At 38.7% G+C, this 120,794-nt stretch overlaps 7 protein-coding genes, 1 long non-coding RNA gene and 3 pseudogenes across 13 annotated transcripts; 3 read left to right on the forward strand and 8 right to left on the reverse strand.

The window, feature by feature from the left end:
* The first annotated feature begins 4,859 nt into the window (after window positions 1-4,859).
* Window positions 4,860-19,935, forward strand: LOC103454108 (wax ester synthase/diacylglycerol acyltransferase 11-like). Of its 5 annotated transcripts, none has more exons than XM_029089503.2 (6): window positions 4,860-5,798; window positions 8,190-8,262; window positions 8,357-8,442; window positions 18,911-19,126; window positions 19,291-19,428; window positions 19,624-19,935. In XM_029089503.2, the coding sequence occupies exons 1-6, from the start codon at window positions 5,040-5,042 to the stop codon at window positions 19,771-19,773; spliced, it is 1,422 nt and encodes a 473-aa protein (XP_028945336.1). In that variant the 5' UTR covers window positions 4,860-5,039; the 3' UTR covers window positions 19,774-19,935. The 5 variants fall into 5 exon arrangements, with proteins under 5 accessions (XP_028945336.1, XP_028945339.1, XP_028945343.1 ...); XM_029089506.2 differs by having other exon boundaries at window positions 4,890-5,798; window positions 8,375-8,442; XM_029089510.2 differs by lacking the exon at window positions 18,911-19,126 and having other exon boundaries at window positions 4,890-5,798; window positions 8,375-8,442.
* A 2,231-nt stretch (window positions 19,936-22,166) lies between these two features.
* On the reverse strand, window positions 22,167-29,777 carry LOC114823755 (probable pectinesterase/pectinesterase inhibitor 54; annotated as a pseudogene).
* Window positions 29,778-42,418: 12,641 nt separating this feature from the next.
* Window positions 42,419-45,616, reverse strand: LOC103454117 (putative pectinesterase/pectinesterase inhibitor 45). The gene is made up of 3 exons (XM_008393709.3): window positions 44,488-45,616; window positions 44,241-44,401; window positions 42,419-43,568 (listed from the first exon to the last, which is right to left on the reverse strand). The coding sequence occupies exons 1-3, from the start codon at window positions 45,426-45,428 to the stop codon at window positions 42,871-42,873; spliced, it is 1,800 nt and encodes a 599-aa protein (XP_008391931.2). The 5' UTR covers window positions 45,429-45,616; the 3' UTR covers window positions 42,419-42,870.
* Window positions 45,617-46,798: 1,182 nt separating this feature from the next.
* LOC103454125 (probable pectinesterase/pectinesterase inhibitor 12) lies at window positions 46,799-63,699 on the reverse strand (annotated as a pseudogene).
* Window positions 63,700-67,686: 3,987 nt separating this feature from the next.
* LOC114822722 (pectinesterase/pectinesterase inhibitor PPE8B-like) lies at window positions 67,687-70,624 on the reverse strand (annotated as a pseudogene).
* A 161-nt stretch (window positions 70,625-70,785) lies between these two features.
* On the forward strand, window positions 70,786-72,484 carry LOC139192551 (uncharacterized). Its single transcript, XM_070814782.1, has 2 exons — window positions 70,786-72,092; window positions 72,404-72,484. Exons 1-2 carry the CDS (start codon window positions 70,952-70,954, stop codon window positions 72,439-72,441), a joined length of 1,179 nt encoding a protein of 392 aa, XP_070670883.1. The 5' UTR covers window positions 70,786-70,951; the 3' UTR covers window positions 72,442-72,484.
* A 3,200-nt stretch (window positions 72,485-75,684) lies between these two features.
* LOC103406978 (probable pectinesterase/pectinesterase inhibitor 12) lies at window positions 75,685-77,931 on the reverse strand. The gene is made up of 2 exons (XM_008345945.4): window positions 76,979-77,931; window positions 75,685-76,484 (listed from the first exon to the last, which is right to left on the reverse strand). Exons 1-2 carry the CDS (start codon window positions 77,910-77,912, stop codon window positions 75,796-75,798), a joined length of 1,623 nt encoding a protein of 540 aa, XP_008344167.2. The 5' UTR covers window positions 77,913-77,931; the 3' UTR covers window positions 75,685-75,795.
* Window positions 77,932-78,634: 703 nt separating this feature from the next.
* On the forward strand, window positions 78,635-79,816 carry LOC139190836 (uncharacterized). Its single transcript, XM_070811326.1, has 2 exons — window positions 78,635-78,973; window positions 79,118-79,816. The coding sequence occupies exons 1-2, from the start codon at window positions 78,635-78,637 to the stop codon at window positions 79,814-79,816; spliced, it is 1,038 nt and encodes a 345-aa protein (XP_070667427.1).
* Window positions 79,817-84,214: 4,398 nt separating this feature from the next.
* On the reverse strand, window positions 84,215-87,246 carry LOC114819897 (pectinesterase/pectinesterase inhibitor PPE8B). Its single transcript, XM_029089511.2, has 3 exons — window positions 86,727-87,246; window positions 85,964-86,485; window positions 84,215-84,992 (listed from the first exon to the last, which is right to left on the reverse strand). The coding sequence occupies exons 1-3, from the start codon at window positions 87,034-87,036 to the stop codon at window positions 84,295-84,297; spliced, it is 1,530 nt and encodes a 509-aa protein (XP_028945344.1). The 5' UTR covers window positions 87,037-87,246; the 3' UTR covers window positions 84,215-84,294.
* A 14,817-nt stretch (window positions 87,247-102,063) lies between these two features.
* On the reverse strand, window positions 102,064-102,687 carry LOC114822726 (uncharacterized). The gene is made up of 2 exons (XM_029097764.1): window positions 102,370-102,687; window positions 102,064-102,306 (listed from the first exon to the last, which is right to left on the reverse strand). The coding sequence occupies exons 1-2, from the start codon at window positions 102,685-102,687 to the stop codon at window positions 102,064-102,066; spliced, it is 561 nt and encodes a 186-aa protein (XP_028953597.1).
* Window positions 102,688-102,783: 96 nt separating this feature from the next.
* Window positions 102,784-106,554, reverse strand: LOC139190383 (uncharacterized). Of its 2 annotated transcripts, none has more exons than XR_011574594.1 (2): window positions 106,137-106,554; window positions 102,784-103,030 (listed from the first exon to the last, which is right to left on the reverse strand). It is a non-coding gene; the product is annotated as an uncharacterized lncRNA (long non-coding RNA). The 2 variants fall into 2 exon arrangements; XR_011574596.1 differs by lacking the exon at window positions 102,784-103,030 and adding an exon at window positions 105,191-106,050.
* Window positions 106,555-120,794: the final 14,240 nt, after the last annotated feature.

Here is a 120,794-nt window from a genome sequence, read left to right on the forward strand (position 1 = left end):
GGATATGAGTTGTGCATGATTTATATGGAATTGGCACCTCATCCTCGTCCTTTTGAACCTCATCATGAAGTTTTTTGTAGACTCATGCTCGTACTGCTTCACCTCCACAAGGTCATTGATAGACATTTCGGGCTCGACCCTATAAAACTGCTCATGGAAGGCCATCTCCATTTTCCCCAATTGGCGATAGAATTATGGGGCAACAAAGAATACTACTGAGATGCTAAACCCATCAAGGAGTTCCCAAACAATCTCAGCTTGTAGTTGGGATTGTCTTCGAATGCTACACAGTGATTAGAGAACTTGAAAATGCGATCTCTGGAAAACACATTACCATCTTCTCCGCTCAATGTTGGGAATACAGGTATCTTGAAGTTGACTGGAAAAAGGGTTATGCTCGTCAACGTACTCAGGATAGGGCTTCTGATAAGTGATCCTAAACAGCGGGTGAGTTTGTGGTTGAGCATTCCGGGCCACCATCCTCCTTAACTCGGCTAACTCATCTCTGAGATGTTGGTGAGCTGTATTATCAGGAAGAGTATGAGGGGGTTCCCATTTTGGGCTATGATCATTTCCCGAGAAAAGCTCTTTTCTTGGATCGGGCTTCCCCCTCCCTTACTGGCCAATGATGGGGGCCTATAAGGAAGAGGTTTATCTGGTTTAGTAGGCCCGCATTTTCCACTGGATTCCCCGATCAACTGGGGCATCCCATACTTCGTTCTTTCTTGACCGCCCTGCCCCCTATTATTAAGTGGAAATAGTGAGGGGTCTGGCAACTCTGCTTCTAAAATTTCTTCCAACATTGGCCCACTGGTGCCATATTCTTCCTTGTTTTTATCCTTACCATTCTTATCCTCGAGTAAAGGAAAGAATGGAATAACTGGTTCTTATTCGGGGCTTGCTCTCCTCACATAACCATTTTTTGGAGTAGAATACTTTAGATCTAGTTGTCTCTGCAAACTCCCTATTAAAGAACAAAGTATGCTGACTTCTCCCCTGGTTTCTAGGGAAATATTCTCCATACCCCTTAACATTTACACCATGGTGGCTTGCAAGTCTTCATTGGTTACCATTCCCCCCGACATCTCAGATGAGGTCAGGTTTCCCAAAACAGCTGGTCCTTGTAAGGAGGAAACGTTCTCTGTGCGGTCTGCCATGTTTGATTTTGGTAAAGACTGGGGTAGCCTGTACTCTGTGTTCCACTTGAAGGTTTTCTCCTTCCTTATTCTTCTTGGCATACAATACTAATGTGATCCTACCAGGCATGCCAAAACTATGTTCGGGCGAAGATTTCTCCAGAGAGGGCTCATCGGCTCTCAACACAACTCCCTAAGAGATTGACACTTTGGATGTATAGTCGGGCTTTTGCTTGCTGATGTGCTGCAAGAAGATGATAGAGTTAGTTTTGAAATGTGCCTTTGTAGGGCCTTAGGTGTAGGCCTTGAGGCTCGCAATCAAAACTAACTGAGTGCTAGGCGTGCCACTACTATCTCAGTATAGCATATGTAGAATAAGTGTATTTAGTCGATTACTTACGTCCCAAGTTACTCGGACTTCTTGTTATCAAAGGATTGTCGTGGATGGGTTAAGTCCACATTAAGTTCTTTTTCTTACCTTGTGACCAAGGACTTTCAGTTCATAGTCTTGTATGTTCGAGTAAGGGGAGTCCAGATCCCCTTAAGTCATCTACTCGGTTCTTGATTGGTTTTAAATGAAGGCATATTCTTTAAGGTGATCAGATCCGGGCACAAATGAGACTCTTAAAGTAGGAAAACATATAGATATAACTTGAATACATACTATAGAATACATTAAGCAGTAGATCTATTAACTTATAAAACAAAAAAAGAGATTTGAGCAAGATTTCACCTTGTCGGGCGAGGTTGAACTTCTTGCAATCACTTCTCTTTTGAGTTTACAGGGTTTATATGCTAAGAAGGGATGAATGGTAAACAAGTTTACACAAGAGAATCGATACTATGCCACTAGGGGTGATAGCAGAGCTTCTAAACTAGACAAAAGATGGCTTTTGTGGGGGATGATCCTGAAAAGGATTGAGATCTGGGCTGATTACAGCTTTTAGATGCAAATCTGGCTTGAGAGCAGAGTTTGTATGTTTGTTTGTTTGATTAGTTGAGTGTCCTTGTCTTTGGGCCCTCTTCCTCCTTTTATAGGCAGATTAGCCCGACTACAGTAGCTTTACTCTTGCCCGAAAGCTATTGAAGAATAGTGAGTCATCAACTTTTTACTTGTATTGCCACCGAAAAGTGTTTTTTGGCTGATTGTGAGTTAGTCCCCATCACTTGATACTTAAATCATAGGCACGTGGCCTATGCATTAATGGGAAGGCACCAACTTGTCTCTGGGCCTGGTACTAGGCTTCGGGTACGTCTTCCTTTAATTGGTATTATTGGGCTTCCTCATACTTGCAGCCCAAAGTTCAAATATTAACCCAAACACACTTATTGAATTCTAATACACCTAAAGAACTTTTAATTAACCCATCTAATAATTTTTTCTTGCTAAAATCAACTTTCCCTATCTTTTGGACGAATTCGATGCAAAACACCCATGAAATCCCCCCCCCCCCAAGGAGCTAGCTCCTAAGAGGCGGGGGGAGGGGGGAATACTAAAGCCGTCATTTCCTCTCACGCTTGAGTGCCGTCTATTACTACCATGAATTGATGGTTTTTTTATTTTTTATTTTTTTCAATTGTTTATATAAAAACTTTTGACATATAGCTAAAAATACATGTAAATAAATTCAATTGCCATTAAATATAAAAACCCATAAGTCAACCAATAAGCATGTGAAGATGACGAACCCTAAACTTTGAAATTACAAATTCAAAACCCACCTTTATTTCCAGTAGTCTATGGCCATGAGGAATTCAATGCTTTTCTTTTTTTCTCTCACCCAATACCTTTTATTTCCTTTTCAGTTAATACAATTTTTGATATTATCTCAAATTAAAAATTAAAAGAAAATTATGCTAGTATCCAGTTGGGATTTGGGATTTTGCTGCTTTTCTCTCAAGGGTTCTAATTCCAAACTTTAGCTTCAAGGCTTTCGCGTTATTTAAGAAAGGACTTTTTACTTTTTTCTTTTTCTTTTAACAAACGATTTATCTCCATTAAGGGTGTAGCGGAGAGAGCTAAGTTCCGTAATAGGTTAGCCATAATAATGTAGTTCAAATTCGTTTTTGATGAGAATCAAACCTAAGACCTCTTACTTACAAGTGAAGTGGAATACCACTAGACTGTAGTATTAAGTGGCTATTTAAGAGATGACTTATATACTTTAGCTAAAACCTTTGTTAGTTTTCCCTATATAAAATAGGTTTTTTTATAGCCAAAATGGTCTCTAAGATATGCATAACTCCTCACTTTGGTCCCTAAGATTTGAAATCAATAGAAGTGGTCCTTAAGATTGTCCACCATCAATCATTTTAGTCTTTCCGCGAAAAATTATGTTAAATAAGGATCAAAATGACAAAAATACCCTCAATTTAACAAACAATAGGACAAAATGATTTGACAAAAAATTGAGGGTATTTTTGTCATTTGTTCTTATTTAATGGAGATTTTTCATGGAATAACCAAAATGATTGATGATGGACAATCTTAGGGATCACTTCTATTGATTTCAAATCTCAAGGACCAAAGTGAGGAGTTATGCAAATCTCGGAGACTGTTTTGGCTAAAAAGCCTATAAAATATGATGAGATTTTAATTTTTAAAAGAAGGAAGAAAACATCTTATTTCTTCATGGCCTAAGATCTTTCAGTTCCTTTGTTTGTCTTGTGGTGATAATAAAAGGAGGAAGAAGTAGATTTAAGAGTCATGTTCATGACAATTTCATTAAAATAAAAACAAAACCTTTTCTTAAAAAAAAAAAAAAAAGAGAGAGCTAATTAATAGCCTTGTGTTTGTATAAACTCATGATGATTCAGGACTTATAAGCCAGGTCTGCTTTGTATGGTACTGTCATGGTATCGAATATGTTGTAACTGCACAGATGCAAAGCTTGCTTTGGTTTGAGTTTGTTGAGTTCTATCTGTAGCTTGGTGAGGTGTGTTGGCAATGGCTTACACAACGTGAACCATGCAAGTGCAGATGGAAAACCTGGTAATATGGTTTACTTGTTTAGGGTTTCACAAAGTATAAAGGTGAATCGTTATATAGGCAGTTCTTCCCTGAATCTTTAGAAGCATAATATCATCGGGCATCCATTCTTTGTCAGCTATGTAGGTACATTGTAAATAATTACCATTCTAACGGAATAATTTTTGTTTCGTTGAAGACTACTTTAGCATATGTCATTTTCTCTATTTAAAGTTTTGGAGAATATTAGAGTGTTACCTGGCAATTATTGAATGTATCAAATTTATGGAAAAAAAAACTTGCATAAATCGATTTATACATTGAGGTTTTAAAACTTCAAAATCATCATCCATTGGTAAAAAAGAGATTGTTTTTCTCTATTAAGTGTGGGTTTATTGATAAACTTTAGTTTTAATGTTAATTTCATCTTATACTTGATGGTAATTATGCGATAGGTAAAAAGACAATTTCCATTTACAATTTAAGTTAGGTGTAGAGAGAGGTTATGTGGGTTCAAATAAAATTTTTCAATTGTTCTTAGCACTCCAAAAATCTCATTTGACATTCCAAACTTTTTAAAATTAAAAAGAAAAAACATTTCCCTTTTTTAATTCAACAATGAAAATTAACTGTGTTAGATATGAAGTTAAATTGAGGGACTGGTGTTAAAAATTAGAAAGGGGACACAAAAAAAAAAAAAACACGAAATAGGCCCGTGGCCTATCTATTGAATCTGGCTTCAAGTTTTTGTCTCTAAGTTCTAATGTTGTTCAATTACTCCAATTTCATGAGAGCCACAAGTGAGAGGTGAACTTATCTTCACCATTTTTCAGTTGAGGTGAGGATTGTGTGACTTGTCTTACAATTTTTTTATTTTTTATTTTTCATATACCAACGACACCACAACTACAAGGCGGCTGCTTCATCTCTCTCTCATGGATACGTCGGCAGCCGATGACCACTCCGACGAACCCTTGACCCCAGTAGGTCGGCTCCTTCTCCAACCCGAAATGAACCAAATAATCCACTGTGCCATGGGATTCAAAAACTCCATAGACATTGACGCCGTAAAGTCTCACCTCAAAACCTCCCTTCTCCTCTCCCACCCAAGATTCTCAAGCCTCATGCTCCGCGACTCCCGCGGCCTCCAGCACTGGCACAATGCCCCCTACGTTGACCTCGACCGCCACATCATTGTCATCCAGAACCCCGTCACCACATCTCCCGTCGATCACGAGACCGCAGTTAACGAATACTTGGCCGACCTCTCCACAAGCTCTACTAGACTGAGCGCGAACAAACCCCTCTGGGAACTTCACCTCCTCATGGCCCACAACTGCGGCGTCTTCCGAATCCACCACGCATTGGGAGACGGGGTTTCGGTCATGTCCCTATTCTTGGAGAGTTTCAGGACGAGAGGCTCAGATGGAAATGAAGAAAAGATTTTGGGTCGTGGAAGGAGGAAGAGAGTGAATGGTGAAAAGGGATGGTGGGGTTTGTTGATTGGGTATGTGGGGACGTTGTGGTTTAGCTTGGTGTTTTTGGTGGAGCATGCGATGAGGAGCTTGTGGCTTTGTGACCAGAAAACAGCGATAAGTGGCGGCGAGGGAGTTGAGCTCTGGCCTAGGAAGCTGGCCACGGCTAGGTTTCGGCTTCAGGACATGAAGCTCGTCAAGAAAGCTGTTCCGAATGCGGTAAGTGACTTATTAATTCTTCTGTGTTTATTGGTTTGTTTCAGAAATAGAATAATGTATATTATACTTGTTCATAGCTTGAACCTTCAAGATTCAAATTGACGCATGACATACAACATAAATACCAACTAATTATATGGGGTAAAAATCTCCTAATCTGTGTCAAATATTTTCAGAAATCTTTTTCCCTGTAAAAAACCCCTAATTGGATTAGTTTTAATTGAAGAGAAAATTTTCAGCATGTTGGGAACATAGTCTGATATATCAAGTGTCATAATCAGTGGCGGAGCCAGAAATTCTGTTAAGGAGAATCAATCTTAAGTGACTATAAAATTATGATTAATTGAGCTTATAAGTGAAAATTACTTAAGAAATGATCATGAGTATGAACTTATTTAGCATAAAAAAAATGTTTTAAGTTTCCAACATTGATATCATGATTTAATTAATTACATTATAACAGATGATGCTTTATAACAATGGCGGAAAACAATCATGCATATACACCTTGGTGCGAATTCGAATAAAAATAATTGGACTCAATTATGAGCAAATTGCATTTGTGAGGAGCGTCAACTATAAATATAAAAGCCAAGCTACATCATTATAGCACATATAAATACAACATTTCCGGATCGTGAGAAGAGTCATATGACCCTCCTAGGCTTTAACTGGCTCTGCCAATAGTCATAATACAAGCGACTGGAATTTTTTTTTAAGTATCCAATCACTTGCATTTTGACACTTGATGTACCGGATCGTATTCATGGTACATTGAAAAATCTCTTCTAACTAAACAGCAAACAATCAACCTCATTGAATTTTGGGTTTTACTGAAATCATCATTACGTTTTCTTTTGATTTTTTTTCTTTTCTGTTTGGGCGTGCTATCCACACACCCATTTTAACATCTTACACACCCTTGTTAGTTTATATTTAATCTTCTTCAATTCATTCGATTAGACAACCAAAAGTTGAGAACATTGTATATGAGGTAAAAAGGAATGTGTGAATAACACCACCCAAATATTTAAGAAAAGGGCAAAATTTTCTTTTGATTCATTCAATTGTTTTCTTTTCATAAAAAAATTTAATTAAATGCATAAGTAACTATGGTTTGTTAAATAGATATGTGACATGATTCTTGAGGGAGATGGAGGTAACTGTGACCTTGAGTTAGGGGGTTGAGGGGGGTGGGGTAACTGTCACCTTGAGTTAGCGGGTTGAGCGAAAATAGACTCGATAGAGTTTGAGTTCGAGTTGAGAAGCACTTCAAATATAATACTAAAAGACGAGAGCTGGCTTGAAAAGCACTTCAAATGAGCTCTGGTTTTTTGAGACCCTAATGTCAACCCAGCAAAGAGATTGAATACAACTTAAAATATAGACAATCAAGTCGAAAGTTTTATACACGTCTAAAGTTGAACATTTTTCCCTTTTATTTTAGAAAGGAAAAAACAGAAGGTTTGGACTTTGTATATGTGAAGAAATGAAACATTTACATATTTGGCATTTGCATATTTGGTTGTATCTCTTCGATGATTAAAGGGAAAAAAAAATATTAGATGGTAGTTTAACATTGTCATGTGACATAATTCGTTCATTTTATTGGTCAGAATAAAGTTTATTTTTTCTAAAAAAGGTTTCTTAACTAATAAGGAATTCTCACAGGGTTTTGACTACAAACTTTATGGGCTATAAGTTATGATTTTAGTCCCCGTATTTGTGGCAAAATAATTACATTTTGGCTCCTATAGTTTCAATTTTTATGACCTAATCTTGTATTTTACTAATTGTTACATTTAAGACAATAACTTATGAAAAAAATTTGATTTACACCCTCAACTTTTGTCGTCCTGTACTCTTTTTGCTATGTTTATGTCCCTTGATTTATTTTTGATTTATTCAATCTTGTGGCTAAAAACAAAAGCAAGAATACATGATAAGTGAGAGTTTGAAAATTATTTCCAAACTTAATTCCATCATGTTTTCGTTGAAAATGTGTTATGTCACCCGCAAGGTAATTATGACGAAAAAGTTGAGATGAAATTAAATTGTCTTTGAATTACAACCATTAATAAATTGTAAAGATTGAATAGAGACAACCACATCAAGTGGTCCAATGGTAAGGGCATAGGCTTGACGTCCTAATAAACAAAAAATATGAGAGGTTCTGTGCTTGATGCTCCAAGTTGGTGAGACTATTTGACCCTGGTCACGAGCAAGGTGAAATTCTTTATAGCCTTTCTGAATTCAGAAGTGATGGATAACCATGGTTTGCCATTAGTTGTTCTTCTTTTTACAAAAGAAAGAAATAGAGACAATTGAAACTACATTGACCGAAATGGAACTTCACTCAACCACTAAAAGCATGATTTGGCTATCACGCAGACCATCAACGATGTTCTTGTTGGCGTGGTTTCGTCAGGGCTGTCAAGGTACCTAGATCACCAAACACCAAATGGTAATTAATGTCATTCTTGAATCTGTTCTAGTGCTTGTGCTTCCCATTTGAAATAGATCAAGTATCAATGGCAATCACGATAACCAAGTTATAGCTAAACTTAATTGTCCAGCTCTGCATGACGGAATTCGAATTACAGGCCTAGCTATGGTCAATTTAAGAAAGCAACCTGGATTGCAGGTTCGTCGTGATTTATAAACTTTCATTTATATTATAGGGTAAAAGATTGTTTACTACCTCATGTTTCGTGGTTTTCAACATTTAGTACATCAAGTTTTTTTCATCTCAGATTCATATCTAAAGTGTAAATTTTGGGACAGTCTCATACATCCGTTAGTCAAACTGTTAAATCTTTCGTTAATTGTGACGTGGCGCTCATGTGAACAATGATTGGGCGCCATGTGTCATCCACGTTTTTTTTTTCTCTTCTTCTTCTTCTCCTTCCTCCGAATCTGGGGAAGTTTTTTTTTTCTTCTTCTTCTTCCTCCTTCCTTCCTCATCTTCTTCTTCTTCCTCCTCCCCGAATTTGGACCTTTTTTTTTTTTTCTTCTTTCTCCTTCTTCCTCTGACTGCAACTTTTTTTTTCTTCCTCCTTCTCCTTCTTCCTGAAGAAGAAGAAGAAGAAGAAGAGAAGAAATTTATAAAAAAAAAAGTTGCAGTCGGAGGAAGAAGGAGAAGGAGGAAGAAATAAAAAATAAAAAATAAAAGTTGTAGGAAGAAGAAGGAGGAAGAAGAAGTGGATGACATGTGACGCCCAGTCATTGTCTACATGGGCGTCACGTCACAATTAACGGTAGATTTAACAGTTTGACTAACGGATGTATGAGACTGTCCCAAAATTTACACTTTTGGTATGAATCTGAGACGAAAAAAACTTGATGTATTAAATGTTGAAAATCACGAAACATGAGGATAGTAAATAGTCTTTTACCCTATATTATATATATTGGTTGTTTTAAGAACTTCTATATGGTTCTTGCTATATTTTTTCTTTCTAATTTTTCAGGCGAATCCTAACTTACTGATGCATAACTGAGTTTTGGTATATATTTTCAGGAGGCCTACTCACAATTTTCCCAAAACTAACAAATTAATAAGCATACGAAACACAAGAAAATTAATTGCATAAACGGCACCTGGACCTTTTTAACTTTCATACAATTACCACGTAAACTAACCACTCCGATTCAAACAAGTTTCATCCGCAATTCTGCCATATGTGATCGCGTGACTTGCACGATGATTCCTTTTTCTTAGTTCAGAGTTCAACCACCAGCTTCGTCCAAACAAACTAATTTTTAGATACACATATCCCAGAGTTGAAACTTGAAAGCATAGGGAAATGTTAGGTTAGGCTTATGAGATGCTGCAGTAAGATTTTGATAGTCAGTGAGATGCATGTTAGGTTAGGTTTGTGCTTGTTGATGAGTTTGCAGGAAGTGGTCCGGAATGGCTGAGGTTTATTTGGGGGGGGGGGGGGGGGGGGAATAGCTTAATTCCCGCGCATATGTTCTAGCATGCAAGTCTCTTGATCATATTTGACGGAATTGTACACGGAAAATTATTAGATGAAGGTTCAATATTATTATCAAATGATTTTAAGTATGTTAGTTGTATCTACAACAGCTACAAACCCGTAGTACAGAAGTTACTTTGTATCTATAATTAATTAAGACGAGAAGACTTAGCATAAAACAAACCACCACGACCAAATGAAACAAGGAACTCCCCCAGAAAAATAAATACAACAACAACAACAACAAAGCCTTTTCCCACTAAGTGGGGTCGGCTATATGAATCCTAGAACGCCATTGCGCTCGGTTTTGTGTCATGTCCTCCGTTAGATCCAAGTACTCAAGTCTTTTCTTAGGGTCTCTTCCAAAGTTTTCCTAGGTCTTCCTCTACCCCTTCGGCCCTGAACCTCTGTCCCGTAGTCACATTTTCGAACCGGAGCGTCAGTAGGCCTTCTTTGCACATGTCCAAACCACCGGAACCAATTTTCTCTCATATTTCCTTCAATTTTGGCTACTCCTACTTTACCTCGGATATCCTCATTCCCAATCTTATCCTTTCTCGTGTGCCCATACATCCCACGAAGCATCCTCATCTCTGCTACACCCATTTTGTGTACGTGTTGATGCTTCACCGCCCAACATTCTGTGCCATACAACATCGCTGGCCTTATTGCCGTCCTATAAAATTTTCCCTTGAGCTTAAGTGGCCTACGACAGTCACACAACACGCCGGATGAACTCTTACACTTCATCCATCCAGCTTGTATTCTATGGTTGAGATATCCATCTAATTCTCCATTCTCTTGCAAGATAGATCCTAGGTAGCGAAAACGGTCACTTTTTGTGATCTTCGCTAGATTGCTCCGGTTATTAGTGTGGATAAGTATATAAATGGATAGAGATGGGAAAGCAAACACAAGATGTACGTGGTTCACCCAGATTGGCTACGTTCACGGAATAGAGGAGTTCTCATTAATTGTGAAGGGTTTACACAAGTACATAGGTTCAAGCTCTCCTTTAGTGAGTACAAGTGAATGATTTAGTACAAATGACATTAGGAAATATTGTGGGAGAATGATCTCGTAACCACGAAACTTCTAAGTACCGGAGTGTGGTATCGTCTTGACTTGCCTTATCTGTCTCATAGGTAGATGTGGCATCTTCTCTGGAAGTACTCTTCCTCCCTCTAGGGGTGGTATCTGTAACTGGTGGAGATGCACAAGGTAATGTATCAATTTCACTTGAAGCTTACTTGTAGTTTCAGGCTTGGTCAAACGCGATACAAACCATGTAGTAGGAGTCCCCCAAGTCGCCGAGCTAGGGGATTTGCTGAAAGAGGTGACAGACAAGGTAAGCAATCAGAGCTTCGGCTGATTGTTCACATTCTCCCTATCTTGCAGGCAGCATGAAGGATAAAGAGAAGAAAAATGAGAAGAGATGATATGGGATACTTTTGCTTTTGAAGAAGTAACTTTCCATAGGCTTATTCTTGAACTGGGCTGGAGGGTTTTCTGGTTTCCTCAAGAGTATAAGGCCGACTGAAGAATTTGAGGGTCAAAACAAGTCCAGCAAATCTAGAGTACGTTCGACCCTGCTGATATGAGATACTTTTGCTTTTGACAGAGTAGTGGATGTATCGGCACGTGTGCTGTTACGCTTGTCTCCACATGCTTCATTGTATCCTTCTCACTTGCCCTATCTGTTTCTCAGGCAGATGCGGTATCTTCCCTGGAAGCATAAGATGTTGAAGATGAGTACTCGAGAGCAATGCCAGGTAAGTAATCAGGTAAGGGGTTCCAGGCAGTCAGTTCCTGGCTGGAAGCTTGATTCCAAGTGCTGACTGATTGCTCTCTTTCTCCCTGTCTTGCAGGTAAGAACAAGGCCAAAGGAAAAGACAGGGAAAAAGCATGATATGGGATACTCTTGCTTTTAACCCTGATGATATGAGATATTCTTGCTCTAGTATAGCTTGTTTACAGAGGTATTATCGGGGGGAAAGAAAGCTGAATATTTCGAAAGGCTTCGTTAAGAGTGCCTTCTCAGATAAGAGGAAGGGTTGAGCATTTTTGCAGGTCTGCCTGTCCGTTGGGGATGGAGGTCGACATATATAGGAGTCTCCCTAACATCAAGTAATAATGCTATTCCTTTACCCTGCTTGGTCATAGCACGGTAGTGGGAGCTGCCAGCTTCACATGTTTTAACTCTGTCAGAGCACTTTGAAAAAGTGGTCTGTGGTATCTGGAAAGTTGATGTTGCGTGTGAAGATTACAGACAAGCTTTATCCAAGGAGATCCAGCTCTTGAAGTTGGGAAAGTGGTGCCTCTTCGGTTTTCGAACAAGCAATCTTGTCGGGGATCTGGCTCTCAAGATTCGAAGAACGATGCCTCTTCGATTTTTGAGAAAGCAATCCTGCTAGGGGTCTGGCTCTCGAGATTCGGAGAGCGGTGTCTCTTCGATTTTTGAGAAAGTAATCATGTTGGGAGTCTGGCTCTCGAGATTCGGAGGGCGGTGCCTCTTCGATTTTGGAGCAAGCAATCTTGTCGGGAGTGTTTTCTCGAATGTGAGTAAAGGTTGGGCATGTTTGCTAGTCTACCTTGCCACGAAGCACAGAGGTTGACACACAGGGACTCTCTAATTATCCAGCAGTGGTACTGTTCCTTTACCCTCTCTTCAATTTTTGAGAAAGTAATCATGTTGGGAGTCTGGCTCTCGAGATTCGGAGGGTGGTGCCTCTTCGATTTTGGAGCAAGTAATCTTGTCGGGAGTGTTTTCTCGAATGTGAGTAAAGGTTGGGCATGTTTGCTAGTCTACCTTGCCACGAAGCACAGAGGTTGACACACAGGGACTTTCCAATTATCCAGCAGTGGTACTGTTCCTTTACCCTCTCTTCGATTTTTGAGAAAGTAATCATGTTGGGAGTCTGGCTCTCGAGATTCGGAGGGCGGTGCCTCTTCGATTTTGGAGCAAGCAATCTTGTTGGGAGTGTTTTCTCGAATGTGAGTAAAGGTTGGGCATGTTTGCTAGTCTACCTTGCCACGAAGCACAGAGGTTGACATACAGGGACTCTCTAATTATCCAGCAGTGGTACTGTTCCTTTACCCTCTCTTCAATTTTTGAGAAAGTAATCATGTTGGGAGTCTGGCTCTCGAGATTCGGAGGGTGGTGCCTCTTCGATTTTGGAGCAAGTAATCTTGTTGGGAGTGTTTTCTCGAATGTGAGTAAAGGTTGGGCATGTTTGCTAGTCTACCTTGCCACGAAGCACAGAGGTTGACACACCGGGACTTTCCAATTATCCAGCAGTGGTACTGTTCCTTTACCCTTGTGGGTAATAATATGGTAGCTAAACCTTCAAAATTTATGTGTCTAAACTTTGTTAGTGTTGTTTCTTTGCTATTCTTTTACCCTTCTTGGTCAGAGCGATGTAGTGGGAGCTACAAACTTCACGTGTCTCAACTTTGTCAGAGAACTTTGGCAAAGTTATCTGTGGTACCCATGAGCTACTGTTGCGTGTGGGAAGTGGGTGATTGAACAGTACGATTCATGTGCTTTCTACTTCGCCAGAAATCTTCGACAGAATGCCCATAATTTCTGCAAAGCTGAGTGTGCGTGTGACAAGTGCTGACAAGGCTGGAAAAGTACGTGCCTCTTCGATTTCTGAGATCGGCCCTCGTGGTCTCTGAGCAGCCTAGCTTTTGAGAAAGCAAGCCTCTTCGATTTCTAAGATCGCCCTTCGTGGTCTTTGAGCAGCCCAGCTTTTGATAAAGCAAACGCCTCTTCGATTTCTGAGATCGACCCTCGTGGTTTCTGAGTAGCCAACTTTTGAGAAAGCAAACGCCTCTTCGATTTCTGAGCAGGCGCCTTTTCGATTTCTGAAGTTTCGTCGAGTGCAGATTTTTATAGGGGCTGACATTAAGTTCCAAAGCACACTTGAAGAAGCTCCATTCTTGCACTTCTAAGATCTTGATTTGTCCGACCTCTTCTCTCTTCAACACCTTTGAAAATGTTTGGCCCCCTCCGACCGTCGTTTTGACTTGAACCTTGTTGAAGAGGCAGCCCCGCTTTCTCCAGACAACATATGGCGCCCATCATTCGTCTCCCCTACTGGTCCTCTTACCGTTGGGGATTCCGTGATGAAGAATGATATGACCGCTGCGGTAGTGGCCAGGAACCTTCTCACTCCCAAAGATAACAGACTACTTTCCAAACGGTCTGATGAGTTGGCTGTTAAGTATTCTCTGGCTCTCAGTGTTCAGTGTGCATGTTCTGTGTCTAATATGGCCCAACGCCTATTTGCTCGAACCCGCCAAGTTGAATCATTGGCGGCTGAAGTGATGAGTCTCAAACAGGAGATTAGAGGGCTTAAGCATGAGAATAAACAGTTGCACCGACTCGCACATGACTATGCTACAAACATGAAGAGGAAGCTTGACCAGATGAAGGAATCTGATGGTCAGGTTTTACTTGATCATCAGAGATTTGTGGGTTTGTTCCAAAGGCATTTATTGCCTTCGTCTTCTGGGGCTGTACCGCGTAATGAAGCTCCAAATGATCAACCTCTGATGCCTCCTCCTTCTAGGGTTCTGTCCAGTACTGAGGCTCCGAATGATCCCCCTCCGGTGCCTTCTCTTTCTGGGGCTCTACCGACTGCTGAGACTTCTCCTAAGCAACTTTTGTGAAGGCTCCCTCTTGTTTGTTTATTTTGACTCAAGTATATGTACATATTTGTAACTTATCGGGGATATCAATAAATAAGATTTCCTTCATTTCAACGTATTGTGTTAAATACACCAAAGCCTTCTTCGCTAAATTCTTTGAATTTTCTTTTGTTGAAGCTTGTATGTTGAAACATTGTGAGTGGAGCATATAGGTTGAGGTAGTGTTCCCTTAATTTCCTGAGTGAGGAAAACTTCTCGGTTGGAGACTTGGAAAATCCAAGTCACTGAGTGGGATCGGCTATATGAATCTTAGAACGCCATTGTATTCTGTCCTGTGTCATGTCCTCCGTTAGATCCAAGTACTCTAAGTCTTTTCTTAGGGTCTCTTCCAAAGTTTTCCTAGGTCTTCCTCTACCCCTTCGGCCCTGAACCTCTGTCCCATAGTCGCATCTTCTAATCGGAGCGTCAGTAGGCTTTCTTTGCACATGTCCAAACCACCGTAACCGATTTTCTCTCATCTTTCCTTCAATTTCAGCTACTCCTACTTTACCCCGGATATCCTCATTCCTAATCTTATCCTTTCTCGTGTGCCCACACATCCAACGAAGCATCCTCATCTCCGCTGCACCCATTTTGTGTACGTGTTGATGCTTCACCGCCCAACATTCTGTGCCATACAGCATCGCCGGCCTTATTGACGTCCTATAAAATTTTCCCTTGAGCTTCAGTGGCATACGGCGGTCACACAACACGTCGGATGCACTCTTCCATTTCATCCATCCAGCTTGTATTCTATGGTTGAGATCTCCATCTAATTCTCCGTTCTTTTGCAAGATAGATCCTAGGTAACGAAAACGGTCGCTCTTTGGTATTTCTTGATCTCCGATCCTCACCCCTAACTCGTTTTGGCCTCCATTTGCACTGAACTTGCACTCCATATATTCTGTCTTTGATCGGCTTAGGCGAAGACCTTTAGATTCCAACACTTCTTTCCAAAGGTTAAGCTTTGCATTTACCCCTTCCTGAGTTTCATCTATCAACACTATATCGTCTGCGAAAAGCATACACCAAGGAATATCATCTTGAATATGTCCTGTTAACTCATCCATTACCAACGCAAAAAGGTAAGGACTTAAGGATGAGCCTTGATGTAATCCTACAGTTATGGGAAAGCTTTCGGTTTGTCCTTCATGAGTTCTTACGGCAATCTTTACTCCTTCATACATATCATGTATAGCTTGGATATATGCTACTCGTACTCCTTTCTTCTCTAAAATCCTCCAAAGAATGTCTCTTGGGACCCTATCATATGCTTTTTCCAAATCTATAAAGACCATGTGTAAATCCTTTTTCCCATCTCTATATCTTTCCATCAATCTTCGTAAGAGATAGATTGCCTCCATGGTTGAGCGCCCTGGCATGAACCCGAATTGGTTGTCCGAAACCCGTGTCTCTTGCCTCAATCTATGCTCAATGACTCTCTCCCAGAGCTTCATTGTATGACTCATTAGCTTAATACCCCTATAGTTCATGCAATTTTGTACATCGCCCTTATTCTTGTAGATAGGCACCAAAGTGCTCGTTCGCCACTCATTTGACATCTTCTTCATTTTCAAAATCCTATTGAAAAGGTCAATGAGCCATGTTATACCTGTCTCTCCCAAAACTTTCCACACTTCGATTGGTATATCGTCTGGGCCTACTGCTTTTCTATGCTTCATCTTCTTCAAAGCTACAACCACTTCTTCCTTCCGGATTCTACGATAAAAAAAGTAGTTTCTACATTCTTCTGAGTTACTCAACTCCCCTAAAGAAGCACTCCTTTCATATCCTTCATTGAAAAGATTATGAAAATAACCTTTCCATCTGTCTTTAACCGCGTTCTCTGTAGCAAGAACATTTCCATCCTCATCCTTGATGTACCTCACTTGGTTTAGGTCCCTTGTCTTCTTTTCCCTTGCTCTAGCTAGTTTATAGATATCCAACTCTCATTCTTTGGTATCTAGTCGCTTATACATATCGTCATAAGCCGCTAACTTAGCTTCTCTCATAGCTTTCTTCGCCTCTTGCTTCGCTTTTTTATACCTTTCATAATTTTCATCGGTCCTATCCTCGTATAAGGCTTTACAACATTCCTTTTTAGCCTTCACCTTTGTTTGTACCTCCTCATTCCACCACCAAGATTCCTTTTGGTGTGGGGCAAAGCCCTTGGACTCTCCTAATACCTCTTTTGCTAATTTTCGGATACAACTAGCCATGGAATCCCACATTTGGTTAGCTTCCCCCTCTCTATCCCACACACACTGGGTGATTACTTTCTCTTTGAAAATGGCTTGTTTTTCTTCTTTTAGATTCCACCATCTAGTCCTTGGGCACTTCCAAGTCTTGTTCTTTTTTCTCACTCTTTTGATATGTACATCCATCACCAACAAGCGATGTTGATTAGCCACGCTCTCTCCTGGTATAACTTTGCAATCCTTACAAGTTATACGATCCTCTTTCCTCATTAGAAGAAAATCTATTTGTGTTTTTGACGACCCACTCTTGTAGGTGATCACATGTTCTTCTCTCTTCTTAAAGAAGGTGTTGGCTAAGAAGATATCATATGCCATTGCAAAATCCAAGATAGCTTCCCAATCCTCGTTTCTCTCCCCAAAACCATGGCCACCATGAAAACCTCCATAGTTGCCTGTCTCCCTGCCCACGTGTCCATTTAAATCTCCTCCTATAAATAACTTCTCCGTCTAAGCAATTCCTTGCACCAAGTCTCCAAGGTCTTCCCGAAATTTCTCATTCGAACTCGTATCCAACCCTACTTGAGGTGCGTACGCACTAATCACATTGATAAGTTCTTGTCCTATTACAATCTTGATTGCCATGATTCTATCTCCTACCCTCTTAACATCTACAACATCTTGTGTCAAGGTCTTGTCCACGATGATGCCAACACCGTTTCTCGTTCTATTTGTGCCCGAATACCATAGTTTAAACCCTGAGTTTTCTAGATCCTTTGCCTTATGACCAACCCACTTAGTTTCTTGTAGGCACATAATATTTATCCTTCTCCTCACCATAACTTCTACTACTTCCATAGATTTTCCCGTCAAGGTTCCTATATTCCACGTTCCTAAACGCATTTTGCTCTCTTGAACTCTACCCTTCTGTCCTAGCTTCTTCACTCTTCCCCGTCTAATAGGATCAAAGTACTTCTTTTGTGTGTCCCCGTATAAAGTTGATAGGAGCATATGCTCCCAAACAACTTTGAGTGGAGTCGTTCGAAAAGAAGTTTCTATAGCCCCCTTGCTCATTTAACACTGCATCCGGGTGCCGATGGAGATACAGCGACCCTTGCTCACTTATCACTGTGCTCGGGCCACACAGCGCGCCACTTACGGGTGACGCCCTAGTTTTAGCGCGATTTCGTTCTGGATTCATTTTCATAAGGATTTGACGTAATCATGGAGTGTCGGTTGTCGACTACCTGACGTCCTCCCCCTCCTCCTTTATCCGGGCTTGGGACTGGCAATGTAAGATAAACTTACACGGCGGAGTTTCCCCCAGAAAAATAAATAAATAAACAAAATTATGGAATTGAAAACAACTTTAAACAGCTTTTAATTTTTGACTTTTAGTTTTCATTCTGTATATTTGTCACATATATCTTCTGCCATCCTTTGTCACTTTTTTATCTCTCTCATAATCTCACGTAAACTTGCCCCTTATCTCTAGCACAAAATGAAAACTAAAACTTAAAGCCAAAATCGTTATCAAATAAACCCTTAATTTGTCATGTTTTTCAACCCAACCCCAAAAACCTAGATAAGCACCCTAATTGTTGAGAATGAATCCCACATTAATGAGATGAGGGACATTGCTTGTGCTTATAAGTTGTTGGGCTACTCCCATATTGCCAATTGGTTTTATGGTGGAACCTCAACCTTTTTCATCGTATCAGAGCAGGTTGTCCCACGTATGAAGCCCAACGGCCACACACGCTCCACGTCACCCCGTTGTGTTGTCCATGTGTTAGGCTTAAAAATTCGCCACATGTGAAGGGGCATGTTGAGAATGAGTCCCACATTTATGGAATGAGGGACCTTGCATGGGCTTATAAGTTGGTTTACTTCCCATATTGTCAATTGGTTTTATGGTGGAACCTCAACTTTCTTCATGGTATCAGAGCAGGTTGTCTCATATGTGAAGCTCAATGGCCACACGTGCTTCACATCACCCCGTTGTGTTGTCCACGTGTTAGGCTTGAAAATTCACCACACGTGAGGAGGGGTGTGTTGAGAATGAATCCTACATTGATGAGAAGAAGGACCTTGCATGTGCTCATGAATAATTGGACTACTCCCCATATTACCAATTTGTTTTTGGTGAAACCTCAACTTTCTTCACTTATCATCCCACGAATATAACCAGGTATCCAATTTGATGGTAGTTGGTTGGAGATAATGATTGTATGAATATGATCAGGTATCCAATTCGTGTTTGGAAAGCAACTCTGAATCAAGCTGGGGTAACAAGTTCGGCATGTTTCTCCTACCTATTTATTACCATAAAAGCAGTGATCTTGATCCTCTAGTGTACCTCAAGAGAGCTAAGCTGGTTCTTGACAGGAAGAAACAATCTCTAGAAGCTGATTTTTCGTACAAAGTTGGATGTTTTCTAATCACCTACTTTGGAGCAAAGGTAATCAACATGTATTTTTAAGAAAAATCTGTTGTGCTTCTAACATAAACGCTTCGACAAAAAATGGTTATGAGTAACAGTGTTTCCTACAAAATCATTCCTAAATGTGCCCCAATATTCAAAAATGTATATAAAAAGAAAATAGTTTCATTCTACTGCTGCAGGTTGCTAGTTGGCTTCTTTACAAGATGGTCTGCAATACTAGCTTTACCATTTCAAATATACTTGGCCCGCAAGAAGAAATTGCAATTGGGGGCAACCTTGTAACTTACCTTAAAGTGAATACATGCAGCCTACCCCAGGTATATATATGATGCTAACCAATTAGTAGGGATACGCTATCGATCTTTGAACAATGACATAATTAGAAATGAGTAGCTCAAATCATAGAATGACGTTGTGATGGGGCGTTATGTTACATTCTAGAAAATGCCAGATGTAGCAAATCAGAAGTATCTGTAATGTAACTGGAATACTTTTGCTGGTTGGTAACGCAGGCACTTACAATGCACATGGTGAGCTATGCTGAAAGAGCTGACCTGCAAATCTTGGTGGCCAAAGATATCATTCCGGATCCAACATTTCTCGCAAAATGCTTTGAAGAGGCATTGCTTGATATGAAGGAAGCAGCATCCAGCCATGAGTAAAACCTAGGATATGACCTCTCTATATTTTATGGAATGTGATATAAGAATGTCATTGGTAGGAACCTACGAAGGAAAGCATGCATCTTTCGTAAACCGAAACAATTGAGGATTTTAGTGTAATCGGCCCAATATATGAGTAGCCAAATATCTATCGGTGGCTAATCTAGCAAAATCTATCATTTGACAAGAAGAAAAGAAAATCCATTTTAGCTTTTAGAACAATAGACCATCTCTTTAATACTGTTGGAAAATTTAATCAAAACGAGTTAAATCGTTTAAATACATTGATGGGTTGTTATGATTCATGAATTAGGTTTTGATGTTGGATTATATGGCATGTGCCACATTATAGCTGATAGGATTGGTTAGAGATAAGGATGACATGTCAGCATTTATTTTAGCTAAAGTCAATTATACTAGCTATAGTAGCTTAATTATTGTGTAAGCAAGATAGTTACAGAGTATAAGTGTAAGAATTGAGATCATTTATAAGATACGATTGAATTGAAGCAAATACAAAGAAACACTTTCTTCTTCACTAAGCTTTCTCCCTCTCTCTAGATTTGATTGTTTGAGGAGAAATTGTGCAACATTTGTCTTAATATGAATAGAGATGCAATCGTTGACTCTTTAAGACACAACTATATATTATGAAGAGTCATTTCCACACCTAGATAAAGATCTTATCTCATTGAGTCATGAGTCAATTACATTCAGTCATATAAGTTCATGTGAGTTTTGTCATACATAAATTGAGTTTTTGAGAGAGTTCAGCATACTTGTGGTCAATGACGGAGCCAAAAATTTATCCTAATAGGGTACAACAAAAGAATAATACTTGGCTACTCAAATAATGAGTAGGAGTTACTACTCAAAACAGTTCGAGACGATTTCACAGACACCGGCAGAATGGACGACGACTATTGTGATAACGATGGTAATTCAAATAAGGGCCTATACTCTACCCGTAACACCAGCAACCGCGCTGATAGGTCTGCACTCAAAAAGTTAAGCGTGGAGGACTATTACACAGAGATTAGTTTTAGGTATGTGATGAGAGTGCAGCGGATAATTGAGCTCCAATGTGAGGCTTTGGTTAGGGAGTTTAAGGTAAACCCTTTGATTTGTGGGTTGGCTGGGACCGTTTCACTACGCTTCATGGCAGGGACTAGGGTTTTTTATGGTGATTGGGGTGAGCAGCTTTTCAAGGACTCAGACACACCAGCAAGGTTTGTAGCCACTATAATATTATTTCTTCGAGAATCTACCTGTTTGTTTTACTTGAAATTTTCTTTTTGTAATGGTATTCGATTTGAATTTTGAGAGAATTTAATTTCAGGGAAATTTGAGAGATTGAGAAGAAAAAAAAAATCAATTCTTAGGAATTTTGAGTGAATTAATTATGACTTCTAAAGAATTCACATGAATTGTCAGAGAATTCTTTGCATGGACCTATAGAATTCAGAAAGTTTGATCATGAATTTCAAGAGTTTTGTATGAATTCTCATGAAATCATAGTTAATATATTATCAAAAGGAATACGGCAAAATGCCAACCCATTACTTCTTCTACCATTCAAACCAAAGTCAACGTATTACCGAACAAAGTAAATACTTCAAGATGTAAACACATCTGAAATAACCAAACTAAAGTCAAATTATAATCAAACAAATTAGATACTCCAAGATGTAAACAAGCTTGAAATAATCACATTCACTTCATATTGTATTTTATTGATTCAGAGCATTCTTCTGGTGTCATTTTCAAGAACTCTTTTTTCATTCCCAAGAGATAGAACCTTTATTCATTACTTATTTGCTCCTTGGATTCTAGGATTTTGAAGCTTGAATGGATTCTCCAAGTCACCAGAGTTGGAGGTCTCTAAGTTCCAACACCAAGGATGATCTAGGAAAGAAGATGAGTGACTAAAGAAGAAGAAAATCTAGCAATCATCTTCCCTAGTGGCCAGCCTCCTAGAGAGAAAGAGAGAGCTTTATGTTCTCTTATCATTCCTCAAAGCAACCCTAATGAAGGATGGAATTCTAATGTTCCTTATTAAAGGGCTCACAATTAATAGAAGCCCTCTCATTCCCTCTCTAACTCGACGTCGCTAATCGTACGATTAAGACACATGCTTGTTTAGAAGGAGAAAACCTTACTCACTTCAACTGCACAAAGCAAATATAATTTTATTTCTCAAATTATCATTCGAGGCTTTCTAGTACAATATTTATAATGGTTTTACAAATTAATACACCTCAAGTTACAATTTCTAAAATAACTTGACAAATTCCAATTTGACAATATTTCAAACTTAAATAAGCTTTACAGATCTAATACGCATGGACTGCCAATTATAATAGACTATGGATGCTGCATCATTTTCATCCAAATCAACGTAGGCCAGAAACAAAAGTGACTCCAGTAGAAGGCAACCATGAAGTCCCAACAATAAAATTTGTAACAGTAAATTCAACAGCCTCGTCAACTCCTATAACATGAAATCCAGGCCATTGGACCCTTTTCCCCACCCCAGAACCCGGCCCCACATTCGCGTACTTTGCAAAGTACAGTGTCCTAAGGCTGGAGCTCCCAGCCCCATGCCACTCCACCCAGCCACTAGGTGCAATGACATCATCAATGTTGGATTCTATGACAACGATTCTAGAGTATTGCTTCCACGGCCTCCCCAGATATGAACTATATGTTGAATAAGTGGCCAAGTGGCCAAGTGGACAACAAAACAAAACAACTTTCGGCTAATAAACAAACCAAAAGAAAAAAAGGTGAAAGACATCATGATGAGGAGGCATCATGATTATGTTTGTTGAAAAGAAAAATTGAAGGTCATGATGATGTTTTTGAATTTTTTATTGGGTGCTTTTGTATTGATGAAGTGAGCATATGGAAGTGAGAAAGATAGAGGAAGAGTGCACCATTTTTCTGTTTTAGTAGCCCATCTTTGAGAGAGCAAAGAGAGCTGCAGAGAGCAGAAAACTGAGAGCAGAAAGAGAAGAAAGAAAGGTGATTTTCTTTCTTAGTTGGTACTCACTCAATCAAAGTTGTATTTGTGTATTAGCTTTGAGCTTTGTATAGAGAGGAAATTATTCACTATATTTCCCTCTCTATTTGTTTCTTTAGTGAGTGAGAGTTACTGGGTGTATTAGGGTTTTAGGTTGTGAGATTGCCAACACTTTGTAAACTCTCATTCGGTTGATAGTGGATTATTGGGTGAGCTCCTACTGCTCCGAGGACGTACTCCAGTTACACTGACTGTTGAGGAACCTCGTTAAAATCTTGGTGTTCTTTAATATTTTGTTCTTGCATTTCATTTGGTAAATTTCCTGTGGGTTAGCTTGAGTTGGTTCCAACAGGTTTGGTGCTATCCTAGCACAACAATTGGTATCAGAGCACTGGTTGCTCTTGGGTACTATCTAGTTGCCAAAGATGTCAGACGGGCAAGATGAAAATCCTTTTGGAAGCAGCTCCGGGTTTGCAAGAACTACGGTGCAAAATGCAAAGTTCGAAGTGGAAAAGTTTGATGGCACAAACAACTTCGAGATGTGGCAATGTGAGGTCAAAGATGTGTTGGCTCAACAAGATCTACTTGCCGCTTTGGGAGAGAAGCCGGAAGTTATGTCGAAGCCGGAATGGGAGAAATTAAATTTGTGGGCTTGCTCTTCAATTCGGTTGTGCCTTGCAAAAACTCAGAAGTATTTTGTGATGCGGGAGACGGTAGCAAGTGTGTTGTGGCAAAAATTGGAAGACAAGTATATGATGAAGAGTGCAGAGAATCGGCTACACTTGAAGAAAAAGCTCTACCGCTTTCAATACAAAGAAGGTACAAAAATGATTAGACACCTTGATGTTTTTAATAAGTTGATTACCGACTTGTTAAATTTAGATGAGGATATTAAGGATGAAGATAAGGCCTTAATATTGTTGAATTCCTTGCCGGACTCTTATGAGCATTTTGTTACCACTATTATGCATGGTAAAGAAACTGTGAAATTTGAAGATGTGTCAAATGCCTTGATGAATTATGAAATGAGGCATAGAGATAAAAATTATGATAGTACCTCTGAAGCTTTATTTGTTAGAGGTAGATCATCGGAGAGGAGGTCATCTTCTAGCAGGAAAAAATCACAGTCTCGACCTAGAGGAAACTCTAAAGGTAGAAAACCTTTGGAAAGGGATGAATGTGCCTTTTGTCATAATAAGGGTCATTGGAAGAAAGATTGTCCTAAGTTGAAGACCAAAGGAAAAGAAAGTTCTAAAGCCAATGTTGCTGAGGTTGAAACAGATGTTTTTGATTTTGCTTTAACCACTTCCTCATCATTTGATTGTTCTACTAAATAGGTGTTGGATACGGGTTGTACTCATCATATGACTCCTCACAAGGATTGGTTTTCAAGCTTGAAAGAGTTTGATGGTGGTGTTGTGTTCATGGGAGATGACAATCCTTGCACAACAAAAGGGATTGGTACAGTTCGTTTAAAGTTGCATGATGGCATGGTTAAAGAGTTGACAGGTGTTCGGTATGTACCGAATTTGAAGAAAAATCTTATTTCTTTAGGTACTTTGGAATCCAAGGGCTTCATGTTTCATTCAGATGGACAGACATTGAAAGTTACTTATGGTGCACTTGTTGTGATGAAAGCTCCTCGATGTGGCCATTTGTATTTATTGCAGGGAAGCATTGTGACAAGTGAAGCATCTGTAGTCTCTGAAAATATGGGCACATCTGATTCAGATACTACTAGACTGTGGCATATGAGATTAGGCCATGCCGGTGAGAAAGCTCTACAAGGGCTTGTGAAAAAATGTCTTTTAAAATGTGCCACGACTTGTAAGCTTGATTTCTGCGAGCATTGTGTCTTGGGGAAGCAAACTAGAGTGAAGTTTGGTACTGCTGTACATCAGACGAAGGGCATTCTTGATTATGTGCATTCGGATGTTTGGGGTCCTACAAAGACTCCCTCTTTGAGTGGTAGACATTGGTTCGTGACCTTTGTTGATGATTATTCAAGAAGGTCTTAGGTCTACACTATGAAGCACAAGAGTGAGGTGTTAAGCATTTTCTTGGGTTGGAAGAAAATGGTTGAGAACCAGACTGGGAGAAAGATTAAGATTTTGAGATCGGATAATGGTGGTGAATACACATCCGACCCTTTCTTTAAAGTTTGCAAAGAGGAAGGAATTGTGAGACATTTTAGTGTTCGGGGAACTCCACAACAAAATGGAGTTGCAGAAAGATTGAATCGAACCTTGCTTGAAAAGGTTAGATGTATGTTGTCTCAGTCGGGTTTAAGCAAGTCATTTTGGGCAGAAGCAGTTAATTATGCATGTCACATCATCAACCGGTTACCCTCAGCTGCTGTTCAGGGTAAGACACCAATGGAGGTATGGACTGGAAAACCTTCTTCTGATTATGACTATATCCGTATTTTTGGTTCACCTGCTTATTTTCATGTGACTGAAAATAAACTTGATCCTAGAGCCAAAAAGGCTATCTTTCTTGGTTTTAGTAGTGGTGTCAAAGGTTACAGGTTGTGGTGCCCAGAGATGAAAAAACTTGTAATCAGTAGAGATGTGACATTTGATGAAGAAAGTATGTTCAAGGACTCTGAGAAGAATGTGAAAGATGTCCAACAGGTGGAGCTTGAGAAAGTTGCCTCTGGTACTTCAAATCCTATTTCCGCTGATGTCGATGCCACTACAAGTGAAGAAGTTGGAGACCATGAGGATGTTGAAGAAGTTGAACTTGAAGATTCTATTCAAGTTGAAGAGGAAGTTTCACCTCAAGAGTCTATTGCAAAGAACAGAGGAAAGAGACAAATTACCAAGCCAGTTCGGTATAGTGACTATGTTGCTTTTGCTCTTCCTAATATCATTGATGATATTCCATCCAATTTCGAGGAAGTCATTGAGAGTGAGGAGAAGAAGAGGTGGTGCAATGTCATGGGTGATGAGATGAATTCTCTCTTGAAGAACAAGACTTGGGAGTTAGCTAAATTGCCTAAGGGCAAGAAAGTTATCGGTTGCAAATGGGTGTATGCCAAGAAGGAAGATGCTGATGAGAAAAGCAATGTAAGATTTAAAGCAAGATTAGTTGCTAAAGGGTATGCACAAAACGAGGGCATTGACTACAATGAAATATTTTCTCCGGTTGTAAAGCACTCCTCAATTCGTATTATGTTAGCTCTTGTTGCACAATATGATCTTGAGCTTGTGCAACTCGATGTGAAGACGACTTTCCTACATGGTGATTTGAATGAAGAGATCTATATGTGTCAACCAGATGGGTATATAGTGAAAGGGAAGGAAAATTTGTTTTGCAAATTGAAGAAATCACTTTATGCCTTGAAGCAATCTCCAAGGCAATGGTATTTGAGGTTTGATAAATTTATGAGAGGCCAAAATTATTCTAGAAGTCAATATGATCATTGTGTGTACTTCAAGAAGTTGCAAGATGGGTCTTTCATTTATTTATTGATATATGTTGATGATATAAGCAAAGAAGATCCTTGGCATGGAGATCACTAGAAATAGAGAGAAGGGTTTGGTCAGTTTGAATCAAAGACAATACCTTGAGAAGTTGATTCGGAAGTTTGGAGTTCATGATTCAACCAAACCGGTTAGTACCCCTTTGGCTCCTCATTTTAAATTGAGTTCTCTACAGTGTCCTAAAACTGATAAAGAGAAGCTACAAATGAAAAATATACCATATGCAAATTTGGTTGGTAGTTTGATGTATGCAATGGTATGCTCTAGACCGGATATTGCTCATGCAGTTGGCATGGTGAGTCGATATATGCATAATCCAGGTAAAGAGCATTGGCAATCAGCTAAGTGGATATTGAGGTATCTCCATGGTACTCGAGATGTTGGTTTATGCTTTGAGAGGGATGACTCTGGTATTGGTCATTTTGCAGTTGGTTATGTTGATTCAGATTATGCAGGTGATCTGGATGGAAGGAAGTCTACTACAGGCTATGTGTTTACTATGGCTAAAGGACCAGTTTGTTGGAGGTCCATTTTGCAGTCGTCTGTTGCCTTGTCTACTACAGAGGCTGAATATATGGCAGTTGCTGAAGCTATAAAGGAGGTCATTTGGATACATGAGCTGATTAGAGATTTAGGGGTTGATCAGAAGCATGTGGAGGTACATTGTGATAGTCAGAGTGCCATTTATTTGGCTAAGTATCAGGTTCATCATGCGAGGACCAAGCAAATAGATGTGCGTTATCACTTTGTTCGTGAAATTGTTGGTGAATGATAAATCATTCTCCAGAAGATTCCAACTAAAGACAACCCCGCTGATATGTTGACTAAGGTTGTTGGTGTAGCCAAGTTTGTTCACTGTTTGAACTTGGCTCACATTATGCCTATATAAAGAAGGTGTTGAGCAGTAGGAGTTTTGGAGCATTTGACTCGGCATGAGTTGTTCTCTTGCTAGTGTTTGGGAGTGATGTTGTGTGTTAATTGTGTTGGTTGGCTTATCATGGCGTTTTTCGGAACTTGGCCAAGGTGGAGATTGTTGAATAAGTGGCCAAGTGGACAACAAAACAAAACAACTTTCGGCTAATAAACAAACCAAAAGAAAAAAAAGGTGAAAGACATCATGATGAGGAGGCATCATGATTATGTTTGTTGAAAAGAAAAATTGAAGGTCAGGATGATGTTTTTGAATTTTTTATTGGGTGCTTTTGTATTGATGAAGTGAGCATACGGAAGTGAGAAAGATAGAGGAAGAGTGCACCATTTTTCTGTTTTAGTAGCCCATCTTTGAGAGAGCAAAGAGAGCTGCAGAGAGCAGAAAACTAAGAGCAGAAAGAGAAGAAAGAAATGTGATTTTCTTTCTTTGATGAGGTCGCACTTGGTGCGATGGCAAGTGCCTTCGCCCATGAGCGGTAGGTATCGGGTTCGAGACTTGGGAGCAGTCTCTCCATAAATGGGGGTAAGGCTAGCCGACATTCACCTCTTCCAGACCCTGCGTAAAGCGGGAGCCTTGTGCACTGGGTACGACCGTTGGTACTCACTCAATCAAAGTTGTATTTGTGTATTAGCTTTGAGCTTTGTATAGAGAGGAAATTATTCACTATATTTTCTTCTCTATTTGTTTCTTTGGTGAGTGAGAGTTATTGGGTGTATTGGGGTTTTAGGTTGTGAGATTGCCAACACTTTGTAAACTCCCATTCGGTTGATAGTGGATTATTGGGTGAGCTCCTACTGCTTCGAGGATGTACTCCAGTTACACTGACTGTTGAGGAACCTCGTTAAAATCTTGGTGTTCTTTAATATTTTGTTCTTGCATTTCATTTGGTAAATTTCCTGTGGGTTAGCTTGAGTTGGTTCCAACGGGTTTGGTGCTATCCTAGCACAACACTATAGGAGTGCTTAACCAGAGAGAAGTCCAAGCTGGGTACGATCCTACAGTTTTGGACCGAGAATCCGGTTTTTTGTCCAGGGTCGGTCCTCCCGTTTGCCAGGATTGCATTGTAGCCCTTGTTCTTGCGAAGCACCAGGTTGCAACTCTGTAAAACGGCAGCGGCGTTGCCAAAGATGAAGTCTATGGTGCCGTAGATGTCACATTCTATGTAGAATTGACGGAAGGCGAGTGCATAGAGAGTGTCTTGGTACCCAACAATGCTGCATCTGTAGAGAACTGAGTGATCAGAAGCGATGTAGAGAGCCAAGGCTTGTTCTCCTTGAGGGCCTGCTGTGTTTTGGAACCCTATATCCCTAGCAATGAACCCATCTCCTGTTATGGCTGCCCATGAAATCCAAGAACAAGATCGTCATTTCAAAAAAAAATTCAAATATCAGTATACGTATTAGTGTGTGCGTGTGTGTGTGTGTGTATATATATCTGATTAGTATCTAAACAAAACGAAACATTGTCATAACATTTGGCGAAGAGGGAGAGAGAGAGAGAAAGAGTACGAACTGAATGTAGCTGAGCCAGGCATGGTGGCACCATTAGCAACGCTAAAATCCCCAGTAATAATAGTGGAATCTTTTCCCTCTCCTATCAACGTAATACCATCTTTGTTAGTGCGAATCTTCTCCTCATAAACTCCCGCCTTTACATGAATCACAAACCGACCCCCGGAAGCTGCGCCAATGGCTTCTGATACAGTTTTATAGTCGCCGGATCCATCTTTAGCGACAACGGCATTGGCTTTTATGGTGGTTGCCTGAAGTAGTTTCCGGTCCCTGGGTGATATCCATTTGGGAAACACTCCTTGTTTCTCAGTTTCTGCATTAATATGGTGATTTGATATACGGTTGACAAGAGCTAGTAGGTTACTTACCGACTCAGAGGCATCGGCTATACGTTTGCCGATCTGAGAAATATTCTGCTTGATGATCAGCAGCGTAGTCTTTGCAAGTTTCCTGGAAAGTCATGGCAGCACTGAGCCATGTTTGGATGTCATGCTTGTATTTTCTTGGAGAACTTTTGAGTGCTAATAGGGATTGGTCTAGCCGCTTCAAGGACATGTTCATGAGCTCTTCACAATAGTCTGTAAATACACACACACACGAAAATAACGAGGCTGAGTAAATATTAAAGTATGTATGGTGAAAGTTTACGTATATTTTGTACAAGCATAACTAAAGAGTGACATTATGTAGACACAAGAAATTGACACGATTAATGACACTGTCTAATATAATACAGCTGGATCCTAAGCATATTGATAGAACCTATATTAGAGATTGTATCTGCAATGGTCAGTTTTGTGTCTAAATAATAACATAGTTTATAAATAAAGAGTAATATGTTCTTGCCAGACAAAAGATTATGCAACACGACTATATGAATTTGAGCCACACAGGCAGTAATTAACTTGATCAATTGCTCATATTCATATATAGTCACAACTACCATAAAAATAAAATTAAAAAAAAAATAGTTGTGACTACCACCTTTTTTCAGAGTTATGAGCACGTTGAGCTTCATGGGCTCCAAAGTGATCAGTTCCCAACTTAATTTGGGAGTTCAACAACAACAACAACAACAAAGCCTTTTCCCACTAAGTGGGGTCGGCTATATGAATCCTAGAACGCCATTGCGCTCGGTTTTGTGTCATGTCCTCCGTTAGATCCAAGTACTCTAAGTCTTTTCTTAGAGTCTCTTCCAAAGTTGTCCTAGGTCTTCCTCTACCCCTTCGGCCCTGAACCTCTGTCCCGTAGTCACATCTTCGAACCGGAGCGTCAGTCGGCCTTCTTTGCACATGTTCAAAATCACCGGAGCCGATTTTCTCTCATCTTTCCTACAATTTCGGCTACTCCTACTTTACCTCGGATATCCTCATTCCCAATCTTATCCTTTCTCGTGTGCCCACACATCCCACGAAGCATCCTCATCTCCGCTACACCCATTTTGTGTACGTGTTGATGCTTCACCACCCAACATTCTGTGCCATACAACATCGCTAGCCTTATTGCCGTCCTATAAAATTTTCCCTTGAGCTTCAGTGGCCTACGACGGTCACACAACACGCCGGATGCACTCTTTCCATCCAGCTCGTATTCTATGGTTGAGATCTCCATCTAATTCTCCGTTCTCTTGCAAGATAGATCCTAGGTAGCGAAAACGATCGCTTTTTGTGATCTTCGCTAGATTGCTCCGGTCATTAGTGTGGATAAGTATATAAATGGATAGAGATAGGAAAGCAAACACAAGATGTACGTGGTTCACCCAGATTGGCTACGTCCACGGAATAGAAGAGTTCTCATTAATTGTGAAGGGTTTACACAAGTACATAGGTTCAAGCTCTCATTTAGTGAGTACAAGTGAATGATTTAGTACAAATGACATTAGGAAATATTGTGGGAGAATGATCTCGTAATCACGAAACTTCTAAGTATCGGAGTGTGGTGTCGTCTTGACTTGCCTTATCTGTCTCATAGGTAGATGTGGCATCTTCTCTGGAAGTACTCTTCCTCCATCCAGGGGTGGTATCTTTAACTGGTGGAGATGCACAAGGTAATGTATCAATTTCACTTGAAGCTTACTTGTAGTTTCAGGCTTGGTCAAGCGCGATACAAACCATGTAGTAGGAGTCCCCCAAGTCGCCGAGCTAGGGGGTCTGCTGAAAGAGGTGACAGACAAGGTAAGCAATCAGAGCTCCGACTGATTGTTCACCTTCTCCCCATCTTGCAGCAGCATGAAGGATAAAGAGAAGAAAAATGAGAAGAGATGATATGAGATACTTTTGCTTTTGAAGAAGTAACTTTCCACAGGCTTATTCTTGAACTGAGCTGGAGGGTTTTCTGGTTTCCTCCAGAGTATAAGGCCGACTGAAGAATTTGAGGGTCAAAACAAGTCCATCAAATCTAGAGTACGTTCCACCCTGCTGATATGGGATACTTTTGCTTTTGACAGAGTAATGAATGTATCGGCACGTGTGCTGTTACGCTTGTCTCCACATGCTTCCTTGTATCCTTCGCACTTGCCCTATCTGTTCCTCAAGCAGATGCAGAATCTTCCCTGGAAACATAAGATGTTGAAGATGAGTACTCGAGAGCAATGCCAGGTAAGTAATCAGGTAAGGGGTTCCAGGCAGTCAGTTCCTGGCTGGAAGCTTGATTCCAAGTGCTGACTGATTGCTCTCTTTCTCCTTGTCTTGCAGGTAAAAACAAGGCCAAAAGAAAAGACAGGAAAAAAGCATGATATGGGATACTCTTGCTTTTAACCCTGATGATATGAGATATTCTTGCTCTAGTATAGCTTGTTTGCAGAGGTATTATCGGGGGGAAAGAAAGTTGAATATTTCGAAAGGCTTCGTTGGGAGTGCCCTCTCAGATATGATGAAGGGTTGAGCATTTTTGCAGGTCTGCCTGTCCGTTGGGGATGGAGGTCGACATATATAGGAGTCTCCCTAACAACAAGTAGTAATGCTATTCCTTTACCCTGCTTGGTCATAGCACGGTAGTGGGAGCTGCCAGTTTCACATGTTTTAACTCTGTCAGAGCACTTTGAAAAAGTGGTCTGTGGTATCTGGCTCTCGAGATTCGAAGAACGATGCCTCTTCGATTTTTGAGAAAGCAATCATGCTGGGGGTATGACTCTCGAGATTCGGAGAGCAGTGTCTCTTCGATTTTTGAGGAAGTAATCATGTTGGGAGTCTGGCTCTCGAGATTCGGAGGGTGGTGCCTCTTCGATTTTGGAGCAAGCAATCTTGTTGGGAGTGTTGTCTCGAATGTGAGTAAAGGTTGGGCATGTTTGCTAGTCTACCTTGCCACGAAGCACAAAGGTTGACACACAGGGACTTTCCAATTATCCAGCAATGGTACTGTTTCTTTACCCTCTCTTCGATTTTGAGAAAGTAGTCATGTTGGGAGTCTGGCTCTCGAGATTCGGAGGACGGTGCCTCTTCGATTTTGGAGCAAGCAATCTTATTGGGAGTGTTTTCTCGAATGTGAGTAAAGGTTGGGCATGTTTGCTAGTCTACCTTGCCACGAAGCACAGAGGTTGACACACAGGGACTTTCCAATTATCCAGCAGTGGTACTGTTCCTTTACAGTTGTGGGTAATAATATGGTAGCTAGACCTTCAAAATTTATGTGTCTAAACTTTTGTTAGTGCTGTTTCTTTGCTATTCTTTTACCTTTCTTGGTCAGAGCGATGTAGTGGGAGCTGCAAGCTTCACGTGCTCAACTTTGGCAGAGAACTTTGGCAAAGTTATTTGTGGTACCCATGAGCTATTGTTGCGTGTGGGAAGTGGGTGATTGAACAGTAAGATTCATGTGCTTTCTACTTCACCAGAAGTCTTCGACAGAATGCCCATAATTTCTGCAAAGCTGAGTGTGCGTGTGACAGGTGTTGACAAGGCTAGAAAAGTAGGGCCTCTTCGATTTCTGAGATCGGCCCTCGTGGTCTCTGAGCAGCCCAGCTTTTGAGAAAGCGAGCGCCTCTTCGATTGATTCGGAGAACGATGCCTCATCGATTTTTAAGAAAGCAATCATGCTGGGGGTCTGGCTCTCGAGATTCGGGGAGCAGTGTCTCTTCGATTTTTGAGAAAGTAATCATGTTGGGAGTCTGGCTCTCGAGATTCGGAGGGCGGTGCCTCTTCGATTTTGGAGCAAGCAATCTTGTTGGGAGTGTTTTCTCGAATGTGAGTAAAGGTTGGGCATGTTTGCTAGTCTACCTTGCCACGAAGCACAGAGGTTGACACACAGGAACTTTCCAATTATCCAGCAATGGTACTGTTCCTTTACCCTCTCTTCGATTTTTAAGAAAGTAGTCATGTTGGGAGTCTGGCTCTCGAGATTCGGAGGACGGTGCCTCTTCGATTTTGGAGCAAGCAATCTTATTGGGAGTGTTTTCTCGAATGTGAGTAAAGGTTGGGCATGTTTGCTAGTCTACCTTGCCACGAAGCACAGAGGTTGACACACAGGGACTTTCCAATTATCCAGCAGTGGTATTGTTCCTTTACCCTTGTGGGTAATAATATGGTAGCTAGACCTTCAAAATTTATGGGTCTAAACTTTGTTAGTGCTGTTTCTTTGCTATTCTTTTACCCTTCTTGGTCAGAGCGATGTAGTGGGAGCTGCAAGCTTCACGTGCTCAACTTTGGCAGAGAACTTTGGCAAAGTTATCTGTGGTACCCATGAGCTATTGTTGCGTGTGGGAAGTGGGTGATTGAACAGTAAGATTCATGTGTTTTCTACTTCCCCAGAAGTCTTTGACAGAATGCCCATAATTTTCGCAAAACTGAGTGTGCGTGTGACAGGTGCTGACAAGGCTGGAAAAGGCTGGAAAAGTAGGTGCCTCTTCGATTTCTGATATCGGCCCTCGTGGTCTCTGGGGAGCCCAGCTTTTGAGAAAGCGAGCGCCTCTTCGATTTTTGAGATCGGCCTTCGTGGTCTTTGAGCAGCCCAACTTTTGAGAAAGCAAACGCCTCTTCGATTTCTGAGATCAACCCTCGTGATCTCTAAGCAGCCCAGCTTTTGAGAAAGCAAACGCCTCTTCGATTTCTGAGCAGGCGCCTCTTTGATTTCTGAAGCTTCGTCGAGTGCAGATTTTTATAGGGGCTGGCATTAAGTTCCAAAGCACACTTGAATCTCCACCAGTAGAAGCTTCATTCTTGCACTTCTAAGATCTTGATTTGTCCGACCTCTTCTCTCTTCAACACCTTTGAAAATGTCTGGCCCCTCCGACCGTCGTTTTGACTTGAACCTTGTTGAAGAGGCAGCCCCGCCTTCTCCAGACAACATATGGCGCCCATCCTTCGTCTCCCCTACTGGTCCTCTTACCGTTGGGGATTCTGTGATGAAGAATGATATGACCGCTGCGGTGGTGGCCAGGAACCTTCTCACTCCCAAAGATAACAGACTACTTTCCAAACGGTCTGATGAGTTAGCTGTTAAGGATTCGCTGGCTCTCAGTGTTCAGTGTGCAGGTTCTGTGTCTAATATGGCCCAACGCCTATTTGCTCGAACCCGCCAAGTTGAATCATTGGCGGCTGAAGTGATGAGTCTCAAACAGGAGATTAGAGGGCTCAAGCATGAGAATAAACAGTTGCACCGGCTCGCACATGACTATGCTACAAACATGAAGAGGAAGCTTGACCAGATGAAGGAAACTGATGGTCAGGTTTTACTTGATCATCAGAGATTTGTGGGTTTGTTCCAAAGGCATTTATTGCCTTCGTCTTCTGGGGCTGTACCGCGTAATGAAGCTCCAAATGATCAACCTCTGATGCCTCCTCCTTCTAGGGTTCTGTCCAGTACTGAGGCTCCAAATGATCCCCCTCCGATGCCTTCTCTTTCTGGGGCTCTACCGACTGCTGAGACTTCTCCTAAGCAACCTTTGTGAAGGCTCCCTCTTGTGTGCTTATTTTGACTCATGTATATGTACATATTTGTAGCTTATCGGGGATATCAATAAATAAGCTTTCCTTCATTTCAACGTATTGTGTTAAATACACCAAAGCCTTCTTCGCTAAGTTCTTTGAATTTTCTTTTGTTAAAGCTTGTATGTTGAAGCTTTCTGAGTGGAGCATGTAGGTTGGGGTAGTGTTCTCTTAATTTCCCGAATGAGGAAAACTTCTCGGTTGGAGACTTGGAAAATCCAAGTCATTGAGTGGGATCGGCTATATGAATCTTAGAACGCCATTGTGCTCGATCCTGTGTCATGTCCTTCGTTAGATCCAAGTACTCTAAGTCTTTTCTTAGAGTCTCTTCCAAAGTTTTCCTAGGTCTTCCTCTACCCCTTCGGCCCTGCACCTCTGTCCCATAGTCGCATCTTCTAATCGGAACGTCAGTAGGCCTTCTTTGCACATGTCCAAACCACCGTAACCGATTTTCTCTCATCTTTCCTTCAATTTCGGCTACTCCTACTTTACCCCGGATATCCTCATTCCTAATCTTTTCCTTTCTCGTGTGCCCACACATCCAACGAAGCATCCTCATCTCCGCTACACCCATTTTGTGTACGTGTTGATGTTTCACCGCCCAACATTCTGTGCCATACAGCATCGCCGGCCTTATTGCCGTCCTATAAAATTTTCCCTTGAGCTTCAGTGGCATACGGCGGTCACACAACACGCCGGATGCACTCTTCCACTTCATCCATCCAGCTTGTATTCTATGGTTGAGATCTCCATCTAATTCTCCGTTCTTTTGCAAGATAGATCCTAGGTAACGAAAACGGTCGCTCTTTGGTATTTCTTGATCTCCGATCCTCACCCCTAACTCGTTTTGGCCTCCATTTGCACTGAACTTGCACTCCATATATTCTGTCTTTGATCGGCTTAGGCGAAGACCTTTAGATTCCAACACTTCTCTCCAAAGGTTAAGCTTTGCATTTACCCCTTCCTGAGTTTCATCTATCAACACTATATCGTCTGCGAAAAGCATACACCAAGGAATATCATCTTGAATATGTCGTGTTAACTCATCCATTACCAACGCAAAAAGGTAAGGACTTAAGGATGAGCCTTGATGTAATCCTACAGTTATGGGAAAGCTTTCGGTTTGTCCTTCATGAGTTCTTACGGCAGTCTTTGCTCCTTCATACATATATTCAGAGGTGGCCAACACGGTCTCAGATACGGTCTTTTTAGCCAGACCCAGCATTATGCCAACTTGTTGATCATCATGATGCCCTAGAAATCCCAACCCCATCAAGGTTTTAACACATGAGCTGGGATATCTAGTATAGCTGCATTCCTTTTGAGCATAGTTTTGGTAGCTAGGATGATCATATCCCCCTAACACAGAGGCCCCTGCCAAAACTGCGTATCCCATGCCCAGTACACTACCACAGATTCTAACATTTTATAGCACTAGCAAATATTCAAACTCACAGGTTTTAGCCAGAGGAAAGTTATGAACGAAAGAGGTAATGGGGCCTCAGATTTATAGGGTGAGAGATGGGAGAGAAGGTGTCTCGTGGGTAATGTGTAGTGTGCTGTTGAAGGACTTACATTGTTAACTATTAACTTATCAACAGATTGGTCACATGTTAAATTAGTGCGCAGAAAAGTAGATTATGTGTAGTAAAACCACTCGACATCGAGAGTAACAGTTCTCTTGAATTTCTTTATAATATATAGCAAGGAAGAACATAATCTAGAGTTTACGGGAAGTGCCAGTTCTCCGTATAAAGTTATATGGATAGTGACAGTACTCTTGGATTTCCGCACTAGATGGTTCTGAAAATGACAATAGGAAATTATTACCAAGCATCCAAAATAGTCGCCACATGTTGTGTACCCTATAACTAATGCATGCCATAAATATGTTGATGTATATCTATCATCTGGGTTTTTCCAGTGGCAACTCATCATATCATGATTTTGTTATATTTAATTGGATTCTAAGAATTGATTGGAATTTGTTAGAGGGTCATTAGGGTTTGTTTGAAAAGTAAGCAATTTGATTTAGATTTATATTAGGCTATTTTTGGTATTTTTGTATTAGGGTATTTTTAGTTGGATAAAAGATTATGATTTTTTTTCCTACTTGTTATTAGGGTTTAAGATTTCTCCAATTTGTAAATACACATCTTGTAACGATGCAAAATAGGTCTTGACGCAATATAATTTTTTCGTGATGTAGCCCTAAAGTGGCAACAATAAAAAGCATGTCTCCAAAGACTGAAGTTGTGGCACGGTAAATGTCTAAATCGTGAGTTTGAAGTTGTTCAAGTTTTTCGGGTAGACGGCGGCTCTAGTGGACCGAGAATTGTTTAGTGTATCAAAATTACGGTTAAGTGTAACAATACAAATGATTAGATCATTAAAAATTAAACTCCCTCTTTAAGCAACACTTTGATGGTAGTGCGATCATTTGCTGCCTAATGAGCATTGAACCACCTTTTTTTATTGGGTAAATTACATAGTAGCCCCTCAGGTTTGAGCTTTATTGCAATCTCATACAACATCTTTAAAACATTTCACTTTCATACCTCAAGTACTATTTTATTTCAATTTCATACAACCGTTAGATATTCCATCCATGGATCTGTTAAATGCTGACGTGACTGCCACATATATGACACGTGGCTGCCAAATGTCTGCCACGTAGCAAATAAATTTTTTTTTTTTTAAACCGGAAATTGGAAGAAAAAAAAAAGGTCCAAACCCAGAAGAAGAAGAAAGAGAAAGAGAAGAAGAAGAAGAAAGAGGAGGGAGGAGAAAGAAGAAGAAGAAGAAGAAGAAAAAAAAAAGAAAAAAAAAGGGGTCCGAACCCAGAAGAAGGAGGAAGAAGAAGAAAGAGGAGGAGGAGAAGGAGGAAGAAGAAGAAGAAGAAGAAGAAGAAAAAAAAAAAAAAGGGACCGAACCCAGAAAAAGGAGGAAGAAGAAGAAGAGAAGAAGAAAGAGGAGGAGGAGGGAGAAGAAGAAGAAGAAGAAGAAGAAAAAAAAAAAAGTCCGAACCCAGAAGAAGAAGAAGAAGAAAGAGAAGAAGAAGAAGAAAGAGAAAGAGAAGAAGAAGAAAGAGAAAAAAAAAAACAAAAGAAAAGGACCAAACCCAGAAGAAGAAGGAGGAAGAAGAAGAAGAGAAGAAGAAAGAGGAGGAGGAGGGAGGAGAAGAAGAAGAAGAAAAAAAAAAAAAAAAGGTTCGAACCCAGAAGAAGAAGAAAGAGAAAGAGAAGAAGAAGAAGAAGAAAAAGAAGAAAGAGAAAGAGAAGAAGAAGAAAGAGAAAAAAAAAAAAAAGAAGAAAGGGACCGAACTCGGAAGAAGGAGGAAGAAGAAGAAGAGAAGAAGAAAGAAGAGGAGGAGGGAGAAGAAGAAGAAGAAGAAGAAGAAAAAAAAAAGGTCCGAACCTAGAAGAAGAAGAAAGAGAAAAAAAAATGGCAGATATGTTTTTTTTTTTTTAAATTATTTTATTTACCACGTGGCAGACATTTGGCAGCCACGTGTCATATATGTGGCAGCCACGTCAGCATTTAACAGATCCATTGATGGAAAATCTAACGGTTGTATGAAATTGAAATAAAATAGTACTTGAGGTATGAAAGTGAAATGTTTTAAAGATGTTGTATGAGATTGCAATAGAGCTCAAACCTGAGGGGCTACTATGTAATTTACCCTTTTTTATTTTATACAAACGGTAATATTATACTAAGGGAGTAGAGAGTTGCTAAGCATCACAATATGCTAGCAATAATGTGGTTCAAATTCATCTTTGACAATAATTAAACATAAAACCTTTGACAATAATTGAACATTAAATAGTGGCAAGTGACAATGGGGCCACTTTGAGAACAGTGTGGGATGCCAAGATTACTCGGAATACGTGCACTGCTTGAATTGATAGGATTTCAATATTAACAAAAAAGTTCGTCACGATTCTAATTTTTTTAGCTTCTTCTGTAGAATGATGTAATATTCAGCCAAGGACTAACTTCATACATTAATTTCAGCAACTCTTGAAATGACTGACTTCATTTTTCTGAAAAGACAAAACAAAAAGACTAGCTCGCTTATCTTTAAAGATTCATCCTTGATTTTTTTTTTTAAATCAATTTCATCTAAATTAAAAAAATATATATGGGGATGACAAGAGGATTATAATTCACAATTTAGAGCAAGTCTATTAGGAGAAATTTTTTAAATGTCATAATACAAATGATTGAATTTTTCTTCAAGTATTCAAACACTTAGTATATTAAGCATTGTTCCTAGTACATTAGAAAATCTTTCCATCAAGAATCCAACCCTCACTCTCTAAATTTTTTTTTTCACGCTCAACCATAGAAGATGAACAGTCCATAAAAAAAAGAGGAACAGCGCTTTGATATCTCAAGGTACTTTTTTCTCTTCAAAATTTGAGCAGTCATGTTAATCTTGAAGCATTCATCGCCCATATTTTCATGGTGTTTATGCTTTGTGCCCTTGTCCATGATGTTGCCATGTTTCTAGTAACAACGATGTTTTTTGGATTCTTTTTATGTCGTTTGAATTCCAGGTACTTTTTTTCTCTTCAAATTTTGAGCAGTCATGTTCTCTTTAAGCATTCTTCTCCCATATTTTCATGGTGTTTATGCTTTGTGCCCTTGTCCATGATATTGCCATGTTTCTAGTAACAACGATGTTTTTTGAATTCTTTTTATGTCGTTTGAATTTCATGGTGTAGGTGGCTTAACATGAGAGAGGGTGGGGTGTGGGTTTCGTTTGTTTATTACAACAGAAATAATTAAAATTGCACGAGTGTTGTGACCAAGTTACTAGTAAGAGAGGTGCAGCAAAGAGAGAATAGTGAGAATATGACTTCGGAAAATAGTAGGATCTTTATGTCGGTACCTTTATATATAGTAAACCACGCGAAGAGAAAGAAATTTTCTCTCTAAATAATACAAATCTTAATATAAAAGAATTACTATTTTTTTAATAAATGATATTATCTATACTAAAAGGGAGGGGTGGACTTAGCCTCATAATGTGCTAGCAATAATGAGGTTCAAATTCTTCTCACTCACAAGTGAAGAGGAATACCACTAGACCGTAGCACTAAGTGGCAAAATAATTACTAAATTAAAGACGAATCCTAGACTAAATCTACAAATATTTACACAATCACACAACAATAAATATTAATTAAAACATGGAGCGTTTTGACGTAGACGTCTCATTTTTAAATGTCATAAGTTAAACATCTATTCATTTAGAAAATTTGATTAAACATTTTCTCTACAATTTTGATACTTAATATCATTTCATTTTATTTTATTAGAAGGCTATGCACGTTATTTCTTTAGGCATTCCCTTTTTTCCTCCTATTTTTATGCATCTCTCAATACGATGATTTCAGATTTTTTTTTATTGAAGTATTTATTTTAGTAAATTAAATAGAATGTTAAAAACCTTGTTGTTAGGTACATTTGGTTATATCGGTACGTTTGATTATATCGGTACATTTGATTACTTATAAGATAAATTCATTTGGTTTATAGTATATTTAAATTTTTGGTACATTTGGCTTTTTGGTTACATTTGAATTTTTTGTACATTTAGTTTCTTCGTACATTTGAATTTTTGGTACGTTTGTTTTCATTACTTTTTTTTTTTACTAATAGTGAGGAATTACTTTAATTAATTTTTTTTATAGAAAGAGTCATTAAAAATGTAGGAGTTTAAATTACTTTAATTATTTATTTTTTATAGAAAGAGTCATTAAAACGAAGGAGTGTAAAGGACTGGGGAAATTAATTTCCTACAATGTAGGCAAATAGTTACAAGGTGAAGTGAATATGCTTTTAAATTAATTAAATGTAATTTTCAAATAGAGAAATGTTGATGTGGCAATTAGTCAAAGCCTCTTAATCAAATCTTAAAAATGAACCAATGTTTAATTTAAAAAGCATTGAAAATATGTAAGGGATTCTAATTTCTCCTTGAGCATCCTTTTTCCTTTTTCCTTTTTTTCTTTTTTTGTGGGCGACTAGGGCACACTTGGAGGTGCCAACTTGTTTAATTGGCTAACAAAGTGTTGGTGATATTGAGCAAGGGGCACCATAAGAAACTGTGCCTAGAAGATGGGTGACTGATGCCCAGAATTCTAGTAGTGGTGGTAACGATTGAAAAATTTATAGTTTAAGTACCATGTTCACTTAATCAAGGCCTGTCTTCTTGCGAGTTCGAGTTGCCACTCCACGTAAATTAAAATGATTCTTTTGTTGGTTTCTATCAATGGATTTCCATTGGTCATCGCAATTTTTTTTTAATAGAATTATCAACAATTATATCAGTGTAGAGTTTGCATATCAGTGAGGTTGATATTGTTTTTGGTTGGAAAATGACAGTTTTAGTGTTATTTATGCTCTTCAATTATTTCATGGGTAATTTTATTTAGACCCAACAATACTCTTTCTACACCCAGCTACAAAAAACTTTTTATGTAATTCCTATATTACCCCTTATACAAAATAAAAAAAGAAACTAAAAATTAAATATCTTTCTACACCCATTCAACCGAGATAGAACCCACATACATCGCCACCACTCAACCACCACTTTAGACCTCCCTCCCTCTTCCTTCTCCTGCATATAGAAGTAGTTAGGCGGGATTGCTAAATCAACCATCGCCTTCAACAACCCGACCCAATACAAAATCCATTTGACTCCATTTTGGACTTCTGCAACAAGTCGCTTATGGAATCGACGATGCCGCTTAGTTTTGCCTATTAACAGCAAGGCCCTATCACGCGCAATAGAAGAAAAATGGAATGATTCACTAGACGTTTGGTGGAGTAGCCACTGCAAAGAATTGGTGGGTGGGGGAGAGGTGGGGGAACACACCGAGAATATCAAGGAAAAAAAACAGTCGAGAGGGAGACAAACCCAACAAATACAGGAAGGAGACGCCAGAATGCAAAGAACAGTCGGGAAATGGGTTTGATGAGTTTTTCTTTTTCCAGTTTATTTATGTTTATAATTTATGAGGGTAAACTAGGGAGTTTAGGTAACAAAATATTAAAGTTGGGTTTAGAGAGAGGAAAACTGGGTCCAAATAAAATTTCTCTTATCTAATTTTGATCATTCTTGGCCTCTTCATGCGCAATAGTTTATTTGTTTGGACCGCATTCGGAAAATAACTTTATATGCATCTCACATATATCGTGAAGGAAATTTTATTACGGATAATTTTGCTAACATGGGCTTGTCTTCTCCAATTTTGACATGGCACGATTCTCGGCTTGCCTAGATACCGCTTCTCAAATTAATGTGTATCACGGCATCCAGGTTTGTCTCACTTTCTTGTTTTTTTCCTAACTTTGTGGTGTTTTTCGACCTGTTTTGCAAGTTTAGACCTTTAGGTTTGGTTTTAGAGGGGTTAGGTTTCATGCCCCCTTCTTTGTATCATTTTTGTTTTTATTTCTAGAGGGATAAGGTTATTGTCCTCCATTCTTTTTCGTGTATTCTTTTTTATTGTCTTTGTTTTATTAGAAATAAAATTGTTGCCCATGGATTAGATGTAACTTTTTTTTCGTTATCAATAAAATTTGTCTCGTACTGTCGAAATTTTCTACAAAAAAAAATTTAACCATATTTTGCTTGATGCAAAGTTCCATTTTGTTTGTCTTGACGTAGCTTAATTTTTTACCTTTTAGTCTTAGTGTTATGCCCTTAACAAAATCATATGAAATAGAGGGGATAAGTGAACTTTTGTAATTGGACCAACATGTCAAAACAACACCAAAAACAAGCAGAGAGTCCATTTCCAGTACATCATTTCCATCACATTCACATCTACACTTTCAGGATTCCACCCCCACCAGAACACAACTTTCTCCACTTTTTGGAACAATGTTTTGAATCAAAGAACGAAATTTTGGAAACATGTAAACCTAAGCATTCAATTCTGTTACAACCTAGAATTCAATTGAATGAATTTCGCTACACAGTGAACCGTATGTTTTTTTCGTACGTAATTCGATTTTTTTTCTTCGTTTAAGGCTAATATATATTAGTGTGTTGCAAATAAAGCAGGATGTCAATTTCACTCCCTTGATGATCAGTGCTAAAACAAAGAAACTGACAACATTACCATTCCCTTCCAAACACAGATGTTCCACTCTTCTTGATCACATAACTCAACACCACCATTGTCATCTCCGTGTCACGAATAGACTCCATTTAATTTTCAAATAGGCCGAAGCGGACAGGAACACCCTCAACCTTGAGCCAAGCGTGCCCTTTCAAGAAAGGCCCTACAGTATACTGCATTGCCTCTTCCTTGTTAATTTTCTTGTATCCATCCCACTTCACTCTGTTGTCAGTTTTTGCGCCCGGTCCCTTGTTGTTATACTCTGCGTAATACAACGTTTTCAACGCGAAATCTCCTTCCCACGGTGTCCATCCATCCAGGTGAATCAGGTCCTCAATTGTCGACTCCATCACTATGGTTCTCGAAAATTCTTTCCATGGCCTTCCGAGGTAGGTCTTGAATTGGGACTTTACTGGCTCAAGATCTTTGTCAGGCATGATTTGGCAATTCTGCAACACTATTCCTGTGGTTTCCCGTTTGTCAGTCCTTCCCTGTGCTGTGACAGTGTTTTGTTGGTTTTCCAAAGGCTTGCGAACATAGATCAAGCAGTTCTGGAAGATGGCAGCAGCGTCGCCAAAGATGAAATCAACTGTGCCGGAAATGACACAGCTCTTATAGAACTGCCGATGAGTTTGTGCGTACAATGTCTCTTGGTACCCTTCAAACCGGCAGTTCAGAAAAATAGCGCGGTCTGCTTGGACTCTCGCTGCCACTGCCTGACGCTTTTCAGGTCCAGCCGTGTTTCTGAATCCCATCGACTTTGCCATAAAACCTTCCCCTAAGGCCGCTGCAATAGAATCAAACGGAAAGAAAAGAGTAAGTAACATTCACACTAACTTAAATGGTGAGGTAAGCCTTATACATCCTCCATGTTCTATTGTTATAAGATATATACATTATTTGTTTCCTAATTTGAGTGTGAGAGTGTGAGGTAAAAAAGTCGCGCATTGGTGAAAAGATAAACCTTACAAGGGCTTAAAAGAAGTTGGGCTACTATCTATTTTGACAATTGATTAAGATGGAACCTCAATTTTCTTCATGGTATTAGAGCAAGTTAGCCCACATGTGAAGTGGCCACATATGCTCCACATCACCCATTTGAGGCTTATAAATTCGCCACACGTAAGGGGTCGTGTGAGAGTGTGAGGTAAAAGAGTCCCACACTGGTGAAGGAAGAAACCTTGCAAAGGCTTATAAGAAGTTAGGTTACTCCCCATATCACCAATTGGTTTTATGGTGCAACCTCAAGTTTCTTCATCGAGCACATGTAGTGTAATACAAAATGAGAGTGATTTCAGCACGTCCATTTTCTCGCTCTATACACCCATGTTTATTTATGGCGCTAGGTTTTCGATTTATATATACACCCATGTTTATTTATGGCGCTAGGTTTTCGATTTATATAAGTCAAAAGAAAATGAAGAGGCAAAAATAAACAGAAGTGTATAGGAGCACGTACCGAAAGGTGCAGTTTGAAATGTCCTAACTCCATCGGCTAAGTTCTTATTTCCAGTGATGATGCTCTTCTGTGAACCATCGCCGTACATTGTAACGTTCGGCATCTTCTTTGTCACAGTCACAGTCTCATCATAGACTCCTTCTTTAACATAGATGACATACCTGAATTTTCATAAGGGTTAAAAAAAAACTGATAAATAAAGATAACATGATTATGAAAATCATCGCCTTTTGAACACAGCACACACCGTCCTTCGTATTTTTGGGGCATTTTTTCCAAGGCTTCACTAATGGTTTTGTAGTTTCCACTGCCATCTTTTGCCACTGTCACGTTGGGGGTGAGTTTCTTGTCGTTTTTCTTCAACATCCTTCGGTCCTCATGACTCATCCAGTTAGGGAATCCGCTCTTGTCCTGCGATAGAAGGCGGCGATTTGATCCTGCAGCTGCTCCTGTACTCGGTAGTTGCAACTGGTTAAGGAGTGAAAGCATGGCCAGGGAATTGCTCGTGAATTCCTTAGAGGTCTGCAACATCTTCTCCAAGTCGGACTTCAATTTTCCATCAGGAAACCCGTCGACGCATGTCTGCTGGTAAGATATCACCGCACTTAGCCAGCTGTTCAAGACGCCGATGCGCACTTTCCCTGACTCAGTGTTGTTGCCAACCTGAGAAATGGCGTCCCCCAATTCCTCCATGGCGTCCTCGAACAGCCCTTTGCAATCCTCGAACGCTCCCTTCTCTTCCGGGCTGCTGAAAGTGAGCTCAGCGGTTTTGCTGTAGACACTCTTGGCCTCGTCCGAGGTGGCTGAGATTGCGGTCTTGATGAATGCCATGGGTTTCGTTTCGCCATTTGCCTTTTCAATGATGCCCTCGCACTTGTCCTTGTAATCTGTCGCACTGCACATCTCCTTCAGGATCTTCTTACTATTTGAAGGGGCTTTGTTCTTCGGTGGTGTATTTTTCTGTTTTGGAGCCGCCGGTGCAGGTTTCCCTGCTTTGCCTTGCGTAGTATTGCCCTGCTTAGCATTTCCCTTCTTGTTGCTAAGTTTGTTGACAATGAAATAGGCTCCGACGGCAATCAGAACAAGGAGGAGAATAACGACAACCGCTATGATAATTCTCTTCTTGACCTTACGTGCCTTCTCGGCCTTTCGGCGTTCAGAAATCTGGTCGAAATCCTGAAATGCCATTACGAGAGGTGGCTTTAAGGCAGAGGGATCTCTGCCTTAATAATCTTGGGCCAAGGCACAGGGCGAGACACCTAGTCGAGCAAGAGACAGGAAAGAGATTGAAACACAATGGCGTTTCGGCTTTAATTGCTTTCACTTTCGCGTCCTCTTCCTATCTCGTTGTTCTTCAGTTTCAGAATTTCGAATCTCCATTGTTATTTTGGCATTTGACAGAGGAGGTCTGGTCAGGAGAGTTTTCAGGTATTCTATTTTTCAAAAGTTAGTTGGAGAAGACAAGAAGGGGTCTTTTCCTTTCCAACCGCATTTCCCCCGCGAATCCTTTCTGAAATTACCGTTATACCCCTTACTGTCAAACTACATAAGAGCATATAGTGTTCAAATTTGTCAATGAATTCATGATTGTGTGTATTCTTTTGTGAGGTTATGATTGAAGTCATAACAAATTCATGACTCCAATTAGTGGACTAAGCCAGTCAAGCATTAAATATATGGGTTAGGATTCGATGACATGAGCTTTTGATACACATTTTGACACTTATTTTTGTAGGGTTCACTCCATAATGTACTTTAACAATTCGACCATCTATATTTTAGTACATCATTCATAGATCATCCTTGCAAACAATTAGACAAATCAATAAGCATTAAGACATTCATTTATAGTGAAGAAAATTGATGAATACGGTTCTACAAAAAAAACATTAAATTAATCCAATGGTCATATGGTTTCAGATTTGGGTGATTTTTTGTGGACATGATCTTTAAGGTAAGACCTGAAATATAGACGGTTTGATCGTTAAAATACATTATGAAGTGGACCCACAAAAACTATGTAAAAATGTGTGTTAAAAGCGTGTGTCCTAAAATCTTAACCCTATGTATATTAATCGATTAGAAAATCACATGAAATTTTGAAAAAATAGCCTCTCTTTTGGTGTCTTCATAGAGTATAACTAGTAAATATGGATTAGGCCGGTTGATTAGTGTAGTTTGTCAATTCTCTTGCATTCAAGTTCAAATTTTTCTCTTCATAAATTGTAGTAGTATTGTAAAAGAAAAACGGAATTTTGACTAATAAAAAAGGGTTTGATCTTGTGAGGGTTCAAAATGATCGAGGGGCCGTCGAGTTACTATATTTCTAGAACTTTCCAATTTCCATGGAATCATGAGGCAGTGGTCAAAATTGTTAGCGTTTTATTTGGGGTTTGAATGTTGACATGCTCGAAGTGTAGAACATCCTATCAGAAAATACCCCCTAACCCCCAAAAAAATCAGAAATATTTCACTTCATTCACACAAACTTTCACCTTTGATATACATATTTGAAAATGTACGAAAAATTATTTCAAACAAGACTATTCAAACAAAGATCAGATGCCTTCATCATAAGGAAATAAAGTGGACTGCAGCCATTCATCACCAGCAATAAACTCTTGCACACTGAAATTGGATGCATCATAATAGTCCATAACATGATGTCCTGTCCAGTTCACTCTATTATCCGTCCCAGCGCCAGGACCATAATTCTGGTACTCTCCATAGTATAAAGTGTCCAACCCTAGGTCCCCGGACTAATTAGTGCACCCAGTCGGGTCAATAAAGTCGTTAATGTAGGATTTCAGGACAACAGTCGTAGAGTCATTCCTCCACGGCCGGCCTAAGTAGCTTTTGACAATGCTGGAATGAGAGTGCAACTCATCACTGGCTAGAATGTAGCAGTTCGGCATGGAGATTCCTGTGTTCTGATCTAGTGTGTCCCTGGACTGCGCCGTGACGACTGTGATTTGTCCTGGCATTGGTATCTTGGACACAATGTTGCATGCTTGAAATACAACTGCGGCGGTACCACATATGTAGCCTATGGTTCCGAATATATCGCACTCTCTATAGAATTGTCTGAAAGAGTGCACGTATAATGTGTCTTGGTAGCCATCGATGGCGCATTTGTAATGTGCAGCCAGGTCTGCATTAATTCTCAGAGCAACTGCTTGGTGCTTTTCTGGCCCTGCCGTGTCCTTAATTGTTATGTCTCTTGCTAGAAAGCCCTCTCCGGACACAGCTGAAAAAATTGAGTGTTCGGTTAAAACAAACTGGGAATGAAAGGGGTACCAAATGTAAACATGATTTTTCAAAATCTGCACTAATCATTGAAGACAATTGAGGTCTACCATAAAATCAATTGACAATATGGAGAGTAGCCCAACTTATAAGCCCATGCAAAGTCCCTAGCTTCTCCCATCAATGTGGGCTACATTCTCAAGAATCTCAACACGCCCCCTCACATGTGACAAATTTTCAATCCTAAACACTTAAACAACACAAGACGGGGGTGTGGAGCACGTGTGACGTAAGACAAACTGCTCTGATACTATGATAAAATTCAAAGAAGCTCAAAGAAGTAAACTTGAGAGGGAGAAACTGATTTTTATATTTCTTCACTACTAAGAAGTACAACTGTAGAGCAGAGTATTTATACTCAGGGACATGTACATCTAGTTGCACTAATCTCATTAGCTAGAATAATGACACATGGCACTAATGACAACTATACACAAGTTAATAAAACAGTACAACATTCCTAGCACCACACTCTCCATTCTATCAATTATCCCCTATGGTTAAGCATGTTATCGATCTCAGTCTAAATTAGATTTTTATCATAATCTTGTCCAACTTTTGTCATGTGTAGCAGGGGTGAAAAAACCATTTAAAACATTGAAGCTTGTTCAATCTTTAAATCAGGCTTAAAATGACTTTTACATGAAAATTAATCACACACGAACAAACTTAATTACCTACGGTTGCAGATCTGAATGGAGTCCATCCATCATAATAACTGCGTTTACCAGTGATGAAAGTGATGTCACTTCCATCTCCAAAAAGAACAAGGTTGGTCTTGTAGCTCGGAATCTCCACATTTTCTGCATAAACCCCTTCTTTGACATGTATAATCGTCCTATCGTAACTATTATTTTATTGAAGTATTAGTCTTTAACCCTAGTATCAGTCTTTAACCCTAATACAGGATATTAAGCACTGGATTAAGATTGCTGCCCTACTGTCTTTGATTAGCTGGTTGCTTCTCTGTTAAGCATCCTATCTTACAGCCACCTTAATCTCTGACGTAATCCATAAGTCATGGTGCACACTCCCAAGAAAGGACGTTAGGGTTTTATCCGTTAGGTTGTTATTAGGGTTAGGGTTTTAGGCTGTGCTGTTGTTCTCTTTAAAAGCTATTTTGTCCTTGTAATAAAACCATGAATGAAATACAAATTGAGTTTAACTCAAAATCAGTTTCCCATCTTTTCTACATGGTATCAAAGCAGTGATCCCTCTAGGACCTGCCTCTGTGTTCATTCTGAAATCCTTCCAAATCCAAACCAGTTAAGCCATTATGGCAACACCAGCAGAAAAAGAAAAAATTTCACAAAACGAAACCATGGATACCAATCCAATTCAACGTTTGAGCTCTGTGCTCCTAAACAAATTCAACCATCTGCCCTGGTCACGAGCTATTACTCTCGCTCTTGGAGGACGTGGAAAGCTCCCTTTCATTCAAAGGGATGACATCATGCCCGAAACAACTTCACCAGATTATGCAGCATGGGTGTCCTAAGATCAACTTATCATGTCTTGGCTGTTAAACTCTATGGAACCAAAGATGGCTGAGATTTTCAATTATTCAGTGTCATTTCACCAGCTTTGGAATTTTGTACAAGACATGTATGGGGAACTAAACAATGCTGCACGAGTCTTCCAGCTGAAGAAAGATCTTACGGTATTACAACAGGGAAATCTCTTTTTTGTTCAACATCTTGGCAACTTGAAGAACAAATGGAATGAATTGGATCTCTACAGACCTCATACCACGAACACAACCATTCTTTTAAAGCGTGCTAAAGAAGACAAGGTGTTCCAATTGCTTGCCAGCCTTGGACCAGAGTATGAAGATCTTAAAAGTCGCCTCTTGATGACACCTGAGCTTCCCACCTTCCAGATGGTCTACAATGTTATTCAACGCGAAGAAATAAGAAAGAAGGTCATGAACGCAGACGTGGTCGTTGGATAATCAGATCATAGGCCATCAGAAGCGAGAGCCTTCACCTCTCCAGACCATATAAGGGAAAACGACCAGACTTAAAGTGTTCTCACTGTGAGAAGATAGGTCGTCCAGGCGTTGGACACATAAAAGAAAAGTGTTGGATTCTTCATCCAGTACTTAAACCCAAGTTCAACGATGATGGAAGAGCACCAAGAAACCAAATGAAGCATGCCTACATTCCTAGAGCAAATCTTGTTTGCGACAATCTCCAATAATGTGATAAACTCTTCCTCTAATCCCATTACTCTCATAAATGAATTTGCTAACTTCTTGCAAGAGAAACAAGGAAAAACAAATCATGAAAGTCCCTCAGCCATGCTCGGCAAGTTCGCTGGCTTCCTCGCACAATCAAGCTCAGTGTCACAAAATGGCGTGCCAGGTATTGTTGCAACTATTTCCACTGCATTGGATCTTAGTAGTAGTCGTGATTTTTAGATAGTCGACTCAGGAGCTTCTGATCACATGACTAACGATGCATCTTTACTAAATGATTTTCAAAACTTCTCCACTCCTTCTTTTGTCTCTGTAGCTACTGGCACCAAAGTTCATATAGCAGGCAGAGGGAAACTCAAAATCTTCTCGGGTAAAAAAGAATCCCTTGTCATGCATGTCCCTTCCTTTCCTTTCAAACTGTTGTCAGTAGGAAGAATAACACAATTGCTCAATTGTCTTGCAATTCTTTCCACTCACTGTGTGATTTTCTAGGATCGAGTTTCAAAGGAAACGATTGGTAAAGGGTTCTTCCTGAATGGACTGTACTATGTCAACTTCTCTTCAAGTTTTCCAAAGAGTTTCTACGTAAACTCAAACACAGTAAACAAGGAGCAGCTATGGCACATGATATTAGCTCACCCTTCTTCACATGTTATGTCTTTTCTTTTTCCTAGTTTCTGTAAAGTGATCCCAGATTGTGAAGTTTGTCACAAATCTAAGTTCACCAGGTTATCCTTTCCCCATTCTCTCTCTAGAGCTACCAAAGCATTTGAAATTATCCATTCCAATATTTGGGGACCTGCAACCTTAGAGTGTTTTGATGGTTACAGATTCTATATATCTTTCATTGATAATTTCTCTAGAACTACCTTTGTGTATTTACTTAAATTCAAGCACGAAGCTTTCCAGTGTTTCAAAAATTTCATAACTTAGTTAAAAATCATTTTGACTATAATATTGGCATCTTAAGGTCTGATAATGGGTCTGAGTACACTTTCAAAAGCATGACAACCTACTTAAGTAAGCATGGAATTTTGCAACAAACAAGTTGTGTAGGAACGCCACAACAAAATGGCATTTCAGAAAGAAAGAACCGAGATTTGCTTGAGAAAGCTCGAGCACTAATGCTGCAAGCAAAAGTTCCAAAGAAGTTCTAGTCCCAAGCTATACAAACTGCCGCATACATCATCAATCGATTTCCTAGCAGAATCTTGAAGTTTAAATCTCTTTATCAAATTCTCAAAGGGAGAGAAATTGACATAAGTCATCTTCGTGTGTTTGGATGCATATGCTATATACACATTCAAACTATTCACAGAGATAAACTTGATCCAAGGGCTATCAAGTGTGCATTCCTAGGCTACTCAACGTCCTAAAAGGGATACAAATGTTATGATTCTAAGACCAGAAAGGTGTTTGTATCCAGGGATGTACGTTTTGATAAGACAAAATCCTTCTTTCAGAAGCATGATGATGAACCTCAGGAGGAGCTCTCATATGAAATGTTTCCCACTCCTCTCTTCCTTGATAATCCAAGGTTGTTAACACCGCACAATGAAGCAGTTGAGATAGAGTCAGCCCTTGAAAATATGGAAGCAGATGATGAAGAAGTCCTTCATGAAAAGAGAGAGCCTCAACTTGAACAACCTCCTCCTCTACGATGGAATCCTTCTCGAAACAAACAACCTACAGCCAGGCTTGATGATTTTGAAATCTACACACCTAGACATCTTATTGGACAAATGGTTTACCATAGCAAGGTCTCTCCATCCCATGCTGCCTTTGTGATTGAATTATCTCGAAACTCTGAGCCTCGATCATTCGAAGAGGCAAACCAATCTCCTGTATGGAGGCGTGCCATGCTTGAAGAACTGAAGGCACTCGATGAAAATCAAACTTGGAGCATTGTTTCACTGCCAAAAGGTCAACGTGTGGTTGGGGCAATATGGATTTACAAGACGAAATTTCACTCAGATGGAACCATAGAGCGGCACAAGGCAAGGTTAGTTGCAAGGGGTTTCATGCAAACCTTCGAGGCAGATTACAAAGAAACCTTTGCCCTGGTGGCAAAGATGAACACAGTTAAAGTGCTTCTTTCGGTGGCTATCAATTCACACTGGTCTCTACATCAAATGGATGTAAAAAACGTTTTCCTACATGGGGAGTTAGAAGAAGAGGTGTACATACGCCTACCACCTGGTCATGAACGAGAGAATGAACAAGGAATAGTCTGCAAGCTTCACAAGGTCATTTACGGCCTCAAGCAATCTCCAAGAGCTTGGTACTCAAAACTGAGCTCTGTCCTTATGTATCCGATTTTAAACGAAACAATGCAGACTTTTCAATGTTCACTAGGATTGGTACGCATGGAAGATTGGTGGTACTTGTTTATGTTGATGATCTTATTGCCACAGGAGATAATCCAGAAGAAATAACTGCTCTCAAAGCCACCTTACATTCAACCTTCTCAATCAAAGATCTTGGCAGACTCCGATACTTTCTTGGAATCGAAATGGATCAATCTCTAACTGGTATGTTTCTAAATCAACAAAAGTACGTTCTCGATCTTTTAGAAGAAGCCAATATGATGCATTGCAAGCCTGTCAAAACACTACTACCAACAAATTTCAAGGATGAAACTGTTGGAAATGTGCCCTAAAGCCAATCATGTGATGATACTTTACGGACATTTCACATGTTAAACTAATCTAGTTTTACATATAAAGGGCATACATTATTGTTTGAGCCGTCTCATATAAATGTTATATGCTTAAACGATAAAGTCCAAGGAATATGTGATTGGGAGAATGTAATCTAATGAAGTTAGATTCATGAGACCATTCTTTCGTAGACACATCCTAAACGTTCCTGATCATAGGATTGTCAATTGGGCGTTGACAGTCCGTTAAGATCAGTACGTACTATGTCTTCTCTCAGGGAGAGTGATTAGTCTCGAGTCATTGGTGTGTGTGACATCAAGACAAGTACGTAGGTGCTCAATAGAGAATGAGTTCACTGAACGTGATCAACGAAGAGTTCTTATATTCCATGTCACATGAGAACTCATGGTTGGGATAATGCAAAGTAGTCCTTTGACCTGAGGCATCACAGTTGTCTTGTGGTTAAGTCCTTGATCTTTGATTATGTCAAAGTCACCCCCTCGGGGTGTCCACGACATCGTTGGGGTTAAGCCACTTAGCTATGGAGACAAGTGAATGCGCAACAAGGGATCTCTAACCTTCAAACAGTTGAGGGAGAATACTCTATGATATGATTTGGAATCTCTGGCCAGAGTATGAATGAGATTAGGGAATGCGTTCCAAATCACATTCAAGGAAATCATATAAGCACACGAATCACATTGGATAGTAGACATGAATAAATAAACTATCATACCAAACAATGTGGTCAAGAGTATTAGATTAGAGAAGGACCGTATTGCATTTGTAATCCCGAACTGAATAGGTTCTCCACCTCTTCTGATTAGCTTGGGTAACCATGATATGCTGCTAGGTGTCACTCATGGTTTGTGGAAGCCCTAAACGTGTGTAATCACTAAAGGGAGAATTGAAAATAGTTTCAATTCACAATCGATGTAAAATGGTTTTAATCGCCCACTACCTCGCTAAAAGGAACCTAATGGATCGCACACCGTAAAAGGTAGAGATTGGAGATTAAACGGAAATGAGTAAGAATGATTAAATGGTTTAATCATTTAATTATGGCAAGGATTAATTAATATGTTAATTAATCAAACGAATAAGTTCGTTAAAGACTTCGGGATAGTTTTGGACCTTAAGGCCCAATGGGCTTCGAACGTCAAGCCCATTAACTTAAGTTGTATGACAATTTAATGAATAAAGATTCATTAAAGCCCAAAAGCCCAAATCCCTTTAAATGGCCGGCCATATGTGTATGAATTAGGGTTTTGGTTGTTTAGGTCACTTAAAGAAGTGACTATATAAATGACTTTATAGCCAAATATTCATTAAGTGATTAAGGGTTTATTTTGGGGGAAAATTGGTGAGAATTGTCTCTCCATTTTCTCTCTAAAGAGGCCAACACCTTGGAGGGTACATCTAGCAATCCTACTACTCCAAGGTCACTCATTTCTTCTACAATCAAACCTTGGTGAAGAGACTTAGAGGTTCCCTATTTTGGGAACTTGGAGAAACCTATTTTTCCATCCAAATCCATGGATCTAAGAAGCAAGGAATGAAGGCCCTATCTCTTTGGGTGATTAGCCTTTGCTTATGCAAAGAGGAATCTACAAAGGTAATAATTTCAACTCACTTTGTTTTGAGTTGATTATTGGTTCACCAATCTACTAGGCTTTGAATTTCATGGTAATGTTTTGTTTTTGAGTGCATGCAAGCATGATTCCGCCTTTAATTGTTAATTGCATGCTATATGATGTTGCTCAAATGAACATGTTTTTCAAAATAAATCCTTCAAGTGGTATCAGAGCCTAGGTCTAGTAGTTGGTGAATCCTTTTGGGTTTTGTAGTTCATAAGTTTATGATTTAAAAGTTGTAATTGTTACAAGCTTTATTCTTGCTTCTTTGAATGTAAATTTTGTTTGAAAATTTGCCATCTCAAATGTTGTAGATGTAGTTCATATGAGGATGAATATTGGAGCTAAAATTTGGTGCCATGATTTTGGGGATTTTCGGCCAAATCCAAAGGGTGATTTTTTTGGTTCATGTTTGTCTTGTTAAAATGGTTTTAAGGTGACTTTTGGAACCCCTAAGTACCCTAGGATGTTAGCCTCATTTTGAATGATAAAAATTTGAGTTTTATTGCATGAAAACATTCATGGAGCTCTTATGGGTTTTCATGGATGTTCTTCATATGTTCTTGATGTTCTTGCCAAGAACACAAAGGTTTGTGTTTTGATTCAAAGTTTTGATTTATTTCATAAAGTTTATGATATATGTTTTTCAAATGATTTATCATGTATTTAAAGTGTTAAATATTTGTATAAATGATGATGGAAACATCAATCATCAAAACATATATTATTTTTATGAAAGTATTTAAAGTGTTAAATATTTGTATAAATGATGAAAGAAATATCAATCATCAAAACATATATTATTTTTATGAAAGGTGAAAGCACTACTTGATTGTTTTTTACAAAACTAATAAATCAAAACACCCACCACTCATTTTTATCCCTAAAAACCGGCCACCCTAATAAAATAGGGTATTTTTGGGCCTTTTATGCAATTACATAAAGTTTTGATACTTTTGTGTATTTGTACTTTGACCCGAAAGTTTACGTTTTGACGTTAAGGCCTAAAAACGCTAAAGGACAAATTGTTTTGCTCCTTTAATGAAGTTTTTGAATTTATTTAAATTTTGGGTTCTAGTTGTATTTACATGAAGTAGTGACTTTTGTGTTTTTACAAAGCGACCCCAAAAGTTTATGTTTTCGCAATATGGCCCAAAAAGTTGTGGTTATTGCATGATGGCCCAAATAGGATGAGAACAAAATTGTTTTGTCTCTTTAAATGAGAATTGGATTTTCATTTTGTTTAGCTCCACTTAAATCAATTTTATGGATACAAAAACCAAATGAAAATGTTGCATTCAATTAATTAGTTAAAGCGTTAATTAATTAAAGGATGATTATGAACCTAAGCCTAATATAATTGAGCTATGTGAAAGGCGTTTCAAATTTGTTTGAACCATGGGAATGTGTAGATTAGATTTTGGTTGTAATTTGATTTGATCAAATGTTGTAAAAGGGCATAAGTCCTTCTTTACTTTAAGGTAATTTGTTTTATGCAAATGTTGTAATGAGCATAAGCTCATCCTTTACTTTGAAGTATTTCTTTCTTGCTTTATATGATATGCATGAAAATGAAGTAATTGGGTCCAACGCCCCTAAGACAACACGCCTTAATGTGATTAAACGCGTAACTAAAATCCATCTCCATCCCTAGACCGAGATTCAACACAAGGCTCGTGTTGAATCTAAACAAAGGTTCATAGTCATCCTAAGGCCCTAAGGCAACTATATAGTCCATCAAATGAATGCAAACCTTATGTTAGTAGTAACATATACTCTTGCTTTAAAAACCGTTTTAAAAGCATAGTGGGAGTATTATGTACAACTAAAACAATCATATGGATCAATAGTTGTAATAGGACCAAAATTGTTTTAATAGAGATTAAAATGTATATTTATATGTGATGAGACCTAAAACCCTCAACCAAACCATTATTAAGTTGATAAGCGTGAGAGTGCTTAGAACGCTCTTTCGTGGCCTTCCACTGTGGTGGGCTTCAATAGTTTGTGACTCGTACAATGTATTCGTCCAGTTCTGGGGTTGCAAAGTATGTGCTTACATTCAGGAGAAGCCCATAAACATATGATGAAGTGAAAGGTAGGCAACAAGTGTGGCCAATATGGAGTTCTTCTGAGGCCATTCTTGAACCCCTACTTGAACTAGCATGGTGGGAATGACTTAACTAAGTGCAATGGTGCCAATATGGAGTTCTTCTGAGGCATCATTCTCTAGAGGCCAAACAAGATGGGTACTTGCATTAGTTGCAAATGAGTAAGCGTACTCTCTCATTATTATTGTTGCTAGCCAATATGGAGTTCTTCTGAGGTGGGCTTGGTAATAGTGAGCCTCCCATAACCTACTAAGAGTTTCATCCAAAACTCTCGAATTCCAATGAGGGATATGGAATTTGCCAAAAATAGTGGGTGGTGCTATTTGATTTAAAGACCCGAATCAAATGGCTTAAAATCAATCAATTTATATTCGTTATGTATTTGTTTACCAATATATTTGCAAACGCTATCCAACACTTGACAAAACCGAATGTTTTAGTTTCCGGACTTAGGTACCACAATCCCAAAGAATGTCTTAAAAGGATTGCATATGTATCTAAGTAGTCTCATCCTCACAATCTTACTATTGATAATGTATCATTAGAAGAATATGTTAGAAAAGGTCTATCATAAAGAGGACAACACTTTTAAATGTCATAATTCTTCAATTACAATTTGTTGTATGAAGAAATAGGAGTTGCTTTGAACAACTCTTAGTCAATGCAAACACTTAGTGCTTGTTTCTTTGTTAAATGAACAAAGAACTTGAGAAGAAAGCACAAAGGCATGAATACATTATGTGCCATGATTCTTCACTTACAAATTGTTGTATGAAGAAATGAGAGTTGCCTTGTACAACTCTTAAAGGTTTGTAATTATGTTTAGAACATAATGGTTGATTGACAAAAATAGTCCATTAACATGGACTTATGATGATTTTGAATCATTGAGTGTTGAAGTGTTAAACCACTTAACGAGACGGAAACTAGGCAAGGACTTCACCTTTGTTTCCCTATCCTAATGATTCACTAAGTTTATGGTAAACTATGTAGTGAACAATAACCACATACTCTCCAAATTGTTTGATGTGTATAACACAATTGAAAAAGGTTTCAAGAGAGATAGTGGGAGTTTAGGGACCATGACTAATGTAGTCAAAGGTGAAAGTCAAATAAAGAAGATAAATAACTCCAAGGGAACAAACTTTCTTTATGAAAGGATGGACATTGGAAGGGGTATTTGCAAGAAATGTCTTGCAAGTGTCAAGAACACACCTTTCGAAGGTGTTGTAAAATGTTCTTGAATAGTTCAAAACAGTTGGTTCTTCTACTTGAATGTATGATTCCGTATTAGTAACTATGTTTTACAAATCGTTGTAAAAGTGTGACTAATAAGAAGTAGAAGATATATGAGAGAAGAAAAGGTGCTTCACATACGGAACGTGAATAAGATATAGATCTCTGCGAAAGCAGATAGTACTTACTTCCTCATATGAACTACCAAAGAAATTGGATTATAGTAATCTAATTGATTGTCTCTATAGTAGAGATGATATGGTAGTGTTAACTGTTTAGAATATAATGATGCTTAAAACCCAAAAGGTTGCAAGGTAGTGACTAATCCCAACTAAATTGTGATACCTCTAAAACATAAGTTACGAGTTGGTGAAACAAGGATGTTTTGGATCGTTAGATCCGGATCCAATACCTTCTTGTTAAAATTGTATAGAGGCGAAATGTTCGAATCTTTATTCTTTTGGAAAGAAGAAAGAATCACAAAGTTGTTGAGGTTAATTCACTTAGATGTTAGTGGCACTTGTCCACAACATAATACTACTCATGTTATATGACATTCACCGAAGATCACTCTCGGTTGGACTATAGTTTATTTTGAATAAACACAAGTCCGAATACTTTGCAAAAGGTTTCAAAGAATTCAAGAAATGTAAATAGATGAGTAAGATATCTAAAGTATTTACCTCCTTAGATTTGATCCAAGGAAAGGTAACACTTTAGATGAGTTTCCTTGAAAGATATTAAGGAAAATAGCATCATAAGATAATGTATTTCTCCATTAGGAGAAGAGCGAACTTGAATAAGATTTAGTTCGTTAAATGTTATCTATTACCCATATATAGGATATATACTTCTAAAACAATATGATTGTCGATGAGAAGATCTTCCAATATTTTCATGACTCCATAAGATGTAGTTGGAAAAGAAAGACAAATCTTAAGCATGTTAAAGATTTGGGGTTGTGTGCTAATAAGCAATATTTGTTTGATAACAATCTTGTAGGATATCCTTAAAATAACTTTTGGATATCGCTTCTATAAACCAACTAACAAATGTTGTTTTGTTGGGTAGTTCATTGTAATTCTACAATGTGATTTGCCTAAAAGCAAATGAACGAGAGATAGAACTCAAAGAATGGGTTCTTTGAGAGACAAGATAGTAATCAACAAATATAACAACCTAGTTCCTATACCACAAGCTCCAAGGTAGTCGATAAGAATGAAAATCCTTATGACTACATTGAGTGCATATACGATATATACTCAAGGAAATGGTAAAGTACCATTTGACTCGAAATAATGAAACCTTCATAGCTAATTGGTAGCTTAAGGTAACTACAATCAAAGAGAATGGTTGACTTTGAAGAAACCATCTTTGAGATAGGCTTGGTTTCAATTAATTCGAAGATTGCTAGCTACAACTAAAATGGTGATTCAATGTTTTGACATAATATGGGTTTCCGAAACCATTATTAAGATAGTCTTGATAATATATGTCCAAAACTATAAATCACAAGACATGTAAGTTGTAGAGATCCATCCATCATGGATCTTAGCAAGTTAGTGGGAGCTATTTGCATTTTATGAGGAAAAAGGATCAAATCGTTTGATTTCTCATCAAGATGTAAATGAATCTTTTGTTTACGAGTTTTACAAAAGATTAGTGGGAGTTAATCATGTTCCTAAAATTTAAGTATATATGATATATTAATTTTGGAAATGAAAAGAATACTTCTTCGTTAAAGTTATGACTTTAATACATTATATGAAGATAGAATGTATATGGGAGATATAGTCTATATACATGGGATGGAAATCTATAATGATATATTTCATGATATAATTGGATTATATCAATCCTTAATAATAGACAATGGATGCTAGGAAGTTTCTCATATGATGATAAACTTCAATAAGAAGGACGATTCTAGTGAGACTAGCAAGTTGCCCTTCTCAAAGGGAACGTACCCTTTGACTCCCATAGAAATAATGCGTAAATTGAATCCTTTATGCATAAGCAGAAAGGTGATTTATGTATTTCATATTGTATGAAAAACATTGATATGAGTTGTACCTAGAACGGTACAAGACGATATCAGTGCAAGCCCAGGATCAGAACCGTGGCAACTGTCAAGTGAGTCCTTAAGTATTTAAGAAATACTTAAGGATAGATTCCTCAAAGAATGAGGAAGAATTAGAGTAACGTAATGGAAGCGTAAATGTATTAGATTATTAATCTGATCCATCATTGGATGTTTCTTCATTATGAATGAAGAGATAAACAAATATCTCTTTATTATGACTAAAGAGATATTTGGATGGAAACATTAAAGTAATGACTTTAGTGTGTTCCATTATGAATGCAAGATATATTGCCATATAGAAGTTTACAACAATGTTGTTTGGATGGGAAAGTTCATTTATGAACTCTCTATTCGATTCCAACCAGAAAGTGTATGACACTAATGGGGCGATAGCTCAAGCCTGGGAATCAAGGTCTCATCAAGATCCGAACACAAATGAGAGACTGAACCACATGATTAAGAATCATGTATAATGGTGACGTCGTTATTCTCAAGGTTGCTTATGTGGATAACACATATAGATATCCACTGTCTAGGCCTACTATTCAGCCATTTATGAAATGACTACAGAAGAGGTATCATCAAGATGACCTAGCTGATTGGCTCTAGTGCAAGTGGGAGATTGTTGGAAATGTGCCCTAAAGCCAATCATGTGATGATACTTTACGGACATTTCACATGTTAAACTAATCTAGTTTTACATATAAAGGGCATACATTATTGTTTGAGCCGTCTCATATAAATGTTATATGCTTAAACGATAAAGTCCAAGGAATATGTGATTGGGAGAATGTAATCTAATGAAGTTAGATTCATGAGACCATTCTTTCGTAGACACATCCTAAACGTTCCTGATCATAGGATTGTCAATTGGGCGTTGACAGTCCGTTAAGATCAGTACGTACTATGTCTTCTCTCAGGGAGAGTGATTAGTCTCGAGTCATTGGTGTGTGTGACATCAAGACAAGTACGTAGGTGCTCAATAGAGAATGAGTTCACTGAACGTGATCAACGAAGAGTTCTTATATTCCATGTCACATGAGAACTCATGGTTGGGATAATGCAAAGTAGTCCTTTGACCTGAGGCATCACAGTTGTCTTGTGGTTAAGTCCTTGATCTTTGATTATGTCAAAGTCACCCCCTCGGGGTGTCCACGACATCGTTGGGGTTAAGCCACTTAGCTATGGAGACAAGTGAATGCGCAACAAGGGATCTCTAACCTTCAAACAGTTGAGGGAGAATACTCTATGATATGATTTGGAATCTCTGGCCAGAGTATGAATGAGATTAGGGAATGCGTTCCAAATCACATTCAAGGAAATCATATAAGCACACGAATCACATTGGATAGTAGACATGAATAAATAAACTATCATACCAAACAATGTGGTCAAGAGTATTAGATTAGAGAAGGACCGTATTGCATTTGTAATCCCGAACTGAATAGGTTCTCCACCTCTTCTGATTAGCTTGGGTAACCATGATATGCTGCTAGGTGTCACTCATGGTTTGTGGAAGCCCTAAACGTGTGTAATCACTAAAGGGAGAATTGAAAATAGTTTCAATTCACAATCGATGTAAAATGGTTTTAATCGCCCACTACCTCGCTAAAAGGAACCTAATGGATCGCACACCGTAAAAGGTAGAGATTGGAGATTAAACGGAAATGAGTAAGAATGATTAAATGGTTTAATCATTTAATTATGGCAAGGATTAATTAATATGTTAATTAATCAAACGAATAAGTTCGTTAAAGACTTCGGGATAGTTTTGGACCTTAAGGCCCAATGGGCTTCGAACGTCAAGCCCATTAACTTAAGTTGTATGACAATTTAATGAATAAAGATTCATTAAAGCCCAAAAGCCCAAATCCCTTTAAATGGCCGGCCATATGTGTATGAATTAGGGTTTTGGTTGTTTAGGTCACTTAAAGAAGTGACTATATAAATGACTTTATAGCCAAATATTCATTAAGTGATTAAGGGTTTATTTTGGGGGAAAATTGGTGAGAATTGTCTCTCCATTTTCTCTCTAAAGAGGCCAACACCTTGGAGGGTACATCTAGCAATCCTACTACTCCAAGGTCACTCATTTCTTCTACAATCAAACCTTGGTGAAGAGACTTAGAGGTTCCCTATTTTGGGAACTTGGAGAAACCTATTTTTCCATCCAAATCCATGGATCTAAGAAGCAAGGAATGAAGGCCCTATCTCTTTGGGTGATTAGCCTTTGCTTATGCAAAGAGGAATCTACAAAGGTAATAATTTCAACTCACTTTGTTTTGAGTTGATTATTGGTTCACCAATCTACTAGGCTTTGAATTTCATGGTAATGTTTTGTTTTTGAGTGCATGCAAGCATGATTCCGCCTTTAATTGTTAATTGCATGCTATATGATGTTGCTCAAATGAACATGTTTTTCAAAATAAATCCTTCAGAAACCTCAGGCATCCAGCTTACAAATGCAACGGAGTATCAAAGGTTGGTAGGAAAACTTATCTATTTGACTATAACCAGACCTAACATTGCTTATGCTGTTAGCTTTGTCAGCCAGTTCATGCATTCTCCCTTATCTCATCATCTGCAACTAGTTAAAAAGATCTTTCGGTACCTGAAAAGCTCAATGTCTACCGGGATTTTCATGCAAAACAACGAACACTTCACCATTGAAGGATACACAGACTCTGATTGGGCAGGCAACGTCCTTGACCGTAGATCCACAACTGGTTACTACACTCTAGTTGGTGGTAACCTCATTTCGTGGAAGAGCAAAAAGCAATCCGTTGTAGCTCGGTCAAGCGCAGAAGCTGAGTACCGAGCAATGGCATTTACTGCATGTGAACTAATTTGGCTAAAGGGTTTGCTACGTGATTTTGAAATCATCTCCTCCAAGCCAATTCTTTTTCACTATGACAATCAAGCAGCGATGCATATTGCTGCCAACCCCGTCTTCCATGAACGCACAAAGCATATCAAGGTTGACTATTATTTCGTCCGTAACCATGTCCAGTCCAAGCTATTACAAACTGTATTTGTTCGCTCCAGTGATCAACTTGCCAATGTGTTCACCAAGCCTCTTCCTTCTGCTCAACTTGATCGTCTTTTCTTCAAGCTTGGATCCAGAAAATCTCTCGATCCAGCTTGAGGGGGAGTACTGAAGTATCAGTCTTTAACCCCTAATACAAGATATTAAGCATTGGATTAAGGTTGCTGCCCTACTGTCTTTGATTAGCTGGTTGCTTCTCTATTAAGCATCCTATCTTACAGCCACCTTAATCTCTGGCGTAATCCATAAGTCATGGTGCACACTCCCAATAAAGGACTTTAGGGTTTTATCCGTTAGGTTGTTGTTAGGGTTAGGGTTTTAGGCTGTGTTGTTGTTCTCTTTATAAGCTATTTTGTCCTTGTAATAAAACCATGAATGAAATACAAATTGAGTTTATCTCAAAATCAGTTTCCCATCTTTTCTACATATTTGGACAAAAAATAATAGCATCACTAATTGTGGTGAAGTTCCCCTATCCATCCCCAGCAATCGTTAGGACTTCACCGGGGTCATATTCATCGCCAGAGCTCTCCAATATCCGGCGGTCTCTCCTCGATAACCACCTCGGAAAGCTCATGAGACGGCGGTTTGTGCGCCCTTTATTCGTCCCTTGCTTTAAGATAACTGAGAGAGAATTGCTTACATATTTGTATGTACTAGTCAAGGAGTTGACTAGGGTTGACTTCATAGGGCCAGAAGCAGAAGCCAGTCCTTCCATGCAAGTGTTCTTGTTTGTGAGAGCAGCGTTGAGGTAAGCCCTAACATCGTTGAGTTTCTTGGAGTTTTGTGCCTGGACTCGAGACACGGATCTTTGAAAGGAAAAGATAGTGATTTGGTGGAGCTCCTTGCAGTCCTGGACAGCTCCCTTTTGTTTCTCGATGATGTTCGAGTACTGTTCGGCCTTGTAGAAGAGATCAGTGAGCTTTCCGGCTTCGGAGGTGGCAACGTTGAGGGATTAGAGGAGGTAGGAGAGGATGTTGGGAGTGATGTTTATGGAGACTGAGAGTTTTAGTGAGTCGAAGCAGATGTCTGGGTAGGGTGTGGACTTGCAGAATGATCTTATGGACAACAAATGGGGATTAAAAGTAGTCGTGTTCGAAGACGAAGAGGAAGAAGAAGAGGAAGAAATGTGGAGAAAAAAGATTATGCATAGGAGCTCCAGCAGTTTTGCAGTGGAGGAAGCCATGAAATGACTCAGAGGAGGAGTTGGGAGAAAAGAAAATTGATATAAACATGCGAGAGTCAGAGCACATAAGAGCGTAAAAGTGCACAACTTATTGGTGTCTATCAAATTCAAAATTTCCTAATTACTTTAAATCTGTTAATTTCTTGTGCAAATTTGATTTGGATTTGCTAGACTAATTAATTTTTTTTTTTTCATCATTTCAATTTTTTTTAACTTAATATCCTCTAATTGTTGAATGTTAACACACAATGGAGATTTATAATAAAATTTATTGCACATGTGGCATAATTTTATTGGGTATTGGTCTCATATATGTTTTAAGAAGTGATATATAAGTTTTAGGGAGAAAAAAATAGTCCACAAGTTAAAGTGAAACGAAATTTGAGTTTCAGGGATTAAAGTAGTGACTTTTGAGTTATAAGGACAAAGTGAGATCAAAATGGAGTTTCATAAGGCATAAATAAAAATATGTATAAGACTATAAATATTGTATTTTGAGCTTACAATTTAATAATCGAAACAGTTCAATTTTTAATCACTATTTGAAGATCACTTCTATATCATTCGAATTGAAAATAGTTTAATCAGTCAAATGTATAAAAAAAATGAATTGTTCATCATGAATTTGTTACTTGATAATTGATATCTATATCATTAATTTTGTTCTATATATTTCAACTACTAATGATCCCTGATTCAAATTTTTTATAGGAGTACGTAGTCTTTAAGGAAGATAAAGAAATTAAACGGTTTCAATTATAAAAGTTTGTACAATGAAAATATAGTATTTGCATGGAGGAATGAGCTCATCCCTTAAAGGAGGGGATGCAAGTATTATCCATAATAATATTAGAGCATAATGACAATGCTAATAGAATAATACATGCATTCCCCTTTGAGTGGGGTGAGCTTATTCCTCTACTTGCAAATAATGTATTTTACTATAGAAATTTTATACCAGGAAATGTTAAATTTCTTAATCATTATTTGAAGATCATCCTGACAATAAAATCATTCAAATTGGAAATTGTTTAGTAATCCAAATATATCAGACATATTAACGGTGTAGGTACCAAATACCATATTAATGATGAACCATCCATTTATTCGAGACATTTGGATGACTAAACAATCTTCAATTTGAATGATTTTTTTTTATAATGATGATCTTCAAGTTAAGATTAAAAAATTCGAACGGTTTCAATCATAAATTTTTATGTTGATACATTATTTGTAAATGTGGAAATGAGTTTATCCCCTCAAAAGAAGAGTACAAGTATTATCCATGCTAATATAGACAGGTACTATATTGTGTTTCCGACCTCCATGCGGGGAATCTTAATTCTCAGCTCTTTAACTTCTTTTTTTCCCCTTAATTCATTTCTTTCACCGGAAATATACTTTATGTTAGGTTTACCATATTATTGAAAATAGCAATGATTGACTACACAAAGATGAGTAAAGATCCAACTTAAAAATTTTCGTGTCTGATTCACAGAACTTTGTACTTGTAACCGGAATAAATCATAATATAAATCACTTTATAAAGATCATCTCTGCAAAAAAATGAATTAAAACTGAGGTCATTAAGTCGATCAACTGTAGCAAATGGATAGACATGTTATAATACTTATATCATTTTCGTCGATATGTTCTTATACAATTCGATGATTAAACAACTTTAGTTTTAATTGAATTTTTGCATACATGGTCTTTATAGAATGATTTATAATATGAACAATTCTTATCATAAACACGAAGGTTTATAAATTAGAAACAAAGAATTTTGAGTAGGAACTTCTACTCATCATTTAAGTAACCAAGTATTGTTCTTATTGAAAAGTTCCAAAACAGAATAAGGGAAAGGGGATTGTATTTTGAAAATCTTAATAATATTTTCTCTACGTATACTTATTGATTTTTTTAATTGGGATGTGCTATCTACACATTCATTTTTACTTTTCACACATCTCTTGTTAATTTTTGTCTGTTGATCTTCTTTAATTCATTTCTCTCCGACTATTGAAAACCAAAAAAATATGAAAGAAATAAAAAAAATGTGTGTGGATATCACATCCCTTTTAATTAGCTTACTACGGACCTTTGTTTTTGTTGGAGTTTCATGTTATATGGTTTCAGAAAGGGTCGGGATAAGGAAGGTTCTCACTCTTCATGTTATGTGGTTTCTGTTGGAAGAGCATGTTTGAACAAATATGGATATGGGCCACATGATACCTCGGCCTAGTGGGTGGACTATGGACATGGAGTCCGTCGGTCATCTTTTGGGAGTCTGAGTGTGCTGTTTAAGCTTTCACTGAAAATAAGAGGAAAATGCTATTTTACATACCTGTTTTTATCTTTTATACATTTTGTTGATTTTTTTTGTTGTTGATTTTTTTCTATTTTTTCAATCCGACGATCGAAAATTGAGAGAAGTGTATGAGAAATATAAATAAATATGTGAATATCACTATTTAAATTTGATAGATGAAAGCTCTAGCCACATTCTTGACTTAATTACAAATTTTAGAAAAAGTTTTAGGGGCCCATTACATGTTTAAATATATAAACTTTAGTCCAAGACGTCTCTTTTTATTATTAATATTGCCAATATGATTCGTTGATAGTGATATTGACGCATCACCAAAAGTATATCGATGTTACTTTCTTTAGTAAAATGAAACTTCCGTGAATGAAGATTTTCTTCCAACCAAAACACACTCAATATACACGCCGCCTCATTGTAAGTTTTGAACTTGACGCTTGGGGAAACAGGAAGAATCTAAGTACCAAGCTATATGCTAATTCATTAATTGGAGTTGGAGTCGCCTCAAGTTCATATCATTCTTCGAGAGGAAAACTAAGGCAGTATTTAAGATGGGCCGACTATACAATGATAGCCACAACAACAGTAGTAAGTCAGATAAAAACTCCCCAAAATAAGCGTTAGTTGTTTATCCGAAGAAGCGCTACGATTAATTTGTATATGCTCAAACTCATCTTTGGCATGTTTACATGGATTATGCCTCGCCAGTGTGTCATTTATTGTACGAATTATTGGTTGTGTCTCTAAAGTTGCTCAGTTGTGTTAGAATGCTTATGAAACATACAGAGCACGGCAATGAAACATCAGTAGGCTATAAATTTTGTTCATTGTGTTAGAATACTTATGTTATAATTGTGTTGGAGATGTTAAAATTTTAGATTTCAATTTTGTTTTCATTTTTCCAAAAAAAAAAAAAAAAAAACCGAACCGAAAAAAATTGAACCGAACCGTTTCAAACCGAACTCAGCCCTACACGCCTCATTGTAATTTTTGAACTTGACGCTTGTGTGCATTATTTATCTGTCCTATTATCTCCCAGTATCTCACATGCACAGATTCTTCCTGTATCAACATTTTCAGTCTTCCTTTGTCTGCATAGACCTCTGTCCTGTAAATTGTTTATCCCACTTGCCTGACTTATGAGCATTGCCAATAATTACAATTGCTAATTAATTGGTCGGTCGTACCACAAGGCTCCCGCTTTACGCAGGGTCTGGGAAAAAAAAAAATTAAAAATGAAGGGAGAATTTTCAAGTTATTCCATTCAATTAAGAAACTAGGGTACTGGTGTTTCAAATCGATCACACACTATTATGTAAACATTTAAAATATATAATAATATGCAATACAATTAGATTACCATCGATGTGGTATCTGAAGTGTAGGTAAGTTTCTCCCCATAACAAACTTTATACCCATGACTTTTTTTCTTGTTCTGTTTTTCCATTCCTTGTTTTGTACAATGCCCAAGCTGGTTCCTAAAACCTATTTCAGTATTTTAATTGTATGCTAGAAAACTGACTTTGTAGGTTCGAACCTATTTGGATCATTTTGAGTTTTAACTTAAAAGAAAGAATTCGGGATAAAAGAGTTGACTTTGATTGTTAAGAGTAGATAACCGGTTCATTAATGGTGCTTAAATTATTTATTACTGCTCTAAATTTTCTTAACAAAAACAAAATTGATTGAAGAAGATATAATTAGGTACAAGATTGAAATTACACATCAACTGCTTGAATCCAAAAGCCCCAAATCCGCAGTATATTTGACATCAGTAGTGGGCAACCACAGGTTGCCTTCAATAAATTGAGCCACAGTATATTTCAGTAGACTCATTAAATACTCGGTAGCCAGGCACTTGACCCGGCTTCCGAGTCCCGCTCTGGGCCCATAATTCAAGTACTCCTCCATAAGACAATTTGCTCAAAGCAAAATCCGCATTCCACTAAAGCCACCCCTCGGGACTTATGGCATTTCTCAAGAAAGACTGCATTATTACAATTCTTGAATACAGCTTCCAAGTCCTATCAAGGCAAGTAAAAGTTGAGTTGACAAAGGGTAACAAGTCTGCATCTGCAGTAATGTTGCAGAAATGGATTGAAATTCCGGTCGGCTCATTCGGGTCCTTCCGGCCTTGGGCTGTGATGCTGTTCTTCTGATTCCGTAGCCTTTTTTGGCTAGGATCTTGCAGTTTTTTAACACAACAGTTGCATCACCAAAAATTAAGTCAACTGTACTACTTATTTTGCAATCTCTGTAGAACTGGCGCATTGTGTGTGCGTAGAGTGTGTCTTGGTAGTCTCTTGTTTGGCATCTGTTGAACACTGATCGGTCGGAATCCGATCTTAGGGCTACTGCCTGGTGCTTCTGTGGCCCTGCCGTGTTTTCGAATGTTATGTCTCTGGCTATGAAACCCTGCCACTCACAACTGAATACATAGTTCAATGAAAACAGGATCAGTTTTCGTAATATAAATATGAATGGTTAGAATACGAATTCCTAGTAGTGTAGAGAATATAACAAAAAGATTACATCATGACAATGGTCCTAAACTTATACTCATGTTTCACTTTAGTCGTTCAATTCAGTTTTTAAATTCTACGTCAATTGCGTCATCCATCTCACTTTAGTTGTTCAACATAGTTTCGGATTTTGGTGGTTTTTGGTAGACATGATATTTAAGGTAAGACATAAAAGATAGATAGTTGAGTTACTGAAATATATTATGAAGTGAATCCTTAAAAAATGTACGTGAAAATGTGTGTTCAAAACGTGTGTACTGAAATATTAACCCTATATATGTGTTTGGCTATTTTCAACATTCTTCAACTAATTAAAGAACAAATAACATATTGACTTGATTAGAAGCCCTTATGATGTTTTCTTGCAGCACCGACTGTTATAATTTAGTGTTAATCGACATATCAACTATTAGGGTGGGTTCGGTACGGTTACCGTATCAAACTTTTGGTTTGACAAAATCTTTTACCATTACAATATCAAATTTTCGGTATACCGAAGTTGGGTATTGCCAAATAGTTTGGTTGACATCGTATATCAATGGTAATTGCCACTTTGTTTTTGGACAAAATCTGTTTTTGTTTTTTTAACCCAATTCAAGGGCAAAACTTTTTTTTTTTTTTGGGTACCTTTATCTCATACATTGTAGCCTAAATTCATCTATTATTCATCATTCACAATTCACACACACACACACAATAATTCAAATGATGCATCAAGATTCATGATGAAAATTAAGCTTACAATCCAAATAGAAGTTACGAACCAAACAAATAGAAGTTAACAATCCAAATAGAAGTTAAAGTTTCAAACCAAATGAAAATTGGAACTAAACTTCAAAAAGTAAAATTCATTGATCAATTATTCAAACTTGAGATGTCGAAGTTTTTGGAGGAGGCATGTCAAGCCTACATTACAAACAAAAAAAAAACATATTAGTAGCAAGAAGAATTAAAGTTGAAAACCATTTAATAACAAATTTACTAAAAAAATTAAAGCATATCTTAATTGTTTCCACTTCTTCCATTTCCTTGTAAAATTGAAGCATATCTTCCATTGGTTCATTGTAGAAGTTTACTTCATCCGCCCTAAGCCAATCATTAGTACACAGTAGTGCCTCTAACATTTTAGGAGTCAATGATGCCCTAAAAGGGTTCACAACCCTTCTCCCTAGGCTAAATGCATTTTCACTAGCAACGGTAGAAGTGAGGATTGCAAAAATATCCTTGACTATTTGTGAAAGAATTGGGAACTCTTTTGTGTTTGATTTCCACCAACTCATGAGATCAAATTCACCAACATTGCTAATATAAGTAGGGTTTTATTTTCGAATTATTAAAATATTATAAAATATATATTATATAATATATAAAAAAATTATATTATATATATATATATATATATTATATATTATATAATATATATTTTTGGTACGGTACGGTAATACCATGGTAAGGGCATCCATTACTAATACCGTACCATGAAATTTCGGGATGGTACAATACTGTACCATTACCGATTGGCACAAAATCGGCATGCACGGTTGGTACCGCAATTTGGCAAAAAATTCTACCCCTATCAATTATCATGTCACGAGGTAAGCTAATATGATCATTACTCTCGATTACGAATACAATTGAATGAGGACATGGACAGTACATTTGTCTACCACATTTTAATTACATTAATTAAGGAGTGAAAATCACATGAAATTTTGTAAGATAGCTTCTCTTTTGTTGTCTTCGCTCTTCATAGACTTATAATTAGTAAACATAGATTGTGCCAGTTGGTTAAAATAAATCGTCCATTACCTTGCATTTAAGTTCAAATTTCTCTCTTCATAAATTATAGTAGTTTAAAATGTTGAGTTGTGAAAGAAAAATAGAAATTTGACTTATAAAAATGGGTTTGATCTTGTGAGGGCTCAAAATGATTGTTAAAGAGCAAACCTGTCAGAGGAATATTGCACATGGTTTCAACACATGCCTTGACAGCTAAACTGCCCACGTGGGCTGTGCATCTGTGTTTGTGCTTTATGGGCAGTTTCTGCACTATGGGCAGCGAGGACTCCACCTTCATTTATATTTAGTTTAATGCATGCGTGTACGTATCCAATGTATAAAGCAATGCTGCCATTGCAGCAGTATGAAATATACAGAAATATCAAACTTAAAATGGTATCAGAGCACAGGTTATCCTTTGCTCTGCTCTGCCTTCACTCTTCCGCTGCTATACTGTGAACAGCGACATCTGCTACTGCAGCAACCAGTGCACTGCAAGCTGCACACTCGCTGCCTTGCCGTCGCAAAACCGCTACACAACCATCGTCGCTGCTCTACCTGTCACAGCCATTAAGCACAGCCGCAGAGCACAGCCAAGCACAGCCACTGCACACTGTCTGTGAACATGGCAATTGACTCTTCCAGCAAACACACCAAATACGAAGATCCCAGCGATCCTCTTTATCTTCATCACTCCGATCAGCCTGGAGCGATTCTCGTCACACAACCATTGAATGACGAAAATTACTCCACTTGGAGCCGAGCCATGACCATGGCCCTCAATGCCAAGAACAAGGAAGGATTCATCAATGGAACCATTCAAAGGCCTGAGTTGACGTCCACAATTGAATACCAACAGTGGACTCGTTGCAACAACCTCGTGAAATCTTGGCTGCTCAACTCTGTCTCAAAAGATATTGGTGCAAGTGTCATCTACAACAATGTTGCAGCTGATATTTGGAATGAGTTGAAGGAACGCTTCTCTCACACAAACAGTGTCCATCTCTTCCATATCGAACAAGAGATACATGGAAGTGTTCAAGGAAATTTGAACATTGGTGCATATTATACCAAACTGAAAAGTTTTTGGGATGAACGTGATGCCTTGTGCGCTCTCCCAACCTGTGCATGTGGAGCTGCGAAAGAATTGATGCAGTTTCAGCAAAGTCAGAAAACCATGAAGTTTCTCATGGGTCTCAATGAATCCTACGCTGCAGTTCGTGGGCAACTCTTACTTATGGATCCTCTCCCTGCTGTCAACAAAGCTTTCTCACTCATTATTCAAGATGAGAAACAGAGAGCAGTCTCAACACATGCTCCTGGAAGGTCTTCAATCACTGATGCCGCAGCTTTCGCCGTGCGGGACAACATGCGAAACTCTGGTAGGAATTTTTCTCCTAGAAATTCCCATTTAAAATGTGGCCGTTGTGATGCAACCGGACATACTTCAGAAACCTGTCATGCACACATCAAGTGCGACTACTGTAATTGGAGAGGTCACACCATAGACCAATGCAGCAAATTGAAAAAGGCAAAGGACAACAGCGATAAGGGAGATTATCAAGATCGCAAGGGTTCCAACTCGCAGGGGTTCAACTCCAAGGCTAATCACGTTGACATCAAACCAACGCCTCCAGCAACATCTCCTTCATCCTACAGCCTCACTCCCGAGCAATACCACAACCTACTTGCACTCCTCGATAAGAGCCAGTCTAAATCCACATCTAACCATGTCGGTACCACCTCTACTATGAATGATTTATCAGGTAGAGTTCTTTGTGCTTCTCCTCTCAATAAGGGAAGGAACTGGATTTTCGATACTGGCGCCACAGACCACATGGTTTGCTCACCAAGTTTGATGACCACAAGCGTTCCGGTATACAATCGACAAGTGCACCTACCCAATCATGCACTTGCCGATATCACACATATTGGCACAGTTCGTCTCTCGAACGATCTCGTCCTTTACAACGTGCTTTGTGTTCCATCATTTAAACTGAATTTAATTTCTGTCAGCAAAATCACTAATACCTCATCTTGCTTTGTCATCTTCACTGATAAAAAGTGTCTACTTCAGGGCCAACGATCGGGGAAGATGATTGGGACGGGAACTGAACAAGGAGGCCTCTACTACCTTGATAATGTGACGAAAACCAGGTGCAATTCAGTGTCAGTTGTTACTCTTTCTGCTTCTCAGCTTTGGCATCAACGCCTTGGCCATCTTTCCAACAAAACCTTACGGGCTATCTCTCCTTGCATTAAAAATTTGAATTTTTGTAGCATTGATGATTGTTTGATCTGCCCCTTAGCCAAACAAACACGTGCTCCTTTTCCTTTGAGTTCTATTAATACAAAAGCTCCTTTTGAATTAATTCATGTTGACATTTGGGGAGGTTACCATGTTCCCACTATCACAGGGGCACAATATTTCTTGACCATTGTAGATGATTTCACACGATGCACATGGGTTTATTTAATGAATCACAAATCAGATGCACGATCATATCTCATCACATTCATCCACCTTGTTGAAACACAATTTTCCACACGAGTTAAGGTTCTTCGTAGTGATAACAGTCCAGAATTTTTTATGACCCATTTTTTTTCAGATAAAGGCATTCTACATCGAACAAGTTGTGTCTCTACTCCCCAACAAAACGGGGTAGCAGAGCGTAAACACCGCCACTTACTTAACGTTGCTAGAGCCTTACTTTTTCAATCTCATCTCCCCAAGAAATTTTGGGGTAATGCAATCCTAACTGCCACTTATCTCATTAATAGGATTCCCACTCCTCTTCTTCACGGAAAATCACCCTATGAAATCCTTCATCACAAACAGCCAACATATGCACATTTGCGAGTGTTTGGTTGTTTATGTTTCTCTTCCACACATCACCATAGACCAACCAAATTTGATGCAAGAGCCACACGTTGTCTTTTTCTTGGCTATCCATACGGCACCAAGGGATATCGAGTTTACGACCTTCAAACGGGTAAAATTTTTATTTCCCGTGATGTTATTTTTCATGAAAATGTGTTCCCTTTTTCTTCTTCCGTTGCCGTCTCACCTGTTGTGTTTCCATATACTCAAGATATTGACTGTGATGACACCATCATTCATCCGTCCCTTCCACTAGAACAAGATTCAGTAGCCCATTCCACTTCAGTCGATCCATCCTCTTCAGTCGACCCATCCCCTTCACCACCTCGTCTTAAACGCCTCACTCATGCACCTGGTTATCTTCAACAATATCACGTTGGCATTAACCTTCCTTCTCGGTCCGTCCCTTCATCTCACTCGGCATTGACCACAGTGGTAGGTACTTCTTATCCTTTGTCTGATGTACTCACATATGATCGCTTATCTGCTCGCCATCGTGCTTTCACCACTTCTATTTCAGCTGCCATAGAACCCAGTTCATTCTCACAGGCCGTACGCGACCCCCAATGGCGCTTAGCCATGGAAGAAGAACTGGCAGCCCTTGCTGCAAATAGGACATGGTCTTTTCAACCATTGCCCCCTGGAAAGCAGCCGGTTGGATGTAAGTGGGTCTACAAAATCAAATTTCGTTCCGATGGATCAGTTGAGCGGTATAAAGCACGCTTGGTTGCCAAAGGTTATAGCCAAATTGAAGGCTTAGACTATCGTGAGACTTTTGCTCCGGTTGCAAAATTGACTATAGTCCGCCTCCTTCTTGCCGTTGCCTCAGTCCAACAATGGCACCTTCACCAACTTGATGTTCACAATGCCTTCCTTCATGGTGACCTTGAAGAAGATGTCTACATGTCCTTGCCCCCTGGTTTCGGACGAAAGGGGGAAACACGAGTTTGTAAACTTCATAAATCTTTGTATGGGCTTAAGCAAGCCTCTCGTCAATGGTTTATCAAACTCTCTTGTGCTCTTAGCAAAGCTGGTTATCAACAATCCAAGGCAGACTATTCATTGTTCGTCCGAAACCATGATGGTAAATTCACTGCTCTCCTTGTATATGTTGACGATATTATCCTGGCAGGAAATAACATACAAGCAATTGAGGATATCAAGTCTTTCCTTACGAAGCAATTCAAGTTGAAAGACCTTGGCCAACTAAAATACTTTTTGGGCATCGAAATTGCTCGCTCTAGTAAGGGGATCACTCTCTCACAGCGAAAATATGCCCTTGAAATACTTGAGGATGCAGGTTACCTTGGTGCAAAAATAGCCACCTCTCCTATGGAGCAAAACTTATCACTCAGAAAGGACGAAGGACAATGCATCACTGATCCTTCTTCTTATCGATGGCTTATTGGGAGACTAATCTACCTGACAATCACTCGCCCTGATTTGGTCTATGTTGTCCACATTCTTAGTCAATTTATGGAGAAGCCTCGAACTCCACACTTGGAGGCAGCCCACCGAGTCTTACGATACATTAAGCATACACCAGGGCAAGGTATTTTTCTCTCTGCAAGAAGTCCAATCCAACTGAATGCCTTTTGTGATGCAGATTGGGCCAGATGTCGTGACACACGACGTTCTACCACCGGATATTGTGTATTCCTTGGAGAATCCTTAATCTCCTGGAAAAGCAAGAAACAAAACACGGTGTCACGTTCTAGTGCAGAGGCGGAGTATCGCTCAATGGCAGCATCTTGTTGTGAAGTCACTTGGCTGAAATATGTTTTACAAGACTTGGGTATCAAACATAAACATCCAGTCAAGTTGTATTGCGATAATCAAGCAGCACTTCACATCACTTCGAATCCGGTCTTTCATGAAAGAACCAAACACATAGAAATTGACTGCCACCTTGTACGAGAAAGGATTCAAAGTGGTATGATCAGGACGTCTCATATTTCAACCATGAAGCAACCAGCCGACATCTTCACAAAGCCACTGAGCTTACATCAGTTTACGACTTTGCTCCACAAGTTAGGAATAATCAACATCCATTCCAACTTGAGGGGGAATGTTAAAGAGCAAACCTGTCAGAGGAATATTGCACATGGTTTCAACACATGCGTTGACAGCTAAACTGCCCACGTGGGCTGTGCATCTGTGTTTGTGCTTTATGGGCAGTTTCTGCACTATGGGCAGCGAGGACTCCACCTTCATTTATATTTAGTTTAATGCATGCGTGTACGTATCCAATGTATAAAGCAATGCTGCCATTGCAGCAGTATGAAATATACAGAAATATCAAACTTAAAAGAGGGGCCGTCGAGTGACTATATTTCTAAAACTTTCCAACTTCCTTAGAATCACGAGGCAGCGGCCAAAATTGTTAGTGTTTTATTTGGGGTTCATGGTTTGAACTCTGAACTGCTCAAAGTGTTGAACCTCCTATCAGAAAATATACCCTCTATACCCAAAATAAAAAATAAAAAATCAGAAATATTTCACCTCGTCCTGACAAACTTCCACCTTTGATATACATATTTTGAAAATGTATGAAAAAACTATGTCAAACAAGAGTATTCATACAGAGATCAGATGCCATCATCATAAGGAAATGAAGTGGACTGCAGCCATTCATCACCAGCAATAAACTCTTGCACCGTGAAATTGGATGCATCATAGTAGTCCATAACATGATACCCTGTCCAGTTCACTCTATTATCCGTCCCAGCGCCAGGACCAGAATTCTCATACTCTCCATAGTACAAAGTGTCCAATCCTTGGTCCCCGGCCCAATTAGTCCACCCAGTCGGGTCAATAAAGTCGTCAATGTAGGACTTCAGCACAACAGTCGTAGAGTAATTCCTCCACGGCCGGCCTAAGTAGCTTTTGACAATGCTGGAATTGGAGTACAACTCATCACTGGCTACAATGGAGCAGTTCTGCATGGAGATTCCTGTGTTCTGATCTAATGTGTCCCTGGACTGCGCCGTGACGACTGTGAATTGTCCCGGCATTGGCATCTTAGACACGATGTTGCATGCTTGAAATACAACTGCAGCGTTACCACATATGTAGTCTATGGTTCCGAATATATCGCACTCTCTGTAGAATTGTCTGAAAGAGTGCACGTATAACGTGTCTTGGTAGCCATTGATAGTGCATTTGTAAATTGCAACCAAGTCTGCATTCATTCTCAGAGCAACTGCTTGGAGCTTTTCTGGCCCTGCCGTGTTCTGAATTGTTATGTCTCTTGCTAGAAAGCCCTCTCCGGACACAGCTGAAAAAAAAATTGATTATGTTGGGTTAAAACGAACTGGGAATGAAATGGTTGCAAATGTAAACATGATTTTTCAAAAACTGCACTAATCATCCCCTATGGTTAAGCATATTATGTGTGTGTCATGTGACAGGGTGAAAAGACAATTTTAAGACATTGAAGCTTATTTAATCCTTAAATAAAACTTGAAATAATCTTTTCACCCTCTCACATGAGAGGCGTATGTAAGCGAAATTGGATGAAATGCAGATAGGAAGTTTGATTTGGACTAACTAATAACAAGTTTAACCTCAATAGTATCTTTAAGAATTTTCTTATATTGTACTAGTCATCATTGTGGTCGGGTCGGAAATGTCAGTATATCCAAATGAAACTTTTCGACCTAATTTTGACCCATTTTGCTCATATGACGGGTGAAAAAGTCATTGAAAAATTAATCAGGTGTAAAATGACTTTTACATGAAAACTAATCACATACGAACAAAATTAATTACCTACGGTTGCAGATCTGAATGTAGTCCATCCATCACCACGACTGCGGTTACCAGTGATGAAAGTGATGTCACTTCCATCTCCAAAAAGAGCAATGTTGGTCTTGTAGCTCGGAATCTCCACATTTTCTTCATAAACCCCTTCTTTGACATATATAATCGTCCTATCATAACTATTATTTGGACAAAACATAATAGCATCACTAATTGTGGTGAAGTTCCCCGATCCATCTGCGGCAACCGTTAGGACTTCACTGGGGTCATATTCATCGCCGGAGCTCTCCAATATCCGGCGGTCTCTCCTCGATAACCACCTCGGAACTCTCATAAGACGGCGGTTTGGGCGCCCTTTATTCGCCCCTTGCTTTGAGATAACTGAGAGAGAATTGCTTACATATTTGTATGTACTAGTCAAGGAGTTGACTAGGGTTGACTTCATAGGGCCAGAAGCAGAATCCAATCCTTCCATGCAAGTGTTCTTGTTTGTGAGAGAAGCGCTGAGGTAAGCCCTAGCATCGTTAAGTTTCTTGGCATTTCGTGCCTGGATTCGAGACACGGATCTTTGTAAGGAGGAGAGAGTGATTTGGTGGAGCTCCTGGCAGTCCTGGACAGCTCCCTTTTGCTTCTCGACGATGTTCGAGTACTGTCCAGCCTTGTAGAAAAGATCGGTGAGCTTTGCGGCTTCGGAGATGGCGACGTTGAGGGATTGGAGGAGGTAGGAGAGGATGTTGGGAGTGATGTTTATGGAGACTGAGAGTTTTAGTGAGTCAAAGCAGATGTTTCGGTAGGGTGTGGACTTGCAGAATGATCTTATGGACGACAAATGGGGATTAAAAGTAGTCCTGTTCGAAGATGAAGACCAAGAAGAAGAGGAAGAAATGTGGAGAAATAAGATTATGCAGAGGAGCTGCAGCAGTTTTGCAGTGGAGGAAGCCATGAGACGTCAGAGGAGGAGTTGCGAGAAAATAAAACTGATATAATAGCATGTAAGAGTCCGAGTATAAGAGCATAAAAGTGCACAACTTGTGGGGTAGGGACATAAATGGATATTTGCTTAGCTTAATGAATAACATACGGATTCTCATAAGGTCTTATTTTGCGAAAAAAAAAAAACCTTGCATCCAGTGAGGGATGTTAGGAGTACTAAGATCCAATGGTTATGAAATGGACAAGTGTCAAATGAGTATGAAGTTAGTTGAGTTGGTTATGTTGTGACTTAGAGTGTAAGCTACCAAAGGGATATTATAAATAGCTTGTAACTAATAAGAAAAAAATATTACAGTTGAATAACTGATTTCTCTCTCTAAACTCTAATTCTTCTACTTCTCTCTCTGTCTTTCTTTCTTCGTTCTTTCTTGTATCTGTATAATCCTCTTCTTCAAGAACCTATGATGGTTTACATGGTATCATAGCCCGAACAAGCGTAAAACGCTTGCCGGTTTTGTCGATCTTGGTTTCGATTGCTTCCGCTACTGTGATTGCTTTTCTTTTGCTTTGGTTTTCTGGAATATTGGGTTATTGTTGATCGTGTTTCTGATATATTGGGGTGTTTTTTCTGCAAATCTTCGTCTGGTTCTTCACTCGTTAAAGGGTGCATACCAATTGTTTGTGATTTGGTGTCAGTCAAGATTCTTTGGAATTTCTCTACAATTTGCAACAATGGTAACAGCAGCTCAGTTACAGATCTTACAGTCTCCGATTACTTCGTTGATTTCGTCTGTTTCCAGTTCGGTTAATGTGAAATTGGACGATACGAACTATTTGGCTTGGCATTTTCAGATGCAGCTCCTTCTTGAAGGCCATAGCATCATTGGTTTTGTTGATGGTTCAATGCCGTGTCCTGCTCAATTCAGTCAAGATTCCTCTGCTACTTCTGCAGTTTTGTCTGGTGATTCGTCTACACGGATTCCTTCTGATGACTACACTATATGGAAGATGCATGATAAGGCATTAATGCAATTGATCACTGCGACTCTATCTCCTGCTGCAGTTTCTTGTGTCATTGGAAGTACTAGCTCCAAATAATTGTGGACTCGTCTTAAAGATCAATTTTCTACAATCACAAGAACGAGTATTTTCCAACTCAAATCCGAACTTCAGACAATAAAGAAGGGTACTGATTCTGTCACATTATATTTGCAGAAAATTAAGGAAGCAAGAGATTTGTTGTCTGCTGCTGGTGTATTCTTTTATGATGATGACATTGTGATTCTTACACTAAATGGTTTGCCTGCTGAATTCAATACCATAAGGTCTATGATCAGGGGTCGGGAGAGTGTGATATCACTGAAAGATCTTCGATCTCAATTACTTGCTGAAGAAATTTTGCTTGACAATTGTTCTCATTCACCTGTGTTGTCTGCATTAATGGCTCAAAGTAATGGTTTACCTTCCAAGAATCAGTCTTTTTCTGGGAATTATGGTAACAATAACCATGCTAGTCCGAATTCGACTGCATACAAGTCTTTCAATAATACCAAAGGCAGGAATCGGTTCACTCCTAACTTCAATCCCAAGTATGACAATTACAAGAATTTTCATTCAAGTCCTGCTCCTGGAATCCTCGGTACTTCACCACCAAGATCAAACAATTATGGATTTCTGTCTCAACCTTGTCAAATCTGTGGGAAACACAATCATTTGGCATCAACATGTCGTTTTCGTAATACAAACTCTGTACAGGGTTGTCAAATTTGTGGAAAGAACAACCATTTTGCGGATACTTGCAGATTTCGCAACTCTGGTGCTCCTTCTGGTTGTACTCTATGTGGAAATCAATATCACAGTGCAGACACATGTTTTCAAAAGAAGGGATACACATATCCCTCGATTTACATATAATGTATCTTTAACTTACAAACTCAATGATCGGAATAGTCCGATTTCTTAACCATCATTTGAAGTTTACTTCTATAAAAAATTATTTGAATCAGAAATAGTTTCATTCAAACATATTAAATAAATGAACGGTTTATCATGAATCTGTTACTTGGTATCTACACCATTAATTTGTTCTATACATTTCAACTAATAAATGATCTCCAATTCTAATTATTTTTTGTAAGGGTAATCTTTAGCGAAGATTAAGAAATTAAGTGAGTTCGATTATGAAATTTATATAGTGAATCCACATATTTGCATGGGAGAAATGAGCTCATCAGTTCAAGGAGGGGATACAAGTATTATCAATAATAATAATTAGAGTTTAATGACAATGCTAATAAAATAATACTTGCATTCCCCCTTGAGTAGAGGGAGCTCATTCCCTCACTCGCAAATAACGTATCTTCATGTAAAAAATTTATACTCAAAACCGGTCAATTTCTTAGTCCTTATTTGAAGATCATTCCTAAAAAAACATTTGAATCGGAGATCGTTTAATAATCCAAATGTATCAAATAAATCGACGTGTAGGTACCAAGTACCATACTAATGATAAACAGTCCATTTACTTGAGACATTTGAAAGACTAAACGATATATGATTAAGATGATTTTGATACCACTAAAATTATCACACCCTGATCCCGAGATACCTCCAGGATTGACATGTGATGTCATAACGTACCTCTCTAATTGTCATGCCTCGCTTTCGAGACATGACCAAAATCAAACCAACGTTCCATTAGCTTCGTAACTTTTCCTTTATATTATGACTGCATCTAACCCTTGTGTTTGGTTGATCATCAAATTAAGATTAAAAAATTCAAACGATTTTAATTATAAATTTTTTATACTGAAGATACGTTATTTCAAATGGGAAAATGAGTTCGCTCCTTCGAAAGGAAAATACAAGTATTATTCATGTTATAATATATACAAGTACTGTATTATGTTTCCAACCTCCATGCAGAGAAATCTTAATTCTTCGCGGTTGATCATATAATAGGAGTGACAAATACAATAAAATATACCGTCGGTTGTAAAGTATTAGTAGATTCTCAGCTTTATTTATTTTCTTTAATTCGTTTCTTCCACGGGAAATATACTTTATGTTAGGTTTGTTGTCCTATTGAAAAGTTCCAAAACAGATAAACGGGCTGTATTCTGAAAAGGAAGATGATCTTTTCCGGATTCTTTTTATGGGGATTCTGAAGATCTTTGAATTCTGTGCGTTTATCGTAAGGTTAGAAATTATTTTAAATATATTTATTTAATATTAAACATGAACAGTAATTGACAAAATCTGACCGCACAATAAATGATGAACACACTAGATTCAAGAATCCTCAAGATCCTCACAAAGAGGATTCGAAGGAGATCCTCTTCCTTCTGAAAATCTTAATAACATTTTCTCTAGATATATTATTTACTTTGTTGATGCACAAAATCAACGAAGACTTTAGTACAATAGAAAGTGTCAAGTTTGTGACATTCGCTACATTACTCCAGTCACTAGTGTGAATAAGTATGTAAATGGATAGAGACAAGGAAGTAAACACAAGATGTACATGGTTCACCCAGATTGGCTACGTCCAAGGAGTAGAAGAGTTCAAATTAATTGTGAAAGGTTTACACAAGTACATAGGTTCAAGCTCTCATTTAGTGAGTACTAGTGAATGATTTAGTACAAATGACATTAGGAAATATTGTGAGAGAATGACCTCTATTTATAGAAGAGAGTTTCTAGTTTCATTCTGACGTTGACACGTGTCGTGTTGTGATTGACTTCTGATATTGACACATGTCGCGTTATGATTGGCTTCTGATGTCGACACGTGTCGCGCTGTGATTGGCCTCCTGGTTTGAGGGAAACTCTTCTGTGTCCTTGACAATATAACGTTGACCGGTACTCAGTAGTTTCAAGATTGGTGAAGTATGGTATAAACATACTTTTTAATTAGTTTACTATATATCTTTGTTTTTGTTGGAGTTTCATATTATGTGGTTCAGAAAGGGCAGTAGAGGGACGGTCCTCTCGTTCCTCCCCATTATGCGATATTCTATTGCATGTTTGAAAAATCTGGACATGTGCCACATGGTACCTCGGCGTAGTACGTGGAGTCTCTGGATTATGGAGTCAGTCGGTCATCTTTTGGGAGTTTGTGAGTAGACTGCTGTTTGAGCCTTACACTGAAAATTAGAGAAAAACGTAGTTTACATATTCTTTTTTATCTCTTACATATTTTGATATTTTTTAATTATTAATATTTTTTTAGTTCATTCGCTTTGACGATCGAAAATTAAGAGAATGTATGAGAAGTAAAAAATAGTGTGTAAATAGCACTATCCAAATTAGATCGATAAAAGCTCTAGCAACATTCTTGACTTAATTACAAAAATTAAAGAGTTTTAGGTGCCCATTTAAGGCAATCTCCAACTGACCAGGCCAAAAGGTCATAGGCTAAAAAATAACCGATTTTGATACGAAAATTGTCTCCAACAGAAGGCTAGGCCAAAAATGCTCGTGGACCCCACCCGACCAAAAATTATAGATTCGGCCAGCAGGCTAGCCAAGAGCAGTCAGCCCTATAGCCCAACCCAAACACATGCTACCTGATGTCATGCTAACATTAGATTACTATTAGATTTGACTTTTTTTAGACGAAATTTATTTTTCCTATAAATACCTAAGTCATTTCTACCATCATTTTTACCATTTCATACTATCTTACCTTATTTTATTTCAATTCTTCACCAATTTTTCATATCCTTTTCATTATATAAAGATAAGAAATCTGGTGACTTATTAATTTAGCGACAAATGACACTGAAAAAATATGTTCAAAAACCTTATTTTAATATGGTAGTTTAATTCAATTAACCATATTAATTCAATTAAAATAATAAATTATTGAGGGGGCTAAAAATAGCCCCCTTCAGTTGGAGATGGGTTTTTTGTCAAACAGGCTATGTTTTGGCCTATGGCTCATTGGCCCCCTCAGTTTGAGATTATATAAAATATAGTATGACATTGTTCATTAAAAAAAAATTATTGCAAGGCTATAGGGCTAAACATGGCCCTTTAGCTCCTTTTCGGTTGAAGATGGCCTCATATTTAGATATATAAATATTTTGTTTAGGACGTCCCTTTTTATTATTAATATTGTCAAAAACATCAATCATATGTCAGTATGAATCGTTGATAATGATATTAACGGATCACCAAACATATATCGGTATTATTCTCTTTATTAAAGAACGGATGTGCATTCCATGACCGGACAATATTTATGTAACATGAAACTTCCGTGAATTAAGGTTTTTTTCCCAACCAAAACACACTCACAAAGCATTACAAATTGAAGGAAATCGCATTGGTTGAAATATGAGGTAATTGCATTTGCACGCCAACTGCTATACACACCTAATTGCAATTTGCAACTTGACCTTTGTATGGTGAAAAATCTCGGGAGACAGACACATATGTGGTGCATTATTTATCTATCAAATCTGACATGCCGAGATTCTTTTTCTGTCATCTTTTTAAGTCTTTTCTTTATCTGCGCAGACATCTGTCTTGTAGATTGTTTATCCCACTTGCCCGACTTATGAGTTATGAGCATTGCCAATAATTACAATTGCTAATTAATTGGTAAAAAATAATAAAATAATAAAAAAAGGTAAAAATGCGGGAAGAATTTTCAAGTTTCCATTCAACACGTTATAATGTAAAGGTTAAAACATAAAGTAATTATTTAAAGGGAATTTTAACGAAAATTTTTCGGTACTGTTTATTTTAATAAAAAATTATATTTTTACACTAAAAAATTAATCATGGTATTATTCAATTTACTTTTTATTTTGTCCTTATTGTTAAAATTCAAAATTTTCAAATAATTTTCATTAATTTTTCTTTATTTAAAAGGTTAAAACATATAATAATGCCTGATAAAATTGGAAAAATGTTGATGTGACACATTAATTTTTCTTTATTTAAAAGGTTAAAACATATAATAATACCTGATAAAATTGGAAAAATGTTGATGTGACACATGAAGTGTATGTAAGTTTCTCCTCGTAACAAGCTTATAGCCTTGTACCCATGACTTTTTTTCTTGTTCTGTTTTTCCATTTCTTATTTTGTAGAATGCCCAAGCCCAAGTGGGTTCCCAAAAACCTATTTCAGTATTTTAATTGTATGGTAGAAAACTGACGTAGGTTCGAACCCTACTTGGGGAGTTTGGTTTCATTCCGAGTTCTGACTTAAGAGAACTCAGGATGAAAGGGATCACTTTGATTGTTAAGAGTAGAAAACCCATTCGTTTGTGATACTTAAATTACCAATTACTGCTCTAAATTTTCTTAACAAAAACAAAATTGATTGAAGAAGATATAATTAGGTACAAGATTGAAATTACACATCAACTGCTTGAATTCTCAAGCCTCAAATCCTGCAGTATATTTGACACCAGTAGGGGGTAACCACAGGTTGCCTTCAATAAATTGGGCCACAGTATAGTTCATTACTTGAGTAGACTCATTAAAGACTCGGTAGCCAGGCCACTTGATCCGGCTTCCGAGGCCCGCTCCAGGCCCATAATTCATGTACTCACCATAAGACAATGTGCTCAAAGCAAAATCCGCATTCCATTCAAGCCACCCCTCGGGCCTTACGGCATTGCTCAAGAAAGACTGCATTATTACAGTTCTTGAATACAGCTTCCAAGGCCTACCAAGGTAAGTAAAAGTGGAGTTGACAAAGGGTAACAAGTCTGCATCTGCAGTTATGTTGCAGAACTGGATTGAGATTCCGGTCGGCTCATTGGGGTCTTTCCGGCCTTGGGCTGTGACGCTGTTCTTCTGATTCGGTAGGCCTTTTTTGGCTAGGATCTGACAGTTTTGGAACACAACAGTTGCATCACCAAAAATAAAGTCAACTGTACCGCTTATTTTGCAATCTCTGTAGAACTGGCGCATTGTGTGTGCGTAGAGTGTGTCTTGGTAGCCTCTTATTTCGCATCTGTAGAACACCGATAGGTCCGAATCCGATCTTAGGGCTACTGCCTGGTGCTTCTGTGGCCCTGCCGTGTTTTCGAACGTTATGTCTCTTGCTATGAACCCTCTGCCACTCACAGCTGAATACATAGTTCAATGAAAACATGATCAGTTTTCGTAATATGAATGGTTGAATACAAATTCCATATAGTGTAAAGAATATAACAAAATAAGTAATCACGACAATGGTTCTAAACTTATACTCGTGTTTCACTTTAGTCGTTCTATTCAGTTTTTAAATTCTGTAGTCCATCAATTGCATCATTTATGTTATTCCAGTCTTTGTTGACTTAAAGGTAAAATGACGCTTAGGTGTAGTAAAATGGTTAAAATAGACAAAAAATATTACAGTAATAGACGTACCACAATAGAAGAACCACCGTAGAATTAAAATACATATAAGTTGAGCAATTATGACATCAACCCCACAAAAATATATGCGTCGATCACATATAACTTCTTTGCCGTAGCGGATATTATTAAAGAAAGACTATGTACTAACCAATGCACACCAAACCTCATTGCAAAATAAGATGTACATGCCAAAATAATGAATTGTTTTGGTCTTGATGTAACACTATTCAATGTGTTCTGCTAGGTGAGACCAAGAAATTAAATATGCAACATGCTAGACGTTTTCTTCCAAAAAAAAAAGTGAGTCTTTGCATGTGACACTAGACTAAATAACCCTAGCTTCTATCATGCATTGGGGCCATGTACTTTGCTCTCATACCTCCCATCTACCATTTTATTAAGGTGAACATAATTGAATTGGTTGGGATCTCATTAAGATTCCAATCTTAGACTAGGATACCGAATGTTGCATGGCCCCCAAATCCAAAGTTGATAGGATAAAAAAAATGTAAGATACTTCATGTAAAAAGAAAAAGTTTAGGGTAAAAAATCCGGAAAATACTCTGCTCCTTACAAACAAATCACACATATACAAATAATACTTTGATATGTGTGCATATTTTTGTACGTGTCAGGCTGTTATTTGCAAGTCTGAAGGAACATGCAGCGTGTGAAAAATTATATAGCATATGCTTACCAAATGTTGCAGATCGAAATGTGGTCCAACCATCGATATAGCTTCGATTTCCAGAGATTATGGTAGCATCCATTCCATCTCCAATCATCATTAGGTTCCATTTTTTCTTCTTGATCTCCACATTCTCTTTATATGTGCCTCTCTTGATGTATATTACGTAGCGGCTCATGCTGTAATCCGGCGCTGCTAACACGGCATCCATCACATTTGTGAAATTCCCGGTACCATCTTGGGCTACAACTGCATCCACATTGACACCGTCGGCTTGTAGAAGTTTTCGATCTTCGGTTTTAACCCACGTTGGGATTTGACCGTTAGGACCCTGGTGATCGGAATTCGGGTGCACTTGAGTGAGGAGGTCTTGGACTAAGGAGGTAACTTGGTTGAGGCCAGTTGAGACCAACCCCTTGACAATGCTGTTGGTGCCTTCAAACCCGTCACCGCATGTGTCCTGGTTAACTAGTGCAGCGCTCAACCATGTCCTCAGATCAGAACTTAGTTTCCCTGTGCTGTTACTTTTGCCTAAAAAAATAAAAAAATGTAGGGGGTTTTTATTTAGCTTAGATTTCAATCCACCCCTTGACTTCATGAACCAGAATCTAAACTACCCAAAATAAGTAGGACATGTCACACAGCTAAAGAAAATGTCATGCAAACAAAAAATCTCATATTAATAACAAACTTAAGCATTTAATTGAAGGGACTAAGTGGGATTTTATTTTATTTAATAAGTGGGAATGTTTTTCTGTTAAGAAGTAGTTACCTTTCTGGTTCTGGGAAGCAGAAAGGGACCAGTTCAACTCATCAGCAGAGAAGTCAAGCAAATCAAGGCAGTCGGAAATGGCGTTGGCAAGGCGAAAATCGCTGAAAGCATTTGCAAACTGAGAGAGTATGGTGACCACTTGCTGCACAGCATCAATGGTGTCCCTCAACGAGCCTGCAAATTCGGATGCAGGCACTTTCAAGCACTCTGACTGTATGTCATCTGTGAAGCTGCAGCTAGCGAAAGGGATTCTGCTTTTGCAGCAGACACACAATAAGACTATAAAAAAAAGCAGTTTCCCAGAAGCCATTTACAGAAAAAAAAATTCTCAATGACGAAGACCTACTTAGTTCTGTGTGACTAACAAATAAATATGAGAGTGGAGGAGGAGACTATTTAAGGGAAATAGTGGATGGGGTTGATTGAGTAGAGGTTAGATAGGCAGGTGAGGGAATTTAAGAGGGCCGGTGGATCATGGTTGATGTGGCATATGAGTCAGTAGTCGTGCCGATTGCAAGTTGGGGAAGAAGGCTGCAAGGCTCTATTATATACAAATGGAAAGCAAAATCCGTATTCGTGTCACATGATAATACTGATTGACATAACATGTTGTAAGCTTCCAATTAAATGACTGTATGAATTAAAATAAATTTATTTTTACTAAGTTCTGTTGCATTCAACACTTACTAGTGTTATGTGACAAAAAAAACTGCGCCAAAGTTTTTCTACTAAAGATCTTAATTCCGCGGATTATATGAAAGTGTTTCATTTGTTCAAATATAGAAACAGACCATGTGCCGGTGGTTCCCATTGATGAGAGATTTTTCAGTTTGATTGTCACATGAGATGGTACACCACGTGGTCTTATAGAAATTGTGAGTTATATGTGTTAAAAGGTTAATAACTTAAAAGTTAAAATTTTCCACCACTTGCATAAAAACACGTAGTTTTCCATCCGTGTTCCCGTCATAACTAAAAATTTCTCCCCATTGACATTGTGCTGTTAGGATTTCATTCTCAAATTCAAAAGCCCCACTTGCAATTCCAAATGAAAATAGTGCTTATTTTTTCTTGGGTACCAATTTATTAATTTGCCAAGTCATGTCACGTAAGTTCATTCAAGTAATACTGGATTTTTAGTAGGATTTTTGCAATAATTAGGGACGTGGTCTTGCAAAATTTTTTTTTAGTGTGCTTAGAACACGGGTACAACTTTACATATTATTATATAAGTGGAAGGTACTTCAAAAAAATAAAAATCTTCAAATTGTATAATAATATGTGACGTATCACTTTGTGTTCCAAGCACACTCAAAATCTCTGTATTTATGCATGCCATGTTATTGTGTTCTTAGTATCTTGGAAAAGGAATTTGTATGTATTGGATTTACTATTATATGGTCGTATTCTGTAATCAATAATGTAAAATTGTGTAAAAAAATAATAGCAAATTAATTATTATTGACACTAAATATCGCCGTATTAGCGAACACGTATCATGCACAAGTCAGTCTCTGTCATTTGAGAAGCCATTGCATGCAAGTTACTTGTCTTTCCATGCGTTCCCCCTCTCCTCTTCCAAGAACAATTGGATTGACTGTGATTATTAACATCTGCGTGCCGGTGTGCCACGTGTACACAGATCTCTTTTCCAGATTTCAGCACCTTCTAAAGTCATTTTGTTACACAAGCTACTCCAGATTATATTATTTTTCTAATATTTTATAAGGGAAAGAAGAGTTATTTTCTCTTTAAAATATTCCATCCATACGTTCATCAAATCGAACTCTCGGAGAAATATTTAATTATGATCGGAACACGAGTAGTACATCAAGTGTTTTTATAGAAGTAGTAAGAAATTTTAATTTTTTAAGTTATTTATATTTTAACACATATATCACACAATTTATATAATGACATATGATATACTATTCTGTGTACCGATCACATTGAAAAATCTGTTGAACTCTTGATATATCACAATTAGATTCAGTACTTGGCTAAGGGAAGTCGAACTCTTGACGTATCATAATCCTAATTCAATATTCCGCTCAACGTCAACATTAATGTATACATCTGGCAGATAACATTAAACATTATCGGAAAAATAAAATAAAATTTGAACGTTATGGGTAAAGTATTATTTATGGCGATGGAAATTATAGCAGACCTTATTGAATGTACCAGTGAAGAAGCCATATGAAGGCACATGCATCAATGAATAGACAAGTCTAAAGCTAGAAAGGAACATTTTCTTCCTCTCTTTATCCTTTTCCTTTTCATAACTCCTCTTGGCTAAATGCTACTAACTTAACAACTCAGATCCCAACTGCAAATCTAGAATAGAAAAAGAAGGAGAAAAGAATATTGATATTCTTAGATCAATATTGGTAATGTATGTATGATCAAATTCATCCACGTTGAAAGAGAAATCAAAGTTTGGAAGATTTGAATGTTATCGTCAATTCCACTTTGGTAGAAAAAAAAAATTTAGGTCGAAAAATAAATTAACAAGCGGGGATAGTTCCACATGGATAGAAAGAATAGGTGATCAAATTCAATATTAATTAAGACAAAGCATTATATATGCAACTACTGAATAAGTGTGGACTCAATTGACTCATGCATTCCATCTTGACAAGAAATTTTTCTGTGCATGATGATATTATTACTTAGTAATACTAATTCATGTGTTATAATATGGATAAAGTAAAGAGTTGATAAGTGTGTTTAAAGCTTAGTATTAATTAACGGATCATTCTTACACATTAATTATAACACAAGAAAATTCATAACATCACGTGACAGAGTTACAACTATATCGAAAAACTTCACCATGATGAGATGTATTCCAATTTCACTGTTGAAAACGAAAAGCAAATGTTTTTTTTTCACGTAGATGAAGATTGTAAACCGACAATATTTGAGAGCAGATATTGAAGGAAAGTGAAGCGAGCAAAATATGTGTCGAACTAAAGTGTCATTTTCTGAATTAAATGAAATGGAATATAATACTTGCATCAAGTGAAAGTCCTTTTCCATAAAGCATTAAAGCCTCGAAGAAGAATGGCTCATGAGCTTTAAAGAAGAAGGAGAGGACGCGTTTTACAGCTTGCGTTTGCTCGGATTTTGCCCCAATTGCTTTTGCGTTTAGAAAAAGCAGTCCATATCAGAAAACGCGCTTCTCATCAGCTTATTGCATTGGCTGACTGTACGTGTAACATGCAAGTGCCAAACGAAGCTAAGCTGAGCCATGCATATTTATTTATATATTTCTTCTTTCATAATATTTTGCATGTTATTTAGCAATATTATCGATCCCATTAATATTATCACCCCTCATGCACGATGGCTTAATAAATATTATCTCATAAGTTTCTTTCTGATGAAGTTTACTAATTAAGTTTAAGGACCAATGTGATCAATGCCTTTGTATCATCGTTTTCAGTTCAATTCCATACATATAATTGTCAGTCATAAACTTGGCTTGTGTTAAATCCTACATCTTAAATTCATTTTTTTAGGTAACAGGAAAATAAGAGGCCAAGAATAAGATCTTGGTCGTTGTTTATCTCATTTCTTATGAAAGGTAGAGTTGACATATAAGGATTCTATTTTCGTATTACGTATCATTGAGTGATACGAATGGTGGATGACCTAAATTAAACCAACCTCTTGCATAATAAACAGATTAATAAGAAAATGAAAAAGAGTTGTACCATTAAATAATAGAAAAACTAATGAAAATGACTTGGAAACTTTGAGTTTTAACGATAAAGACAAAATAAAGGGTAAAGTGAATAGTACTAGGATTGATTTTTTAGTGTAAAAATGTGGTTTTTCGTTAAAGTGAACAGTACCATAAGCCTTTCGTTGAAGTTCCCAATAATAATATGTATTCGCTCAAAAAAATTAAATAATACGCACTATAGAAGCCAAACTCGATACTTAAATTTTAAGAAACTTTAACGAAAAACTCACGGTACTGTTCACTTTAACGAAAAACCATATTTTTACACTAAAAAGTCAATCCTGGTACTATTCTTTTTACCCTTTATTTTGTCATTTTCGTTAAAACTCAAAGTTTTCAAGTCATTTTCATCAGTTTTCCTAAATTTTAACTATTAAGAATTGTATGTATTAGTATATGTGCATGTACTAGCTTTATCATGTCTCTATCAATGAATTTGTGACCAAAAAGATGGTGTAGGGCTAGTCATACGGACCGGCAAAGAGATTTCATGAACAATGGAGGCAACCATGTTCCTTGCTACTTTCATGTGCAATATTAAACTGTTGGATTCATCTTTTCAACATAACCTCTGGTTCCTTCTTTTTCTTAAAATAGGCTAAAGAAAGTCATGGAAGAAGAACTATGGAGGTTAGGGCGGGGACCACACCACAGCTGAGCTGCTAAATTAATCGACATTGGGATCGTTTGAATGTTTTTAGAGTAAATCTTTGCTTTCTCTTTGATGCGATTTGTCGGACCGTCCTTGGGGTGGAATTGTAATGCCTTTCAAGTTTGGAAGCCATTAAGCTGAAATTTCTGTGCATTCTACTATTCCTTTCCTCTCTCATCTCTAAAGAGCTACATAATAGCTAGTTGTAATACTGTTATAAGTTTGTTACAGCTGTCCATGTAACTAATCCTAGTTTAGTTAGTTAACTAAACTTAATTAGTCACTAAGCTATTTTACAGAAGTGTATATAAACCTGATTGTAATTCCTTATTGATTAAGAAATGAAATACGAAACATTATTTCACATATGGTATCAACCGCCTTTCAGCTCACGCACCGATCCTACCTTCCTCTGCAATTCTTCATCTCTCTGATCGCATTTGCTTCAATCTTTGCATTTCTTGCTTAAGTTCCTGATCGATTTCATGGCGTCTTCTACCTCTTCGCCTGTAGATCCAGAAATTGTTCCTCCTCCCCTCTCCTCACCGTCTGCTCCGATGAACCCTAATTCTTCCAATTCTTCTCTGGTTTCTTCGATTTCCATCCAGAACATCAGTTGTATGGTTCCTACAAAGCTTAAGAAGGATAATTATCTGGCTTGGAGAGCTCTTTTTGCTCCGATCTTCCGCCGATACAAGCTTACTGGGATTATCGATGGATCTGAGACATGTCCACCGCCCTTTCTTCCTGATCCTTCTGGTGTGACTTCTGAAATTCCTAACCCTAATTTCGAGATCTGGTATGAAAAGGATCAAAATATCCTAATTTGGTTGAATTCTACTCTTTCTGAAGACTTAATTCCGTTTACCGTCGGTGTTACTTCATCTCGAGAATTATGGCAGAATCTTGAACAGCGTTTTGGTGGAGTCACGGCTGCTCACATTCATCAGCTCCGATCGCGTCTTCATGCAATTCAGAAAGGTGATCTCTCAATTTCTGATTATCTACAGCGTATCAAAGGTATATCAGATGCTCTTATGTCTGCCGGAGCCCCAATTTCTGAACTAGATCTCATTGCTGTCACGCTTAATGGTCTCTCTAATGATTATGAATCATTCATTGATTCTATCATGCTTCACATTTCATCTACTTCCTTAGATGAGCTTCATGGTCTTCTAATGAACAAAGAACTTTTCATGCTTCGGAAGAAAAAAGCTCCTTCATCTGCGGTTGCCGAACCATTCCAAGCCTTTGTTGCTCAAACTTCACAAGTTCAGCACGGTCTTTTACCTACTCCCTCCTTCTCACAAGCATATGGGAATTCTAATAATCGTACCAATTTTCAGCGCAACAATCGTAATCGGGGTAACTTTCAGAAAAACAATCGAGGCAGTGGCAATTATCGTGGCAATTACAACAATTGTGGCACTGGCAATGGTACCTCTAATCGATATTCTGGCAACTTCACTTGTAATTCTGGTAGTTACAGTCGCAATTCTGGCACCCGGTCTCCCTGTCAAATCCGCAATTCCTTTGATCATGAGGCTATTGATTGTTATGCTCGAATGAATCATGCTTTTGCTGGCAAAATTCCACCTGCTCAGCTTGCTGCTATGTGTGTCAATACTGCTTCTTCTTCCCAGTCTCCATGGCTTCTGGACTCTAGAGCTACTGCGCATGTTACTAACGATATTGCAGCAATCTCTTCTCCCACTCCGTACTCTGGTGAAGATAAAGTCTATGTTGGTGATGGTAAAGGTATGGCCATTCAGCATATAGGTTCCTCTGTTCTTCAAACTCCCCATGCTAATTTTCGCTTAAACAATGTTCTTCATGTCCCAATGATGCAATTTAATTTGCTTTCTGCGTATCAGTTTTTAAGGGATAATTATTGCTCCTTAACCCTTGATTCTGATGGTTCTGTTATCAAGGACCGTTTCACTGGGAAGATGTTTTTTCGGGGCCCAGTTAAGAATGGCTTCTATCCCTTACAAGGCCAACCACTCAAAGCTTCACCTACTGCTCTAGTTAGCACTAAAGTTTCTTTACAGCAATGGCATAACAGGCTTGGTCATCCCTCCACCGCTATTCTCCGAAGAATTCTGCATACTAATAAACTTGTTCCTGATAGTTCTGCTTCTGTTTCATTTTTTTTGTACAGACTGTGCCATTGGCAAAATTCACAAATTGCCATTTTCATATAGTACTTATACTGTCTCTCATAGCTTGGAGTTAGTTCATTGTGATGTCTGGGGTCCCTGTCCAGTATCATCTCTCAGTGGTTATAAGTACTATGTACTCTTTGTGGATGAGTTTAGCAAATATAGCTGGTTGTTTCCTTTAAAAGCAAAGTCTGAAGTCCTGTCTATCTTTGTAACTTTCAAAACCTATGTTGAAAATCTGCTTGGGAATAAAATCAAGACTTTCAGATCTGATTCAGGGGGTGAATTTACAAGTTCTGCATTTTGTTCCTTTTTACACAAGCATGGTATTTCTCGTCAACTTAGCTGTCCTCACACACCTGAGCAAAACGGATGTGTTGAACGCAAGCACCGACATCTCACTGAGACTGCCCGGACACTTCTTGTTCGTTCTAAAGTTCCACACATATTCTGGGTAGAGGCATTCTCTACTGCTCTATATCTTATCAATCGGATGCCTATTTTTGGTTCATACAAATCTCCATGGGAAATTCTCTTCCACAAGCCTCCTGACTATTCCAAGCTGAAGGTTTTTGGATGTAGTTGCTATCCGTGGCTCAAGCCCTATGTGCATTGCAAGCTAGATGGTAAAAGTACACAATGTGTTTTTCTGGGATATAGTTTTCAACATAAAGGTTATCGGTGTTTTGATGTTCACTCCAACCGGCTCTATATCTCACGACATGTTATCTTTAATTAAGATCATTTTCCATTCAGTGATCTCCCTTCACATCCTAGAGGTTCTTCTCAGTGGGATTCTTCTGCTCCATCCACTATGCCAACTGAATTTCTCCTGCCATTTCCTCACTTAAGCCCATCTGTACCTCCAGCATCGCATTCCCTTCCAGGACAAAGTACACACTCTTCACCCCATCAACCACACTCCCAGCAGCCTTCATCACCAATTACTTCTCAGGAGCATTCCACTTTGCCTCCTCCAGTTTTGGTTTCAGCTCCTCTCAATCATCATCACATGCTCACAAGATCTAAAGCTGGCATTTTCAAGCCAAAAGCTTTGGCTGCTATTAAACATCCCATTGATCTAAGTTCGTTTGTCCCTACCACATTTCTACAAGCCTCCAAACATGAACACTGGCAAAAAGCCATGCTTGAAGAGTTTCAGGCCCTTCAATCCACAGACACCTGGACTCTTGTACCTTCATCTCCCCATCAAAATCTGGTCGGCTGCAAGTGGGTATTTCGTATCAAACGGAAACCAGATGGCTCAGTTGACAGATTCAAAGCCCGGCTTGTTGCTAAAGGCTACCATCAAAAGGAAGACATTGATTTCAAGGAAACATTCAGTCCGGTTGCAAAACCGGTTACAATTCGTATTCTGCTTACTCTTGCTGTGCAACATAATTGGTTTTTAAACCAACTTGACATAAGCAATGCATTTCTCCATGGTACTCTTCAAGAAGAAGTCTTTATGCAACAACCCCCCGGTTTCGTTGATTCCTCCAAGCCTACCTATGTTTGCAAGCTTAACAAATCTCTTTATGGATTAAAGCAAGCTCCTCGGGCATGGTATGATAAGTTGTTTCACACTCTGGTCTCCCTCGGTTTCACAAATTCTCAATCTGATTGTTCTCTATTTGTGAAACTTCAACCATCTCCTGTGATTGTGCTTGTATATGTGGATGATATTCTGGTAACTGGCCCCAATACTTCTCTGTGTCAATCCTTTATTCATCAACTCAGTTCCTTGTTTCCAGTCAAGGATTTAGGCCCTTTACATTACTTTCTTGGCCTCGAAGTGCACCGATCCTCTGAGGGTATATTTCTCTCTCAGCACAAGTATGCTTTGGATCTTTTAGTCAAGACACATATGGAAGGCTGCAAGCCATGTGGTACTCCTTTAGGCACACAGAAACTTGATCATGTTGGTGCTCCATTGGCTGATCCAACAGAGTACAGATCCATAGTTGGGGCCCTCCAGTGCCTCACTTGGACAAGACCTGATCTTTCCTTTGCAGTGAATCAAGTCTGCCAATTTCTTCATTGTCTAAGGGATTCACACTTTCAAGCTGTCAAACGAATCCTCCGCTTTTTAAAGGGTACCATTGCTCAAGGTATGTGGTTCAAGAAAGGTCCATTGCATCTTACAGCTTTCTCTGATGCTGATTGGGCAGGTTGTGTATTTGATCGACGGTCCACCAGTGGTTACTGCATCTATTTGGGTAGAAATTTAATAATTGGAGTGCCAAAAAGCAACATACTGTTGCTCGATCTTCTACCGAAGCTGAATATCGATCTCTCGCACACACTGCAGCTGAACTCACTTGGGTGTGCAAAATTTTTCAAGATGTGGCTTTCCTTCTTTCTACTATTCCTACAATCTGGTGTGACAACATCTCTGCGATCTCTCTGGCTTCTAATCCGGTTTTCCATGCTCGCACAAAGCATGTGGAAATTGATTATCATTATATTCGTGAACTTGTTCTTGCCCAACTGCTTCGTGTGCAATACATCCATACTCACCATCAGGTTGCTGACATTCATACCAAATCCTTGTCTAAAGCTCGGTTTCAATATCTTCAGTCCAAGCTTTCTCTCGGTCCTCCTCCGATCAGCTTGAGGGGGTGTAAAGAGCTACATAATAGCTAGCTGTAATACTGTTATAAGTTTGTTACAACTGTCCATGTAACTAATCCTAGTTTAGTTAGTTAACTAAACTTAATTAGTCACTAAGCTATTTTACAGAAGTGTATATAAACCTGATTGTAATTCCTTATTGATTAAGAAATGAAATACGAAACATTATTTCACATAATCTCTTTAATCATGTAGTTGAGTAATGAACTGATCAAGTTACCGAGAGACGAAAGAATCGAATTTATTGACTTCTTTTAACTTTTAAAAAGAAAAGTACCATTACACTAAAAATTATTTGGTAAAGAAAAATGTTACTCAAAGATTTTAAGTCATATATTCACTTCATTCATCTCATATCATATCATTTGAACTCAGACTAGCAGTCCCTCTTTGAGCTCAAATATAAAATAGGATATATTCTCTTGCCAACCTCAAATTTTGTTAATCATTTATACTTTCACACTTACATTTTCCTCTGCACTTTTTTTCCTAAGCCATTAAATAAGTAAATTATAAATTAAAACAAACAGAGACTCAGAGAGTGCAGGGAGAAAAATGAAACTGCATTACAAAAATCATTTCCCTAATAAAATGTGATTGGGTATTTGGGTGGGTTGGGAGATGATGGGTTCTATGTTTAAGCCCATATCTCTTTATAAGCAAAGGTGGCACTGACCTATTTCAATTCTTTTTGGGTCAGTTTGCATTTTGCAAGCTATGATTAAAAATTTGAGCTGTTGAAATCAGTGTGGCCTATAATTAAATTCAGCTTATATCTAAAAATTTTAAGTATTTCAATAGTAAAGCAAGAGCGTTAGTGAGTAATTACAAAGTTAGTTGTTAGGAAGAATTGGTAGGAACCGAACTAGTATCAGGTAGCATAGATATTATTTATATCCGCTACTACCGTAAAGCGTTATTTGCATTTAATTTTTTTATGTATATATCTTTTAACAAAACCATATTCTAAATTAACCTAATTTAGAAGAAAGGAGATTCAGACTCCGTTAAGAGGACCAGCCCACTTCCCTAACAAACTAACAGGCCTCACTCATCTTATATCTTCAAATTTAGACAAACGGATAAATAATAAGACGCAAATTAATATTAAATAATGCTACATTTGGTCTATTATAAATGAAAAATACACATAGATATAACTTTTCCCAACTCTTCAACAAAAAATTATAAATGAAAAATACACATAGATATAACATTTGGATCAGATGCTCAGTCAATCACTTACACTTGCTCCTCTTGCCTAAAATCTAAAAATATCATCAATAAAAAACAGAAACACCATCAAGCTAATCAAATAAATTGAAAGTCGTTTCTACATTATAAAATCGTCTATAAATCAAATGAAAGCGGAAATCAATAGAAATCCACCAAGCTAAGCTGGTTTGTACATTATTGTGAAAAAGCATAAGCAACGGACTTCCAAACAACCATCTAGGAACTTCCAATTTAGTCCTCAAATGCCAGCAATGGAGAAATTAAAGCTTCTACAACAATTTAACTCAAAAAATAGTTCCATAACTAACATCACTTAATCCTGACAAGTTGAATCAGAAAAACTATAAAACTTGCATCAAACATTTCATAAGCAATTCAACATTACCTCTAAATCCATACCTTTCCATCGTCCCAATTTGGTGATGAATTGTTGAATCTTTGAATGTGATCTCTGGTACAATAGCAATTAGTTATAATTTCTTCTCTACAACATTTGCCTTCTAAGTAATATAATATTCGTTTTCAATCTGCAGAAGCCATATTTGTATCCTAAACATACATGTGACTGTAAGTGAGTAAGCCACAGCCCTTGACTAAGACCTAGTTTGGGAGTGAGGTGCTTAAAAAAAAAGCACCTGTGAAAAAAAGCTGTGAGGGTTTTAGGTGTTTGGTAAACTGAAAAAAAATGGCTTATTTTGGAAGCTGCTGTGAGAATAAGCTGAAATCAAAGAAAAAAGCTGAAGCTGCTATTTGCAGCTTTGGAAAACTGACTTTTTTTCAAAGCACACGGAGCTACAGTGCTCCTTTAATGAAAAGACCCACTATCAGACTGCTTTTTTTTTTTCCAAAAGCACTTTTACAAAAAAGTTTACCAAACGCTCTGCTGATTTATTTCACAGCCGCTTATTCTCACAGCACAGCCGCTTATTCTCACAGCAGCTTTTTTTCAAAGCACAGCAATACCAAACCAGCCCTAATAAAACCAGATTCTAATTAATTAAAACAAACAACAATGGAAGGAAAACAAACTTCATAACTTCATATTAATATAGCAAAAAATGAGACAGAGTAGATAAAACCTAAAAAGAACTATTCGTTTCAGCCCAATTTATCAAGCACCAACATAAGTTATTTATTTTGTAAACTATTTCATATTTCTTTCCTTTATTTCACTCACCTTGATCCACCATCATACTCTATGAGTTTGACCGCAAAGCTGAAGCGACACTATATGACTCACAACTCTTCCACTTGAACTAACTTCAGTAAAATGTTACCATCAGAATCGAAAGAGAACGTAGAAGGATAAGGTTGATTCAATAGAAGTCATTGCCTCTTCATCAGTCTGTTGACAAATGAGAACAAAAATGGATAGGTCTATAAATTGAAGGGCTAATATTCTAGAAATCACAAAAACATGGAAACCACAACGGTCGAGCATCCAAACGAAAGGCAGTTTAAATATGATGTGTACCTTTTCAGTTAAATCCAGGCCTTTTTCAGATATGTGAATGAAAGAATCTGCAAGAAAGTATGTGAATTTTGGAAGGTAGTAATTCACCAATTCTCATTAATTTGATTCTCTGTACAATACTACTATATGTAGCCATATGTTTACAATCAATTCCTACTAACTAGCTATTAATTGACAGCTTATAATACAAGATAGGAATGTAATCAATTACAATATATTAATCTTTGATATCGTTGATTGACTCATAATATTCTAGAAATCACAAAAACATGGAAACCACAACGGTCGAGCATCCAAACGAAAGGCAGTTTAAATATGATGTGTACCTTTTTAGTTAAATCTAGGCCTTTTTCAGATATGTGAATGAAAGAATCTGCAAGAAAGTATGTGAATTTTGGAAGGTGGTAATTCACCAATTCTCATTAATTTGATTCTCTGTACAATACTACTATATGTAGCCATATGTTTACAATCAATTCCTACTAACTAGCTATTAACTGACAGCTTATAATACAATATAGGAATGTAATCAATTACAATATATTAATCCTTGATATCGTTGATTGACTCATAATATTGGCAAGTATCTTGATGATGATCCTTGACTTTCTCAACACTCCCCCCTCAAGTTGGTGAGTGAGTGTTGCGAACTCCCAACTTGCCTAGCAAAGAATGAAATCTTTCCTCCCCAAGAGCTTTAGTGAACAAATCAGCAAGTTGTGATATGGAATGAACAAATCCCGTCACAATTTTTCCTTCCATGATCTTATCTCGAACAAAGTGACAATCAATCTCAATGTGCCTTGTTCGCTCGTGAAGCACCGAATTTGCCGCAATATGAAGAGCGGCTTGATTGTCGCATAACAAGGTAGCTGGCCTTTGGTCTTGAATTTGAAGATCTCGAAAAAGGCTTTGGAGCCATGCAAGCTCACAACATCATGTTGCCATGGATCTATATTTGCAGCAGAAGATAAGGATACGGTTTTCTGCCATTTGCTTTTCCATGAAATAAGGCCATTTCCAAGGAAAACGCAATAACCAATAGTTGAACGAAGAGTGATAGAACATCCTGCCTAATCAGAATCACAATATTCCTTTAACTTCAATGAATTTTGAGAGGGAAACATCATGCCTTGCCCTGGTGTGCCTTTCAAATACTTCAAGATGCATAGGGCAACTTCATAATGAGACTTTTGAGGTGATTGCATGAATATACTCAATAAATGAATTGAATATGTAATATCTGGTCGAGTTATGTTTTGATGGGATACACATTCTACGAAAGTAATTTCAACGATCCAACCGTCAAACTTGTTTGTATATGCTTCAAGATCACATAGCTAAAAATCGCAAAACATAAACATTTAGAGATTAAGTAACGGGACAAAACTTTTCGACGGTTATGAACCAAAAATCATGATTTAACATTTATTTTAACTTTGATTTTGACGGAACTTGGATGCTACTGGAATGTCGCAAAGGGGCAGGGGATGCAGCTGCAGGCTGGGAAGGTGCTGGACACGGGTCCAAGGAGACAGCAGGCACATCAGGAAGGGTTGAGACTTGGTCGAGCCCATCAGTGGCAGAGGTGGGTATATTTGGGACTGGTGTTGGGCCAAGAGAAAAGCCTCGCTTGGCAATTTGGTGGTCTAATAGGTAAGGAGCTGGAGTGGGTGGAGATGAGATTGGGCTTGGTGGAATGCCTAGATTTGGGTCCGAGGTAACTGTTTTGGCTTGGGGATTTTTGTGGAATGGGAAAATAGTCTCATGAAATGTGACATCTTGACTTGTAAAACTTTGTTTGGAATTAAGATTATATAATTTGTAAGCTTTTTGCCCGAAAGGATACCCAATGAAAACACATTTTTTAGCCTGAGCATCGAACTTATGTTGTGGGTGAAGATTAGTGGCATAGGTTAAACACCCAAAGGTGCGTAAATGGTTTTATGAATAAGGGTGACCAAATAATTTCTCATAGGGCGTAAGGCCCGATTAGAGAAGGGTAGGAATGCATTTAATGAGGTAAATGGATGTGAGAATGCATTCATCCCAAAAGTGCAAGGGAATATGTGACTGAAAATGCAAACCCCGTGTGGTTTGGAGAATATGTCTATGCTTATGCTCCATAACCCCATTTTGTTGAGGGATGGAAACACAAGAGCGTTGAAAAAGTATGCCATGGTCATTAAAGAAAGTATGCTTAGAAACAAATTCGCCACCATTGTCAGTTCTAATGGTTTTAATTTTGTGGTGAAATTGTGTTTCGGCATAGGCAATGAAAGATTTAAGCAAAGATTGGGTGTCTGATTTATGACGCCTGAGATAAACCCAAGTGTAACGCGTAAAATCATCAACAATAGTAAGGAAATAACGAGCACCTGAACGGAATGCTACTCTATGTGGTCCCCAAATATCACAATGTATAAGTTCAAAAGCATGCTTAGTATTAATATGACTTAATCCGAAAGACAATCGAGTTTGTTTTGCCAAAGGGCAAATGTCACAAGGTTTATTTTCAGAATGGCAAATTTCAAGAAAATGTTTAGCTAACAGTTGGAGTGTCAAGGGTGAAGGGTGACCAAGTCGACAGTGCCACGTGATGGAAAATACCTTGGGAGATGAGGTAGTTGTAGGTGATGTCCCGCCTTTTGGAGTCCACCAAATAGTAAAGCCCATTACGCTGATGCCCCCAACAAATCATCGTCCTCGTCTCCAGGTCTTGTAAAATACAAAAATCAGGATAAAAAGTTACCGAGCATCTCAATGATTGAGTTATCCGACCAATGGAAATTAGGTTGATAAAAAAAAAAGGAGCTATGCCAAGAACATTATGAAGAGATATTTTGGAACCAAAATTGTAGGTGCCAACAGAGTTTATGGGAACCGAGTCCCATTAGGTAATGCCACTGATGGTAGAGGTGGATTTGAGGTTGCATTAGTCAATAGGAGACTAGATATGTGGTTAATGGCACCACTATCTATAACCCATTGGAAAGAAGAAGGCCCACATGTTATATTTGCCTTGGAATCAAGGCCCAGCTTTTGGCTTACATGGATAAAAGTTGCTGGAATTGTTTGGTGGTGAGGTTGGGCATAGAGGACGGTGCAACGGTGGATGCCACATTATTAACAGCAGGTTTGTCACTCGGCTTGTCATCGCGCCCCCTAAAACTGCTCGAACCACTGGACTGACCATGAAGATGGTGCCCCGACATGTATCCATGGAGCTTTCAACACGTTTCAATAACGTGATGGTCCTTATCGCAGTGTGAGCAATGCAATGGTTTCCTCTCAGATGATTTCCCTTTTCCATAGTTGCTATTGTTTCCACTGCTTGTTCGAATAGCCATGGCTGCAGGTTCAACTAAGCTAGGCCCAACAATCATGTTTCTTTGTTTCTTTTCTTGCGTCAACATGAATTAGACGGATCAAATCGAAGGCAATGGCTGAATAAGCAAAATCTGCCCACGAATCAGAGAATACGAGTCGTCTAACCCCATTAAAATCTGCAAAACCTTGGTTCTCTCCACCTGTTCATTGTTGGATTGAACAACCCCACAAGAACACGGTGTTAAAGTTTGGTAAGAATCCATCTCATCCCACAAACCTTTAAGCTTGGTGAAATACACATTGATAGGTTGTTGACTCTGTGTACGGCGTGCAAGGTCACACTGGATTTCAAAGAGACGAGACACGTTTTGTTGAGAAAAACGTTATCGAAGATCATCCCAAACGTCTTTGGTTGTCATCATGTACTCCACATTAGTGGCTAGGTCGCCGGAAAATGTATTGAGAATCCACATAAGGATCATGTCGTTGCACTGTTGCCAAAGAGCAGATTCTGTGGGCTTTGCCTTTGCAGATGGTTGTTCGACACTTCCATCAACAAACCCTAATTTGTTCTTCACATTGAGGGCAATTGACATGGAACGACACCAAGTGCCATAATTTTCACCGGTAGGTTTGGTTGAAACGAGCAACATTCCAAGGTGATCGGAATGATGAACATAGAAAGGACTAGCAGGATCACTAGAGGGTTCAAGTTTGGCCATTGCTAATTTTGTTTCAATGCCAGATGTTGAATCCTCCACCATAACCCAAGGAAAAAAAGAACTAAGAAGCTAGGAAGGGCTCTGGTACCATGTGAATTTTGAAAGGTGGTAATTCACCAATTCTCATTAATTTGATTCTTTGTACAATACTACCATATGTAGCCATATGTTTACAATCAATTCCTACTAACTAGCTACTAATTGACAACTTATAATACAAGATAGGAATGTAATCAATTACAATATATTAATCCTTGATATCGTTGATTGACTCATAATATTGGCAAGTAACTTGATGATGATCCTTGACTTTCTCAACAAAGTAACATATAAGAATAGAGACCTGTAAAATTATGAGGGTAAAGATCAATCAAGTTGATTCAAGCGGCCATATTTACTACATTGTTATCTCCTCATGATACTAAAATCATACTAAATCTTATTAATCAACACCAAATCAAAATTTTCATCTATTTGTCATTTGTAAAATCAAAAGCAAATCAAATCAAATAAAATTACGTTTTGATAATATATATCCCAAATTATTTATATTTTGGAGTGATATCAAGTTAACTTTTTTTATTTGCGTTTATAGTTTTCCTCCAAGTTTATATCTCTTTATTTATACTGGTCTTTTTGTCTTTGAAGCGAGAGGAGGAGTTATATGGAACGTGTAACCAAGACGAGAACGACATTCCTTGTCTTCGGAGCCACCGGATCATCAAAAGAGGAGGCATATTGATATCAGTATACCTATCACATAGAGGAGGAGCAAGAGCAACCGTCCACTTCTAACCAATGACAATATTGTGTATTTTTCTTGATATGCAGCTGGTGCAGTCCCTACGGTAGTTGGGTTTTCTGTTTAATATTACGGATTGCATCCTCCGTCTTGAAATAAATAGAAAAATACACAATATTAAATGAAAAACCCGTCAACTGTACGGACTGAAATAAGCCTGGCCTATGGATCTTGGGCTTGGGCTTGGGTACATATTAATATATAAAAGATAAGTTTTTATGTTTTTTTTTCATTCATTTTTTTTTTAAATAAGACTGTTTTCAGTAAACAGTTACAACTCTTTTCAAAGGATTAGACCGACTTGAAACAAACACATATATTGGTTTAAGCCATTATAAATATGGCTTAAATATCATAAACGTAATCATTCATTCAAACATTCTTTTTATTCTTTTACTAAGAAACAAACTTCACTTCGCTACGAATCTAAGTTTAAGTTCAAGAATTTAGATTAGATAGTTGTACTCTGCAAGATAGACGTCCACGAACTACTGATCTGGTGTGGGATTGTATTTATGTCTTAAGTGATTGGTACTACAAGCCATTATCTGCATAAAACAAGTTATTGATATATGTTGTGATTTTCTTTTGGGTAAATTACATAGTAGCCCCTCAGGCTTGAGGTCTATTGCAATCTTATACAACATCTTTAAAACATTTCACTTTCATACCTCATGTACTATTTTATTTCAATTTCATACAACCGTTACATTTTTCATCCATGGATCTGTTAAATGCTGACGTAGCTGCCAAATGTCTGCCACGTGGCAAATAAAATAATTTTTTAATTTTTTTTTAAAAAAAACTGAATTTTCTCAACCAAAAAAAAAACTGAAACCCATATCTGCAACCAGCGATCAGAAGGAGGAAAAGAAAGAAAAAAAAAATTTGTCCCTCCCCTAGCGACAAGAAGAAGAAGAAGAAGAACCCCCTCCCGTCCCCCCTGCGCCCAGCGACCCTCCCCCCACCCCGACCTAGCTCCCTTCCCCCCTCCCTCCCCTAGCGACAAGAAGAAGAAGAAGAAGAACCCCCTATCGTCCCCCCTGCGCCCAGCGACCCTCCCCCCACCCCGACCTAGCTCCCTTCCCCCCCCCCCACCCAGCTCCCTCCCTCCCTCTTCTTCTTCTTCTTCTTCCCCCCGCACCTAACTCCCTTCCTCCCTCTTCTTCTTCTTGTAGATTTGGGTTTCTTTTTTTTTTTTTTGATTTTCTTCCTCCGACGACCCTCCTCCCGTCCCCCACACCCCCCGCGCGTCCCCACCCCGACCCAACTCCCTTCCTCCCTCTTCTTCTTCTTCTTCTTCTTGCATATCTGGGTTTCTTTTTCTTTTTTTTTTCCTTCCTCCGACGACCCTCCTCCCGTCTCCCCCCCCCAGCGACCCTCCCCCCACCCCAACCCAGCTCCCTTCCTCCCTCTTCTTCTTCTTCTTCTTCCCCCCGCGCCCAACTCCCTTCCTCCCTCTTCTTCTTCTTGCAGATCTGGGTTTCTTTTTTTTTTTTTTTTTGATTTTCTTCCTCCGACGACCCTCCTCCCGTCCCCCACCCCCCCTGCGCGCCCCCACCCCGACCCAACTCCCTTCCTCCCTCTTCTTCTTCTTCTTCTTCTTGCATATCTAGGTTTCGTTTTTTTCCTTCCTCCGACGACCCTCCTCCCGTCTCCCCCCCCCTGGGCGCCCAGCGACCCTCCCCCCACCCCGATCTCTTCTTCCTCTTCTTCTTCTTGCAGTGGGTTTCTATTTTTTTTTCTTTTTCTTTCTTCCTCCCTCCTCTTCTTCTTCTTGCTGATGTGGGTTTCATTTTTTATTTTTTTGGTTGAGAAAATTCAGGTTTAAAAAAAAAATTTATTTTATTTGCCACGTGGCAGACATTTGGCAGCCACGTGGCATATATGTGGCAGCCGTGTCAGCATTTAACAGATTCATGGATGGAAAATGTAACGGTTGTATGAAATTGAAATAAAATAGTACTTAAGGTATGAAAGTGAAATGTTTTAAAGATGTTGTATAAGATTGCAATAGACCTCAAACTTGAGGGGCTACTATGTAATTTACCCTTTTCTTTTTGTTTACAATTTCACTTAATTATTCATATTGTGATTTAATTATATCTCAAATTCGAGGTCTATACAAATATATATTTGTTGTATATAATGTATATTATATCATTTGTATTTGAGTGGTTCTAAAATGAAGTTCCAAGGCGGTTTCGACTGTGCCTGGAAAGATCGAACAACATTTGAACTTCCTCTAGATAACAAAGGATGAGATCGAGGTAAATCATGTGTGTCTCCTTTATTTGAGAAATTTGAAAAATAATCAAAATTTGAACACATACGGAATATAATCAATTTTTTAAATTTATAATAATTATAACCAAAAGTTAATATGAAAATTCTAGTATATTCTTATTCATTAATGATTATAAACTTTCTCATTCCCTCCAATTTTCTTAGCAACCAAACACCAAAACAACAACAAGTGGACCTTTATTACCGTGGTGGAAAGATGTTGAGCCCTTGCATATTGGCGTGAGCTCGAATTTCGTCGGTAGTTAATTTAATATCTAATATAATAAAAACTATCATTTGAAAGAAAAAAAAAACACCCAAACAACAACAAAAAACAATTACCCAATAAAGTTTAACTTACCTGAAAGTTTTGGGACTGAAGAGTTGGGAAACTTGCCATCTGTGTTTGAAACTGAAATCTGCGTCTGACAGACTGACACTGAAAGAGCTCGAACGCCCAACAAGTTTTCCCATTTGATGATTTAGGTGTTCGTGTGGGTGGGCGGAGAGAAAACCCGTGAGTCAAAACCGCCAATGGGGACGTCTGCTTTCTCCTCCTCCCTTCGTTTGTGGAGGCAATCAGTTAAGTGGCATTTGGAAGAAGGATTGGCGGCTCTGGTTGCATTTACTTGGACGCGGGTGGTCAGTGAGGGACTAGATGTAGGGCCGACCGTGAGAATTTGGTTGTTTTAGGTGTGCCTTTGAAGTGTGGTCCTAAAGTAAACAAGGGGGCTTAGGATTTGGTGTTTGTTTGGAGAATGCGACAAAGGCCAAATGGTTAGCCGTTCAGGTTTGGTGTTTGGCAGTCCGTAGAGTGCGACAAAAGGAATAGACATTTTTTTTTTTGAAGTCTATAAGAACAAGTTTGAGTTGTTTGACGTTTCACCTTTCACTCTTGAAACGAGTTCGCGATTTTTATTCAATTAGTTATATACAACAACAACAACAACAACAAAGCCTTTTCCCACTAAGTGGGGTCGGCTATATGAATCCTAGAACGCCATTGCGCTCGGTTTTGTGTCATGTCCTCCGTTAGATCCAAGTACTCTAAGTCTTTTCTTAGAGTCTCTTCCAAAGTTGTCCTAGGTCTTCCTCTACCCCTTCGGCCCTGAACCTCTGTCCCGTAGTCACATCTTCGAACCGGAGCGTCAGTCGGCCTTCTTTGCACATGTTCAAAATCACCGGAGCCGATTTTCTCTCATCTTTCCTACAATTTCGGCTACTCCTACTTTACCTCGGATATCCTCATTCCCAATCTTATCCTTTCTCGTGTGCCCACACATCCCACGAAGCATCCTCATCTCCGCTACACCCATTTTGTGTACGTGTTGATGCTTCACCACCCAACATTCTGTGCCATACAACATCGCTAGCCTTATTGCCGTCCTATAAAATTTTCCCTTGAGCTTCAGTGGCCTACGACGGTCACACAACACGCCAGATGCACTCTTTCCATCCAGCTCGTATTCTATGGTTGAGATCTCCATCTAATTCTCCGTTCTCTTGCAAGATAGATCCTAGGTAGCGAAAACGATCGCTTTTTATGATCTTCGCTAGATTGCTCCGGTCATTAGTGTGGATAAGTATATAAATGGATAGAGATAGGAAAGCAAACACAAGATGTACGTGGTTCACCCAGATTGGCTACGTCCACGGAATAGAAGAGTTCTCATTAATTGTGAAGGGTTTACACAAGTACATAGGTTCAAGCTCTCATTTAGTGAGTACAAGTGAATGATTTAGTACAAATGACATTAGGAAATATTGTGGGAGAATGATCTCGTAATCACGAAACTTCTAAGTATCGGAGTGTGGTGTCGTCTTGACTTGCCTTATCTGTCTCATAGGTAGATGTGGCATCTTCTCTGGAAGTACTCTTCCTCCATCCAGGGGTGGTATCTTTAACTGGTGGAGATGCACAAGGTAATGTATCAATTTCACTTGAAGCTTACTTGTAGTTTCAGGCTTGGTCAAGCGCGATACAAACCATGTAGTAGGAGTCCCCCAAGTCGCCGAGCTAGGGGGTCTGCTGAAAGAGGTGACAGACAAGGTAAGCAATCAGAGCTCCGACTGATTGTTCACCTTCTCCCCATCTTGCAGCAGCATGAAGGATAAAGAGAAGAAAAATGAGAAGATATGATATGAGATACTTTTGCTTTTGAAGAAGTAACTTTCCACAGGCTTATTCTTGAACTGAGCTGGAGGGTTTTCTGGTTTTCTCCAGAGTATAAGGCCGATTGAAGAATTTGAGGGTCAAAACAAGTCCATCAAATCTAGAGTACGTTCCACCCTGCTGATATGGGATACTTTTGTTTTTGACAGAGTAATGAATGTATCGGCACGTGTGCTGTTACGCTTGTCTCCACATGCTTCCTTGTATCCTTCGCACTTGCCCTATCTGTTCCTCAAGCAGATGCGGAATCTTCCCTGGAAACATAAGATGTTGAAGATGAGTACTCGAGAGCAATGCCAGGTAAGTAATCAGGTAAGGGGTTCCAGGCAGTCAGTTCCTGGCTGGAAGCTTGATTCCAAGTGCTGACTGATTGCTCTCTTTCTCCTTGTCTTGCAGGTAAAAACAAGGCCAAAAGAAAAGACAGGGAAAAAGCATGATATGGGATACTCTTGCTTTTAACCCTGATGATATGAGATATTCTTGCTCTAGTATAGCTTGTTTGCAGAGGTATTATCGGGGGGAAAGAAAGCTGAATATTTCGAAAGGCTTCGTTGGGAGTGCCCTCTCAGATATGATGAAGGGTTGAGCATTTTTGCAGGTCTGCCTGTCCGTTGGGGATGGAGGTCGACATATATAGGAGTCTCCCTAACAACAAGTAGTAATGCTATTCCTTTACCCTGCTTGGTCATAGCACGGTAGTGGGAGCTGCCAGTTTCACATGTTTTAACTCTGTCAGAGCACTTTGAAAAAGTGGTCTGTGGTATCTGGCTCTCGAGATTCGGAGAACGATGCCTCTTCGATTTTTGAGAAAGCAATCATGCTGGGGGTATGACTCTCGAGATTCGGAGAGCAGTGTCTCTTCGATTTTTGAGGAAGTAATCATGTTGGGAGTCTGGCTCTCGAGATTCGGAGGGTGGTGCCTCTTCGATTTTGGAGCAAGCAATCTTGTTGGGAGTGTTGTCTCGAATGTGAGTAAAGGTTGGGCATGTTTGCTAGTCTACCTTGCCACGAAGCACAAAGGTTGACACACAAGAACTTTCCAATTATCCAGCAATGGTACTGTTCCTTTACCCTCTCTTCGATTTTGAGAAAGTAGTCATGTTGGGAGTCTGGCTCTCGAGATTCGGAGGACGGTGCCTCTTCGATTTTGGAGCAAGCAATCTTATTGGGAGTGTTTTCTCGAATGTGAGTAAAGGTTGGGCATGTTTGCTAGTCTACCTTGCCACGAAGCACAGAGGTTGACACACAGGGACTTTCCAATTATCCAGCAGTGGTACTGTTCCTTTACAGTTGTGGGTAATAATATGGTAGCTAGACCTTCAAAATTTATGTGTCTAAACTTTTGTTAGTGCTGTTTCTTTGCTATTCTTTTACCTTTCTTGGTCAGAGCGATGTAGTGGGAGCTGCAAGCTTCACGTGCTCAACTTTGGCAGAGAACTTTGGCAAAGTTATTTGTGGTACCCATGAGCTATTGTTGCGTGTGGGAAGTGGGTGATTGAACAGTAAGATTCATGTGCTTTCTACTTCACCAGAAGTCTTCGACAGAATGCCCATAATTTCTGCAAAGCTGAGTGTGCGTGTGACAGGTGCTGACAAGGCTAGAAAAGTAGGTGCCTCTTCGATTTCTGAGATCGGCCCTCGTGGTCTCTGAGCAGCCCAGCTTTTGAGAAAGCGAGCGCCTCTTCGATTGATTCGGAGAACGATGCCTCATCGATTTTTGAAAAAGCAATCATGCTGGGGGTCTGGCTCTCGAGATTCGGGGAGCAGTGTCTCTTCGATTTTTGAGAAAGTAATCATGTTGGGAGTCTGGCTCTCGAGATTCGGAGGGCGGTGCCTCTTCGATTTTGGAGCAAGCAATCTTGTTGGGAGTGTTTTCTCGAATGTGAGTAAAGGTTGGGCATGTTTGCTAGTCTACCTTGCCACGAAGCACAGAGGTTGACACACAGGGACTTTCCAATTATCCAGCAATGGTACTGTTCCTTTACCCTCTCTTCGATTTTTAAGAAAGTAGTCATGTTGGGAGTCTGGCTCTCGAGATTCGGAGGACGGTGCCTCTTCGATTTTGGAGCAAGCAATCTTATTGGGAGTGTTTTCTCGAATGTGAGTAAAGGTTGGGCATGTTTGCTAGTCTACCTTGCCACGAAGCACAGAGGTTGACACACAGGGACTTTCCAATTATCCAGCAGTGGTACTGTTCCTTTACCCTTGTGGGTAATAATATGGTAGCTAGACCTTTAAAATTTATGGGTCTAAACTTTGTTAGTGCTGTTTCTTTGCTATTCTTTTACCCTTCTTGGTCAGAGCGATGTAGTAGGAGCTGCAAGCTTCACGTGCTCAACTTTGGCAGAGAACTTTAGCAAAGTTATCTGTGGTACCCATGAGCTATTGTTGCGTGTGGGAAGTGGGTGATTGAACAGTAAGATTCATGTGTTTTCTACTTCCCCAGAAGTCTTTGACAGAATGCCCATAATTTCCGCAAAACTGAGTGTGCGTGTGACAGGTGCTGACAAGGCTGGAAAAGGCTGGAAAAGTAGGTGCCTCTTCGATTTCTGATATCGGCCCCCGTGGTCTCTGGGGAGCCCAACTTTTGAGAAAGCGAGCGCCTCTTCGATTTTTGAGATCGGCCTTCGTGGTCTTTGAGCAGCCCAACTTTTGAGAAAGCAAACACCTCTTCGATTTCTGAGATCAACCCTCGTGATCTCTAAGCAGCCCAGCTTTTGAGAAAGCAAACGCCTCTTCGATTTCTGAGCATGCGCCTCTTCGATTTCTAAAGCTTCGTCGAGTGCAGATTTTTATAGGGGCTGGCATTAAGTTCCAAAGCACACTTGAATCTCCACCAGTAGAAGCTTCATTCTTGCACTTCTAAGATCTTGATTTGTCCGACCTCTTCTCTCTTCAACACATTTGAAAATGTTTGGCCCCTCCGACCGTCGTTTTGACTTGAACCTTGTTGAAGAGGCAGCCCCGCCTTCTCCAGACAACATATGGCGCCCATCCTTCGTCTCCCCTACTGGTCCTCTTACCGTTGGGGATTCCGTGATGAAGAATGATATGACCGCTGCGGTGGTGGCCAGGAACCTTCTCACTCCCAAAGATAACAGACTACTTTCCAAACGGTCTGATGAGTTAGCTGTTAAGGATTCGCTGGCTCTCAGTGTTCAGTGTGCAGGTTCTGTGTCTAATATGGCCCAACGCCTATTTGCTCGAACCCGCCAAGTTGAATCATTGGCGGCTGAAGTGATAAGTCTCAAACAGGAGATTAGAGGGCTCAAGCATGAGAATAAACAGTTGCACCAGCTCGCACATGACTATGCTACAAACATGAAGAGGAAGCTTGACCAGATGAAGGAAACTGATGGTCAGGTTTTACTTGATCATCAGAGATTTGTGGGTTTGTTCCAAAGGCATTTATTGCCTTCGTCTTCTGGGGCTGTACCGCGTAATGAAGCTCCAAATGATCAACCTCTGATGCCTCCTCCTTCTAGGGTTCTGTCCAGTACTGAGGCTCCAAATGATCCCCCTCCGGTGCCTTCTCTTTCTGGGGCTCTACCGACTGCTGAGACTTCTCCTAAGCAACCTTTGTGAATGCTCCCTCTTGTGTGCTTATTTTGACTCATGTATATGTACATATTTGTAGCTTATCGGGGATATCAATAAATAAGCTTTCCTTCATTTCAACGTATTGTGTTAAATACACCAAAGCCTTCTACGCTAAGTTCTTTGAATTTTCTTTTGTTAAAGCTTGTATGTTGAAGCTTTCTGAGTGGAGCATGTAGGTTGGGGTAGTGTTCCCTTAATTTCCTGAGTGAGGAAAACTTCTCGGTTGGAGACTTGGAAAATCCAAGTCACTGAGTGGGATCGGCTATATGAATCTTAGAACGCCATTGTGCTCGATCCTGTGTCATGTCCTTCGTTAGATCCAAGTACTCTAAGTCTTTTCTTAGAGTCTCTTCCAAAGTTTTCCTAGGTCTTCCTCTACCCCTTCGGCCCTGAACCTCTGTCCCATAGTCGCATCTTCTAATCGGGACGTCAGTAGGCCTTCTTTGCACATGTCCAAACCACCGTAACCGATTTTCTCTCATCTTTCCTTCAATTTCGGCTACTCCTACTTTACCCCGGATATCCTCATTCCTAATCTTATCCTTTCTCGTGTGCCCACACATCCAACGAAGCATCCTCATCTCCGCTACACCCATTTTGTGTACGTGTTGATGTTTCACCGCCCAACATTCTGTGCCATACAGCATCGCCGGCCTTATTGCCGTCCTATAAAATTTTCCCTTGAGCTTCAGTGGCATACGGCGGTCACACAACACGCCGGATGCACTCTTCCACTTCATCCATCCAGCTTGTATTCTATGGTTGAGATCTCCATCTAATTCTCCGTTCTTTTGCAAGATAGATCCTAGGTAACGAAAACGGTCGCTCTTTGGTATTTCTTGATCTCCGATCCTCACCCCTAACTCGTTTTGGCCTCCATTTGCACTGAACTTGCACTCCATATATTCTGTCTTTGATCGGCTTAGGCGAAGACCTTTAGATTCCAACACTTCTCTCCAAAGGTTAAGCTTTGCATTTACCCCTTCCTGAGTTTCATCTATCAACACTATATCGTCTGCGAAAAGCATACACCAAGGAATATCATCTTGAATATGTCGTGTTAACTCATCCATTACCAACGCAAAAAGGTAAGGACTTAAGGATGAGCCTTGATGTAATCCTACAGTTATGGGAAAGCTTTCGGTTTGTCATTCATGAGTTCTTACGGCAGTCTTTGCTCCTTCATACATATCCTTTATAGCTTGGATATATGCTACTCGTACTCCTTTCTTCTCTAAAATCCTCCAAAGAATGTCTCTTGGGACCCTATCATACGCTTTTTCCAAATCTATAAAGACCATGTGTAAATCCTTTTTCCCATCTCTATATCTTTCCATCAATCTTCGTAAGAGATAGATTGCCTCCATGGTTGAGCGCCCTGGCATGAACCCGAATTGGTTGTCCGAAACCCGTGTCTCTTGCCTCAATCTATGCTCAATGACTCTCTCCCAAAGCTTCATTGTATGACTCATTAGCTTAATACCCCTATAGTTCATGCAATTTTGTACGTCGCCCTTATTCTTGTAGATAGGCACCAAAGTGCTCATTCGCCACTCATTTGGCATCTTCTTCGTTTTCAAAATCCTATTGAAAAGGTCAGTGAGCCATGTTATACCTGTCTCTCCCAAAAGTTTCCACACTTCGATTGGTATATCGTCTGGGCCTATTGCTTTTTTATGCTTCATCTTCTTCAAAGCTACAACCACTTCTTCCTTCCGGATTCGACGATAAAAAGAGTAGTTTCTACACTCTTCTGAGTTACTCAACTCCCCTAAAGAAGCACTCATTTCATGTCCTTCATTGAAAAGATTATGAAAATAACCTCTCCATCTGTTTTTAACCGCGTTCTCTGTAGCAAGAACCTTTCCATCCTCATCCTTGATGCACCTCACTTGGTTTAGGTCCCTTGTCTTCTTTTCCCTTGCTTTAGATAGTTTATAGATATCCAACTCTCCTTCTTTGGTATCTAGTCGTTTATACATATCGTCGTAAGCCGCTAACTTAGCTTCTCTGACAGCTTTCTTCGCCTCTTGCTTCGCTTTTCTATACCTTTCACCATTTTCATCAGTCTTCTCCTTGTATAAGGCTTTACAACATTCCTTCTTAGCCTTCACCTTTGTTTGTACCTCCTCATTCCACCACCAAGATTCCTTTTGGTGTGGGGCAAAGCCCTTGGACTCTCCTAATACCTCTTTAGCTACTTTTCGGATACAACTAGCCATGGAATCCCACATTTGGCTAGCTTCCCCCTCTCTATCCCACACACATTGGGTGATTACCTTCTCTTTGAAAATGGCTTGTTTTTCTTCTTTTAGATTCCACCATCTAGTCCTTGGGCACTTCCAAGTCTTGTTCTTTTGTCTTACTCTTTTGATATGTACATCCATCACCAACAAGCGATGTTGATTAGCCACGCTCTCTCCTGGTATAACTTTACAATCCTTACAAGTTGTACGATCCCCTTTCCTCATTAGAAGAAAATCTATTTGTGTTTTTGACGACCCACTCTTGTAGGTGATCACATGTTCTTCTCTCTTCTTAAAGAAGGTGTTGGCTAAGAAGAGATCATATGCCATTGCAAAATCCAAGATAGCTTCCCCATCCTCGTTTCTCTCCCCAAAACCATGGCCACCATGAAAACCTCCATAGTTGCCTGTCTCCCTGCCCACGTGTCCATTTAAATCTCCTCCTATAAATAACTTCTCCGTCTGAGCAATTCCTTGCACCAAGTCTCCAAGATCTTCCCAAAATTTCTCCTTCGAACTCGTATCCAACCCTACTTGAGGTGCGTACGCACTAATCACATTGATAAGTTCTTGTCCTATTACAATCTTGATTGCCATGATTCTATCTCCTACCCTCTTGACATCTACAACATCTTGTACCAAGGTCTTGTCCACGATGATGCCAACACCGTTTCTCGTTCTATTTGTGCCCGAATACCAAAGTTTAAACCCTGAGTTTTCTAGATCCTTTGCCTTACTACCAACCCACTTAGTTTCTTGTAGGCACATAATATTTATCCTTCTCCTCACCATAACTTCCACTACTTCCATAGATTTTCCCGTTAAGGTTCCTATATTCCACGTTCCTAAACGCATTTTGCTCTCTTGAACTCTACCCTTCTGTCCTAGCTTCTTCACCCTCCCCCGTCTAATAGGATCAAAGTACTTCTTTTGTGTGTCCCGGGTAAAGTTGATAGGAGCATATGCTCCCAAACAACTTTGAGTGGAGTCGTTCGAAAAGAAGTTTCTATGGCCCCCTTGCTCATTTAACACTGCATCCGGGTGCCGATGGAGATACAGCGACCCTTGCTCACTTATCACTGTGCTCAGGCCACACAGCGCGCCACTTACGGGTGACGCCCTAGCTTTAGCGCGATTTTGTTCTGGATTCATTTTCATAAGGATTCGACGTGATCATGGAGTGCCGGCTGTCGACTACCTGACGCCCTCCCCCTCCTCCTTTATCCGGGCTTGGGACCGGCCATGTAAGACATAGGCGAAGTTCAATTAGTTATATAAAACAATTAAATTTTACAATGTTGAGCTTGGCCGCTTAGTTGAATGGGCTGTTGTATTTATATGAAGACTCAAAGGCTGTAAATTTAGAATGAAAATTTGAGGGCTCCAATGAAATGTTTAGGGTCCGCCCGCTCCGACTATCCTCGGGGTCAACACTAACTAGATGCTTCAGAGGTATATGCTGGTTAAGAGGGACTGAGATACTCAATGAGTCATGGGAAGAGGACGAACTTTCTTGCGGCAAATAAAATTGGATCTTTTGGTCGTGGCTAGGATTTAGCGGTTAATTACTATTTTTATATCAACTTTTAGTTATAATTATTATACACTTATGAGGGTGATATAATTTTATATGGTCCAAATTTGATTATTTTTTTAAATTTCTTATTTATTCAGCCTAGCTATTAATTAATTAAATACAGTGAAAAAAGTGACCAAACAAAAAAAAAAAATATGTGGCCTTTGAAAGTCGGCAAATGGGTCGGAATTATAAATTCATTCTTGGTGAAGAAGGCCATAGGTGATTACAATATTAATGAATAATAGAAATACAGACAAACCATGTGACCTTTGAAAGTAGGCAAAGAAAAAAAAGTTCCAAGTATAACAAAACAAATGAATAAGACACATTCTTCATTAAAGTAAATTGCAGTAATGATCCCTCAACTTTAATCAAATTGGAGCAATGGTCCCTCAACTAAAAATTCATTACCATTGGTCCATAAAATCATCAAAATGTGTAGCTACGGTCATTTTTGTCAACTTCGTCAGAATTTTGTCAAAATAAGTTATGTTGGGAGGATGATGACTACAATTGGGGTCCCTCAACTCATTAACGTGTAGATATGGTTATTTTCGTCAACTTCGTCAAAATTTTGTCAAAATGAGTTATGCTGGAAGGACCATTGCTACAACGGGTTAAAGTTGAAGGATCATTGCTTCAATTGGGTTAAAACTGATGGACCATTTCTCCAGTTGAATTAAAGTTCAGGGACCAATGGTATTGAGTTTTTAGTTGACGGATCATAGCTGCACGTTTTGATGAGTTGATGGACCATTAGCAATGAATTTTTAGTTGAAGGACCATTGCTCCAATTGAGTTAAGTTAAGGGACCATTGCTACAATTTACTCTCTTCGTTAAAGTTAAAGACTGCGTGCCAAGTAACAATTTTATATTTTTCTGTTGTCTATGATTATTTTAAATATCGTTATGGTGGATTGTTACATCAAAGGTAGTAGGTAGTAGTTTGCAACGAAACTTGCTCTCATTTAAATTAAGGGAGTTTTAACGAAAAGCCCACGGTACTGTTCACTTTAACCAAAAACCACATTTTTACACTAAAAAGTCAAACCCGGTACTATTCACTTTACCCTTTATTTTGTCCTTATCATTAAAACTCAAAGTTTTCAAGCCTTTTTCATTAGTTTTCCTTTAAATTAATCGCATTGACATTGTCACATTGAAGGCACTAGGTAGGAAACTGATGTAGGGACCATCAGAAGACAAAAAAATGCGGTGGAAATTTGCAGATTTAACGTTTGAGCTTCGATTTGAGTCCATAATACATTTTCGGAAAGCAAATGATGCTAGTTTAAACTCACCACTTTGCTACGACACATGATGGATTTTGGCTATTCAGAATCGTTTCAGCCTCCAAAAAGCAATTTTAATCTTCATAATTAAAATTGGACATTTCAGTTTCCATCTGATTAATAATGAATAATGTTTTTTAATTATCAAAGCCCTTTGTTCCAAACTGTTGTAATCCTTTATTTAAGTTGTTGGATGTATCAATTGTAATCATTCAAGAATTAATCAACTATTTGGGATTTTCTCTCAAAATCTGGTGGACTCCAGACCTAGTTCTTCAAGGGCTTAGGTTGGTAACCCTTTTGTTTGCTTCATGCTGCTCCAGCAAAAGCTTCGTGATTATTTTAAAATACCATTAAGGTGGATTGTCACATCAAAGATAGTTGATTGTAATTACCAATTAGCAACGAAACTTACTCTCCTTTGAATTAATCGCGTTGACATTGCCACATGCATTGAAAGATAGTACATAAGAAAATGCTTCGTATGTAGGAAGAAAAGCGTGAAGCCTGATATAAAAAAGAGAGTCCTTAACGAGCCCAGACTCTTAAGTTTTAATTCTCCTATGACCAATCAACTTGTCTCTTCTTCTCCAGTAGTACTCAGTCGTAGAGATACGATGTGTTTTTGAGTTTTAGAGGTAAGGATACAGGCAGCAGTTTTTAGATTATTTTCGAACTTGAAACGTATGAGTAGAAAATCAACATCCTAACACTAGAGTATTGGACCACATGCTTGCTTGATTGTTCATTGCTACTGGACGGAAAAGGATCCTTGCCGGATCCTTTTCCTAAGGATCCCGTGATCTTACCCGTTCATCGTACATCGTGCGGTCAGAAATCATTTCAAAATTTAAAATTTCAAAATTAAATATGAATAGTACTTAACGAAAACTGACCGTACAATATATGATGAACGTGTGAGATCACATGATTCCTATAAAAAGGATCCGGCGAAGATCCTTTTCCATCTAAATATCCCTTGTAACTTTTGATTTAATCCTAATTCCTAACCTATTTGTGTATTACGTTGACTAGTCAGTCCATCACACAATTTATAAGTTGTGTGGACTTGTAGCATTACGTTGACATGCCACGTCGTGTTATACCATTTGTGTAACATTTAAACATTAACAAAAGAAACAATTTTCATAGAGAGACAAGTCCACTATCTCTTTATCAGATACATAAGATTAATTGAAGATCAGAGCATTGGGGGAACGGGAACATAAATATAATAGTGGCTCAATAATTGTACCGAAATTATGAGCAGTGAAACTCTGGAACAAATTAATTAAATCCAGCAGAAAAAAGGAACAAAAAATGAAAAACAAGATGTGGCTTTTGAAAATTGACAAAGGATCAAGAATTAATTATAAAAAGTGTTATTCACACACTCATTTTTTTCAAGAATTCGCAATTACTTAAATTCATTAACGTAAGATTTATCAAATTCAAACCAAAGCAAAAAACAAAACAAAAAGTCATAGACTTTAAATAGAATAATTAATAATGAGTGGTTACTTAGTACTGCACTTGTAAGTGAGAAGTCTTAAGTTTAATTCTCGTCTAAGGAGAATTTGAATCACATTATTACTAGCACATTATGAGACCAAAACCTACCTCCCTTCTCTAGATAATACCGTTTGTTAAATAATAATAATAATAATAATAATAATAATAATAATAATAATAATAATGAGTGTGTGAGGCCTTGTCCCGAATCAACTAGTAATCTTGGAAGGGAAATTTTATTTAAACCCATTTAACCTCTTTCTACACCCAACTTAAATTTTAAATCTTAATTGTCTATTTTACCTTATTGCATAATTACTATTAAGTACAAAATGAAATTAATAATAAAACTCATATTTATTAATAAACCCAAACATTTATTGTGTAGATGACATATTAACAAAAAAATGTAGATGGCAACGCTTTCTCTTACGAAAAACAACTAATAATTACAAGATTGGGGAAATATCAATAAACATTATTAATGTTTCTTCAATTACATGCAACCAACTAATCACACATGCCTATATATATAGTTCCATTTGATATACGTTAATGGCGGGGATCGGGTATCGGTGATCTGGATTATGCTTTGGAGTTTGGAGGGGTACAAATGAACAGACAAGAAATGTAATTGTTTCTGGCGAGGGAAGTTGCAGCCAGAAACAAGATGGAAAACAAACACGAAACGTTAAAAAGGGGTTGGAACTTTCAGTTCAAATCTAACTTCTTGTCCCACAATCCCTTTTTCTAGTTCCCTTTTTCAGACTTTTGGTGTGGATTACACACTCAGATTTCTATGTTGAAATCCTCCCACAAGTTACAACAACATTTTAATTTCATCTCGAAGCCAAAGTTGCTGAAGGTGTCGATGAGCTCAAAAATAAAAAGGGGGGGACTTGAAGAGAAAAACAAAACCAAAACAATGCACTGGTTGATCGATAATGCAAAGGGAGAGATGGTGATACATGGTTTTTGTCAACATGTACAGAAGTGTCAGTCTTGTTGTCAGCCATGACTGAATTCACACTCTAATTTTCAGTGTCCATTTCCAAATGGCGTAAAGATAGAGTTAAAAATCAAATGGGTGTAAAGAAAAATCTACATATTGAATTGAGTTTATGGGGTATAATAAAGAATAATTTGAGTTTAAAGAGATATTAATAGTTTAGTTAAAAATCAAATAGGTGCAAAGAGTAAGTTGGGTGTAGAAATAGGTTACATGAGTTTAAATAAAATTTCCCTTGCCATATTCATCGTCTTGGGAACCTTGGCATCTCAATTCTTATCGCGAACATTGTATGAAGCTTCCGTTGCTGCAAAATATGATCTGTGGATGGTAAAGTATGGACGCGTTTACCCGGACAACGAAAGAAAAGGAAAAGGCGTTTCGCCGTTCAAGAGCAACATCGAGTATGTGGAAAAATTCAACTGTGATGGGAACAAGACTTGCAAGTTAGGACTCAATGAATTTGTTGATTTGAGCCATGAAGAATTTGTCCAACTACGTACTGGATACATAAATCCCGCTGAACCAGACTCATCCGTAGCTGTATCTTTTAAGTATGAAAGCCTAAGTCGTCCCGATGTTCCCCTTAGAGTAGTTCCACCGGAGGCGGAATAGCCCAGCACTCAGTCAAAAAATCAGGCTGGCATCCTGTCAATTTACTCCAGCCCGTGAAATCGACTGGCACCCAACCTAAGCCAGTCCACAGACCGGCCTAAAATCAACAGACCTTGGGACTGGCCTATTTGACGTCAGCGTGGCGTCGGAGGGCATATGACGTCAGAGAGGGAGTTGCGCCAAAGAGGGAGTTGTTGTGGAGGCTGAGGAGCGGAGCTGGTCGAGGCGGGAGAGGATGTCGAGAGGGAAGGAACCATGGAGGGAGAACGACAGGAGGACGAAGCGACGACGTCGGAGGTGTGGAGATGCAGGAGGACGAATCGACGGCGTTGAAGGACAGAAGGTGTGGAGATGCTGTAGAGGAGCTAGTTGTTGAGATGTTGAGATGTGGAGATGCAGGAGGTGAGGAGATGCATGAGATGTAGGAAGTGCAGGGGTGGATGGAGTGCAGAAATGGAAGGGAAAGGAGGTGTGGAAGATGGGAAAATAAAAATATTTTAATAATAATAATAATTTTTTGTATAAAGTCAGAAATTAAAAATAAAATTATTATTTTTTATTATTTTATAATAAAAAAAATTTAATAAAATTGACTAGGTTATTTTTTTTAGAGATGGAGATGCATTGGTCTATTACTGTTTATTGTGGTCTATCACTGTTCACTTGAGTGGATAAATGCGCTGAATGCTGATGTAAAGTCTTTAGGGGTGGACTTACTCTTAGCGTCGACTGGAGGATGCATGGAGCTGTCACCCTCGTAAAGCATCAAGGACTCTGTGGTAACAGATCAACATTAAATGCCTTTATTTTAATATTTTAATTTATTCCTAAACTAGCATACGATCGACTTTTGGTCCATATTTAATCGATATTTGATCATATCAGATAGACGATGCATCATAGACTTACATTATTTTTTCTTGAACGCATCAAGATTTATCAATTTTGTAGTACGTATAGAAATTAATTGTGTTATATACTGTAGGCTCTTG

The sequence above is a fragment of the Malus domestica genome, chromosome 02 (genome assembly GCF_042453785.1).
Source record: "Malus domestica chromosome 02, GDT2T_hap1".
In the NCBI taxonomy this organism is placed as follows: Eukaryota; Viridiplantae; Streptophyta; class Magnoliopsida; order Rosales; family Rosaceae; genus Malus; species Malus domestica.

Bases quoted from the DNA above. Each gene is read 5' to 3' on its own strand.
- LOC139192551 (XM_070814782.1), top strand. From the start codon at position 70,952: ATGGCAATTGACTCTTCCAGCAAACACACCAAATACGAAGATCCCAGC. The intron at 72,093-72,403 runs GTAGAGTTCTTT...TGTCTACTTCAG, and splicing joins TACTATGAATGATTTATCAG to GGCCAACGATCGGGGAAGAT.
- LOC103454117 (XM_008393709.3), bottom strand. From the start codon at position 45,428: ATGGCATTTCAGGATTTCGACCAGATTTCTGAACGCCGAAAGGCCGAG. The intron at 44,402-44,487 runs GTGTGTGCTGTG...ATGAAAATTCAG, and splicing joins CCCCAAAAATACGAAGGACG to GTATGTCATCTATGTTAAAG. The intron at 43,569-44,240 runs GTACGTGCTCCT...ATTCTATTGCAG, and splicing joins ATTTCAAACTGCACCTTTCG to CGGCCTTAGGGGAAGGTTTT.
- LOC103406978 (XM_008345945.4), bottom strand. From the start codon at position 77,912: ATGGCTTCCTCCACTGCAAAACTGCTGCAGCTCCTCTGCATAATCTTA. The intron at 76,485-76,978 runs GTAATTAATTTT...TTTTTTTTTCAG, and splicing joins ATTCAGATCTGCAACCGTAG to CTGTGTCCGGAGAGGGCTTT.
- LOC114822726 (XM_029097764.1), bottom strand. From the start codon at position 102,687: ATGGCCAAACTTGAACCCTCTAGTGATCCTGCTAGTCCTTTCTATGTT. The intron at 102,307-102,369 runs GTTTGGGATGAT...TTTGAAATCCAG, and splicing joins ACATGATGACAACCAAAGAC to TGTGACCTTGCACGCCGTAC.
- LOC114819897 (XM_029089511.2), bottom strand. From the start codon at position 87,036: ATGGCTTCTGGGAAACTGCTTTTTTTTATAGTCTTATTGTGTGTCTGC. The intron at 86,486-86,726 runs GTAACTACTTCT...TTATTTTTTTAG, and splicing joins TGCTTCCCAGAACCAGAAAG to GCAAAAGTAACAGCACAGGG. The intron at 84,993-85,963 runs GTAAGCATATGC...CTATGTATTCAG, and splicing joins ATTTCGATCTGCAACATTTG to CTGTGAGTGGCAGAGGGTTC.
- LOC139190836 (XM_070811326.1), top strand. From the start codon at position 78,635: ATGGTAACAGCAGCTCAGTTACAGATCTTACAGTCTCCGATTACTTCG. The intron at 78,974-79,117 runs GTCATTGGAAGT...TTATATTTGCAG, and splicing joins CTCCTGCTGCAGTTTCTTGT to AAAATTAAGGAAGCAAGAGA.
- LOC103454108 (XM_029089503.2), top strand. From the start codon at position 5,040: ATGGATACGTCGGCAGCCGATGACCACTCCGACGAACCCTTGACCCCA. The intron at 8,443-18,910 runs GTTCGTCGTGAT...GAATATGATCAG, and splicing joins GAAAGCAACCTGGATTGCAG to GTATCCAATTCGTGTTTGGA. The intron at 19,429-19,623 runs GTATATATATGA...TTGGTAACGCAG, and splicing joins ATACATGCAGCCTACCCCAG to GCACTTACAATGCACATGGT.